The sequence below is a fragment of the Castanea sativa genome, chromosome 11, assembly GCF_040712315.1.
Source record: "Castanea sativa cultivar Marrone di Chiusa Pesio chromosome 11, ASM4071231v1".
Lineage (NCBI taxonomy): Eukaryota > Viridiplantae > Streptophyta > Magnoliopsida > Fagales > Fagaceae > Castanea > Castanea sativa.
Window position 1 is genome coordinate 978,675 of NC_134023.1, and position 111,424 is coordinate 1,090,098.

The 111,424-nt window shown below is 34.6% G+C and overlaps 3 protein-coding genes across 4 annotated transcripts; 2 read left to right on the plus strand and 1 right to left on the minus strand.

Moving 5' to 3' along the window:
- Positions 1-3,792: 3,792 nt before the first annotated feature.
- Positions 3,793-8,872, plus strand: LOC142615475 (L-tryptophan--pyruvate aminotransferase 1-like). The gene is made up of 5 exons (XM_075788215.1): positions 3,793-3,884; positions 5,806-6,109; positions 6,345-6,637; positions 7,712-8,013; positions 8,667-8,872. The coding sequence occupies exons 1-5, from the start codon at positions 3,793-3,795 to the stop codon at positions 8,870-8,872; spliced, it is 1,197 nt and encodes a 398-aa protein (XP_075644330.1).
- A 1,980-nt stretch (positions 8,873-10,852) lies between these two features.
- LOC142617482 (nuclear-pore anchor) lies at positions 10,853-67,046 on the minus strand. Of its 2 annotated transcripts, none has more exons than XM_075790366.1 (48): positions 66,541-67,046; positions 64,451-64,597; positions 64,247-64,345; positions 62,411-62,539; positions 62,202-62,294; positions 62,041-62,106; positions 60,909-60,998; positions 60,724-60,801; positions 60,136-60,245; positions 58,937-59,057; positions 58,759-58,851; positions 57,487-57,535; positions 53,338-53,441; positions 53,193-53,261; positions 52,278-52,418; positions 52,054-52,158; positions 51,835-51,948; positions 51,600-51,678; positions 37,017-37,060; positions 36,844-36,917; positions 30,828-30,930; positions 30,530-30,664; positions 30,359-30,457; positions 30,249-30,290; positions 30,086-30,139; positions 29,619-29,798; positions 29,408-29,455; positions 28,699-28,749; positions 25,483-25,566; positions 25,334-25,408; positions 25,052-25,236; positions 24,876-24,978; positions 24,003-24,119; positions 22,297-22,389; positions 21,037-21,195; positions 20,854-20,907; positions 18,234-18,347; positions 17,776-17,853; positions 17,518-17,667; positions 17,360-17,431; positions 14,760-14,915; positions 14,603-14,656; positions 14,332-14,419; positions 14,177-14,244; positions 14,012-14,086; positions 13,157-13,261; positions 12,634-12,811; positions 10,853-12,501 (listed from the first exon to the last, which is right to left on the minus strand). In XM_075790366.1, exons 1-48 carry the CDS (start codon positions 66,850-66,852, stop codon positions 11,120-11,122), a joined length of 6,219 nt encoding a protein of 2,072 aa, XP_075646481.1. In that variant the 5' UTR covers positions 66,853-67,046; the 3' UTR covers positions 10,853-11,119. The 2 variants fall into 2 exon arrangements, with proteins under 2 accessions (XP_075646481.1, XP_075646480.1); XM_075790365.1 differs by having other exon boundaries at positions 13,979-14,086.
- Positions 67,047-79,315: 12,269 nt separating this feature from the next.
- Positions 79,316-86,087, plus strand: LOC142617377 (cytochrome P450 CYP72A219-like). The gene is made up of 5 exons (XM_075790204.1): positions 79,316-79,644; positions 82,578-82,795; positions 83,244-83,488; positions 84,193-84,580; positions 85,448-86,087. The coding sequence occupies exons 1-5, from the start codon at positions 79,317-79,319 to the stop codon at positions 85,871-85,873; spliced, it is 1,605 nt and encodes a 534-aa protein (XP_075646319.1). The 5' UTR covers position 79,316; the 3' UTR covers positions 85,874-86,087.
- The last annotated feature ends 25,337 nt before the right edge of the window (positions 86,088-111,424 follow it).

Here is a 111,424-nt window from a genome sequence, read left to right on the forward strand (position 1 = left end):
TAGTTAGTCCAACCTACTAGCATCACATATGTGCGTGCATGCATGTGAATTCATGGATATGATCAAAGTAGACAAGCAAGACTTGCATAGATAATTAGTTACCAAAATAATTTGTTACATATTGATTTTACAAGAGTTGATATATCATCAATGATGCAAGTTTCTAGATTTCTTCTCTAAAGTTCTCTTCTTCTTTTCTTTTTTCTTTTTTCTTTTTTTGGGAGGGTAACTACCTCAAATTAAGTTAATTTTTCACTCACTATTATTCATTTTCCTGTTTATTCCATTCATCTCCATTGGAAAGAAATAATATTTCTTACGTTTCATTGATCAATGCATATATGTATTTGAATTTAATTAGGCAATCTGATGTATTGCACCTAAGGAACTATATATTACTTGACTTTCTCTTTATTCCTATATAGAAAAAGATTTTCTTTGTATGTTTGGTTGCCAAAAAAGTGAAAGAAAATTTGGCAATTTTTCTGAATTTTTCTTTTCTACCTTTAAAATTTGAGAAAGTAAATTTTTTTTGTAATTTTTTTTTCAATTTAAAAAGATGACGTGGGAGCGTCAATTGTGCCAACTATGCAGGATGTGTGCAATGTAGGCATTTTTCGTTATTGAGTAGATGGCTAGAACCAAATTATCTAAAAGTTAAAAATAAAATAGACTCCTACTAAAATGTATGGACTAAATTAACTATGATCCAAAAAATGTAGAGATCAAAATTATATTATTTTCATAAAAAATTTATAATATATAAAATACTAGCTAAATATTATTTTATGTAATATTTAAATATAAAAATTTCCATTTAAAGTTAACTATGCATGATGTGTGCAATGTAAGCATTTTTCGTTACTGAGTAGATGGTTAGAACCAAATTATCTACAAGTTAAAAATAAAATAGGTCAAATTGACTCCTACCAAAATATAGGGACTAAATTAACTATGATCCAAAAAATGTAGAGATCAAACTTATGTTATTTTCATAAAAAAAAATTAAAACATATAAAATACAAGCTAAATTTTATTTTAAGTAATATTTAAATATAAAAATGTACATTTAAATTTAATACATCTGCAGGGGCGACGTTACTCTTTGGTCAGGGGGTTCAAATTAACCCCTGACTTCAACCAAAATAAAAAAGAATTATATGTTTATATTTTTTTTATTAGTTTAATACATTATTTTTTTTTATTTTAAATATTTTTGCACACCCTGACCTAAATTTTATGCACTCTTATTACAAGTATTTCTGACTCTTAAGTGTTTGTGAATTGTCAGTGTCATTTTTTATTATAAATTTTTTATTAATTATATGTGTGTGAGTGTGTCTAATATTGATTATGTGCATTACTTTTTTTTATAATCTCATTTATGTGAATAATGACATGTACGTGGATGTTTTTTGTGTACAATATAAATATAATATAAATTTATATAATTTAATTGTTACGTTCTAAGACTTTGGGATCTAAACATATTAGAACTTCAATGTGTAATGTTGTCAAACCATGATCAAAACTTAGAGTCTAGAGATATAGGCTGCTCAAAGTGTGTTTATGTGTAAAGTTGGAATTGAGTAATTGCAGGAAATTACTATTCAATTTGTGCAAGGCTTGATCGATCGAAGCTCATGCAGATTGTTTTTCTGCAGAATTTTCCAACTCAACCCAAGCTCGTTTGACGTGTAGGATTTTATGCTTTATGTCTCATATAAAAAGAAAAATTCTGGCCACGTTTTAGAAGTTGTTGATATGTTGTATGTGTGAATTTCTTGTGAGATCTAGAGGTGTTTACCTTCATACATGTTTAGGGTTATCAAGAACAAGATTGATGTCGAGAACTTGGTGATCTCTTTAGTTCATGTTTTAAGAGCTTAAAGAAAAACACAAGTGGGTGTACTTGTGGCTACTGTGGATCTAAGAAAAAAGTAGTCCGTAGACCCGGAGCTGTCACATGGTCGTGGTAATAAGTTTTCTACTCGGGGTAACATTAGAATGTTAGTGGTTTAAGTCCTTTTGTAAAACTTCAATTCTTTCATAGTGGATTTGTTTTACCTTGAGGATAGTTAAGTTAAATCCTTCCCAGGTTTTTTACTGGTTTGGTTTTCCTGAGTCATCAGATCTTTGTGTTCTTTATTTTCAGCTGCTTTACATAATATAACTTTATCATGTTAACCTAGATCTGAATAATGAACCTGAGTATTCACTTGACTAAATAACTAGGTTAAACAACTTGTGTTTTAAGGGGTCTAAAAACATACATTAATAATTAGGAAATAGAGAAGATTTGTTACATGAGTGTGTATAGTTATCATATTATAATAACTTTTTGTCATAAAATTAGAAAAATTCAAGAAACAAATTGCAAAGTTAGTGATTATTCAAGCATTTGATTGGTTAAGTAAACACGCAGTGAATTATTATTATTATTATTTTTTTATGCAAGATGGAATTTCTACTCTAATCTAATCTAAGTGTATATGTGTGTGTTAATAATTAATGTAGAGCCAATGAGTTGGGTTTAGTCATTTAGTTTAAAAAAATTTATAAAAATAATGACAAATATATAATATTAACCGCATAAAAATAAAAATTTAGACAAACTTTTTTTATATATATACAAGATAGAATTTCTACTCTAGCATAATCTAAGTGTATATGTGTGTAAATCTCCCTCCTGGAGACTTGAACCCCGGCCCGTACCCCTCCCACACCCCATAAGCACTTATACTTGTAGAGTGACCATCGTATCAAGGGTGTGCGGTGATTCTAAACAAACTTAACAAAATAAAATAGTCATAGCTACCCATATTGGCAATAAATACTCATAATGAACTATCGTGTAACAATTCAAAATTTGAAAACTTGTAGAAGGAAATTATAAAAATTCATGTTTTTTTTTGTCTATAACTAGATATATTCAAGTTCTTTTTTTATTAAATTTTTAAAAATTTAAATTCTTAAAGACCCCCCAAAACAAAATTCCTGAAGCCGCCACTATGCATCTAGCCTCCAAATGTGTTTAGCTGGCCTGCTATAGTGATTGCAGCATTTCGAGTTATCATAAAAAAAAGAACTTTAAGTCCTTTAAACTTCTTTTTGGAAGGATGTCTGTTTACAACTTACAAAACAAAAATAAAAAAAAATAAAAAAAACAAACAAACAAACACATAATCTAGTGAGCTAATGAAAATGGACAATTCATAATTGTGAATACAAATCTTATCTCTTATTTTTTGTGTTTAAGCTTCCAATATGTGCTCCACCAATCACAACTTGTCGAATATAACAACTTTCTCCAAACCTTCAAGAAAAGCATGAAGTTTCCAAATTTAATGTTGTATGCTGAAGAGTTTCATATTTCTTGGCAAACTAGAGTACACAAGTTGTTTCTTTCCATATTCTATTACAAGTTCCTAATGTGGCGAATGATTATTAGTAAGTAGAAAAGTGATTTTAGTGATAGGTGCAAATAAAAACCTGTCAAAATTTTCCACATTAAGAGTTTGTAAAAAAAAATCCAACGGGATTATAAACTTCAATGCAAAACTAATTTTAAGGATAGTATGGTACCAAAAAAAGAAAAAATTAAGGATAATAAGCCAGATCAGTAATAAGCTATAGGGTTGGTGCACCTACCCCATCTTCATCTATAAATATATAGATTATAAGCTGATTAACACATCCTTGTATCCCATCATCCCAACACAAGCTCTGAACATTACTTAAAAGCTAGACTACGTATATCTTTTATTCAGATTCCTTTCCCACAAAGACAAAATGGTATCTACAAAGTCTCTAGTAGCAGCCACAACTAATGGCACAAGGACTTCCAGTCTTAGCTCTTCAGACTCAGTTCTCAATCTTAGTTTGTAAGCTTTAATTATCACCCTGAATTGTCTGCTCCATTCCAGTTCGTTCTATTACAATGAATCCTTCGATTTCATGAAAATTATTGCAGTGCAATGTCGTCAATGGGTGTACTTTCTAGTGGGTTTGGTGGGTGGAGGTGCAGGCTAGGGTTGAATCCCATAATTAGTAATATCCTCGGGGTAGAGATAAAACTAGGAATTTAGTGGACCTAGCATAAGCTTAAAATTTTTCATAATTCAAGAATGAAAAAAAAAATATTATGATTTAGAGTAAATATAATATGAAAAATAAAACTGGTATTCATTCAACATTAAAAAAATATAAATAAAACAAAAGATACAAAATAATTTCTACTTAATACATTTTAAATCAAGTGTTTATAAAAAAAAAATGGAATTCGACGTTTTATAAATCCTCAAATAATCATTGAATATGCACAAATTGATAGTAAATTCTTCTTTTTTGTACAAAGTCAACTGTCATTTTGAAAATCATATTCTTTTTTTATGCAAACATGTGGGTTTGAGAACAGATAATGAAAAGAAGTTTTTGTGTTTGATTTAGCAAAAATTGATTCAGTGGAATTTTTGTAAAAAACTCAACTCAAGTGGGGTCAAGTACCAACAATTCTTTACTTCTCACCGCACAAACTTACTTTTCTCTCTCTCAAGGGCGGCTTGATATATCTGGGGGCTTAAGGTGAAAATTGATTATCTTGTTTTAGATGCAAAATTACTACTGATTAACATGAACTACGTAGAAATTTTTCTTTTTTCTAGAAATTTTATAGACGGAAAAAATTTGACAAATTTTTTCATATTTATTGATGTGATAGATTGACAGTGATGAGTAAAAGCGTGATGTTAGCGATAGACTTAGATGAGAACTAGTAAAAGCTTTCTAACTGATCAACTCCTATTATTATTTTTATTTTTTTTAGAAGTGCATTATTCACAATATTTTTTTACAACAAATTATAGGTTTTAAGTTGTTTTTTGTTTTGTATTTGAAAATATCACTATAATTATTTTTTTACCATCAATAACAAGTTGTAACAACTTACTACTTAGCATTAGTTGTAAAAGTGTTGTGAAAAATATTGTGAACGTTGTATTTTTCTCTCTTTTTTATTTGTTTTTCTTCTAGTAAAAAAACATTATTTTATTTATTGATTATAAATAAGCCTATTGGTTAAATTTTAGGGGCCTTTTTTTTTTTTACTTGAGGCCTTAGACGACCGCATCTCTTGCTCACCCATTTAGCCGGCCCTGCTCTCTCTCTCTCTCTCTCTCTCTCTCTCTCTCTCTCTCTCTCTCTCTCTCTCTCTCTCTCTCTCTCTCTCTCTCTCTCAATGGTGTGGGTGCCTTTTTTTTTGGCTATGCCGATTAAGTTGTAAAAGAAAATGTCTCTAACATTAATTATTGTTAGATGTATTATGGCTAAAGTAGCCTATACCAATTGTATATCCATGTACTCACAAAACAAGCAACTTTAATTTGGGTTAGCATATGATTAGTCAAGTTCTCTCTAATACACAAACTCTACGTACATTGAGTTCATTGTGACACAAGTTCTTAATAGAATATGTAGTCATGCACAGTGTGAGCTTTCAATTCGTAGATGTAAGCTGTCAAGCTGAACCACATAAATCTCTGTTTCATGTTTTTGCTCATCATTCAATAATCACACAAAAACTTAATACTCATATTGTCTCAAACTATTCTTTGCCACTATAATTAGGGTTATTCTCCTTACAAATACTAGTTTTAGACTCTTCTTAGTTATTGACTTATTGCACCAAATGCCAATGGGTAAAACTATCATGTAACTAAAATATTTTGATTTTCTCTTAGAGGTGCACAGTATTGAGTTATTACTTACATTGATTTTTTTTTTCTCTCTCTCTCTCTAATACGAAAGGGGTGATCCAATGATGTTTGAACCATTCTGGAAAAAGATGAGTGACAAGTATAATGTGACAATTGGTGGGGGTGACCTAATGAGCTATTTCAGTGATGGTAACAATGTATGCTGGTTTTTGGAGCCTGAACTGGGCGCAGCAATAAAGAGATTGCATGGTGTGGTGGGAAATGCAGTGACGGATGATCGGTACATCGTGGTAGGGACAGGATCATCACAGCTCTTCCAAGCTTTGCTTTACGCTTTCACTACTCCTGGTGGCCCTGAGCCAGTTAGTGTTGTGTCTTCTGCCCCTTACTACTCGGTTAGACCGCCATTGCCTAACATCTTAATTTAATGCAATTATTTATGTGTTATTGTTGCTGCTTCAATATTTTGTGACAAAGTGTGTCTCTGACCTTATTGGGAAAATAGTGTTAATACCCTACCAGTTACCAATATGATTTTTTGGCATTGTTGATTGTAACTAAACTTAGTACGATACTTGCATGCATATATTCAGTCACATAATTGAAATGGTAACTAATTATTGGTTGTAGGCATATGCTGAAGTGGTAGGTTTCCTAAGGTCAAAGTTGTACAAATGGGAGGGTGATGCATATAAGTTTAACAAAAAAGGAGCATACATAGAGGTGGTGAATTCACCAAACAACCCAGATGGAACTCTTAGAGAAGCTGTGGTGATGAACCGTACTGGCAATGGAAATGGAAAACTCATCTATGACTTTGCTTACTACTGGCCACAATTCACAGTTATTACTGGTGCAGCTGATTATGATAACATGCTCTTTACAATTTCCAAATGCACAGGACATGCTGGTTCCCGCATTGGGTGAGCATCATAACCTTATGGATGTTCTATGCTATTGCTACCTAGCTAGTGTATAAGTCGGTTTAAAAATATTTTTAACAAAGAGAAAAGTATTCACTAAAAATTTATAGGTTTTTATTATTATTTTTTATTATTTTATTATTATTATTATTATTATTATTATTATTATTATTATTATTATGATAGATTTTTATATAGGTCTTTTATTGATGTTTACAATTGTTTTCCCACAAATCATCTTGAACTTCTCCCCTAGGACATTTCAAGTTTGGTTGGAATTTGAAAATAGTGTGTAGAATTAAAAAACAATCTATTTAAGATTTATACTTGAGTGCTTTTTTATTTAAAAAATGGTAAATTATAAGTTTTCTCTGATATTTGATGAGTTTGATTTTGGTACTTTAAATTTCAAATTTTAAATTTTCACAATGGAAGAATTTAGTCCCATCATTTATTTTCTTTCTATGTGACTATTGTGATAGTAAGACGCCTCATTCTGAGGAACCAAATCGAATGACCAAATATATAAAGCTAGGTAATGAAATTGAACCAACCCTATGCTTTGGGACCAAAATGTTTCTTTATAAATTTTGGCTAAAATATTGTTTTCGCTCCTAAAGTTTGAATGGATTTTGCTTTTTATCCCTATTTAAAATTTGAATGGATTTTGCTTTTTATCCCTTTTTAAAATGTTTTATTTTCTATTCTTCAAATTTGGTTTTAAAAATAAAAAAATAAAAAAAAAGCTTTTTTCATCAAGCTTTTGAGAAAATTTCTTTTTTAATTAGTCCCTGTATTTGCCTCTAAACTAATGAAATTAAAGTCTTTAATTAAAAAGTTTAAAGACAAAAAACAAACTGTTTAAAGTTTAAGGACAAAAAACTATAATTCATGCAAACTATAAGGATAGAAACAATACTTTAACATTTAATTTATATGATCAAAATCCAACTTATTCCCAATTTTAGAAACCAAACCTATAATTTAGACTAAATAGAGATAGTTGTATTATATTTCGGTGGTACTACCTCAATTGTTAACTAATTGATGCTTTGCCATTTTTTTGTATTAAAGTTGGGCCCTTGTTAAGGATAAAGATATTGCGAAGAAGATGATTGAATACATAACAATCAGCTCAATCGGTGTATCAAAAGAATCACAGTTCAGGGCTGCAAAAATCATAGAAGTAGTTTGTAATGGCATCCAAAACGTTGGGTCTGACAAATCAGAGAACTTCTTTGAATATGGAAGAAATATCCTATCTAAAAGATGGCGGAAATTAAGGGAAACTATTCAAAATAGTGAATATTTGATTTTGTCCGAGTATCCACAGGAGCACTGCCTCTTTAGTGGCAAGCCCACTGAAACCTTGTCTGGTACGTGTGTTATGTTCAACTTATACAAAAAAGCAGCATATATTCAATTCAAGCATCCTTTCCAATTTTTTTTTAAAAATGTCATAAAAAGTATTATTTTTATTTGAAAATTTACTTTCTTTTAAAAAAAATTCATTTTTTAATTGCATACTTCAGAGAAATTTTTTTAATGGAATTGGACAAAAGACCTAAATTGAATAAATTTGAAACTTATAGAACACAATTAAACGAAAGTGAAGTTATAGGATTGAAATGAATTTCAGTCAAACTTAGAGGGTGTAATTTGCATTTTAGCCTAATTTTTACAAAATAAACACTAAAAAAATATCAAAATAAAAATAAATTAGGAAAAGATTAAAGCTAAGCTACTATGAATTTTATTACAAAATTTTTAATTTTTAATTAATATTTTTTTTGTATTTTAAAAATTGATGAATCAGTTTATAAAGACATGTAAAATGTAGTTATGGCATCATTCATTCAAACTAATTTATTATATTGATGAAGTGACTAAAATCATATTCATTATCATTTATAGGTATTTTATAATAAAATAGATAGTAATTTTTAGCATTTTTCTTTTTTTCCTCCTTTTTATAAGAAAACATAGAGAAAAGGCATATGTTCTAACATAATTGTTGTTATTCCAACAGCCTATGCATGGTTGGAGAGTAAAGATGACACAAAGGATTGTAACGAATTTTTAAGAGGATTAAAAATCATTGGAAAAAGTGGGAAGATTTGCGGTGCCCATCACAAGTTTGCAAGAATTAACTTGATGTGCAGGGAAAAGGAGTTTAACCAATTCATAGAAAGACTTTCAGCCACTAGGGGCAAGGGAATTATCAGTGGACATTAGCTTGAAATGCTAATTTGAACCTTTATTGTCGTTTTGGAAATGAATTATAAAATCATCTGCTCTAAGGGCACATTTGGTACACTGTAATGATGATTGCATAAAAATAAAAATTAGTATCACAATATATACATGAAGTTATAATAATTTTTCCTTTATTCATTAGTTTTTTTACTACACATGAATGGAACTTGAATTGTATTCCAAAGTTTGGTATAACATAATAAGATGATGGAGTAGAGTTTCAATCAAAGTTCTTAGTATTTGGTATGCATAATTTTTGTTTTTAGAGAATTTTAATTTATAGTGTCTGCTCCCGATGAGTGCTCTTTATCATCTAACCAAGACAATTGATTTTTGGTATAAGCAAGAATCTTTATATATATCTCTTATTCAACCATAAGAAATTTTACAGTTAAGCTAACTAAGAGAGAGGGGGAGAGAGGTGAATAGTTGCATTAATCGGGATATAATTACCAACAATTCAGAAGTCACACATCCGAAAAACCTGTATTGGGTAAGATAGGATAGTTTTTAGATTTTGGCTCAAGATTGTACAACGAGGTATATTGCATACTGGTCAATAGTACAAGACATAGAAGATGTGGAAATATTATTGAAAAATATTTTATCCTAATTATTTATTAACCTGTTAAATAATTATAATATATCTATTAGCACTTATTCTGAATAATACATGTTAATATTTCAGGTCAATTTTGGTTTAGTTTATGAAACATGTCATTAATTTTTTCATGTCTGCTTTAATGTATTCTAATCCTATATAATTAGAGGGGACAAAATTTAACAATAAACTTCTTTGTAGGTTGAGGCTATAATTTCCTTTTAAAAAAAATTAACTTTGCTACATATTTAAAATAAGCAGTTTCCAAATAGACTTTTTTTGTAAACTCTAAAAAAAAAAAAAAAAAAAAAAAGTCCATTTGAAAACTGCTTATTTTGATGAAACTAAAATTTTTTTGTTGAAAATACTTTAGATAAAGTTAAAAGATAGTTGAAATAGTACACTAAGGCCTCGTTTGGGAGGAGGGAATGAAATGGAAAGAAATAAAAAGAATAATTTTTAAATATTCTTCCCTTCTCTTGTTTGGAAGTTTAAGTAGGAGGGAATGAAATAGGTAGGAGGGAACACTCATTCCTCTCTATTCTCTTAAAACCTTAAATTTTCATTCCCCCCAAAATTGGGAAGAATGAGAGGGAATGAAATTAAAATTAATGAGTTTTTTACTAAAACTCCCAAAATACCCCTATATATTTAACCATTTATTTTAAAATGAAGGTCTAATAGTAATATTGTCATAAAATGATTTCATTCTATTCCCTCCATGTTACTCCCAAACAAGATTACTTACATTCCATTCATTTTTATTCATTTCCATTCTTTTATTTTAAAACATCCAATCAAGGTTACTTAATTTCATTTTATTCCATTCTTTTCCATTCATTTCTCTTACTTAAATACATTTCATTCTATTCCTTTCTATTCCCTTATGATCATTCCATTCTATTCTCTTCCCTTCCCTTCCCTTATGAACTCCCAAACGGAGCCTAAGACCCATAAAAAACACTAAAAAATGTAATAAAACTCATAAACCGTAACAAAAAAGAGCTAAATAGTAACGAAAATAAACTAAATAGTAAAAAAAAACAACATTTTTCTGCTCTTCTCAAACACAACCTAAGTGAACTTGTAACCTTAAATTACAACCAATTTTAATCATCTTAATTAAATCTTCATATTTCCTCAACCAAAAAAAAAAAAGTATTTTATTGCTCTGTAAGTATAACTGCTAAAAGTTGCGCTCAAGGACACCTTCCTCATAAAGTGCTTTTGGGAAGCACATCACGTAATATCCTCGGCAGTTTCTGCTTATTTTGAACAATTTTTTGGAAAAAATATAGTTGCTGTCTCGAGTTGACAGAATGGCATGAAAAAAAAAAAAAAAAGGACTTCATCGTATCCATAGAGAAGAGGAAAATAACTACTATTAAGAAACCAAAATTGATGTTACATATTACTGTCATCCATCGATGAACTCTGCATGTATCTATTGGAAGTTCTATAAACAGAATGCAGAGTCAAAATCCTCGAGTAATGGGATTGGACCGTAAACAATAAACAATTAGATACCACGTTAATTCACATACAATGAAAAGGGAGGATACAAATAAAAAAATTTTTGATAAGTAGAGGATACAAATAAAATTGAACAGGCAAGATTACCAATCTTAACCTTGTTCGCCGGATGATTGTCCACGACCAAGACGACCGCGCCCACGTACACCTCGGCCACGTGGGGCAGCTCTTCCACGTCCTCTAACCACTGGAGAAGAAGCCACACCTAATCTTTTTGCAGCATTCTGCCTAGCTCGCTCTGAAAGGTTTATAGTAGTCGAAGTACTACTCACAGGTGAAGCCTGTCTTACCACTTCTGCATCGGTGGTGACAGTTGAACTGCCTTGTTTTGACACAGAACTACCTTGTTTTGAGACATCAATTTCTGAAGAAGCACTGACTGAAGTGCTCTCAACTGGAACAGAGAGAGCTTCCATGACCTGATCAGTCTCTGCTGGAATTTGATCATTTCCATCATTTGACTTATCAGAACCCTCAGCAGTCTCTTCATTTACATCGCCTTCATCATTCTTTTCATCATTTAGAACCTCCGGAGAATTTATCTCTCCAACCTCCACTGTGACAGCAGCTAGAGATTCATCATCAGCCCTAGCGGGTGAAGCCAGAGGGCTTGCAACAGGCTCAGGTTGACATTCCCCTGGTTCCGGGCTCCCAATAATGTTGGAAATATCACCACCACCCTCAAGCTCTGTAACATCAGGCTCAAGCTCTCCCTCCTCTCTCTCACTTCCGGATTCTGTCATTAACTGCTGGTTATCTGGCTCAGCTTGATCCTTTGGCCCTTCATCAGACACAATCTCTGATCCACCAGGCCTATCCAAATTCTCTTCTAGAACGTTGTTCTTCTCACTCAGCAATTCATCTTGACTAATGCCATCTAATTGTTCTCTTCCATCCTCAGCTCTCTCCCCGGTAGTCTCAATCTCTTCCTTATCAGCTTCCATTGCTTCCTCATTTGAAGCTTGTGCCAACTCACCAATATTAAGAGTTTCTTCAGGGGCTTGTAGAGTTCCAAGGTTTTCCACAGGAACAGCAAATTGTCCTGCAGAACTCTCATGTGGGGGTTCCAAACCCTTGGACTTCTTCAGCAAGGGTGCTGCTACATCAGAGCCAGTCTCTCCTTGGATGACTGACTCATCATGCAAATCGGAAGCAGATGCTGATGCTATACGTTTGCGGACTAATGGTTGAGATATTAAAGTAAGATTTCCCTGAGCTTCAATGTCACTAGAAGGTGCAGCTTTACCCACATTGCGAGCTCCGTCCACCTCAGACATCTCTGTATCGCCCTGTGGCTCTTCAGGTCTTACAAGGCGTGGCCGGTTCAACTTCCTACCTGGTTTTCGAGTTTCAACAATAGCTTTAGGCAAAGTGATTCTCTTCTCACTCTCTTCAGTTGCTTTAGCAGGTGAGCCACTTGTTGCAGGTCCCACTGAGAATGCAATACTAGGAGCTTGAACAGACACTGCAGGACCTGCAAAGGGGATAAAACTTTTTAATATTTAGCAAAAAAAAGGGGTTAAAGCTTTAATGAAATACAAAATCAAGACTTCTACCTAAATAGTTTCACAGAGAGAGAGAGAGAAGTGAAAAGAAAGCAGCAGACCTGCAGTAGCTGTTAATGCAGTGTCCGCAATTGAAGATGGTTCAACAAGAGAACCACGGCCTCCAAGTTCACTGAAAACTAAATGAGCTGTCTTTTGAAAATTTTCCACAGCTGACACATAAGCAGCAGCAAGATCATCAAGGACAGTGCCAGAAAGAAGTTGAACTACTGAGGTACCCTGAAAAAGAATTAATGTAAACAGAGATTGAAGTTCAGGTGAAAACACATTATTCAAGTCTTTTTACATATGTTTCACCTACTTGCATCATGAGTAGTTTGGGAAAAAAAATCTGTTATTTTTCAATTTTCATAGCAATTAAACATGGAAGGTATAAAACAGAGAGGACTAGTTACGGAGCCAGGTGGGGGAAAATTTAGATAGTCCAATTAACATAAATATTTGTGTATCATAGCATATTGATATATCCTATAGATTCTGCAAACCCTACCCATTCCACCTCTTCCCCAGCAGTGAATGAGAAAAAGGAAATTGCAAGTAATAGATAATAATTAACATACGTACCTCGGGCAAATTGTCTTTTGCATGCTTAAGCTTTTGAAGTTCATCTGAAATCCGCTTCAGCGCCTGCTTATGCATCTCTAGTTCATTTACAAACTTTGTTTTATCCTAATGTTGAAAAATAAAGGAGATATCAAAGATAGTACAACACAATATATCAGAAATTTAATTTGTAGAGAAACAATCAACCAATTTTTGCTGATCTTAAAAATAAAGCACATTGACAACCATATTGGATATAAGGGCCTCCAAGAACATACTTAGCAATATAATTTTAATACATATATTAACAATTTCAATTACTTTCTCTCACACAAGGGACTTCACTAGTAGAATCCCCCTACTGGAATTCATAGAGTCACGATACTTATGTATGAAATTGTTCTTTTGTAAATCTTTAGACTTCTTCATATCCCTTGAATATGAAGTGGTCTCTTTGCAATAAAAATAAATAAAAAATAATCTTATTAAAAAAATATATTAACAATTTCTTTCTCTGTTTATCAATTTCAGCTTGATTTAAATGTGCATCTGGTTTCAATTAGTAGATAAGAATATATATGAAACTCAACTATTTTCATCAGATGCACCTACTTTTCTATGTTGATCAAAGAGGTTGACAACAAGTATACACAACTTGTGATTAATTGTGATCAGCATGGAGAAATTCCAATTTTACAGTCTCAAAAAAGGAAAACCAATGATCGACATAATAATGATTTCGCAACACAAAACATATACATTAAATGCTCTATATCATATTTAATGCTTAAGTTAAACGTCAAGGCAGGAAACACATTCATGAATTTCAAACACAATGAAAACCTGGTCAACGTTATTATAAGAATCCCTTATTGCCTTCTCAATCTTTAAACGCCTTTCCTTCTCCTTCCTTAATTCCTCTCTCAGCCTTTCCAAGTGTTTCTCTAGAGTCTGGGCAAACATTGTAGATACAAAAAAAATTAACATATGACAAAAACAGGAATCAAACAGGAGGGGGGAAATTTTGATTGTTGGATGAACCTGAATCTTGGTGTCTTTCTCCTCCTTCATAGCCTGTTCACCTGTTGTATCAACAACTGACCTTTTCCCTATAATGCATTAGGGAACAAATTAGAAACCTGATGGTCAAATAGTGCTACAAATTCATATTTAAAAAGAGAGAACTAGTTGGTTACCATGTTTGGACTCCTCCAACTGCTTAGAAAGAGTTTGGTTCTCTTTGCTCAGTTCTTCCTTTTCCTTTAATGCAATCTCACACTTCCTCTGCAGGATGAAATAGATAAGAATGATAATGAACTAACAGAGCCACACAATTTACAAGCAACGTGTAATATAGGTATGCCACAGAGCCTCAATCAAATTTGTTAGACTAATAAAGAAATCTATAATTCCTAATATTAGGTGATAAATTTCACCATCTTAAGGACAATATGAAAATTTTAGAACCTTAAATTGAATCACAATCTTCCTTTGCCTCTCCACATCTTGCTTTGAATTAGCCTGCACATTTCAACAACAATAAGGAGCTAAATGGAGGACAAAGGAGGTCTCATGTCTGCAACTTTCAACTAACAACAAGACTAATGACTAATGAGAAGTGTACCTCAACTAGCAAGATATCATTTATCCTCTTCTCTCTCTCATTCAGATCCAATTTGCATTTAGAGAGATCTTGCTCCAATTTTGATATTATATCCTGCCTTTCAGAAAGAAGCTTTCTGATCTCAACTATCTGAGCATCCTTATCTTTTAGTTTCTCCTGGTGGAATCAAAGCAAAAGGCAAAAATAGATAGTAAGAATAACATGCAGTAGGGACAAGGATTGTGCGAGAATTGATAAAAGAAAATCCAAAAAGCAACTGATTCTTACAAATTGGAATAGTCAAACAAAAACCACAGTTGATAAAATAAGCATGGATCACAAAGTTAATAAATAAACTGGAAATCCAAAAACAAACTTAATATTCAAGTACTTTCCGCAATTTATTTTGATATGAAGTTTCCTTCAAGACCCTATACATTTATCATGCTCAAACCCAATAGCATTTTGGAATATCAAATACATACTGAATTGAAATTTTGGATTGAACAGAATAAAGTAGGCATTATGTTATTTATGGCCTATAATATTCAAGACAATCAATGGGAGAAACCAAGCAAATTATAAGACTATAACGAATAAAAAATGGAATAAAGAAGAACTCAACATTTTTTTTTATAGAAAATACTGCAATAAGTCAAATCAAGAAACATTTTTATCATATCAATAACTTTATAACTCTTTCTAACATAATACCCAATCTCATGGTCTACTAGATCTCTGGGGATGAAAGGAAAAAAAAAAAAAGCCTCCTGATTCACATTTATACATTAAATAATCTATGTAATTCCTTCAGAATGTTTTATACGATTAAAATTTTAGTTCTATGCTCCTTAATTAACTCACTTTCTAAATTAGAACGACATGCACTGTTGGTCACATCATATTCCATAGTTAGTCACGTCAGAACAACAATTTCTGCGAAAGAACAAAAAATGCCTAACATGCACATGCAATCATACTAAGTTCCCTTGAGATTAACAACATCAATGGAAACTCAACTCCTTCAAAAGTCTAACTATTCTCTTTCTCCAAATCATGCACATAAGACACAACAGAATGGACTTCCAAAATTCACTACTCTTAGAATGGCCATAATTGCGTCACCAGCAAAGCGAACAAATTAACCACTGCCTTTGGCATCACCCAACTAGTCCATAACAGAGAATAAACTTGTGACCAAAGTAGTCTTGCCACCAAATAGTGAAGTAAACTATGATCCTTCCAACTTTCCATGCACATACAACACCAATCCACTACAAGTATACTATTATTTTTCAAAATGTTTTCAATCTCATATTATACCCCATGCAGCTGTCAAACCAATAAATACATTCATTGGCACCATTCTTACCCTTGAACATATATTTCCAAGGGAATCCAGAACACTAATTTTCACTGAAAGCTTCATAGAATAAACTAAAACCAAGTTTATGAGATTGTAGTTCCCATAGGGAAAGCTTAAGTACACATTTGAATCCTATACAAGTAGGATTGTACCAGACTACAATGCTGTACCCGCTCTTCTGACCTACACAAACAAAGCAATAGAATCTCCATACCACAAATCAAGTCAAAATCAAATTCTCAACAAACTTAATAAAGCTTGAAAATTGATTCAAACCACATCTAATGCCTTTCAGCAAACTCAAATTGTTCTGGCAATGTAGAATCTCCATGCTGCATATCATGCCAAGATTGAATGCTCAGCAAACTTAATAAAGCCTGACAATTGACTCGAACCACATCTGATGCCTTTCTGTGATAGAATTCTAAACAACCCAAGACTTAAAAGATGACCACAGAGTCGACTCTAGATAAGTCAAAGGAACAAAAAAACCCCAGCCAAGTCTGATGCCCCTATCAATCGATAGGTTGTATAGTTTCTTTCCTTCAGCTGTGTGCACTGCTGACAATATAATTGTTTTATTTTATTCCCCGTATATTGTTACCTATACTCTATTTTCCTAACAGATTTCCCACACTAGTTCATAGGAATCCTAATGGTTTTAATCCTGTTCAATAAATTTCCAACTCCAGTAAACTTAAAATTAGCATGCCCAAGCCAATTATGATGCTATCCCTTCTATAAACCCTTACAACATTTCCCTGAAATACATAACACATACCATGAAATATCCTAAACTTTATCTGGCAAGTTTAACTGTTTTTGGACAGCTTCACTTTTCTAGTCTGTGCTATACTACAAATTAGGTCCATAATCAAAAGTAGCAATCATTAAACATAATTGCCAGATTGAAAGCTCAATCTAAAGCTAATTATGTCAAGATTATTTTCAGTGGCATGCCTGAAACCAGATTGTGGCTCTTGCTGATTTCAAGGGATGGCCGGTAATCAAAGCAAAACTATAGATGAAATCTAATGTCTTCTAAATATCGTATGCTAAGATAACACAAAACAGACAGGTTGGAGACAAATCAGTCCATTGACAATTAAAAAACAGAGAACCAAGGATAGGAAGCTAGATGTGATGTCCATAGCGAACAACTAAGCACATTGTACATAACCAGCTCTAATAATCCAGTAATATACCAAAACATTTTTCAATTGCTATTACAAAAAAAAAAAAAAAATTAACCTACCTGCATCTGTTGAACATCATCCTTCATACGGTTATAATCGTCCACATCTATATTTTTACACCTTTCAAGTAACTTCAGAAAAGAGCAAGTGTTAGAACACTGATATAACGTGTGCGTTAAAACATAAAATGCAGTTCCTATTAACATATATGCATTACCTCACATAACCTTGTTTCCAGGTTATCTCTCTCAACCTTTTGCATTTCAATTTCTTTCTTACAAGCTTCCACCTCAATTTGTCTCTCTCTCAGTAGACTCTCTAGATTCTCAGTCTCAGTCCTCGCTTTTTGAGTGATTTCACGCAATTTCTAAGATCAAACAAAATAATTGGCTTTTAGTTAGTTAAAACCATCAATGAGCATATAACAGAACCTCAAGAGAACACTCAAACACAGGAGTTAATTCAAGTGCCACACCTGGCATTCCTCAAAATTGTGCTTGTTTTCTTCTCTGAGCTGCATGTTGCTTTCACGAAGTAAATTCATTTCTCTGACCTGCAATTCAAAGTATACAGCATACTGTTAGGTAAACTTGCTGTTTCTGCTTATGCTAGTAGGTACAGCATTCAAGCTCGGCAGGCATTCAAGGCAACACCACCAAGACCTTGAATGCGCAAATTTTATGATGATGGCTTTCTAGTACCCACTAAAAATCTTACAGTTAGCAGCAAATCAAATTTTACAGGAGAATATCTTAAGCACTACAACAGCATGCCAAGCATAATTTGGGAAAAAATGGCATACCAATTTGAGTTCCCAACAAAAATAACATTGTCATGCTATAAAAAAGAAGAAATTATATGAACAATGGAAAGCAGACAGACAATTCCCATACTATTCTACAGATGGAAGTTCCAGAATGAATGTAATTTAACCTGAAGCTGCAAAGATTTGATTTCTTCCTCAGTGAACAACAATGCTCTTGAATTTGCACGATTAGCTTGAAGTGAGGCTTGGGAAGTCTCTGCTGCTTTAAGAGCACTCTCAAGCTACACAGCCAGCAAAAGAGATTTGAGTAAATCAGTTCATCCAATCAGAACCAAACTTGAAACAGACCGGAATTGTCTGTATATCATATATAAGTTCGAGTTTTTCCAGATAAGTAATAATGATGATGGTGGGGAAAAAAAACAAAAAAGCATTAAAACTTATTATAAAACCCGACTGCATGCTCAAGAACACTCCAACATATATATGTGAAAGCACAAACATTAATGCATACATAGCTACATACCAGGCACAAATATGCATGAAGGTATGTAATAAAAGTAATAAGAAGACAATGACTAACAAGATGCCTGATGAGTTGAGAAAGAATTTTGGTATCCATTTAAAATTATAAAAGGATATATCAAATCTTAACAATTATCAACCCAGCAAAAATAGAAACTGAGACTTAACAATTATCAGGGTATAAAACTCAGTCATACAATGACACTTTGGAAGAAAGAGATTGGGCATATGCTAAGAATTGTAACAATTATACTTTATCAAAAAAAAAAAAAATGTAACAATTATAAATTTAGGTGTATAACTTTCTTAAAAAATAAACAAACTGGGTCTATGCCAGGGCAATCTACTAAGAAAATATTTTCTTTGTAAGGCTGGTAGAAAAATAAAGAGAAGACATTCGCATGTTTTTCATTGACAGAAAGAAAAAAAAACCACATATGATAGGTTTCCAGGAAGATATTCAGGTTGGTCTTAGAAACAAGGGGGTTCTGGTTAAATATATTAAAATCATCAAAGAGAGGTATGAGAGATGCAAAAGGAACCATCACCAATGTAAAAACTGCAGGAAGAATACCGTGTACGCACATCTCTATCAAAAACACGAAGCAATGTGACAAATTTGGCTTCAGCTCCATATAAATTAGGAGAAACTATAACATGGGTGTTATTAGTTTGATTCAAGTTGGATGGGTAGTCACGGCAGTGGTGTGGATTTGGGTGTTCTCAGTTGTGATTGTTTTGGGGAGAAAAAAATATTAGGAATAAAAGACACCAAATAGATTCTTTGAGGCTTTCAATCTAACCGAGCATAACCCAAAACTAAAACAACTCCACCATACATTTTTTTATGTGTTGTTTGTCTACCAAGATGCTTTCTTAATACCAGCAAGAGCACCTTTGTAAAGCACTCGACCCACAAACCCCCAATCTCCACCATTAACCTCCATCCACACCACCAGCAAAGCATTACGACCCACAAACCCAAATAAACAAACACATCCCATCAATTACACACCAAAAATCCAAATCCAAATACAAAGAAATAACTACCAACACCCTTTCCAAAAACCGACCAATGTCTCAGAACCCAAGACTTCCAAATCATCACTGTGAAGAGATCAAGATGAAATAAAAGAACACAGCCACTTGGAGAGCGGCCATGGCAGATCGGTTGAGAGAGAACTTCAAAATTGTGGGTTTCTTGTGATGAAAAAGATTGAAAGATGAGATCAGTTCCAATGGCACCACCAACAAATATTACCGGCAGTGATAAACGGTGGAGCAACCAAGCCTGTGGTTGGTCATGGCAGTTCAAGATCTGGGAGTGAGGAGAGAAGAGAGAGGCAACTTTGGTTCAATTGAGAGCTTCGAGGTTGGGATCAGAATATTAATTTTTATAACACCCTAAATTTAGATCTTGATTTTCTCTTTTTTTTGTTATTATTATTTTTTTAACTGTGAAAATGGTGAGGTGGGTTACAGACATCTAACGGAAGGCACCTCAAGTGGATTAAGTAATACTTTTTAAACCACAGATAGGCTTAGTTAAAACCAGCCAAACCACAGGTAGGTTAAGTGCAATTACCCCTAAATATAATCAATCTTACCTGTTCAAAAAATAAATGTCAAGTAGATTCCCAATTACAATAGCATTACAAGAAAGATCAGTTTTAAGTCCCTATATATACTTTGGTCATTGATGAGCTTACTAAGCCATTCAAGATGAGCTCACTTGGTGCATGATGTATACAGTCAATATTGTATTAAACAATGAAACTAGAGCAGGGGCTAGAATCTAGGTAGTTATCAGATAACAGAGAGTTACCACTAACCATTTTCAATATCTTTGTTATATTATCCATAAAAACAGGGAGATTTGAGGGGATTTTTCTAATAGAATTAGGGCCAGTGCATGAAGTGGAGAGGTACACCAAGAGTATTATATGATCACAGTTAAGCGGTACACCTAGGTACACAATTGTATTAAATCTAGATGCAGATATAATTTATGGAAAAGAAAATCGCAACCTGCCTTATTCAAGAGAGGTAGTCCAAATCTGAAACAGAATCCACTAAATGAAACTTTATATTGACAAGGTTCGACAGATAAAGAATATTGCCTTCTCAGCAATACATATGATAAAGCACGACATCACAAAAAAGGGAAATAAATAAAAAATAATAAAAATAAAAATAAAACATACCCATGCATAAGAGTTGCAAGATAAACATAAGTTGTAAGATGACCCAAAACAAACTTACTTGTGATTGTAGTCGCAGCTTTTCCTGTTTTAACAAAGAAATCTCTGTTTCTGCCTGTTAAATTTAAATCCAAAAATTAAAATTTTTACACTAAGGTTCATGCATGTGTCAGTGTGTGTGTGTGTGAGAGTGAGAGAGAGAGAGAGAAAGACAGAGAGAAGTAGAAAGGAAAAAGAGACTTACAATTTCTTTTGATCGTCGGAGATAATTGACAACATTCTGTAAGCCAGAATCACCAAGTGTATCTGTGCCAGTGCTTCCTGAAGGCATTCCCACAGAATGACGATCCTTCTCGGCCAATTGAATATGCAAAGCCTCCAGTCGACTGTGTAGTATTTTGTTCTGAAGAACATAGGTGAAGCCCCAGATAAAGCTAACAACAAAATGCATGACAAGAAAAAAACAACAAAAATAACAAAAATAAAACCAAAACAAAACAAAACATACAAAAAAGTTCAGAGGACAAGACTTAGGTACTGTCCCTTACATATTACAGCCTATGTTCCCTAGATAAAATATGAAGCAGAAATGACTCGTTACACTGTTTATCAACACGCGCTCACAGAGATTACCTAATAGCATTGGAATAGCTCATGATTTGACACAGGCAAATCATTGATAGACGAAGTATTTAATTTCCCTTCACTGTCTTTAGTGGAGTTCCAGGATCTTTGTTCTATTAGACATCAGTTATTATTTCTTTCTGTTGATGTCTCCTATGCATCCCATGTAATAGAGTTACAGCCTTTTTTGACATATTTTTATTCAACAAGGGCAAATCACAAACAAAAACATTGAAAATTATATACCTAAATAGGGGTGCATGTGTGTGTGTACACGAGCATGGGCATGTGTCTATATTCACACACCCGACGAGATTGAACCCATGACCTTACCCTCCACCACTTATGGGAGCCAAAAATGAAATTAGGTCTATAGAACATCAGCTAATTTATATTATTTTGACTATGGGTTATCCGCAATAGAACCAAATTGATTTCACCCAAAAAAAAAAAAAAAACCAGGGTTGAACCCATGACTTACCCTCTGCCATGTATCTATGGGAGTCAAAGATGCCATTGCATCTAATGACTATCATCTAATATATATATATATATATATACACACACATTTATTTATTTATTTATTTGGCTACAGGTTATCCACAATGGAGTCAAATGGGTTTCATAAAAACACAATTTATAGTTACAGACTAATCTCAAGGTCTTAGATATCTTTAAAACACTATTTTAAAGGTACAAATAGAAATTTACTCTAAACATTAAAAGGAAAAAACAATAATAGTCGATTCAAACCCACTAATTCTGCTTTATAATGATACTGAAAGTACTTGAATATAACACCAAAAAGGTAAGAAATATATTTAAGTAATTAACTTGAAGAGAGTGACCATATCAGCATATTACATCATAAAGAACTGACCTGTTCATTTATTTCATTGTACTTTTTCTCAGCATCATTCTTTGATCCCTCAAGCATTGCCTTCTCCACTTCCCACTTAGCTTTCAATTCATTCTTTAAAGCACAAAAGGGATACTCATATCAACACTTGAGTTTAACAACAAAGCTAAATAATTTGAGCGAAACAAAACATTGGACACAAGTAACAATGGATACTGCCTAATAACAAAACATTTTGGTTAAATTACCAAGATAAAAAATTTAGCAGCAAAACATATTGGTAATCCTTTCTACAGAAGGAAATTGTTTATAGTAGCACCCACAATTCTATCCCAACAATTTCTTTTTTAAGTTCAGCAACAGCAACCTATCAAACTTATGTAGCACATTAATTCAGCATTAATTCTCCTAATTCCTGTCTCACCCAGCTTCATGAATTTAAGTTGCCAAATTATGTACCAAAGAGCTGACCACAAAATTTTGGTACTAAGAGTCCATTTGGTTTGGGGAATGGAAAAGTGGGAGGATAGAAAATAGGGAGGCATGGAAAAGTGAGAGGATAGAAGATATTTTAGTTTTCTCTCATGGTGTTTAGTTGGGGAATGGGAAAAGTGAGATGGAAAACTCTTTTGTTTGGTTGAGAAAAAAAAATGAGAGAATACAAAATAGAGTTTGTGTATATGGTACTTCATTTAGCAAAAATAAAAATAAAAAAAAAGAAGTTCAAGAACCCAAAATTTTTTCTCAAAAAAAAAAAAAAAAACCCAAAACTGTTGAGAAAAGAAAGAATAAGAACAGAAGAAAAGAAAAGAAAAAACCAAAGAAATGATCAGCGCATAAGGGGAAAAAAAAAAAAAAAAGGAATGATAACATAGAAAAAGACAAACAAAACAAAAGTAAAAATAAAATAAAATAAAAAAGCATTGAAGAAGAAGTTAGAAAAGTTCAAAAAATCTAAACATTGGGATGGGCAATTTTGTCAAAAACACAGCTCCTGGTTTTCTCTCCAGTTTTCTCCTCAATTTGGGAAAAACATTTTGGTAAGCCCAAGGAGAAAACACCTGGAGCCCACCAATTTTACCTCCTTTGTTCTCTCCAACCAAACACCCACAAAAAATATTCTCTCCATTTCCCCCTAAAACCTCCCCAACCAAATGGACCATAAGGCTTTTGTTTGTTGCTATTGTTATAAAATATATACCAAAGGCAAATTATTTCTGTACTGGTTGCGCAATGACTTTAGAACAAGGTATGAGCTCATGCTGTTGACATTAATTGTGAAGCCATGAATGTTTTTAGGGTCAGCATTACAATTCATTGTGCTTCATCACGTTATAAACCTCATAATTTCCTAAGAATAACAGCAGCATTGGTTTGTCAATGCTACAAATATGACTCAAAATAAAGATGAATTCATCAATGCATAATTGAGAATAATCAGTATTACAAGGAGCACAATGGTCAACAAAAGTTCTTTTCCTAGTCTTCCAAAACAGAAGAAACCAGGGGCAAAGAGTGTGGAAGGCGAACATTAGGATCCAAAGATACTTCCAGATCTATTGCCACAAGACTAACTAGTTTCAGCCTATAAACAATTTCACAAATTAAATAATAATAATAATAATAATAATAATAATAATAATAATAAAACCCAACAAAGATGCCCTTAAAACCAAAAAAAAAAAATGCAAAAAAAAAAAAAAATCAGTACAGAAAAGGAAATATACATTTTCACTTTTGTGTGCATCTGCCAATTTACGCAACTCAGATGCTTCCTGTTGGAGTGACGCCAAGGTTTGTGATGTTTTTGTCAACTCCTGAATAGTCTCAGACTGGAGGATAACCTGCACAAAATAGAAAACCTTAGCAACAACTAAGAACTGATGTCAATCCTATGAATAATAATGAGCACATGCAATATGACCATTCTAACAGCTAATATACTGTCCTTGATAGAATGGCCACTAAAATACATCTTCTGATAACATATAGCTAAATTAAAAATTAATCATGGGAACAGACTAGTATCTCAATTAGAAATATGCATGGGCCATGGGATAGGTGATGAAAACCTCCAAATGTTGATCTTGGGAAATAGCAGCCTTGTAACTCAATGATATTTTTCGTTTATTCCTATGAAAAGAACCTCATTTTGAGTCCCCCATTAGATTACATAGTCTCCTTATACCCCTCCATGCTTCCAAAATATCAAGATCTTCAGAGATCAATAATTATCTCACATATATAATATTTAAATCTCAATCTTTTTCTGCTCTAAATTATATATAAAACATAAATTTATGAATCGGATAGCAAATAACATCGAATTAACGAGAAATTTGGAGTTTGTATTAAGACAAAGAAAACTTGTCATCCGACAGTAAAATTCTCAAGCTATTGATCCAATAAAATTGAGTCAAGCAGTATAGCTAACAAAGAGTACCACCAAGTTTTACTTGCAGCAAACTCCTAATTAACGAGAAATTCAGACAAAGAAAACTTGTCATCCGACAGTAAAATTCTCAAGCTATTGATCCAACACCCAGTTTCACTTGCATTAGACCCCATATGTATGCCACAGTTGAACACAGAAAAGTAACCTGTCTTTCATAATTGGCTTGAGCAGCACGCCATCGCTGATGTTCTTTCTCCAAGTCCTCTTTCACAGCAGAAATCTGAATTTCCATTTCTAAAACTTGGGAACTACATGCAAAGACAAAGCATGAGACACCAAATGTGATAGTCAATCAAGATTATACAAAGCAAAAAGACTCACGTTTTAACTGATATTTCTTCCTTTAATATAGTAATTTCAGCCAAAGAAGAAGCAAGAGTCTCCTCATTCCCTGCAGCCACAGAAGCTACTTCTTCCGACTTCAAACCAGACTCATATTCAAGTTCAGAAACCCTCTCTCTAAGGGAAAGAAGTTCAGCTTCTAGTGATTTCTTTAGTTTGTCAGCCTGTACAAAATTTAGAAAGGGCAGAACAAATAGTAGACACGTTAATACAAAAACTGAACCCTTGGTATTTTTCAACTCTCAAATAACAGCACAATACCTCAATCTTGAAGGTTTCATGGGCACATTCCATCTGTCTTAAAGCATCTTCATTCACCTGAGCAATGCTCTTATACTGCAAAATATGCTTAACCTATTAGTTCACTAGGCATTCAAAAAATTAAGAACTTCAAGGAATAAAATAAGAACCTGTTGCATGTGATCCTTGTTAGCCTGTGCTTCCACTTTCAACTTTTCAATCTCTTCCTTTGCCATACGCAATTCTACAACCACCTACAGAAAATTCAACCAAAATGTCAGAAAAAAAAAAAAAAAAAAGGGTATATGCTCAACACAATAAAGATGTCTTGACATGGCAGGAATCTTGAGAATGACAAGAACATGGCCATAATCCAGTAACTACAAGTCAATTTAGAAAAATTACAGCAGGACATTCCAGATATAAGTTATAACACCTCAACAAATGTTAGAAAGAATTGATGAATAAATATTTATTACCAAAAGCTTCAACAAATCCAAAATATTTCAAAGTACATCTATGACCAAAGACTATAAGGAATGACCACAAGAATTCTTTTTCATCATTCTATTCTATTTGAAGTCATACACTCTGTTATGTCTTTAATTGACATGTCCTTTTTCTTTTGACTAATCTGCTAATGCATCTTTTGGTATTTCTCAACCTTTTTTTGTTCGTTTGACTTGAATCAACTCATTTTTTACTCATTGGTGCATTAATCACTCTACCCTACATGACCAAACCATCTCAAGTGAAACTTCCTAATTTTTTCCTCCAACTTAACCAGCTTAACATTCTCATTTCAGCTACACTCCAATGAACATGGCTCCTTAACAACCTAACATTTAGTACCATAGAGCACAGCTGGTCTTATCCTATGATCTTATCCTATGATTCATATGTTCTTCAATCTCTCCATCCTTATGAATTATTGACCTGAAATATTGAGAGCTCCCACTTTTCGGTATCCTTGACCATCAAGTCTTACTCTTACAACCCCTCCATGCTTCTTTCTACTTTTACTAAACTTACATTCCATGTACTCTGTTTTAGTCAAAAGCCTTTTAGACAAGTATCCCTCCAAATTTCAATTTTGACAGCCTCTTCATGTTTGTTTCTACTTTTACTAAACTTACATTCAATGTACTCTTTTTTTCCTACCTTGCCAAAAGCCTTAGAGCAACCACATCAATGGTTGCAAAAATGTGCAAAATGCAAAAAGTCCCCAATTTTGCACATTATAATCCAAAAAACTCACATCAGTTTTTGTAAAAATGTACAAATATTCACCATGACCTTGCAAATGAACAGTAACCGTGCATATATGCACAGTTACTGTTCACCGTGTAAATGATTTTTTATTCTTTTTTCTTTCTCCTCTCTCTACCTCTGGCTCACCTCACTCTCTTTTTCTCATTTCCTTTCTCGCCTCACTCTCACTGATCAACTCTCTCTCATTTCATCAGACTCTCTCATTTCATCAAATCAACTCTCTTGCCGACCCACGCCACCGACACAAGCCCCGTCGCAGATCTGTTAGTTGCTGGGTTTTTTCTGGTTTTTTCCCATCGCCGATCTGTTGGTTGTTGGGTTTTTTTTCTAGTTTTTTCCCCATTGCTGATCTGTTGGTTGCTGGTTATTTTTCTGTTGTGGTAGGCTAATTCTGTTGGGTTGTGTGGGTTCCGATTGCTGGTGTCAATCTTGTTGCACGGTGGGTTCCAATTGGTTGCTGGTGTCGATCTTGTGTGGGTTGCGATTGTTTAGATGGTGGCTGTGTGGTTGTTTGGGTTGTGTTGAGTCTGTGAGAGATGACCGTGTGTGGGTTGTGTTGGGTACGTGAGAGAGATGACAGTGTTAAAAGAAATGAATATTTTATTTGAATAAATGTGTAAAATAGACTAACCGATATGAGTGTTTTGTAAAAATAGGTGTATAAAATAGAAAAAATAGATTTTAGATGTGCAAAATAGAAAAAATTTTACACATACTGATGTGGATGCTCTTATAGACTTTAAAGCATCTCTCCAAATTTCAATCTTGACACAAACTCCATGTCTAGTTTCATCCACTAAAACTATATCAGCAACAAAAACATAATAAAGTGACTACAATTTACATTAGCCATCAAACTACCACAACTCTCCTCCCTCCTTTTTTCCCAAGTACATCTATCTATCAATCAAATTCATGTCTAGCTAGAGTTGGTACATGTTGCATACTGTCTAATATTGAATATGGCATTGCTATGTTGGCTTCTTAAAAAGAAACAAATATACTAAATAAGGATACATGCATTAGTATTATTTATTTAATAAGTTCATAAGCTTAATTGCAAAAAAAGATAAACTATTCAAGGAACCAAAGCACACAGGCAGTGTACTAAGGAAACGACAAAGAAAAAAGCTTCAAAGGGCATTAAAGTTACAACTATCCAGCAAAAGGTCCAGGCTCCAACACTATGTAGCACCTAAATAATGCACAGACTCTATCCTCAAGTCCTCCAAATTTAGAGAAAGTGGCCACAGGAATCCGGAGATTTACCCATAGCATGTAGCCCATTGTTCTCCACAACAGTCATAACAGAAATAGTAAATAACTGGCATCAGATGTCATCTATACATTGCCAAAAATGCCACCCGTTATTTTTCATAAAGGCGACTTTCAACACTTCCACGTGTTTGTGTCTTCATAAGCACATTCCCCCTTCAGAACCCCATGAAAGGCCTATAGGGCTCAAACATCTCCATTAACAATTTTCATGACTTTTATGCATCTTTACAAACATTGCCATTGCTAGGAAGACCAGAGAACTATCAAAACACATAGAGAACCAAAAACCAAACAGGAAGCAGTAGTAGCTAAGCAATGTAGAAAACATAAAAGAAAAAAAATGAGAAATAGGTGCCTCCAATGAGATATACAGGAGAACAGATGATAGGGCTCAATTCTCTAGATTATAAGACAAAATAATCCCCCAATAAGAAAGGCACAGAAGACAAATAAGTCAAAGTTAACAAGTCAGGCAAAATAATCCCCCAATAAAACAATTTTCATGACTTTTATGCATCTTTACAAACATTGCCATTGCTAGGAAGACCAGAGAACTATCAAAACACATAGAGAACCAAAAACAAAACAGGAAGCAGTAGTAGCTAAGCAATGTAGAAAACATAAAAGAAAAAAAATGAGAAACAGGTGCCTCCAATGAGATATACAGGAGAACAGATGATAGGGTTCAATTCTCTAAATTATAAGACAAAATAATCCCCCAATAAAAAAGGCACAGAAGACAAATAAGTCAAAGTTAACAAGTCAGACAAACACTAGCTGCACATCCTAAAAGTACTATTCAAAGATCAATTAGATAGATAACGAACAACACTGACCTCATTGCTCGAGAAAGACAAGGGCTCATTCCCACCATCCACCTGAACATCCTGCATCCACACAAAAGACAGAACAAAATTAAATAACAAAACATAGTTACTGAAATATATTTTTCCATGGCAACGCCTATCCCTTATAAGATACTTCAACTAAGTCAATTTTTAACCTGCCAGCCCTCACTTGAGTCTGCATGAATGAACTGACCCATGTTACAAATGTCCTGACACTATCTATCAAGGACCGGATTTAGATTACATCCATTGGTCATAAAAATTGCCAATAGTGTATTGGTTCAGACACCAATTACATCAATTACAATGTTACAACAGTAAACACCCCCCCCCCTTTTTTTCTCTACTTCAAGCCATTAAAACAATACCAAAAGCTGATTCTGCACATGAACAATTCATCTCAAAAGGAGACAAATGGTAATGAAAATCTATGGAATCAAACACCCCTAAATCTCTTTAAGAACCATAACATTGCCATTTCAAATGCATATAGATCTATTATCCACAGCTTATCAACACTTTTTCCTTTAGTAAGAATATCACATAATATCTTCACACAGATAGCAATGTCGAAGACCCCCCCCCCCCTTCCCCAAAAAAAAAAAACACTCTACAAGCAAAGGGAAAAGAATGCTTCAAGATGCAAAATTCCAATGATAAGGTAATTCTTCAACTTTAAGAAAATAAGATAATATACCATAGCATCTGAAGAATTGCTTTTTCTCTCTAGATCCAACAGTTTCGCCTGAGTGATCATACCAACGAGTGAGCACAAATAAAACAATGGGCTTGAAAGCATGATCCAGCTCAAATTTTTTAAATAACAATAGAGTTTATGGTGTAATAACGCACTACTATAATAAGTGAGGATTCAAAACAAAAACAAAAAACTAGTTGGAAATAAAGACCTCAGCAACAGCAGCTCTGGATTCAGCAGCCGCAACAGCACGCAAAGCATCAGCCAACTCTTTTCCCATTTGTTCAACTTGTCTCATTGCATTTTTTAGGGTCTGCTCACGATCTACTGTGAGGTTTCGAACATTATCCCGCTCTTCTTGCAGCTCTCTCTTAGCCTCAGCCCATTCCCTCTAAAAATGCCATTTGAGATAGTGATATATAGTTAAGTCTTATTCTTTATCATCACAAACTTTAAATCAAAATAAATTCACATGACATTAAGGCATGGGAATGCAACAGAATTAACATTTGCCATCATCATCAAAAGAATAATAATTGCAAGCAACAACCATGCAACATCACTAAAAGGAAATCCAGAGGACAGCGTTTAAATATAAAGAGCAACTAAATGAGAAACTCCAGCTAGTCAATGTAGAACAATTGACAATGTAATGCCCCATAAGTAATGGAAACAAACCTCAACATGCTTCACATACTCCTCTTGTTTTCTCCTCTCAGCAACTCTTGCCTCCTGTAGGACACAAGAAGAAATCAAACCATATAACCAAATGCCTAGTCCATGTTCCACCATTTATGGAAGGGGAAAAGAGAGTACACAAAAGATAAACAAGATGTGCTACCTCACGAACTTCCTCAGCACTTTGAATAGTGTCCAAACTAGCCTGCATACAGTTATATAAGAACAAGCACTACACTAAAGTATAAAAATTCAAATTGCCATAATCTTAACCTGTAGACGATGCACCCTCTCTGACAAACTACAAACTTCAGTGCAAGCTCTCTTCTCAGCATTTGATAACATTTCCTTTTCTTGCTTTAAAATGGATACCTATTGAATTTCAAGATATGATATGAGTATTATCAAAGGAGATATCAAAGGAGTAGTTGAGGAAATTTTTACCTCCATAGTCAGCTTCCGAGAACGTTCCTCAGCAGCATGCAAAGATTCAGAACTTTCACGCAGCTTTCGTTGGTAGTCAACAACTAATTGCGAAAACTCCACATTTCTAGCTAAAATGCCATTCGATTCAGTTCTCTGGTATGTTATACATTACATGTAACACCACAAATCAGGCATGATATGCAACGCCATGTATGAAATATAATAAATGGGACATAATTATGGGGGACGGGGTTTGGAGAAACCCACATACACATACACATAGAGAAAGGGAAAATTTTTCAAAAAATATGATCACCTGATGCTCAAATTCCTTCATAAAGCTTTCAAGTCTCTCTCTAGCAAAATTAGATTCCAGGGCCAACTTGTCACGGTCCGATCGTAATGATATAATCTCACTCCTAGAATCAAATACCAAACATCTTGAATGAGCAACAATAGACGGCAGGTAAAAAACAGACGGAAAGCTACAATCTAATATAATTAAGAGATGATTGTGCTCACAATTATGAAGAGGATGATCAACTAAATATACCCAATAAAAAATTAAACATCAATCATCAATCACACAAAAAAAAAAAAAAAAAAAAAAACAACGCCCTAAAGAACAGCGTCAACTGTATTCACTATTAATCTAGCAACCTGAGTTCCCACACAGGGGTGATCAAACACCTGAGAAACCCAATCCACATGACCAAACCCCTCGGCCAAAGGACAAACAGTTTTGATCAAGTGGACAGTCGGCAGCAGTTGAATGTCAAGTTCAATAATAATAACAATAATAAAGAGCACCCTACTTCACACGAGGCCTCTTAATTATTAGGAAAATGTAATCCTAACCTCAAACATGGCTGGTCTTGATTGATCACCTGTAAATGGAATTCTCACAATTGGCCAATAATCCTCTCTCACTTGTTCTCTCTTCTTTGATTTCACTGATCACCGCTCAACCACCATGGTTATTTACTTGATTATCAGAGATGACAGCATTTTGAATAGCCCCAATGAGTTTCAAAAACCCCTTGCTCTCAAAATCCCCTCAATCTGTCCACTGCCATGTCTCCAAAATATCCTCATTTCCTTTTTTTTCTATTATAATTGTTATTAGTTTATGCTTTTGCCAATTTGGGGAAAATGGATCTAAGGATTTGATGTATCTTAATTGGCTCTTCTATGAAATTACTTATTTCACTCAGCAAAGTCATATATCATAATCCCTGTCTACTCTCTTTTTCCTTTCTTTTTTTTTTTTTTTGATAAATAAGAAAAGTCTGTATTGATTAAGCTACTCTATGCAAAAGGAGCATAAAGCAGCCAAAAAGTAAATACATTTAAGAAACAACATGTGCTGACAATGGAGTCACACCGACTATAACCGGAGACCTTTAGTGTGTTAGACTGACATTCTAACCAACTACACCATGTCACCTCTTTGGGCTGTCTACTCTCTTTTCTTTTCTTTTCATTCTTTTATGTACTTCCTTATTTCGCTCAGCCATCTACGGATTTGCTGTTTTCATTCTTTTATGTTTTATTTTGCTCACCCTCTTTGCAATTTTTTAACAAAATTGGACAAAAGGCTTGAATTGAAATTAAAGGACTTAAATTAATTTCAGCCAAACTTAGAGACTCCAGTTTGCATTTTAGCCTTATATATAATAGTTTGAAGTCAATAGGATTGGCAAGTCTAATACAAAATTAGTCTGAAACTTCCTGTTTGACTGGTTTACTAATTACATAGAGGCAGTGTTGGGACTTGGGAGTTCTCTCTTCTCCATATGTTAGGCTGTGCCAACATGAGAGAAAGTTTCCAATGCTGCAAAACACAAAAGATCCATACCCAATGATTCATCCAGGGGCCAACTGTCCGTACAAAAGTGGGGTGCAGACTGTTTCACTTGATCCATCAATTGGCAACAGTTGGCAGAGTTCCCCACCCTAAGGGATCGGATAGAGTGCGGGTTTGAATCCCAACCAAGCCTGGACTACCCCTGAGCACCCCTATTCCTATTTTGCCCAGTATGAAACATGTTATACTGACAGTACACAGTGATTTTGGAGATCCAAAACTTTACATCCTTTCTTCCCTTAAGTCGTGAAACATAAGAGTATAGAGATTGGGGGCAAAGACAAACTAAAACTATAATGATCAACTCATATTATCTTATTACATTCTTTTTGGTTTCTTTTTTTCGTTTTTCTTTTCTTTTTCTTTTTTTTGTGAGAAATTGTATTTCAAAGGGAAAAGAAGACCATTTGATGATACTTATGACCAAACTCAAAATTTAAAAACACCACCATTAAGCTAGAACACAGCATTTCACTCATGATAACCAATAAGAATATTAATGTAATCAAGAGCAGAAAGAGAACGTACAACATCAAAAGCAAAATTCGTTTTTGGAAATAGACAATAAAACAAAAATAACAAAGCACAAAATGTTAAATTTTTCTATCAGCTTTAGAATTAGTTGTAAAGTACATATTAAATTACCTTTGAACCATGCCAAAGAGGAAAAAAGACCACCAAAAAAAAAAAAAAACTGAAATTCAAAACATTTTCAATTAGCGAAAATAAGCAGGAAAGGACCTTAGTGCTACAGAGGATTAATTGCACTTTCTAATCTGTGGTTTGGCCAGTTTTAAAGTCACCTACCCGTGGTTTAAAAAGTGTCACATTACCCACCTTATCACTATCACTGTTAAATAGACAGATAAATTCAAGATCAAAAGTTAAGGTTTTGAAAAAAAAAATCAAGAACCCCAACTTTTTTATGAAAACGTGTTTATTCTTAATTTGGGAGACTGATGAGGGAAGAATAAATATAGCAAAGAATTCGTAATTAAACTCAAAAAGGAAATCAGGAAAAAAAGAATATATATATATATATATACATATTTTTTTCCCCACAGCGAAAAAATGGTTAGCAGTAGCCGACCATTACTGTGTTTCTGAATTTCCTTTTATGCTTAGCAAGACAAGCAAATCTTTTACATGTGGATGGTTGGATCTACTTATAAAATAACTTTGGTCTTCAATGAAATCTCCGTAGAAATCTAGTATGGAATCTGTTTATCAATAAAAAATTCCTTGACGGAATCTATGTAATTATTTAGGTTACTAATCTCTCAGTGTCTTCCACCTCGATAATGGCTGACATCTAGTTTCTGTCTCCAATCTAGATCTAAATAGGCAGATCTAAAATTTCTCTTTTTATGCTTTTACAAATTTCTTCAAGTTCTATTGAAGAATTGATGATTGCAAAAAGAAAAATAACAGTAATGTAAAGCTTCTATAGGTTCATCAAAGCCAATCTATGTGAAGCTCATTAAAAAAAAAAAAAGAGGGTTCACCTCGCTTCCACACTTACCATTGTCTCCTTGTTTGAATGGTTTGGTATTAATTAAGGTGTTTTGAATAGGAAATAGACAACAAAAAAAACTAGATGGGTACATCTATACTATATATAAGAAGATTCACCTCTTTCAACTGTACTTTTATGTAGTTCAAAAACACCCTCATTAATGAAGGGTAACTTCATTTAGAAATAAGATCATAAATGTCAAGTAACAAATTTCATTTTAAATTCAAAAAGAGAATTCTTAAAATTTAGTCCCCATCACGTTCAAAAAAGAAATTATAGTTACTACTTATTTCTAAATTTTATCATTTTTATTTGTTTGAAAAATAAAAATATATATATTTCTAAATTATAATAGATGCAAATTATTAACCTTTACTCAAATGGGATTGGGAGATTGATGAAAACGTGTTTGTACTTTATTTCTTTACAAAACCCTAACTTTTTTACATCTCTTATTTGCAGATGATACTATCCTCTTTTGTGATGCAGATGTGGAGCAAATTCTTCACATTCGGTTGTTGCTCCTTAGTTTTCAGGCGGTAACGGGTTTGAAGGTCAATGTGCATAAGAGCGAAATGGTTCCTATAGGGGAGGTTGGGGATGTGCATGCTCTGGCTGATATCTTGGGCTGTAGAGTTGGTTCTTTACCTATGTTGTATCTTGGCATGCCGCTGGGGGCTCCTCACAATTCCCCTTTAATTTGGAATACAATTTTGGAAAATATTAAGCGGAAATTATCTGGGTGGAAGAAGTTGTATTTGTCTAAGGGGGGTCGTTTGATGCTTCTCAAGAGTACGCTTTCTAGTCTTCCGACTTACTTTCTTTCGTTATTCACTATTCCTACTCATGTGGCTAATAAAATTGAAAAGTTGCAAAGGGATTTCCTTTGGGGAGAGAGTAAAATTCATTTGGTTGGTTGGGACAAAGTTTGTGCGCCTATAGCCAATGGTGGCTTAGGGATTAGGAAACTCACTACCTTTAATAAGGCTTTGTTGGGAAAATGGTTGTGGCGGTTTGGAAAGGAAGAGGGTCGGCTATGGAGGCGGGTTGTAGCTTCAAAATATGGGGAAGATTGGGGGGGATGGACCTCAAAACTTGGTAGGGGAGCTCACGGGTGTGGTTTGTGGAGAAGTATCCGCATGGGTTGGGAGGACTTCAGCAAAAATTGTCAGTTTGTGGTAAGATTGGGGAACAGGGTGAGGTTTTGGCAGGATGGGTGGCATGGGGATCAACCTTTTCAACTGGCTTTTCCAAGGTTGTTTGGCATCGCCATTGTGAAGGAGGCTTCTGTTGAAGCTTCTTTGCAAAGGCAGGGGGCGGAGGATAGAAGAGTTTGGAATGTTCGGTTTAGTAGATTTTTTAATGATTGGGAGATGGAGGAAGGGCTGCGGTTTCTTCGTATGTTGGGTGCTATAACCCCTCCTATGGATGTTGGAGATCGGATGAGATGGAAATTGAAGTCTAATGGAGCTTTTGACATCCGATCGTACTACAACAAATTGAGAAATTCTCCTTCTACTATCTTTCCTTGGAAAGCTATTTGGAGAGTAAAGGCCCCAAGGCGAGTTTCTTTTTTTGTTTGGTGTGTAGCTTGGAATAAGATTCTAACGGGAGACAATCTGAGATTGAGGAGATTGGATTTTGTGGATTGGTGCATTATGTGCCGTCATAGTGGAGAGACGGTAGATCACCTTCTCCTTCATTGTGAATTGGCCTACCGGTTATGGAGCTTTGTTTTCCTAACTTTTGGCTTGGCCTGGGTTATGCCTAGATCGATTCCTGAAATGCTTTTTGGTTGGTGGAATTGGTTGGGGAAGCTTTCTTCTCAGATCTGGAATTTAGTCCCGCTTTGCATCCTTTGGTGTATTTGGAAGGAGCGTAACCGGAGGACTTTTGAGGATTTGGATAGCTCTAGTGAACAGTTGCTTGTTTTGTTTAGTGGGACTCTCTTTGATTGGTCGCGCGCGTGGGGACTCACGTCTAGTGACTCCCTTCCTTCTTTTCTTTGCTCCCTTTTCCTTTTCTAATTTTCTTGTTGTCTTTGTTTCTCTTTGTTTTTTTTCTTGTAGCTCCTCGGTTGCTCTGTGTTTTTTTCAGGCATAGAGTAACCTTTCGTATATATATCATTCTTACTTATCAAAAAAAAAAACCCTAACTTTTTTATCTTAATTTCTCTTATATTTTTTTATATTCTTTTTTATGTTTTTTTTTCACAATGGAAGTAATGAGGTGGGTAATGAATGTCTAACGTAGCTAACCTCAAGTGAGTAAAGTGAGACTTTTTAAACCACAAGTACTCAACTTTAAAATAGACCAAACCACAGATGAGTAAAGTGCAATTAATCCTAATGCAAAAGATACCAAAGCAATATTGTTTGTTGAATTTTTAAAAATAAATAAATAACTGAATCTCTACTACCAACAAGAGAAAGCTCGTGTAGTTCTTTTTTTTTTATAATTTGTCAAAAGAAACCCCAAAAGGTTCCGTAATCACAACTACTTTCCAAAATAAAACATTTCCAACATTTCAGATTGTCATAAGAATTCAGTGACGCAATAAAAGCAAATAACATTTTTTATAACCAATTGATCTCTTTCAACACTCCTGTCTTTCTTCCTAGAAATTGCCAATATCTATCTGACTTTTCTTGCAATTAATACAAACCATTAAGGCTTTTTTTTTCCATAAATTATTTATTCTATTTTTGCATGCACTGTGCACACTACAACTAGTATTTATAAAATATTATATTTAAGACTTTTAGTATGAAATACAAGCTGAAACTAATGATAAAAGAAAAGGCTGATGCTAAGAAAATGCCTTTTAGAAAGAATTAAGTTACACCTCCATTTTTCTCCACAAAGCAAAATAAATATGAAGTTTCATACAAACAAATCAAAGTTTGCGATACAAAAGTATATGCCCAAGTCAGAAGATAGCAAATGTACCTAGATTTTGACAACTCCTCTTCAAGACATTTCACCCGCTCCACAGCCTGGTCATGGGCCTTTTTAGAAGCTTCCTATATTATTTGTATATTTTGATGATAATGTTAGAAAGTATAGAGTAATGATCATATCTCATAGGTCCATTTCTCAGATAACATCCTTGGTAACCATACCTGAGATCTTTCGAGAAGAAGCTTTAAATCGGTCCTCCTATTGTCTGCAACAACCAATTTAATTATGTAAGCACACAAATTAATAAATATATATAATAGATTGAATAATATACCCAATACAGAAAAATAATAACAATACATAAAGGATGCACAGCACTACGAACTTAATCACAGCAGAAGTCAGGCTAACTAGTAATGTTACAATCATAGATGACCTTCCTATATGCTAGTTGCATTGCAGCTTCCAACTAGATGAAAGAATTTACAATCAGAGGCTCAGATTGCTACACTCTTATTAAAGGAATAACAAGATATCCAAAAACCAAAAACAAAGGACAAAAAACAGAGAGAGAAATCAAAGATAACATTTGATATTATCAACAAAAATCATTAACGATTCTTTCATGGTACTGTCTATTTACAAACAATTCCTTTCTTTTCGTAAGTTCTTCTATAGAAGTTGATAGATTCAGCATAACAGTCGTGATAGAGCTTTTACAAAGTTTGAATGCAACAATGATACTTTTGAGTGGAACTAAAGAATAATATGGCAGCAGTCCCATCCAATCTCAACTGGCATTGGAACTAGCATGTGAAAAATTACTGGAAATACTAACCATGGATTCATTTTATATATTCCCACTTGATCTGATGATTATACAATAGCCATACAAGACAATTTCTTGCCATCAATTTTTGCAACTCTTCCAGAAAGGTTCCTACTTTTACAGATCTCACACTTAACTGACAAATTTAAATGCTTACAAAATCTCCCTGCCCAAGCTGAAGGTTTTATTTTTGAGATAACTCAAGATGAACTTAAACTTATTTTTCATTTTCTTCCATGTGGTCTATGGTTTTAAGATTTATTGCTGTTTCTTTGGATAAACGTCTTACTCTATGATAGAGTTGTTATCATGTTGGAAGTGATATTTTGTTAAAAGAATCGATAGAAAAGATCAATTAAGGGTCAATTTGTTTCAGTATAATATTTTTACCAGTAAAGTTTCCGTATTTTCCCATAATTCTGTAGCACTAAACATTGCTACTAAATAACATAACAAAATGGGAGGAACGAGCCAATTATCCAGAGGGAAAAAATCCTCCTTCATGGGAGGTAGAAGACGCCACACAATGTATTAGTAAATCCCTTTAGCTAAAAAATCCACCTCCTCATTACCAAACACAAGAATCTATTTAGTACAATCCAAAATCCATTAATGAAACTACTAGCACAAAAAGCCTCTTAGATGAAAATTTTTTATCTCCAAGATCTGGCGTATCCCAACATGTAATTATAGAATAATCAAATTCAAATAAATGAGCCATGCCCGTTCCCCTAGACACCCGAAGAAGGAAAGAACCCCAGGCTGTTTGCACTCCAAGAAATCCCCCCGTTTGGTAGGGAATTTACACGGAGGCAAAAAACCTTTTAGGTTTGAGAACATATGGTTAAAGGACGAGGGCTTTTTGGGAAGGGTGAGTTCATGGTGGGAGTCCTATCATTTCCAAGGAACTCCTAGTTTTTCTTTGGCTAACAAGCTGAAGACGTTGAAATTGGATTTTAAGAGATGGAATGTGGAGGAGTTCGGTAATATAGGTCTTAGGGTGCAAAACTTGTGGAGGGATTTTAATGCATTGGAAGTTATCAAGGATGATTGTGTTCTTACTGTAGACGACTAAATTTCTTAGTTCGAAATAAATCAAACAAGTAAAATAGTTTCACAAATACGAATTTGTATTGATAAATGTGTGGTACAATTCTCTGTAATTACAAAAGAGTGATCCTCTGATTCGATCTCCTTGAAAGATTTATTGATTGGAATTGTGGTAATGTGATTTTGATTTGAACATAAGATATTCTTCAATTTGGCTGAGGAATAGATCGAAGATCTTTGAAACGGAATTACAATGAATCTCTGGCTATGAGCTTGTTAGAAATTCTTTGTTCTTCGTGTTCTTCGCGTTCTTCGTGTGTTCTTCGTGTTCTTCGTGTGTTCTTCGTGTTTGAAGGTTTGTGGTGGAAGTTCTTCGGTGCTTTAGAGGCTTGATTAGTAGAGCTTCGTTGATTTATGGTTTGTTGAGGTTTCTGGAGGCTTTTGAGCTTGATTCCAGTGAACTTTGAGATTTAGGAATATGATTTGGATGATTCCTCTTTGATTGTTCTTCGTATTTGAAGGTTTGTGGTGGAAGTTCTTCGGGGCTTTGGAGGCTTGAATCTGTAGAGCTTCACCAATTTGTGGTTTGTTGAGGTTTTAAGGAGGCTTTTGAGCTTGATTCCGGTGGACTTTGAGATACGGACGAGTAGTTTGGATGATTTTGCTTCGAATGTTGTTTGCATTCGAGGTTGAAGTTCTTGAAGTTCTTGGAGGCTTCGGGGTTTGATTCGGCGAGCTTACGGATTTACGAACTCAAGATATCTTCTTCCTTCGTCTCGTCACACTTGTTGTCTCTCGTCTGTCTCCTCCTAAATGTCTTAGGAAGGCTTCTATTTATAGGAGTTTAGGGGTAGGTGAGCGACACGTGGCGGAGTTTGATTGGTCCGCTTATGTCATCGCTTACACGTGCTGAGTGCTTGTGTCACTGCTTACACGTGCGAGTGCACTTTTTGTGTCATCGCTTACATGTGCGAGTGCTTGTGTCACTTTGCTTACACGTGCGAGGCACTTTGTGTCATCGCTTACATGTCTTGAGTGCTTGTGTCACTTTGCTTACACGTGCGGAGGTCTTGTGTCATTGCTTACACAACGATGCGGTTTCATGCCTTTATTTCAATGACACTTGGCAAATTTCTATTGGTTTCGAATAGCGATGGCAAAACCTAGCGACGCAATACGTGGCGCTTTGTAATTGGTTGTATTTTGTGGACTTGGTAGTATGATGTGTCGGCTTGTGATAGGTCGGGAATTTTCCCTCTCTACAAATGCCCCCTCGAGACTCGTTCATGCACACGAGTTTTTAGAGTGTGGTGAATGAATGAGTCTTGAAAGAAAAGTGGATTCCTTTTTATACTTGACTCTTCTAGTGAAATAGGCGAAGGTGGTGGAGCTTTTAGCGGGATGAAGTAATTGCGAGAAGAGTAGACCCACCCATATGAAAGGTTTTGATGAGGCTGAGAAGGGGTGCCCGTATTTGAATGTACTCGTGTGGCCAGAGGCTTTACGAGCAAAGGTTAAGTCAAAGTAATTTCGAAGAGTATTCAATGGTACTTGGAGTGGGTTGGTGGGGGTAGAAAGTTATTTGCAAGAAGTTGGATGTACTTGCAAGATTGAAACATTTCGGTAGATGTTAAGCGAGGTAATTTCGGAAGAGTATTTTGGATCGTTGGTGGCGATCACGGGGTGTTGAAGATAGAGAAGAGGTGAGTATGTTGGCATACGGCATGCGAGCTACGGAGCTAGCCTCTTATTTTTAAGGACTTGGTGAAGTTATATACGAAGGGTATACTTCGGATTACGAAAGAACGAGGTGGGAGTGTGGTTGAATGTGCTTGCGTTATCGCATCACTCGGGTTAAGTTGGGGTAATTTCGAAAAGTGTTTTGGGTTTGTTGATGTTGATGGTGAAGAAGATAGTGATGAAGCAAAGTGGATGGGTGAGACATACGACACCATGGCCACGACCACGCATGTTGGGGACTCTGGTGTAGATGCCTGCAGGAAGTACACCTTCGGATGTGGGACGGCCGCATCTTGAATGATGTCCGTCGGCAGTCGTTGAATGCGCTGTGTAATCTTGGACCATGCGACGGACATTAAGTTGAAGTAATTTCGAGTATATTTTTCGAAATTCTTGGTGATCTTAAGTTGGAGTAATTCCGGAAAGTGTGTTTTGTGGTACCGGCAATGATGACCTTTGGACCCCATGCTTGGTGGAAACATGGAATGAGGCTTTGGGGACCCTTCCATAGCACCAAAGGCTAATTTACGATGAGTGGTACCTTGGAGGTCATCACAAGTGTTGGATGGGAGACAATTTGTAGGATACCCCAACACTTCTTACCATCTTCACTTGATGCAACTTTATTGGGAAAGCATAACAAATGAAAGATGGAGCTAACTTGTGATCTGGTTTTAGAAACCAGCCAAGTTCTTCATTTGTTCGAACCACCGCTTCTATTGGGAGACCAAACGGTTGAAGAGAGACTATGGAAGCTCGGGTCTCGAGAACGGGTGTCTCTGTTTGGACTTGGATTTCCTAGTGAACCAAATCCAAGAAAGCATGGAACAACGATGCCGACCTTGTTATGAATAACTCTATGAACAAACGTGGTCATTATGTGAGGAAACAAAATTTGTTTGAATCCTAAAACGGTGATGATGTTGTGAGAAGGGTTACTCTTGAACCATGAAGGGGTTGATTTCAAAGCTGATCATGAAGTGATCTTGGTTGCTCGGTATTGAGAATGACGAGACCATAGTGAGAACTGTTGTGAGAAGGAGGATTTGAAAATTTGAAAGAAGCAAATCTTCATTTCATGACTCGGTGTATGTGTTTTTTTTTCTTGATGGATTTAACGGATCTGCCCTCCTATTTATAGTGAAGAGATGAAGAATGGTATTTGGGTGGTTTAAGAATGGCGGATGAGACTTCTCGGTGGGAATGGTGGACGAGAATGGTAGGCGCCGAATGGGAACGGCGGATGAGAATGGTAGGCGCTAGAATGGGAACGTTAGGTTGAAGACCGGTAGGCAATGACGAAAATAATAGTGGAAGTAGTGACCCGATGTAATTTCAATTTTGAGACATACTTGTGAGAGTTCGTACGCTTTTGAAAGGGGAGCCTTGATCAAGTACTGGAGGATAATTTTGAGGGAATCCGAGACCAAATGGATGGGTCTCAATTATGATCTTGAGAGCTTAAATTTTGGACACCGCTAGTACTTTGGAGAAGCGGATGTAGTTTTTGAGTCCAAAACAAATACCTAGATTTCAAAATCAAAATCTTTGCGAAAACACGATAGGACAAGTTTTGCTTGAACATCTTGATCTTTGGTCAAAGTTTACATCAAAGCCAATAGGTTTGTAGAATCACGGTATTTGAGCAATTTTGGATTCTCAAATGAATAAATAGACCCAAACATCGGAAAGTACACGAAAGATTGAACCAGAGAGCTCAATCTTAAAAATTTTGACTTTTGGTCAAAATTTGTGCAAAAGTCAATTTTTTTTAGAAACTAGGCGTTGTGCAATTTTCGAGTCTCGGTTGAATAAACGGACCCCAAAATTGGAAAGTACGCGAAAAATTGAGTAGGACGGGTTTGTTTTGAAAATTTTGACTTTTTGGTCAAAGTCCAAGTTAAATACTTAATTTGCCAAGTTTTTTTTTTTTTTTTTTTTTTTTTTTTTTTTTTTTTTCGGGGCGGTCGGATCCGGGTCGGGTCGAACCGGGTCTAAGCGGGTTGGACGGGCCGAGGAGGATGACGTCATCCGTGACGTCATCGGCCTGGAGCCGTGTCACGCGTGGCGCGTGCACGCGCGTGAGAAATCACCGGCGCGTGGGAGCGCGTGGAACCTTCTTGCGGCGCGTGGGAGCGCGTGCACTGGCCCCGGGATCGCCGGACATTACGGCGGCGCGTGGCGGAGCGTGGCCCATCGTTTGGGCTTGGGAATTTTCACATCTTGTAGCTTTTAGGCCGTAGAAGGCGCTATGTGGTACGTTTTGTGAAATTGTGCACGGATTTGCACGGTTTGATGGACTAAACCGGTGGTCATCGCGAGCGCGTGGTGGCGCGTGGTGGCGCGTGGCTCATCGTTTGGACCTAAAAATTTCGGGTTTTGTAGATCGAAGGCCGATAGCTCTAATGGTGGTATCGGTTTTGTGAAATAAAGTCTGGATTTTCACAAATTTGGTCGAGAAAGTCGTGGGTCTTTGTTGGACTTATGGCTTTTTCTTTGGTCTAATTTTGCGGTGGCCGCACGGACATGATGCGAATTACGGTGGCGCCACGACGGGATGAAGACATTATGGTGGGCGCACGACGGGATGAAGACATTATGGTGGGTTTGCTACGACGGGAGATTTGAAAATTACGGAAGGGAAGCTTTGATTGTTGAACTTTGTTACTTCTCCTCCTTTTTTCTTGTCTGTTTATCCCGAAATTTTCTATATAAAGCCCTACGGGCATGCATACATTTATTCAAAGTGTAATCTTGAATAAAAGTGTAGAGATTTTATTTTATTATTATTATTATTATTATTATTTTAAATTCATTTATTTATTTGTTATTATTATTAAAATTTTCACTTTTTTTTTTTTTTTTTTTTTTTTTTTTTCGAGGGAATCATGATGCTTTATTTCAAGGATTCGAAGATCGGGCAAGAACCAGCCTTCAGTCTTCTTCTCCAGCTTTTAAGATTTTTTTTTTCTTTTTCTTTTATCCTTTGTTTAGCCATGCAATGAGATTTTCTTCTGACTTCGCTTTTTTTGTTGTTGCTTGTTTTTGTTTTGCAGCTCAGTTTCCTTGATCTTTGGGTTTTGATATCAAACTTCACGCTGACGTTCTCATAGAAGTGTTTGCCTTCATTTGGTGACTTTGTATTTCATTGATAGCAACGTTGCAAGAGCGTATGCCTTCATGTTGTTACATTCTTTTCTTGCATCAACAATCTTTTAGTGATATTCGTCTTTGCAACGACGTTTCCATGAGGATATTCAGCTAGACAATAATGCTATCGCCCATAAAGCTACGTCAACACTTCATTTGCACAGAAGCCATGCCAACATTCATCTTTGCCATGAAGCTACGTCAACACTTCATTTGTATCGAAGCTGGGCCAATAGTTCATCTATATTGAAGTCGTGCCGACATCCATTTTTGTCATGAAACTACGTCAACACTTCATTTGCACAGAAGCTATGCCAACATTCATTTTTGCCATGAAGCTACGTTAACACTTCATTTGCACAGAAGCTATGCCAACATTCATCTTTGCCATGAAACTACGTCAACACTTCATTTGCACAGAAGCTATGCCAACATTCATTTTTGCCATGAAGCTACGTCAACACTTCATTTGCACAGAAGCTATGCCAACATTCATCTTTGCCATGAAGCTACGTCAACATTTCATTTGCACAGAAGTTATGCCAACATTCATTTTTGCCATGAAGTCGTGTCAACACTCCATTTGCACAGAAGCTATACTAATATTGGCCTTTATAATGAAACTTGAAGTTTCAAGAAGCTCCCATCAAGACTTTGAGGATGCAAAGAGATGCCAATAAAACCTTGAAGATGTGAGAAGAATGCCGCCATGATTTTGACATTGCACGAACATGCCCTTAGAGGAGAGATGATGCAACATCAACTTCAGATGTTGGAGGAAGGTGACGTTGTCCAGATTTTAGAGACATGATGTGAAGCAACACCACTCAGAAGGGAGATGATATGGTTCAAATTTCAGAGTTGTGAAGGGGCACATCCTAGAAGAGAGACAATATAGCCTAGACTTGAAAGGTACAAAAAAGATGCCCCTAGGAGATAAGTGATGCAAAGTATACTTCAGAGATGTGGGAATATGTCCACAAAAGATGAGCAATGCCATGCAGACTCCATTCCTTGCAACAGAGGTTGAAGATTTTATTTTACTCCACAACCGAGAATCAAGTTATCATTATTTCAAGGAAAGCTACGTAACACCAATTCTTTGCAGCTATCACTTTCTACCACAATGATCTTTGAACATCATATAGTGAGCAATTGATTGATCTTAAGCGACGCCTTGTCAATCAAAGGGTTCTTGAAAGCATGTTGACGACCTTTGGACAAACTCTTCAAGCTAAACTGGCAGTCCTTCTTCTTTTTATGTGACCGAACTTAGTGAAAAGTACTAAGCTGCCTACGTACCCTGGAGAGGGATCAAGTCATTTAGTTCAACCAAATTTTTTTTTTTATGATTTTTTTTTTGTTTTTCTTTTGCTTTGTTTTCGATGATTTTTTTTCTTTTGTTTTGTTTTTTTATCATTTTTTTTTTCTTTTGTTTTGTTTTTGTTTTTTTTTTGTTTCTTTTTTTTTTGTTTCTTTTTTTTTTTTTACAAAAAGGGAGGGCTCACGTGTGTAATCCTCGCCCTACACCCCACGGCATTTCATGGGTACCAATTGTGCAATAGTGGGTATCACCTCTAATCGAACCCGAGACCTTGGCCTCAAGGGTGACATGGGCATCCAACCACTACGCCACACTCACAAATGGTGACATAGAGTGGGATTAATTTCTCCTTATTTGTGCACTTTCAAAGGTAATGGGAAAACATCATGTACCCTTGTAGTGCTGCAGTGGGTAGTTTAAGCTCTTACTGAGGAGCGATTCTTGAGTTTCAAGCATAGAAGCGTTTGAGGAACTTCCCATTGATGGGGCCGATCCTTATGCCATCATTGTCAATCAATTTGTAAGCCTTATTGGTGTTTGCCCCCTGCTTGAGAGTTGGCAGTACATCACAAGCAACGGTCACATAGTTTGACCCAACAACTTCATCAAGGTCTAGATCAATCTTGTTTTCTTTGGCTAGCTTCATGATTTTTTCTTTGAAGACGAAGCATTTTTGAATTGGGTGGCCAATGATGCGATGATATTTGCAGTAGTTAGGGTCATCAACTTTCCCTATGTCTTCTGGTCGCTTGCATTCTGGCAATTCAACAAGCTCCAATTGCAATAGTTGTTCTAAGATGTTTGGCACATCTTCATCGGGGAACGGATATGCTTTTTGCTCACGTTCCTTAAAGGTCAGACGACGCACTTCGTTCTTTTGCCATCTTTCAAGTTGTTTTTCATTTGCCTTTGCTTCTCTCCTTGAAACCTTAATTATGGCAGTGTTAACAGTTATTGGGTCTTTGAGATTGCCTTTTGCATTCCTGTCATTCATCTTTACTTCCTTTCTGCTTTCCTCAGGTACGGGAGGTTTCATATTTTCGTGGCAAGAGATACTCAATTCCATGTCATGCGCACGAGTTGCCAATTCTTCGAATGTTCGGGGTTTTACCCCTTGTAGGATGTACAGAAGTCCCCCGATGCATGCCTTGGATGCACATTTCTACGACGGATATTTCGGATAGTCTATCCTTACAATCTAAACTCAAAGAACGCCACCGGCGATGTAGTCAACAACGGGTTCATCTTTCCATTTGCTTAGTATTGGTAAGCTCCATCATGCTTACCGTGCGGCGCGTCTTTGTAAAACCGGTTAAGGAACTCCCTTTCAAGCTGATCCCAACTATCAATCGACTCGGGTTCTAAGTACGTATACCAATCAAAGGCGTTTCCTTTCGGTGAACGAACAAGCGCTTTACAAAGAGGCCTTCTTGAGTCCACTGCGTTCTCACGGGTTTCTACAAAGTGAGCAATGTGTTGCTTAGGGTTTCCCTTGCCATCGAATTGCAAGAACTTGGGGGGTTGATACCCATTTGGCATTCTCATGTTGTCAATGCGCTTCGTATAAGGTTTTGAATACATGAGAGAATGTGTGGAAGAACCTCCATATTGTGCTCGTATGGTGTTCGTTATCATGTCCTGCAGTTGTTGGACAGATATCGAGGCCATTGAGGTGGATTGTTCTTGTCGGGGAGTGTTTTCAATTTCTTTCCCTTCATCATCCTTTGCAGATGCGAATTTATGACCATGGCTTGATTCACCAAGATTTTGTACTTCGAGTTTGTTCATTAAAGTTGCAATTTGGAGGTCCTTATCTTCAAGTGCTTTTGTGAGAAGGACGGCCCTTTGTTCCATTTCAGCAATCTTTTCTTCTATGGTAGAGGTGTTAGTCATCATGACTGACACAACTTCCACAGATGATGGAGAAGGAAGTGATTTGAAGTGAGCACGTGAAATCTCATCTTTTGGGTTCCCTTTGATGAGAGAGAAATCGTGCGACCAGCTTCTTGTGGAGGAAGAAGGGGATTTGCCCCCATACTTGAGGTGTTCCAAGATGGAGATGTCCTTGTTGATGACCTTGTTTCTTTTAAGAGGGTCTAAGGAGATGATTGTCTGGACCTTGGCTTCCTTGGTTGATTGAGATTGAAGCTTATTGTGAGCTTTAGGTTGGCTACAATTGATTGCTCCAATGTGTTTGTTAATTGGTAGCCGTACCAAGTTTAATTGTAGTAGCTATTGTTGAAGCTTGAATGTTCTTGCTAGAGGCCATTGAAGGTGGTAGCAAGATGATGAAGATTTTTTTTTCTTTGAAGGAGAATGAGATGAGAGGCGAGAGGTCCCATAGTCGTGCAGAATTTGTAGACGACTAAATTTCTTAGTTCGAAATAAATCAAACAAGTAAAATAGTTTCACAAATACGAATTTGTATTGATAAATGTGTGGTACAATTCTACGTAATTACAAAAGAGTGATCCTACGATTCGATCTCCTTGAAAGATTTATTGATTGGAATTGTGGTAATGTGATTTTGATTTGAACATAAGATATTCTTCAATTTGGCTGAGGAATAGATCGAAGATCTTTGAAACGGAATTACAATGAATCTCTGGCTATGAGCTTGTTAGAAATTCTTTGTTCTTCGTGTCCTTCGCGTTCTTCGTGTGTTCTTCGTGTTCTTCGTGTGTTCTTCGTGTTTGAAGGTTTGTGGTGGAAGTTCTTCGGGGCTTTGGAGGCTTGAATCTGTAGAGCTTCGTTGATTTATGGTTTGTTGAGGTTTCTGGAGGCTTTTGAGCTTGATTCCAGTGAACTTTGAGATTTAGGAATATGATTTGGATGATTCCTCTTTGATTGTTCTTCGTATTTGAAGGTTTGTGGTGGAAGTTCTTCGGGGCTTTGGAGGCTTGAATCTGTAGAGCTTCACTAATTTGTGGTTTGTTGAGGTTTCTGGAGGCTTTTGAGCTTGATTCCAGTGGACTTTGAGATCTGGACGAATAGTTTGGATGATTTTGCTTCGAATGTTGTTTGCATTCGAGGTTGAAGTTCTTGAAGTTCTTGAAGGCTTCGGGGTTTGATTCGTGAGCTTCCGGATTTCGAACTCGAATGTCTTCTTCCTTCGTCTCCGTCTGTCTGTATTTGTCTCTCGTCATCTCCTCCTAAATGTCTTAGGAAGGCTTCTATTTATAGGAGTTTAGGGGTAGGTGAGCGACACGTGGCGGAGTTTGATTGGTCCGCTTATGTCATCGCTTACACGTCTTGAGTGCTTGTGTCACTTTGCTTACACGTGCGAGGCTGCACATTGTCATCGCTTACATGTGCGAGTGCTTGTGTCACTGCTTACACGTGCGAGGGCACTTTGTGTCATCGCTTACATGTGCGAGTGCTTGTGTCACGCTTACACGTGCGGAGGCACTTGTGTCATTGCTTACACCTGCTGATGCAGTTTCATGCCTTTATTTCAATGACACTTGGCAAATTTCTATTGGTTTCTGAATAGCGATGGCAAAACCTAGCAGCAATACGTGGCGCTTTGTAATTGGTTGTATTTTGTGGACTTGGTAGTATGATGTGTCAGCTTGTGATAGGTCGGGAATTTTCCCTCTCTACACTTACAACGGAGGAAAGGAGGGAAAAGGATCGAATTCGAGGAGAGTTAGAAGAATCAACTTTGTTGGAAGAGAACTACTGGTGGCAGAAATCTAGGGCTTTATTTCTTAAAGAGGGAGAAAGGAACTCAAAATTCTTTCATCGTATTGCAAATTCTCATAGAAAATGCAATACTATCAATAGGCTTATGGTGGATGGAGAGTTATCTACGGATTAGGGGATCATTGAGGGGTGTATTACTCAGTTCTACAGGCAATTATACTCGAAGAATGAGGTTCACCGACCTCATTTGGATGAGGTTGTTTTTTCTAGAATTTTTGAGAAAGATGCCACTTTGTTGGACAAACCTTTTGACGAGGATGAAGTATTTGGAGTGGTCCATGACTTCAAAGGTGATAAAGCGCTAGGTCCGAATGGTTTTACAATGGCATTTTTTCAGTCATATTGGAGCACGGTGAAAACTGATATTATGAATGTGTTTCATGTTTTTCATGCCCACGCTGTGTTTGAAAAGAGCCTTAATGTTACTTTTGTTGTTCTCATTCCAAAGAAATTTGACGTTGTGGATGTCCAAGACTTTCGGCCTATTAGTTTGGTGGGTGGGTTGTACAAGATTATCGCTAAGGTGTTAGCCAATCATATGCGAAGGATGGTTCACGGTCTTATTTCAGAATCTCAAAATGCCTTTGTGAAAGGTCGTCAGATTTTAGATTCTGTCCTTATTGCTTCTGAGTGTCTAGACAGTCGATTGAAGGCTGGGGTTCCGAGGGTGTTATGCAAGCTGGACATCGAGAAAGCGTACGGCCATGTGAATTGGGAGTTTCTCATTTTTTTGTTACAACAGTATGGATTTTCCAAAAAATGGAGAAAGTGGATAAGGTGTTGTATCTCAACTGTTAAATTCTCCATTTTGATCAATGGTTGTCCATCTGACATGTTTGGGAGTTCTAGAGGACTTCGGCAAGGTGATCCTTTATCCCCATTTCTCTTTGATATTTTCATGGAGGCCTTGAGCCATATGTTGGATGCGGCTACTGCCGCTAGTCAATTTTCGGGTTTCACAGTTGGGAATGCAGCTGGTTCCTTGATGACAATGTCTCATTTATTGTTCGCGGATGATACTCTTGTTTTCTGTGATGCCAACAGCACTCATATTACAACTCTGCGTGGCATTCTCTCTAGATTTGAGGAGAGGTCAAGGCTAAGGATTAATTTAAGAAAGTCTAAATTGGTTCCAGTTGAGGAGGTGCCTAATCTTCATGAGTTAGTGGAAATTTTGGGCTGTAGGGAGTCTACCTTTCCGCTGAAATATTTAGGTCTTCCGTTGGGTGCTACTTTTAAAGATAAGACAATTTGGAATTCTATTTTGGAGAAGATGGAGCGAAGACTAGCTGGTTGGAAGATGTTATATTTATCCAAGGGGGGTAAAGTTACCCTAATTAAGAGCACTTTTTCTACATTACCTACGTATTTCCTTTCTCTTCTCCCTATTCTAGTTAAGGTGGCTAAGAGGATCGAAAAATTACAATGAGATTTTCTTTGGACTGGTATTGGGGATGATCGTAAAATTCATTTAGTAAATTGGTCTAAGGTTTGTAGGCCAGTGAAGAATAGAGGATTAGGCATTCGGTGCTTGAGAAGGTTTAATTCTGCCTTATTAGCCAAATGGTTGTGGCGTTATGGTTTGGAGAATGATGCCCTTTGCAAAAGGGTCATTGGGGCAGAGTATGGAAATGAGTGGAGTGGTTGGTGCACAAATTCTGTGTTGGGGGCATATGGTGTTTGTTTATGGAAGTTCATTAGAAGTGGCTGGTTGAATTTTTCCAAGTTCTTTCAGTATAATGTGGGTGATGGAACTTGTGTGAAGTTTTAGGATGATGTGTGGTGTAGGGATCGTCCTCTTAAGGAGGCATTTCCAGATTTATATAATATTAGTAGGACAAGGGAGGCTTCGGTCTCTGAGGTTATGTGCTGCTACACAAATGAGAGAGTTTCTTGGGACATTTAATTTCGTCGCTTAGTGAACGATCAAGAGTCGCTATCTTTGGATTCATTTATGGTCTTGATCTATTCCACAAAGGTGCGGGGTGTTGGTGCTAACAAACTTTTGTTAGAAGCCAGCCTACAGTCAAGGTTTCAAGGTGAGTGGGTATTATCATTCTCTATCCCCTTCTACTGTCATTCTCTTCCCTTGGAAAATGGTGTGACAATCGAAGGTTCCTCCTCGGATAGTTTTTTTCACTTGGACTGCGGCTTTAGGCAAGATTTTAACTATAGATAATCTTCGGAAGAGACACTTTGTTGTTCTTGAGTGGTGTTTTATGTACAAAGGGTGCAAGGAATTTGTAGATCATCTCCTCCTTCACTGCCTTTTGCTTATGAGATGTGGAGTATGATCTTCTGCTTGTTTGGTATTTGTTGGGTGATGCCGCTAAGGGTAGTGGATTTGTTGGATTGTTGGTCATGCAATTTTAAGCGACATCGTAATATAGCTATTTGGAGGATTGTGCCGCAATGTTTGATGTGGGGTATCTGGCGGGAACGGAATTCGAGAAGCTTTGAGGACCGCGAACTGTCCATTCTTGAGTTTAAGTATTTTTTCTTTTTTACTCTTCTCGAATGGTGTTTGGTTTTACCATCTTTTTCTTGTATTTCCCTTCCGGGGTTGCTTGATCTTTGTACTTTGGTTTCTTGATGTTTTTGCCTCTTTTGTACATTTCCTATGTACGGGGCTGTGTGCTTTCAATAAAATTTTTATGTTACTTATCAAAAAAAAAAAACATTCAACCATGAGTAACTATTCCTCTTCTTTTTTTCTTTTTTCTTTTAATAACCAGGATTAATGCACCATAGAAATGGCTTCCAAAACCCATAAATAAGACGCCAAATAAAAAGTTAAAGGGGAAAGAAAAAAAAAAACAGTTTATACCAATAACCTCCACCAGGTTTCACTTCAAAACAAACTTGGAACACCTTTGTGATTAATAATGCATAAATGTAGGCTTAGAAACTTTGTTTGATAGTAAAAGAGACAATGATTAACAGTCATGTGAGAGAGAGAGAGAGAGAGAGAGAGAGAGAGGAAGGAGGGAGAACAAAAGCAGAGACCTGGACCGAGCTCTGCAGAATGGGGCAGAGATGATTGAAGTTTATGCTCCTCCTCATATAACCTTTTGTACATTGCAACCTACGAAGAAAATGGGATGTAAGATATAAATTAAAAAAGTTATATCACTAGCAGCTTGTCACAACAGTAGGAGTAATAGCAGCAGCAGCAATAGAGTTGCATTAATAAATAGCAGGCAAGCAGCAAAATAAAAGTCGGGTAGTAATAAAAGCATACAGAGGTGTGAAGGGATTCAATCATGCGCCCTTGGTCTTCAGCTCTTTGTAACACAGCAGCAACCTTAGATGCGGCTTCATCAGTATGCTTTTTGAGCTCCATTTCAAATGTTTCCTGCAATTAGCACACAGCAAAGTATGAAATAGATTTTCAAGTGCAAAAGTACAATTTTGCCAAACAAGCAAGGCACTACATAGACAAGAAGTTTTTCGAACCAACCTTGAACTCCATCTCTCTACTTTGAGCCTGATCAGAAAGACTGCGAACGAGACTCCTTAGTTGGACATTCTGCTCAACTAATCCATTTATGTCCTTAAATGTCAACTGTTTACGTTTATATTCAAAAACACAGTTAAAATATATGTCAATTATTACTTCTACACCAAGGAAAAGCACACAGGTGTAAGAAGTAATGCTAAAGAAAGAACAAGCAAAAAACTCACAAGGCGTTCTGAAATGACTTTTTCAGTATCAGACTCCAAATTTGTCCCACCAACAGCAGTTGTAACATCATCAAGACCATCAAGCCCTGTAGATCCACAACGAAGTTGTATATCTCGGCATTCTTTAAGCAGAACAGTCACCTAAAAAATTATCATCCAACAACATTAGAATTGTACGCTTGCACAGAATACTACTATTAAATGCACTGTCAACAGAAAATGACAATGAAATATTGCTCAATTGGCACTTCATTCTCCTGTTATAATGGGATGGAAGTTGAGGTTATGTGTTCCAGACCCACTGAGTATGAGTGTAACTTACCCAAAAAAATTTACAGAAAATTATGTCATATTGTTAGTAAATATAGAACATATTATAAGAGCTACAGCTCATCCAACTGCAATACAATGTAACAGGCACTTCTAAAGACTCTGTTAGTGCAAGACAAGTCAAAAGCTCCAGTATGCCTGGATGCATGTTTGAAAAAAATTTCACTAGATCAGGCTGTTCAGTTGTAGTTAAAGAAGTTTCCGCGGGGGGGGGGGGGGGGTGGTTGTTTGAGGTTGGGTTTTAGTTATGATACTTATAGTATAATGAAGATAAACATATCAAAACCAGGTTCATTTTATTAAAGCATAGACGTAGGGTAATTAATAAGGCAATTGAAGGAAGGATATAGAAAGAAGACAACAAAGCAATAGAGAAGGATATAACTGTATACTTTTCATATAACTTAATGCAAAAAAAAAAAAAAAAAAAAGAAGGAAGAAGAAGAAAGAAGAAGAAAGAACTCATTAATATTAACTAAATGCTAACATTTATAGCAAGTATAATCAACAATGGAGATAAGACAGAACAATGAAACCATATTAAGTAAAATAATCAATCATCAGAACCGAGAATGCTACTTTTACCTGTTTCTGGAGGTCAAAAATCTCTTTCTGAGCAAGATTATAGTCACGTTCATGCCTCCTCAAGTCAGCCTAAAAATTTAAAAGGTCAGAAAAACCAATGAAAGATATAATTAGGGCCAATAATTTTGCTGAACATCTCACAAACCTTCAATTCTTGGATGGTTTTCTCTAAGTTGGCCTGTTCAGACAGTGAATTTTGTAGTCTTTGGTTGATCATAGAGTATGCCTCTGCCATTCTCTCGTGTTCCACTGCATAAATGTCAATTACTTAAGTCTTTTGATAAGTAATTTCATTGAAGGATACACAACACAGGATGCACACAAGAGATACATGAAAAGCTATCATCTAAAACTAAAAAAGATAAATAGAAGAACAAATTTTAAGAAGGAATAGCAGTAATAAGATACACACAAGCAGTATACAGGGGAAGCTACCCAAAAAAAAAAAATCAAAATGTATGCAAGTCAAGGAACTCCTCCAGTGTGGAAAAAAGAGTGACTACTGAAAGAATCCATCCAGTCGTAAAGATAACAAAGCAAGAATAATTTCATAACCAAAGATGACATTTCAACCCCTTCAAAAGTGTGTTTGTTCCACTCCCTCAAATGGTCCACATAACGGAGGGGGGAGCTGCCTTCCATCCATCAATATAGAGATGTCTCCCAAAACTCCATATCAGCATGCCAACAAATCCACCACTCTATCTGGAATTACTCACTAAATCCCAAACAAACAAAATACCATAGACCATATATCATAGGCACACACACAGTGAAGTAGTAGATGGTCTGAAAGACTCGCATTGATCTGACACAAACAACACCAGTAAACAACACAAAATTGCATTTTCGAAGATTGTCCATGGTGAGGATTTTCTCTTCAGCTACTGCCCATGTGAAAAAGGCAACCTTAGTTGGAACCTTAACCTTCCACGTACTCCATGGAAGAAAAGTGCTCAACTCATAGTGAGAACCTGATAGGACTAAACCTCAAAACTGCCACCCCAATTTGGGATCCATTGCATATGATCTTCACCATCCCTATTAATTTTGACAGAATAGATAAGAACAAAAAAATACTGTAAGAGCCTCATCATTTAGATCTCTAGTGAACAAAACTTCCCAATGATGGACACCATTATGCCAACTTAGATAGTCCACCACCAAAAGCCTCTTTGTTGCAGGCTATACAAAATAGAGGTGGAAAGGCTTCCAAAAGTACCACCTACCCACACCATAAATCCCTCCAAAAAAATGAACATGATTACCAGTGCCCACCTCAAACATAACAAAACTAATGAAGCTCCCCCACCCATTACAAATATGCTTCCAAAGAGACACACCTTACGGTTCTTTAAGCACCCCTGTAACCCAATTACCCACCTCATACCCATATTTCATTGCAATTTTTTTACTCCATAAAGTATAAGTCTCCATCACATAACACCAAAACCACTCCCCAACAATGCATGGCTTGAAAGGACTAAAGGCTCTGATACCCAAACCACCAACACAAATCAGCTCATTAACCGTCTTCCAATTGACTGAATGAATCTAACTTTCCTCACCAAGACCACCCCACAAAAAATCCTGTTGCAACTTCTCGAAACAATGAGCAATACTAACTAGTACAGGAAGCAGGGAAAGGAAATTTGTGTGAAGAGTAAAGAGCATACTCTTAACCAGAGTTACTCAGCCACTCTTTAAAAATATAACTTCTTCCAGCCTGCTAACCTCTATTCCATCTTCTCCAAGATCTGATCCAAAATGGCTTTGGACTTATATCTGGTCCATAAGGGTAAACCCAAATATTTTATTGGAGTTTTTCCCAACATATAACCTATACCAACATAAGAAAAAGGGGCAATGAACAAATCTTGAAACCAAGGATCTTAGCCAAAGCGGGCAAGGCTGGAGCCTCTTCAATTGGGACCATTTCTAACTTGTTTAAATTAATCTTCAATCCAAACACAGCTTTAAAACACAACAAGAAGCATTTCAGATAGTCAATTTGTTCTAGATCATCCCCACACAAAATCAAGGTGTCATCTACAAAAAATGCATGGGAAATCATCGGCTCACCTACCCTTCACCCACTGTTAACCGTTGAATATAATGTCCTTCAACTGCCTTTGAAAGCATTCTACTCAACGCCTCCATCATAATTACAAATAATAGCGACGACAGTAGTTCACCTTGACATAACCCCCATGAACTATGAAAGAAACCACTAGGACACTCGTTCACTAGAATGGAAATCAAACTATAGAGATACAAAAATAAATCCATCTCCTTCACCACTCTAGAGAACCACAACTCCGCAGCATATGTAACAGAAATTGTCACGTGGTCATATGCCTTCTCTAGATCCAGTTTACACATGATGCCTGGTACTCTATCCTTTAATCTACTATCTACACACATTCATTCACAATCAAAACTGAATCCAAGATCTATCTATAAGCATTTTGTGATTTAGACAAAAAATCCCCCATAATACTCCCCTCAACCTGTTGGCCAAAAACTTGGCTAAAATTTTATACATGCTACCAATTAAGCTAATAGGCCTAAAAAAATTTCTCATCACAGGCTCCTCAAAATAGTGCTTGCAACTCTTCACATGCATCTAGTTTTGTTACTAAAAACACTTTAAGTAACTTAGACTTCCTAACCCTTCTCCAAATCTTCTTCGTTCCAATGCTTTAAATCCTGCTTTATATCTCGTAACTTCTGGGATAAAATAAAACTCAGTTGAAAATGATAGGCTTCCCACCACTACTTTTCTGTATCCACAAAGCTACTCAACTTCAACCACATCTTTTAAAACTTAAGATGAGACTTACCGCAGTTAACTCTATAGGAGAATGGTCTGAGAACGTACGAGTCATCAAATGCTGGACTAAGCTGGGAAATGTACACATGAATATGTTGTAATCATGAACAGATCAAATCTGAACATGGAAGGAGTTTCCTGATTACTAGACAAAGTGAACCTTCCTCCCAATAATGGTAGATCCACCAACCCCTGTTTAGCAATGAATTACAAAACTCCCCATAGCCGGAGTAAACCTCTCTCCATCGCCCTCACTCAGGAATCTAGTGACATTAAAATCCCCACCAAACCACCAAGGTAAATCCCACCAATTGTTCACACCCACAACAGTTTTATGACAGCCCCCTGGTTGGGGTTATAAACCTCGGAAAAAACCCACTCAAAGTTTCCTTCCAGGCTTCCACACATCTAAACCTGCAAGAAAGAGAGTACTCACCTTTGGCAACAGCCATTTTCTCCACAACTCTCCTATCCCACAGTACCGCTATGCCACTCAAAGCCTCGTCTGCTTCCAAAAAATTCCAATCCATGAACAGGCACCCCCAAAGGCTCCTTACTACAGCTCTGTCAATGAGTTCCATTCTCATCTCTCAAAGATACACATCACATCTCCAAATTATGAGCCCTCAATCTCTTATCTTTTTCATTCAGCCCAATGCTTCTTCAGATTCTCTATCATCAGAATTTTTCCCAACAATTATGCCAACATAAAAAATAAAAACCACTCTTGTAGAAACTTTTTTTTGATAAGTAATAAATTTTATTGATAACAAAAAGAAACACCCTAGTAGGGAGTGTACAAAAGGTCAACAAATCAAATACAAAAATTGCAAGAATCTAGGAAATCAATAAAAGAAGGGAATGATTGTTTTTGCAAAACAAACAACCAATCTAATAAAGTTCTAAAAAAATAACTTGAGGTCTGGAATGGATCTCTCAATATCTTCAAAACATCTACTATTTCTCTCCCTCCAAAGACACCACATTAAGCAATGAGGAACAATTGACCATATATAACCATTTCGATGACAACCAAACCTGCCTTGCCAACACCCTAGCAGCCCCAAACAGTATGCGGCATAACCCAAGTTACTCCAAATAAACTCAAAACCATAGACCACAAATCCATAGCAAAGGACAATGAAGGAAGAGATTATCAACTGATTCACCATTACTCTTGCACATGTAGCACCAATCCAAAATCCACACCTTCCTTTTAGAAACCTTGGCCTTCCAAACACTCTTCCAAGTATTACAACCAAATATAAAATCCAAGAATTACCACGTTAATCATGGAGGAATTTTATAAAAGAAAAATGAAAAGAATTTCTACATTATGCAACTCGCAGGCAGTGAACATAATCAACAATAGACTAAATTCAACCTACATTGTTAAGGTGGGGTGAGGGTGGGTGGGGGGAAGGTAAGCTTCTCAATAATGAATTCAATGTTAGCAAATACCTCTTTCTTCCAAAATGACTTCCGCTTTCTCCTCTAATTCATATAAGACCTGCAAAAGAACATATGAGCCACACTAAGCCTTAAGTAGTACAAAGAGAAAATGGCATTATTCAACAACAAATTCAAATAAAAAAATGACAACAGCAGTTGACAATAAGGTAGTATATGACACTAGAAAATCCAGGTTAAACTAACAATAAGAGCAATATTACAAAATTCAACTAGGACCTAGAATAGGTACATTTGGTATACAAAATAGTTCCCTATAATGGAATAACCATTTGATGCGGGAGATGCAAGGAGATTTTTATTTAGTATTATCTATGTTTGCAAGTCAATTGTATTTTTATGTTTTAAGTCCTAGTAGTTTATTAGGCAATCAATATTTTAATATTTGGAAACAAGGTTATTTTTGTAATAAGGAAATTAAAGTTTCCTATGCTAATTAGAACTAGGGTTCAGTAATCCTTATAAGCAACATATTGTACTCCTTGAGGAGACAGTTGATATTTTGATGAATGAAAAAAAAAATTAGTTTGGTCACTTGTGGTCTAGTGCTGACTCTAGTCCTACCCTAGGTGCTGACTTTTAGTGGTTTTCCCATTTGGTGCTAACTCCAAGCGAGGCTTAGGTGCTAACTCATAGGTCATATCCCTTTATTTTCTTGTTGTTTCATCTATACTACTATTTAAAAGGTTTCCCCTGTTTGGACTAGATTTCTAAAATACCCATACATCCCTATGTTTAAGTAGAGATAAAACTAAAAGACAATCCGGTAAAAATACAACCCTAATTTCCACTAAAACATTGCCTAAAAAATAGGGTCACTCTCCTATTGATTTTCAAATTTATTTATCTACATATAAATTTGATTCTCAAAATAAAAATTATATATATAATGAAAAACATAGATTTTTTTTTGCTTCTACCACTAAAAAAAAAAAAAAAAAAAACCTCATCGCACGCACAAAGCGCATGTGATGAGGCTAGTTTTGTTCTAGTTGTCCTGCATCACCATTCCTCCAAAATAGGTATTCTATTGTTAGGTTGCACTTGAATATACCACAAACTATTAAAAACTAATAGCCCTCAAGAAGAAAAACTCTAATATATAACACTATAAGATAATAAAATAAAATAAAATAAAAAAGGAAAAAATAACTCTAATCATGAATTATAACTATCATCCAAATTAACATTCAAAATCTAGGCAAATAATTAAGAATAATCCTAGCTAGTAGATTATGCTTAAATATATGCACAAGAGAATACCCGCTGCAAAATGGCCTCAGATTGCTTCCTTCCCAACTGCTCATGTCTCATAGCATCAACAGCCTCTTGATATTTGGCATACATTTTGGCCAGCTAAAAAAATGCAATCAAAATAAAACAAATTTTACTTTACAATTGAAACAAGTGAAAAGTAAAGTAAGTAAAGTTAAAAACTCACACTCCAACCATCACGCAGAAGCGAAGCTGCCAAGGCTGTTCCTGAAACACCTGCAGGAATCTTGGGGACAATCATGTGATTATCCTCAACCATGTCATTTGTTTCAAATGAAGTCATCCATCTACAACAAAACAATACACTCAATTACAAGAAGTGCATCAGCATAAATTAAAAAAACATCAACTGCTAAAGATTTAATCAAAGTGACTTTGTAAAACAAACCATCTTATGTAGCATTTATGCCTAAGGAAGAAAAAGGCCCACTAGTCCATTGTCTTTTATTTCTCAATGTCATGTTTTATTTATTATTATGTCTTTAGTATTTTAAAAGTTCATGCGACTTTTAATGAAATTAGATGCTTAAGATTTAATTGTTATATATAAGATGAAGGGCTATGATTTTAGGATTACTATAGGCTATTATAAATAGCCTGTTTGAGTCGTTGTAGGCAACCATTTATATCTACTTTATGAAACTTCATATTAGAATATTTCACAAACTCATTGAGCCTTGAAAAATTGATATTTGATTGCTCCCACTTCAATCCTATTCTCTTTTTATTTTCTTTAATCTTGTTTGTTGCAGAATTTCTTCTTAAATCCTTCTTCAACACTAATCCTATGTTCTCACCACATCAAGAAAACAATATGAACTAAATTATTCAAATATACTGTTCACCAAACCTCCAAAATGTAAAGATGAGGACAAAATTATATAATTATTAACACTGTTCACCAAACTCAATTATGTTAAAGACAATGACCAGATCTAAATTCTATTATCCAGAAGATCCATACAAGCCATAGGCATTTGCCTTTTAAAAAACGGCTCCAAAGAGAGTTGTTTCTAAATAAGCTTTTTAATTAGGATGCTGCATTTAAACCCCCCCCCCCCCTACCTCTCCTCTTCTCCCATTTAATCAGGTCCAAACAAAAGTAGCATTTTTTTTGTACCAATATACTCAGAACAACATTGCAAATTCCCCATACACCAAATTAAGCTAGCAAAGATTATGACCAGAAGTGATGAGGATTTACAACTGCGTATGGCAGCACATGGAATAATGCGAAAATCACATTCACATTTCCCACAACATTGTATTATTAAACAGCATCAACATGTAAAGAGTTAAGACATCCCATCTTTCAAGAAAAATAACAAGACAACTAGCAAAAATACTACTAAATAAATAGCATACGTTTCTGAACTGAAATTGCTGAGTGGAACAAGATTCAGTTCATTTGATTTTCTACTGCTTTCAATATCAGCTTCACACTTCTGAAGTTTTTCTTTCAGCTCTGCTGCCTCCTATAAGAAACAAAACAGAATATAACTATGAGTGGCAAAAACCATTTAAAATGACATAGGTCCATAAGAAATTAGGACTCAAGTCCACATATAAATAACATTAATCAAAGAGACCAAATAATAGGAAAGCAAATAATAAGATATTTGATTAAATTTCAATGACTTCAAAGAGAGAACAAGAATTCTTAAAAATTAATCAAACTTTCAAATATAAAACCTTCTCACCCAATTGAAGCAATTGCTTCAAGATTAAAATAACGATATTATAAAAGAAGACATTATAACATCATCCAAAAGAGATGCTTCAGTAACATCTATCTTTTGTAAAATATTACACAAGTGAAAAAAAAGTCTGAAAATATTGATATACAATCACGATAATTATTTGAAAAATAAAGGGAGATGGTTGGAATCATGACAGTAATTTCCTGATCATTTAAAATATTTTTGTTCTACATAGCTAATTCAAGGAGCATACCTTTTCAAATTGGTTTCTTGCACCCACTTCCTTTTCAAGCCTCTCTTTATAATCATTTTCAACTTGACTTAATTGTGTCTGATTAGGATAGCAAAAAGAAAAAAAAGACTCAAAATCAATACAAAAGGAGAAACACACCACAAGCCAGTTCCTATAAAACAACAATCTGGCAAAGAACATTTCACCTCTAGAGCTTTGATAGCACCATCAAGCTCTCCCGCCTTTAGGGACCATTCCTCAGAACTTTCTTTGTATAGTTCAACAAGCTTATTAACCTAGAAAGTTGTAAAAAATTAAAAGAAAGAAAAGTTACTGGTAAAGAAAAGTCAAATGGCAGTCCTCATGCTTTGAGAGATGGTATCATAAATTATGCCACCTGAAGATCAGCCATACAACAAGGTACATGGCAAATAGCAAAATTAAAAACATGTCTTGAAGACCACCAAAATAGTAGATCAATCACAGAACCTGGAGACCTGAGGTATGTAATAAGCAAACTGTTTTTCATAAGAATAAGATTAAACAATTAAGATCAGAGAATACAGAAGTGCACTTTGTTCACAACTTTTGTGCACCTCACTTTACCTCGTCACTAATTCCAGAAGAGTTAAATTGCTGTAAATGATCATCTCGTGAACATACACAATATTATTAAAATAACAAAAACTATTAAATCTTGTTTTTTCCATGGAAAACAAGTTACTTCATGTATATACATTATGTGTGTGTGTGTGTGTATACATGCACAAACAAAATGAGCATATTAGGCATGATCAATTATTAAAGCAATCATAAATAATAAATAAAAATGTCACTGCTAGTGTCCACTATAGGCTCCCAGACCACAAAGTGCGAAACAGTTTAAATATGTGTCCAAGGAACATGAACAGTAACCAGTGTATATTATGATCACAAGGAACAAAAGCATTGTTCAACCAACTGCTAAACCTAACCGCATTCAGAATCTTCTTTTGTCATGCAGTTAACAATACTGTTCATCCATACCAAAACCCAAAAACCAGACAAATTTTCTTTAAAACCAGATACGTCGGTTGACTTTTAATTCTTATCAAAGAACGACAGGATTAAGTGAGGCTCTCCAAACAGACAGATCAAAATATTTATTTAAATGCTATAAACCTTTTTTTAGTAAGTATTTAATGCAATAAATCTTTAACGAATAAGAATGTTTATTCATTAATATTAGCAAATTCTTGCAAAGCCCAAAGAAATATAAATATGAAAATCTAAATTTTAAAAATAAATAAATAAATCCACTGATTGTTTTAATAAGCAAAGTCTTCTGATAGAACTCACTGTTGATAGTTCAGCAGATAATCGCTCTTCATTGGCTGCAGCAGCAGCTTTAGATGAACATAATTCCTACATAAGTGAACAAGAAATATCATTGAGGCATCTGCTACAAAATGAGTGACATCAAAAAACAATTTTGAAGGCCAAATAGAACATATCACAACCTCCTGCAAGGATGTTAGCTTCATTTCTAACTCCCTCACTCTTTCCTTGTGCCATTGTAACGAGCTAGAACATTCATTGAATTGCCTCTCAACCTAAGAGCATTAACAGCAGATTCAAAACAGGCAAAGCAATTATATTATAATTCAAAAAAAGAGAGAGATGCTTCACCCATAGTCAGAAAAAAAATAGATTGTAAAGGCATTCTTACATCTGCAAGCTTAGCAGACATATCATCCTCAAGATCATTACTTTTTCTACGCAGTTCAATAACACTGTCAACTTTGGCTGTCAACTCATCATTAAGCCATGCATTATGCCTCTCGACAAGTTCCTTCTCCTGCTCAAATCCAAACACAACTTCACTCAGAATGAAGCACAAAAGAAAGCAATAAAAGATAGAAGACTGAATAACCCTTTACCAAATTGCTAGATACACTATTCTTAGTAGGATTATGTCCAACTAATGGGCACCATTTGCTAATATGTCAAGTACAATGATGCGGGATCTCTAGAAATTCAGAACTAGATTAGGCATGCTTAGATTATAAACAAAGATGTTTGGTATTAAAACAATGGATTTGTCCAGAAGCTCAGATAAGAACCCTGATGGCACACACGCATGAGAGAGAGAGGCAGCAAAACAGGTAACAGAGCACCCTAATCACAGATTTTATGAGCCCTTGTATCACTGTGGCTATTTTAACATTTCAGAAAATTTATAGCTAAAGACCCACAAAAGCCCACGCATCAATCTCGTCAAACTAGTCTAAAAACTTTAACAATGAACAGTACCACGCCACAAGTAGCGTGGTACTATTCATTGCCAAATTTAAAAAATAACATTTTATTCCTCTCTCTCCCTCTCAACTGTCCTCTCCCCCTCATATCAACCCACAGATTGGAGCAAATCAGAGCAGATGCGCTGGGTTACAGCTGTCAGTGGTGGTCTAGAGATCGGAGAGTGGCGGTGTTGGGGCTTTCGACTTATATGTGTTATATGATGTGCGTTTTGTGGTTGTGATGGGGGTTTTTTATGTGGGTTTTGTTAGGTTTTTGATGGCAGTGCAGTGGTGGTGGTTGGGTTTGGGTTTGTTTGGTTATCTTATTGAGTTTCTGATGTGGGTTTTGTGGCTGTGATGGGGTTTCTAAAGTGGATTTTGTTGGCTTTGGGTTTGTTGGGTCCTCGATGGTGGTGCCGTGGTGGTGGTTTTGTGGTGGTGGTTGGATTTGGATTTGGATTTGCTCATTTTTCTTACAAAGTTTTTGATGTGGGTTTTGTGATTGTGATGGGGGTTTTTGACGTGGGTTTTTTTGGGTTTTTGATGTTGGTGTCATGGTGGTGTTGAATATTTGGTATATGGCGGTGTTGTTGTGGTGGTTGTGGTATAGTGGTATATGCTGAGAGGAGAGAGAGAATATTTATATGAAGTAAAAGATAGTGTATTGAGTCTAATCTGTGTATGAAAAAAATAGATAGCTAAACTGAAAAAAAAAAAAAAAAAAAAAAAAGTAGAGCTTTTTGGGTTAATTTATCTAAATATTTGAGAAGGCTAAAGTGAATGCTCTTAACAACTATGCCATAGGGTTCTAGCTCTTTACAATTCTAATTACAATTAGATTCACATCAATTGTGTCATAGGCTACCTGTAAAATCAAGGAATTAAATTTTGATCCTTATAGACCCCAAGCAACAGAATAGGAGAGCATCCCACGTCAAATTCTGCCCCCAATTCTGATCTTCAATTTTAAATTTCTATCATAGTTAAGTATTTGAATAAAACGTTCTAAATTTAGGGTGGTGCAAAACTTTCACAAGAGAAAGGGACATCCATTAAGAAAAAAAAAAGTAACTAGAACCGGGAAAAGAAATTTCAAAGCCAGCCCAAACACAATATAGACCCATACAGGACTATGGCATAACAAACTACAGTAAAGCCTATTTCAGCTACAAATCAAATGCCTTAAATGTAGACCAGATTTTCATACACAAAAAACAACAGAAAGAAATCAGTCTACCAATGAATAACTAAAGCATTGTAAATACCTCTTTGAGACGAGTACATGCAGCCTGAGTACGTGCCAACTCTGACTCAAGTTCACTGACACGGACCTCCCTTTGTGAGGCACTGTTGGACGAATTGACCTTCACAATCACCAACCCAAAGGAAAACAGTATAAATTAGTGACACCACATTAGCTTTTAAAAAATCCAACCAACATAAATAGCAAAGGTAACACATGCACTCACAATCTTATCAAGATAGCTCTTAATAGTGGCATTCTTCTCACTGATCTCCAAATCCCTCTGCTCCACCAACTCTATCAACTGCCTTCTTGACTTATGCAACTCCGATACCTCTGTTGCTAACCTCTCTATCTCTCCATCCTTTCCAATCTACAAAATTCCAAAAATACCCTAAGACAAATTTTATCTAAACACATATACACATTTGAATACAAACACATATCATATCACATCATACCAAATGTAACATAATAAAAATTAAGTCCTCCACTGTGCTTTTGCCATGTGACGCACTAATTATAATTAAATTATGTAGAAGTTAGGTCATATTCACTCTGTTTTTGCCATATGAATCACTAAATATAATTACTTTGATATGTAGGGAAAAAACTTAGCAACAATTCCTTAGGTACCCCAAAAATAATTCCAAATAGCTTAGTGGTAGAGTGGCATTCTTGTAAACTGAAGGTTCGTAGTTCAATCCTGAGTGGGGGCATTTCTGGAATTATATTTTTACTTATCCACACAAAAAAAAAAAATCCTTAGGCACCCCAAATATATTCAATTACATGATTGTACCCAGTTAACAAAGCTCCCACTATTTTTGAGATTTGGTAGAGATGATTGCTGGGCAGCCTTACCCCTTCTGTTGCATTTGTCAATGCAACCATGTTTTTAAAAGGAGAACCAATCATATAGCAACTAAAGAACTGTACTTAAGTCTTGCCCTAAAAATTATATAGATAATATGCATTGAGATAAACACTATTACCAACGTTATAAGAATTTTAAAATAGTAACCCGATTAAAACTCTACAAACCAAAAATTTCAAGAAATTAATAATGGCACTTTCTTTATACAAAGAAAAACCAAGACACACAGACAATGTGCCATAGCAACAGCAAAAATATAAACAAACTAGCAGTGAAAGTACAAAAACCAATTAAATCATGCAGAGAATTAAAGGTAGAAACACCCGAAGCATTTTCCCACTCAAACCGAGTCTGAAAGAAAGAAGGCTTCAAAATCAATCTTCCATTACCTTCAAAAGCACAAGCTTTCCTTTCCCTCCAAATACCCCACATTAGGCAATGAGGGATCATTCTCCAAATCACCTTAGTTTTGTGCCTAAACAACTAGCATGACCCAATGAACCCCACATAATGATGCAAATCCAAACACATGGTTTCATCAAATTTAATTGTCGCAAGCAACAGTACATAAGCTAAGAAGCACGGACACTTCATTTCATTCAGAGTGTCATACAATGTCACCGCCATGTCATGTTATAATTTTACAAATATTGCTCATATCTCACTATTACCTAAGTAATGCCATTATAACTACCTAAATACTTAGCATTGAGATAAATTCTATAACCAAAGTTCTAATAAGTTCAAAACAACACACCAATTAAAACTCTATAAACTAACTAATGATTGAAATTCAATCATATTAGTGGGAAAAAACACCTTAGTTCCGTAATTATTAAAAGCACAAGCTTTCCTTTCCCTCCAAATACCCCACATTAGGCAATGAGGAACCATACTCAAAATCACCTTATTTCTGTGCCTAACCAACTAGCTAGATGTTAAACAACAACATGCGGCATGACCCAATGAACCCCACATAATGAACACACCATATTTCAGGGAAATTTTTTAATACAATGCAAATTCAAACACATGGTTTCATTGAATTTAATTGTCACAAGCAACAACTCCTAAGCTAGTTCACACGGACACTTCATTCAGGGTGTCATACCCGTGTCACCCGCCGTGTCAAGTTATAATTTTCAAAAAATTGCCCGTCCCCGTGTTGTACCATACCACGCCCTTAAAATTAATTAGCATTAAGATAAACCCCGGGCCGTTCAGTTATTAGAACATAGTTTGTATTTTTTGAAAATATGCATCCGTGAAAATGCGTGTAATGTTGTTTAAAAACTGTATTCTACCAAATGGGCCGTCTATTACCAAAGTTCTAATAAGTTCAAAACAACACTCCAATCAAAACTCTACAAACTACACCAATGATTAAAATTCGATCAAATTGCACATATGAAGAGGAAAGAAGTAAAGTGCGTTCGTACGGAGTGGATATTCTGCTGGTGCTTGTTGGATTGGAGAAGGGCGAGGTCGGCGAGGTGGCGATCGAGTGAGGACTGGAGCTGCGCGTTTTGGGAGTCGAGCTTGGCGAATTCGGAGGAGAGGGACATGTACTTCTGCTCGAGGAGAGAGCAGGTCTGCTCGGCGGTGATGGAGCCGGCGTCGGCCTCGGCCCGAACAGTCTCCACCTGCTTGAACAGCTCTCGTATGTACGCGTCCGCCTTCTCCGCCACCGAACCGGCGTCGTTCGCCTGAACGCACCGCCGGAACTCCTCCTCCGTCATAAACAGAGGCATTTTTTTATTTTTTTTTTTTTGGTTTTCAATACCTAAAAATCGCTACAACAGCAGCGATCGCAGTATTATCTTTACTAGTGTGATCAGTGTGTGTGTGGAATTTGAGTACTATATATATAGAATGGTTGGGGAAATAATTGAAAGGAAAGAGGGAAAGAAGGTGAAGGGAATTTGAAGCCTCCAGAGAGAGAGAGAGAGAGAGAGAGATGAGCCCTATATTATGAGTCTTTTCGACTTTTTTTGAATCGGGGGTTCATTGGGCTGGGCTTTAATCACTCATTTGGGCTAGTCTAGTACTATTGACCCAAACATGCTTTACCATACTTCCATCAAGCTAATTTAGGGTAAAATATTACTTTTTTTTTTTTTTTTAATTCTTTTTAGGATAGTTTTAAGTTATAGCGTCCACATTGACCCAAACATGTTTTATCATACTTCCATCGAGTTAATTTAGACTAAAATTACTTTGGTTCTTTTCTATTTTTTGAAAGAGTTTCAACATGTGGCATTTGCTCTTTATCAGTTTTTTGGCGTATGAGGGAATTGAATCTCAAATCTTTTATTCAACCATTAGAAACTTTACCAATTGAGCTAACTGGAACTCACAATATTACTTTGGTTCTTAAACTTTATTAAAAGTCTATTTTTCATCTCTAAATTTTAAAAAAAAAATCATTTCTAAACTTTAAAAGTTCTTTTCAATAGTTTAGAGACAAAAAAAGAATTTTTTTTCAATAATTTAGGTAAGGTTGTCAATGAATTGGGTGGCCCAACCAAATTGACCGGATTCACAAACCTAAAGCCCAACAAGCAAGTTCGAATAACATGGTTGGTCAAATCCAAGTCTTATCTATATATATATATAACTGAAGCCTTTGAAGCTCTCACATCTTTACACATCAGCATTATTTAAAAAATAATAATAAAACTATTATTAAAAAAAAACTAAAACCCTAAACACCGTAACTATTTCTAACCCAATAACTATAAGAGATGCTACATCCACAATATTTTTACAGCTTTTTACAACAAATCATAAATGGCTAGTTGTTATTGGTTCAAATTTGAACCTAACACTAAGATTACTTTTTTGCCCCAATAATAACAATCGGTATCAACCTACTACTTATCATTTCTCTCCAAAACAAATCCAAAAAAAAAACCTATTTCTCAGTCTGTGTCTCGCCTTCAAACGCAAACATAAACTTAACCTAACAAACACTGCAAGACCCATACGCGAGAACCTAAAACCAGAAAACCTAGTCGCAGAGCTTTCTCTCCTCCCCTGCAACGATAATCGATTAAAACTAAATAGAGAAAATTGTTTTCTATCTTTTCTCCGTCAATTCAATTGAAGAAAGTGAAAGTAAACATTGGCAAAAGCGATTCAACTAAGCCATAAACGCTTCACCTCAAAACCAACCTAACATCAAATTGATAGAACGGCTACAAGAAAAATCTTTTATATTAATTTTGGGTGTTTAATAGGATTTAGGTTCAACTATTTTGTTTGGTTTTGATTTAAGAAATTGGTTCAGATTTTGTTTTGATTTAGAATTGGTTTTTCTCAATACTCGAAACCTTAATAAAGGTTCTCCCTCAATTTTGGTTCCTTTCAATATATCAAATTTTACCACAAGATTGAAATAGTAAAAGAGGGAAGGGCAAGTTGCTTATGTGGCTTGGGGATATGGGTTTTGGCATCAGAATCAACCCCACATTACAGCGTATTAAGTTTGAGTCTAAAAGCATGACCAGCACATTAAGCAAGCTAGGTTGGATTATAAACTGTCATGGGGTGGGATTGTGGAAACATCTATGCTAATCGGAAATTTCAGCTTTTATTAAATGAAGCAGGCTTGATTTGATCACAGCAAGATAGAGAGGTGTTCATTGTCCAAATGAACCTCTCTATCTCCCTCTTCTTTTTAAATAACTGTATTCCAAATGACCATAAAATTGTATCAGAAGTATTTAGGATAATCTAATAGAAAACTTTCCATCCTTACTAAAATAGTGAAATGGCAGTTTACCTAATTGTTCTAGAAAAAACATAGCGATTATTTACTTTTTTGTTGATGGGTTGGTTTGATTTTCTTTAAACTTTGTATTACATGTTGATATTGGTAACATAAATGTGCATACATATGTTTTGTTTGAAACATAATTTCCAATTAGCTTTTGTATAGCAGACAGTTTAGCCTCACTATAAAAATTGCTGGTGTGTCTTGAACTGAGTAGAATTTATTTAATTCAGCAACCTACTTATTTTAAGATGAGTGTTAATGTAATTTAAAAGTTCCACTTATTAAGCCAAGAGCAGCAAATTTTGTATTTAAATCTTTTTGAGGTTAGTGTGGAGCATTTTAGTTAAAAAGAAGCTTGGATTTGCCACAAGCCAAAAAAATATTAATACATAAATAAAAAAATTTGGCTAAAAGAAGCTTTTGTGTTTTGATTTTCCTAATTGTAAAAATTGGCTCTGTCATAACTAAACGAGCATATCTTATAACAAATTGATGACATTTAATTGAATCTTCTTTGTTCATGAAGGTAGTAAATAATGAACTTTTTCTGTGTTCATGAAGAACCAAGTAAGGGTTTCCACCAGGCATATAAAATTTGTTAACTCTGACAAATTTTAGCAATTTGGGAAAACCTTTTAACATTTTTGGCAGTTATAAATAAAAAATACAAAGATGTGAATATGAATTTGAAATTCAATTATTTTGTATTGATATTATTCTTGAATTACAAAGTTAGAATTCAATCTGCGTTGGTAAAATTACCATCAAAGTCTGAGAATTTGACTTTTTATAGTATTGTGGTTCATCTATTTGATTTTTATTTTAGGGAGTTCAATCTAGAACTCGACATTGGGTTGTACAGACCAATGGCTTTTGATGCATTTTTAAGCCTATAAAATAGATAAAGACCAAAGTCTTAAAATCACGATAATTGTTGAAATAAATAAATAATATATTTAATTGTATAACTTTGATTAAATGATTAGTTGAACATCATTATTATGTTTATTAAGTGATGTCCAATATTAGAAAGTAATTAATTGTCATATGTCCACTAATGGGATAAGTGCAATAGTCCATATCCAGCTGTGGTATAGTTCATGTTCAATATAATAAGGTATGTCTAGCAATGATTTATGTCCAAATAATGTATGTTTGGCAATGGTTTATGTCCAAATAATGTATGTCCAACAATAATTTATGTCCAAATAATACATATCTAGTTGTGGTTTATGTCCAAATATTACACATCCAGCAGTGGTTCATGTCCAAGTAATATATGTCCATCGGTAGTTTATGTTCGAATAATATGTCCAACAATCGTAGATCAATTTATTGATATATATATATATATATATATATATATATGTTCATTAATGAAATATTTTGCATTAAATAGTGAGACAATATTAAATTATTTTACATCCAGCAGTGCAATAGTGATGAGTTAACGTATACTTAATAATGTAATCTTGAAGATAGATAAATATTGACTTATCTTGTATGTTTCTGACTCCAGCCGTGTAGCATCAATTTATCCTTTATATAATTTGTGACTCCAACCATATAACATTGGTGAGCTGGTAACATTCCAGATGCATAATAATATGAGTACAACGGTACAATGATAATGAATTAAAATATACTTAATAATATAATTTTGGAGATAAAAATATAACGACTTATCTTCATAGTTTGTGACTCTAGTCGTATGACATTAGTGAACTTATAACATTTTAACGGCATGGTAAAATGAGTCCAGCAGTACAATATGATATTATGAGTCATTTCTTGATGACTTCCTGATTGAAGGGAAAAAAATTGATGCAACTAGAGGGAGAGAGAATATGTCCAACCGTGTGAATATGTTAGTTAAGTTTATTCCCTTTATCATACTCTTAAATGATTTTCACCATGTAATGCTCTTTTAGTTTTTAGTCAAATATGAGTGATATTTCCTTCCATGAGAAGGGTATTTAATATTATAAGTTTGTGCCTTTCATAAGGACTTTTAGCATTATAATTATATGCCTTCCATGGGAAGGGCTTTTGTAACATGTTCTTGGAAGAGTGTTTGATATTTTTTAATTAGATGTATGGAGATGGTAAAAAATATATGTGTTTTATGAGATATGGTGTTTGTAATATGTATAGGAATTATATATAGATACATTGTTGAATATGGATCTTGTATATAATAACTTTATGAGATATGGAGTTAAAGATATATGAGAATTATGTATGGATATTTTGTGAGGAATGCATTTGTAAAATACAGGGAAGTATGAGAGATATTGAGGGAGGTTAAATATAGTAAATACATGAGATTATAGTTGCTGCTGGAATGTCTTTTGTGTTATGATAATGAGTTATGTTTCTTTCTAAGAGAAGAGATTTTGTAAGAGAGATGGAGAAGGAGATGGAAATGTTTAGAGATATGGGTAGCAAAGTGAATGAAGTTTCAAAATTAGAGTGAGAGAGGGATGGATAGTGGGTGTGTTAGTGTATGGCTTGGTCCTCTTTATATAGAGCCAAGTATGTAATTAGATTATAATTAGTTAAAGAGAAATTTATCAAATAAGGAAAAGTTTTTGATAAAGTAAGTGATTTCATTAGTAGATTTTTTGTTTTTATCCAAAAGAAGAAATTTTGAGACTTTAATGCTGCTGGAGCTGCTATTATAGCTGTCAGTCACAGCTGTCAGCTGTACAGCAGTAGCTGTTGCAGCAGCTAACAGCTCTACAATAGTAGCTGTCCTGACACAACTGGATGATGTCAGCTATGTAAGGTCTTTTGCTGGAGAAAATATTTTGCATTAAATTCATGGGTTTGGCTAAAAATGGTAAGATAACCTTTATGGGATCTTCCTTTTTCTGGTACTGCAGTTGGAGGCTAAGGATCTTGGCTTGAAATGGTAGAATTTCTTTTATAGGATATTTTATTTTTTGGGTGTGGTAGCAAGCTGCTGGGAATGGGTGTCAATTGCCTAAGCTGTTACTGGAGCTATTGTAGCTACTGCAGCTTCTGCTGGAGGTATTGTTGTTTTTGCAAGCGCTATTGTAGCTTCTACTGGAGCTGTTGCAACTTCTACTGGAGTTAAGACAGTTTCTACTAGAACTGTTGCTAGTATTTTTGGCTAAATTTCATTTTTTGGAAAGTTATATGTTTAGTCTATGATTTTATTACAATATAATTTTTGTAAGTAATAAACTAGTTGGTTGATATTTGATGAAGTTTTAGAGATGTAATTATGGTCTCTTTGTGTTTCGACCAAATCTTGGAGAGCAAGGAAAGCATTTAATGTTAAATATAAGATATTAATATAGATTTAGCCATGTGCTTGATTTTTATTATTTAAAGTCTTATGTGATATGAGAGGCTTACCTGATGCTACCTATTGCACATTGACCCGTCAAAATTTAGGAAATTGGGGAAAACATGCCAAACATCTTTTTCCTTTATCAACTTTGAACCGCTGGAGCTTTACTGAACATACTTATTAGCTCTTTAAAACACGACTCCCAAAATTCCCCCGATAAGACTCATGAGCTTCGATCATGAGTCGAAAATGAGATGTTGTGCCATGAGCTTGAACTATGGGCTTTGATAAGAGAATATCATCATGAGTTTTGGACCATGGGTTTCAGTGTCATTTTGTGAATATGGGCTCTTTTGGGCTTTAAAAAAGGTTTTTCCAAAATCCATAATTTGCTGAGTGGTGTGAGTTGCCAATAAAATAAATTTCATGTGGTGTGAAAAATTTGTCCTCAACATAAGTCTCTACAGCATCTTATTTAGTTATGTTGTCTCTTTTTGAAACTCGATTTTATGAAAGTCAAGTTCCAACATGGAACTCAATTTCAGCAAAGTCTAGTTCTCTACAATTTAGTGGAATGTGGAACTTGAGTTTAGGAAATTGATTTCTGCATTTGCCATATATCACTGAATTGCATAGTACTTGAGTTGATGAAAAGTATCTCAATATAGAATTGGTATTATGGTACTATTCATCAATAATTTGTTCAGACATTATGTTGAGCTTAATGTAAGAGTTAAGATAGTTTTAGATGCCTTTAGAGCATTAACATCAGTGGGTGTAAAGTTGTGCAAAATTGAAAAAGATGCAAAATTTACAAAATATCTCTTAAATTTGCTCCGTATCAATCCTTCTATTATTGTGTAAATATACACAATAATAACAGTAACCATGCATATTGTAGCTGTATATATTCTTATTTTATTAATTTTTTCTCTCACCTCTGCTCTCATCAGTCTCTCTCCCTTTCCCCAATCTCTCACATCCTCTCTCACTGGACCCAAAGCTTTCACCCAAGCCTAGTGACTCAACTCTTTGCTTGGAATGGGCGAGCCAGCACGTTAGCCAAATTTGGGTCTGACTAGTTGAGTTGGGCCAATCACTAACCACCACCAGCACCATCGCAATCCAGCACTACCAACCTCGACCACCACAACCCACTTCAACAGTTGAAAACCCAAACACAACCATTGGAAATCAATCCCAAACTCAACTCAAAATCAATCCAAACTAAAATCAATTTAAACTCATCAGAAAACCCATCCTAAATCCAACTTAAAATCAACCTAAATCCACCGAAAAACCCATCCTAAACTCAACTTAAAATCAACCTAAATCTACTGAAAAACCCATCCTAAACTCAACTCAAAATCAATAGAAAACCAAAAACAAATCAAAACCAAACCTAACGAAAACCCATTACAAAAACCCATTAGAAAAACCCAACGAGATCGTTGGAGTTTTCACCGATATACCTAAGAGTTTCTGTCATTATTGTCAAATCCACTGTCGTAATCATTGCCGCTTTTTTCGTCGGATCTCCTCACCTCCATGTGTGAGTGTGTGGGTTTCGGATATGAGAGAGGCAGAGAGCTGAGGAAGGTGATGGAGAGAATGAAATAAAGAGAGATGGGGAAATGTTAATAAAATAATAATAAACAAAAGAATAAAAAATATTATTTAAATAAAATAGTGTGTATAATAGATGGTCTTGTTGGGAAATTTAGACCCTAGTTGATAGAATAACAAGTTTTAAATCCAAGTTGTTAATTAGATTTATTATGCATAAAACTTGTTAAAACAAACAAATATTAATATCATGTCAAAACTAAGTGCAGCAGAAAAATAAATAAGACAAGATATGATGACCTAGGAAAACCAATGAAACAAACCAATTTCACAGTAAAAAACCTGGGGGGAAACCTTCCCGAAAAGCAATTCACTATTAAAAAAGAGAAGTTTTAGATCTAGTACAAAACCTTTGTCCCTAGACTCTACAATCCTCGTAGATGAACTCATAGCAGAAACCTTCTACCGCTTCAGAACCTTTGAACTCTTCAATATATGAATGCCACCTTTTGATGCATGAATCCCAGTACGTGACTAACCAATTGCGCGAATCCCAGTACGCAACTTTAATCACCAACTAGAGAAGAAGATGTTGGTTGCAAAGTTCTTCACTTCATCAACAATGAAGATTAAGAAGCACTTGGTTACAAAACCCTAAGGCGCAAAAACGCAGTAGCTTCTTTTTTAGAGAATAAGGCTTCGGTCACCTTTTTCATAAGCTCTCCTTGTATTCTCTTATGTGACAGCCTCTAAAATATGCCTTATATATGTCTAGGGTTGTGAGAAAAGAAACCCTACACAAATACAAAAGCCTGACCCAAAAATCAGATCTGAAAATTCTGATTTCTGTAACCTCGACAGATGCTACCTCGATAGATAGCATCTGTCGAGCCTCATTAAACCTTGATAGATAGCTATATGTCGAGCAGCTGTCCACCAAGTGTCCAGCAGGTGTCCAACAACTATCTGCAGGTGTCCAGCTTTAGTAAACACCTTTTCTTCACTTGTTTCTTGGTCCAATCTTCATGGTTTTAATACTAGACTTGAACAACATGTTCTTTGAAGTATTAAACACATCCTAGATCAATTTAAATACAAGTAAAGTGCGTTTTGTTAAAAGATTAACCAACTGCATAAAATATGTCCTTAACAGGTCTGATGTGGGTGTTTTATAAAATGATAGTGCAAAATAGAAAAAGTAAGCTCTTATGTGTAAAATAGACATAAAATTTTAGATGAGCTGATGTTGATGCTTTTAGCCCCATATTTGTGTTGAAATTGCAATTTGTTGCATCGCATCGACTCCTAATGCTCTAACATGAACCAAACCAATTGTACATATTTTAGCAATATTTTTTTTAGCAATAGTTGTAGTCTTGTAGGACCAAATTAGTAATTTAATTTTTTTATTTATCTTTTGACACCACATATAAACGACTGGTTCCCTATAGTGTCTGTGTAAATGACATATTCTGTTTGTCCACCAATTTATTCCTTATATTTCCGACAACAATATCCATGATTTAAAATTAACTATTTATGAGCCCTTCCCTCTCCCTCTAGTAAGAGCACCCTCTCTCTCTCCCTATAGAAGAGATCCTCCTTCCCACCCTTTGTGGGGCTTCCCCGTAGAGACCATCCTCACTATCTCCTTTAAACTATAAACACCTTTTTTCTTAGGATGCTATGGAACAAGAAATGATTGATGGGTTGCAAAATCTATGCCTCACGAAGGAAGAGGAAAAAGAAATATCCATCATAACAAGAAGTAAATCAGACCTCTTAGAGGAATGCTCCTTCAGTCTGTTTGGTCGTCTGCTCTTAGACAAACAGCAGAACCAAAGGGCACTGAAGAGCACTCCGAGGTTCGTATGGAAGAGGGGCTCAAAATTGAAAATAGTTGATGTAGGAAATAGTATTCTTCAGTTCAAGTTCAAGTTCAGTTCAAGATACCAAATGGAGTGGGTGGAGAACAGGATGTCTTCTGAAAAATTAAGAACAAAATTCAAAACAAACTTAGAGTCCGTTTGAATAGAACTTATTTTGCTGAAACTGAAAACTGAAAACTGAAAATATTGTAGCAAAATAATTTTTAAATGTGTGAATAGTATTGTGGGACTCATTTTTAATGAAAAAATTGCTGAAAAGTGAAATTTGTGAGACCCATGAACAGTGCATGTTCATGGCTGAATAGTCAAATCTTGTGGCTGGGTTTAAAAAAAAAAAAAAAAGAAAGCAAAACGCGGACGTGGGACGCAGACGTGAGATCCAAACGCCCTCTTAGGGTCCGTTTGGATATAGCTTATTGCTGAAAACTGAAAACTGAAAACACTGTACTAAAATAATTTTTAAATGTGTGAATAGTGCCGTGGGTCCCATTTTTAATTTAAAAAAATCTGAAAAGTGAAGTTTGTGGGTCCCGTGAACAGTACAGGGGACCCACAGAGGTGCTGAAAAGTCAACAAAATCGGCTACTGTTCATGCACAGTGCATGAACAGTAACCGCTGTCCCCCTGAATCGTGCATCAACAGAAGAAAAAAAAAAAAAAAAAAAACTCACAGACGCGGACGCAATAATTTTCATCCGTATCCAAACTCAGCCTTGGTATGATTGCAAAAATGCTCTGTTTTATTCGTGAGTCCAACCATTTTACTTGGTAATAAAATAGTGTTTATGCAGCCAACCCCACATGCAAACACACTGTTGTTCTTATCAGGCCAAGATTTCTTGAAGTATGTGAAAGGAGGTAGCTAGTGCCTACTGACCAAGGGGTGACATCTTTTGTCAAATTAAAAAGCACTCAGAGTCGGTGACACACTTAAGTTATCTTGGGAAAAAGCTTGCATGTTCATACGTTGTCCATCTCTGATGGCATTCTTCTTCTTAAAGTATGAGAAAAGAGTGGTAGATAGCTAGTGGCTACTGACTAGGGCTTTGACAACTTTTGTCAAATTAAAAAGCAATGCTGTCTTGGATAACAAAAACCACAGTCGGTGACACAAAATCTAGTCATTCTTTGGAAAAAAGCTTTGCAGATTTGTCCATCTCTTTGTGGAATTCAAGTTACCAATTGATGCCAACTGGTTATATCTATGAGGGATGGCCAAAAGAAAAAGGTAAAAATTGAGAGGTGAGAGAGAATCTTCAGTGTCAAAAGGAAGTAATATCCTAATCAATAAGCAAAGACTAAAGCTGTTTCCACATCAAGTTTAGCACCTTTAATTGTTTCTTTTCTCATCTATTCTATACACACCTTTTGCACTATTTCTTACCCCAAAACCAAGAAAAGAATTCCAATATTGAACACTAAGAGTCCGTTTAGATAGAACTTATTTTGCTAAAACTGAAAACTGAAAACTGAAAACACTGTGACAAAATAATTTTTAAATGTGTGAATAGTACTGTGGGACCCATTTTTAATGAAAAAGTTGCTGAAAAGTGAAATTTGTGGGACCCATGAACAGTGTATTTGTATACTGTTTATGGCTGAATAGTCAAATCTTGCGGCTGGGTTAAAAAAAAAAAAAAAAAAAAGAAAGAAAGAAGAAAGAAGCAAAACGCGGACGTGGGACGCAGACGTGGGATCCAAACGCCCTCTAAGGGTCCGTTTAGATAGAACTTATTGCTGAAAACTGAAAACTGAAAACTAAAAATACTATAGCAAAATAATTTTTAAATGTGTGAATAGTACTGTGAGACCTATTTTTAATAAAAAAGTTACTGAAAAGTAAAATTTGTGGGATCCATGAACCGTGCATTTATGCACTATTCATAGCTGAAAAGTCCAACCTTGCAGCTGAGTTAAAAAAAAAAAAAAAAAAACTGAAAACGCAGACGCAGCTTCAGTGGAATCCAAACGCCACCTAAGAATGCGTTTGGATAGCACAGCATGTCTACGTCCAGCCCGTTTTTTTTTTTTTTTTCCACGCGCATATGTCACTGTTCATTGGCTATGAACAGTGATTTTAGGCCAATGAATAGTACTTTTTGGGATGAACAGTCATTTTTACATATTAAAAAATTATTTTTGTATAATATTTTTAGTTTTCAGTTTTTAATTTTCAGCAATAACTTCTATCCAAACGGACTCTAATTCACAGGACACACTCCCTTTTGTTTTTCTCTTTCATAGTCTCTCGAAACTCACATACCAGACCATGCCATGCGAGAGTAATGGTAGCACAATAACACAAAGAAGCACACAACAACAGGGCTTGCTTTGAAGCTCCCATATATTACTATACCTCTCAATCAAGATGGTTCAGAAGCTGATAGTTGAAGTGGTGGATGCCCGGAATCTGATGCCAAAAGACGGTCACGGCACGTCTAGTCCCTACGTCCAGGTCGACTACTACGGGCAGCGAAAGCGAACAAAAACAGCAATTTGCGAACTGAACCCAACATGGAACGAGGTTCTGGAGTTTAACGTGGCCAAGCCCTCCGACGCCCAAGTGTTGGGAGACATGTTGGAGGTTATCATTTACCATGACAAGAACCATGGACCAACAACGAGGAACAACTTTCTCGGTTGGATACGCTTGAATTCCACACAGCTTTTCGTTAAGAAAGGCGAGGAGGCCTTGATATATTTCCCTTTACAGAAGAAGAGCTTGTTTTCTTGGATTCAAGGTGACATTGGTCTCAAGATTTATTATGTCGATCATGATGAGAACGAGGTCGTCCCACCACCGCCACCTCCAGAGCCTGAAAAAAAGCAAGAAGAACCGCCTGCTGTGGCAGCAGCACCGCCACCAGAACCAGCTCCTGCGCCACCTGCTGCTGATGGAGAGAAGCCTAATGAAGAGCCACCTGCTGCTGCTGCTGCAGCTGAAGCTGAAGCTGAAGCTGCAGCCGAAGCTGAAGCTGCAGCCGCGCCACCACCAGAGAATGCGGAAGTTGAAGTTGAGAAGCCAACAGAATCATCTCAGCCTCCTCCTCAACCAACAGTGGAAGAGTCCACGCCTCCAGAGGTGGACTCTTCCACTGTTGGAGGCGTGGAAGAGCCCACGGCTCCACGAAATGGAACTCTCCCAAGTCATCTTTAAATCTGACGCTCTCTCAGTCATCCAAGCTATTAACCAATGCATTATTGGGAGTGAAGCTGGGCACCTGGTGGAGGAGGGTATTTTGCAAGCCAAGGCTTCCTTCTCTTACTTCTTTTTCAATCACTTGAAAATGGACTGCAACAGGGTTGCACATGAGCTTGCACAGTTCGCCACGATCAACCATTGTACCCAAGTTTGGAAAGGTGTTGCCCCACCTTTTGTATCTCATCTGATTCTTTCAGATTTAGAGCCCCCACTTTGTATCCTGCTGGTGGCTGTCTGTTATAATCTTTTTCTGGTTAATGAAATTGCTTTTCCTCTAAAAAAAAATTATTTATTCCACTTTGTTTATTCTGCAGTGAGAAGAGATGACCGGTGACCCGCGGGTGTATCTGGACTTCACTCCAAAGGACAAGTTTTGGCTAAGACAGTAAAGTAGAGCCCTCAATGTTAAACACGTAGCATCTCTAGCATCGAAACAAGAACTATTAAAAGGAACCCATCTAATGTATTTTATACTCTCAGTCACTCACTCGCTCACTCTTATCTCAAACATGGAAATATCATTGCTTAGAATTGCAGTTTCCATAGTTTCAATTGTGGTACTAATAACATGGGCATGGAGAGTGGTGAATTGGGTGTGGCTAAGGCCAAAAAAGCTAGAGAGGTGCTTAAGGCAGCAAGGTCTTAATGGCAACTCCTACAGGCTTTTGTTTGGAGACTTGAAGGAGAGCTCTAAGATGATAAGTCAAGCCAAGTCTAAACCCATCAACTTCACCCTTGACATTGCACCGCGTGTCTTCCCCTTCGTCCATCAAGTTGTCTCAAATTATGGTATGTCTACAATGACTCTCTTGTTTCTGATTTGACCTTACAAAATAAAATAAAAAATGGATTTTGTGCTTTGATTTTCAAACTCAAGACATCAATTTTAGTTTTTTTTTTTTTGAAAGTGGACTTGAATTTCAATTTTAGTTCTTGCAGCTTACATCTCTTTATCGATAAACTTAGATTTTACAGCACAGTTGAATTCATGAATGGATTCTTATTTTTCTGAAAGGAAAAACTTAGATATTGTTTTTTATCTGCAATATGTTATGTTTTTTTTTAATTAAATTTAAATACTTGTCATTACAAGTACAAGTAGTATTATTTTTGGGATTGAGAAATTAATGCAATCTATTTGAATTTAATGGTAAATTTTGTCACTATTTTAAAAGATCCCAAAATCAATATTAATGGTTTTTTGTCTGAGATAATATTTTCTGATCGACGAATCCTCCTATTGACTAGTGTCCATACCCACCATTAGATGAGGTCGGTCACAAATCATGCATCAAACGGATAACGTCAACCAACTTTAAGCTTTGGAAATTGCAAATTGCTACTGTATCAAATTTTTCGCACTTATTGCTTCTGTATTGTTAGGTGAATGGTTGTGAGAGTAGTTATTCTAAACCCTTAATCTTCACTTCCTTCCACGTGAACTCATTAATTTTTTTTTTCCTACTATCATGCCACATCATTATTTATAATCTGACAAGTTAAATTTGTGACACAAAATATTTAGGTTCTAATGGGCTTTTTCTTTTATGCATATAGCAATACTCTTGAGCTTTATTCCTTAATGGGTTTTACCAAATCAACCCAAGCACAACCCAAATACTCAATTACTAGGGGATTCTAGGGTTTTGCCTCTTTTTTTTTTTTTTTTTAATCTATCAATATGTCTTTATTTTAAAACTATTTAAGTTTGTGTCTCTGTTTTGAAACTAGATTGGTTTAAAATTGAGTTATGCGAAATAAAACTAAAAAAGTAAAAAATTTGTGGAACTTGAGTTCCTTTCAAGGAACTTGAGTTCCATAATATATATATATATTTTTTAGTTTGATCGCTTATACTCGATTTTTTACAAATTGAGTTTTAAATTGAAATTCGATTTTAAGAAAATTGAGTTTCAAAACAGAGATGTAGATCTAAATAGTTTCAAAACAAGGACATATTGCTAAATTTTCTAAAAAATAAGGGCAAAAGCCTAGAATTTCCCTCAATACTATAATTAAGTGTGTTCCACTATTTTTTTTCCATTATTTATCTAAATTAAATCAATTTTAATAATCTATCATTTTTTTAAGTAATCATTTATCAATAGTTTTGGCATATGAAAACTTAATTTTAGAATGCCCTTCCATCTGGTAACTTTTAATACCTGAAAAATAATCTTGTTTGAGCAGCTACTTTTTTCCCTGCTTTTTTTTTTTTTTAGGTGGTAAAAGGAAAACAGAAAAAAGAAAAAAAGAAAAGAAAAGAAGGATGCATAGACATTTTTTGTAAAGTTTTTCTTGAGAATCAAACCCCTAACGCCTAACCAGTGACTTAGATACCTATAAGGAGATGACCACTCCTAATTCCTAAATAAGGCACAAGATATCTTGTTGGGGGAGATAATATCTTAAATAGACTTGAATTGAGGGATTTATATAATATATATGACCTATGAGTTTAGACCTAATTGTATTATACTAAATACTCATTTTTGTCATTATTTTTCAATGTGAGACTTCACTCACATGTGTACACTCAACGTATCTAATTTCCATGTTAGCTCTATAATTTCCCACTCCATTATGCAGTTAGAAAATCTAGCTTACATCCTTTTGTGCGTTGCTTTAAATATTAGCTTTCTTTTGATAATTCAATAGTTACAATAGTGTGAAAAACAAGATATTTGAACCCTAGTTCTCTTAATAAAGAAGAGTAGGCTATGTTGCTAAGCAACAAGGCTCTTGACTAGTTTGAATATTAGTTTTGATAGTAGAAACATGTGTCTTGTAGTCTCTCCTAAAGAAACACCCGAAGAATTGAAACAATATTTGTTTGATACATCAAAATTCAAAGCACATACAATTTTATTGAACGTAATGATAGTCTCTTGCTTGTTCTACTGCCATAAATATCTTTTAATGATGCTATCCCAACAACAGAGTGAGACTATTTTCTTTTGTTCCGCCTCTATCTGGTTGAAATCAAAGTTGCTTTACCTCTCCTTTCATAATTTTCAAGTTTAATGAGGTAACATGCTTAAGTCACTAGAATTTTGTGATTTTTTAATTTTCTGGCGTGGTAATCAGAAAATATCAATTGCAACTTGACTTTCGAAGATAGAACCATTCCTTTCTACTGTTGAAGTCATGACTTTTCTGACAATCTTGTTATTAATTTTACTACTTTGTGTGTAATTAATCACTTTTCTGGTTATTATAATTTATGTAGCCATGGCAAAATACAATGGTACTTCCTAGATTTTAGGCTACAAGGACTTTATTTATTTGAAGTAATCGCTTATAGTCTCCTACAAATTTAAAGCGATTGATTTTAGTCTCTAAAAAATTTCAAGTGATTGATTTTAGTTTTTATTCTTAAATTAATCCCTTTTAGTCCTTAATATATGTAATGAAGTGATGATGTGTTACAGGACTAAATAAAAGATCATTTTAAACTTCACTGACTAAAAATCACTGCTAAACTTGGAAGGACAAACAGTATACTCAAATCTCAAATATTTTGAAATCTCCAAGACCTAATGTAATTATAACTCACATTATGAAATCCCAAAGAACTCATGTAATTCAGTGGTGTGTGTGTGTGTGTGTGTGTGTGTGTTAATTGATATATTCGTGCCTTATCTGTATCCTTATGTCAACAACCATAGTCTGAACTTTAGATGTACTAAACCTGTTCTATACTAACAAAAGCAAATATGCAGGTAAGAATTCTTTTATATGGATGGGCCCCACACCCAGGGTGAACATTTTGAACCCTGAACAATTGAAAGAAATCTTCTCCAAGATATATGACTTTCGAAAGTCAAATGCAAATCCACTTATCAAGTTGATAGCAACCGGACTTCTAAATTATGAGGGTGAGAAATGGGCAACGCACAGAAAGATTATTAATCCAGCATTCCATCTTGAGAAGTTGAAGGTTACTTTATTCTTGTCACTTGTTTCCTGCTCGTTTCTATCAGTTTATATTCAACAATGGTGTTTGAAGTGAAACTAATGATTAAAATGTTAATGAAAATATTCTAGGTCATGAATATTTATCTTTTCTCAAAAAATTTTAAAACTTTTTCTTTATTCTAAGACCATCTTTTGCAGGATGTGGACTCCATCAAAACAAAACTTCAAGTAGAAATATGTGCAAGTATAGCATTTATATGCTTCAATTAGTTACATCTAACACCCAAGAAATATTATTTAAGTTTGTGCATGTGTGCACATGTGCCGACTAAGTACAAACAACAGTTTGCACTGACATTTGGCTATAGATTTTGCGAGAATATACTTGAAATGTTTTTTCATGTAATTTTTGTAGTTACATGTGCCTACTAAGTACAATCCTTGTAATATTTTCAAGTTGTTTTCTGTAGAATATGTCAGCAGCATTTTATCAGTGTTGCAATGACATGATGTGCAAATGGGAAAGTTTGGTGTCTGAAGAGGGATCAATTGAGTTAGATGTATGGCCTTATCTCCAAACTTTGACGAGGGATGTGATTTCTCGAACAGCCTTTGGGAGTAGCTATGATGAAGGAAGAAGGATTTTTGAACTCCAAAAAGAACAAGCTGAGCTTGTAATGAAAACTGTACAGTTTGTTTACATTCCGGGTTGGAGGTAAACCAAAACATTTCAATATCTGCTAATAATTAATAATCAAGTTTTTCTTATAGACTTAGGTTCATTTATCAAAAGAATCAAATTTAAGTATACTAATTTACATAAACATATACTCAAATTAAGAGTGTTATTGAACATTAATTTGAACCAATGATTTTCAAGTTTTCACTTACTAGCTCTGTTTTGATTTCCTTGTGCCTTTTATTCTCCCCAAAGAAGAGCCGATTAAGACCACAAAAGTTCATTTTGTGCAAGAACATAGTGAGTGAATTCAAAAATAAAAAATCACTATGAGCCTATCCTACCTTGTTCTCCTTATGTTTTATGAAACTTTATATCAAAGAACTGATACTGTCTGAATATAACAAAGATTTTCCAAGAGCCTTGTAGCTCAATTGTTACCTCCTATTGTTTCCAATGAAGATATTTTGGGGTCAAATCCCCTTTTCCCATTGTATCTATCAAATTATATATATATATATATATATATATATATATATATATATATATATATATATATTGTGTGTGTATAAGGTTCTTGTACATGAAATAAATAAGTTAAATCGTAATATATTCATACTCTTCTCAACAGCCTAAGAATAGATTATTCAATTTGATGTAATTCACTTTTTCCCCCATTTAGGGAGGGAGGTAATTCACTTTATTCTTATCTCATGTTTGCATGAATGGTTGGCATGTAGGTTTCTGCCAACTAAAATAAACAAGAGGATGAAAGAAATTGACAAAGAATTACAAGATTCACTTAAAGGCATCATCAACAAAAGAGAGAAGGCAATAAAAGCAGGTGAAGCTAGAACTGATGACTTACTAGGCATACTTCTAGAGTCAAACTTTAAAGAAATTCAAGAACATGGGAACGACAAGAACGTTGGAATGAATCTCCAAGATGTAATTGAGGAATGTAAGATATTTTATTTTGCGGGGCAAGAGACAACCTCAGTTTTGCTTGTTTGGACAATGGTAATTCTGAGTAGATATCCAAGTTGGCAAGCGCGTGCAAGAGAAGAAGTCCTACATGTATTTGGTAAAAACAAACCAGAATTTGATGGGCTCAATCACCTCAAAGTTGTAAGTTCTTTTGATTAGTTTACGTTGAATTGCTTCGTAGAAATAATAGATCATACTTTCTTTTAAACTCATAATTATAAACGTGGAGATCTAGAACAAGTAGTCTATTATCCAGCTTTAGGACACCAGAAAAAAATACAAGGTACCTAGACATTCTTCAAAATAATCCAGCATCATGGATAACAACAAAAGCTATTGATTGAAATATATATATATATATAGAATATAAAGATATAGAATTGATTTTCATGTGATGGGGCTGAAGTTAGACTAAAGGGATTACACCATGCAGATCCCAATCTGAAATCATATATATGAAGATTAACATCAAATCTACTTTTTTGTTGTTCCTTTTCTTTCTTATAGGAATCTTGTTTATTGTATATGAACCTATATATTTAGCTGATTGAGGAAATTGTACCACCACAATTTTGTAGTGATGTGATAACAGATTAGAAAATTGGATTACAATTAAGCCCCCAAAGATTTTGAGGTTTTCAATCGAGTTAGACCTACTTGATTATGCTAGTTACTATGAGAATGATAGTAGTCCTATCTAAGTACCTCATTGTCATCCCTATATGTTTCTTTTGCATTTTCTGTGTTTTGCAATGTTTCTTGTGCATTTTCCGTGTTTTGTGAAGGTAAAGAAACGTAGATAAAATTATTGTAAGACGTACCCAAATGAGTAATTCAAATATTCAACCATTGACTTGGATGAATTAAAAAGAAAAAAAAAACCCTTCATTGAAGTCAGTTTTTTAGCATGGGCATTACTCCTATCAAATATTTTATTAAATGAGTCTGGTATGCACATCACTTGCTAATTCTTACAATATATATATATCACAATATTCCATGTCACAGGTGACCATGATTTTGTATGAGGTTTTAAGACTATACCCACCATTAATTGTCCTTAATCGCTTTGTTCACGAGGAAACGAAACTTGGAAATTTGATTTTACCAGCAGGAGTTCAAGTCTCCTTACCGGCAATCCTTGTTCATCATGACCGTGAACTTTGGGGTGATGATGCAAAGGACTTCAATCCAAATAGGTTTGCTGAAGGAGTTTCAAAAGCTACAAGGGGTCAAGTTTCATTTTTCCCATTCGGATGGGGCCCTCGGATATGCATTGGACAACATTTTTCTATGATAGAGGCGAAAATGGTTCTTTCAATGATTCTACAACGCTTCTCCTTTGAGCTATCCTCATCCTATGCTCATGCTCCGCTCCCAATTATAACCCTTCAACCACAATATGGTGCTCACATTATTCTACATAAACTCTAGAATAGAAAATATCAGTTGTCAAAAGAAGATTTGAATTCATAACAAAAGTAACATTTCATATGTTTATTGATGCTTTTGGTAAAGTGTTGATCTTCTTTCCAAGGCCACTAATTTGATTTAGTAATTGGCTTTTGAATGATGGTACTGAAGTTGTACAGGATAAAGTTATTCTTGTTATAGTTAAACTTATATTGTACATTTAATCCTTAACCTCTGTCCTATTTTTGGAATGGTTCTTGTTCTTTTGAACGTATTAAAACACTATTATAGTTACAGTTATAATGCGTATGAGCGCACTTGCAGGTGCATGTGCGTGTGCGTGTGCGTGCATGTGCGGTTATCTTGCATTAAAATACTACTATAGACAAGTTGATTGTGTGTAATGTAATGATATGGTATTTTTATTTTATGTAAGTTGTAATATTTATTATTTAAACAACTGTGTCTATTGTATAAAAGCCTGAAAAACTACGTATCAAACTGCATGTAATAAAATACCAGAGTCTACCTTATATATGGGTAGACAAAGACACAAAGTGCATTTGCTATACAAGTAACAAACTTACAACTATGGGCCTAAGCCAAATTGGACTTGTATTATAACAGCTGTAATAATATGGTTATTAATGAAAATTGCATTTATGTGCTTTTTGGTTTATCTGAATATGAAATCATCTCATTTTGAATTGACTGTGCTCAGTCGGAAGAGAAGATTTTGCTTTTGCAGGTATGGAGCAGTTTTTATTACTTCATTAATTAGTCAACAATAATTTTGTGGTGCTTAATGTACTGGGAAAGTTGTTCTTCGGGTGATAACAACTGCACTTATTGTTCATAATAGTAGTTTATACGTTAATGATGACTTTAGCTAATCGCAAATTGCGTTTTATAGGGTTTTATAGATGGTAGACACTGCTAGCTTTTTTTATTTTCCTTCTTGAATGGCTTGATGATTGTATACGTGACGGGGTGAATCTGTAATTTGAAAGCTAAAAATGAGATTGAAAGGCTTGACCGTGAGATTGCACAATTGAACAGGTGGGAGAGAACGCATAAGATCTTCTTAACTGGGTCATGGTCCTTGGAATGCTGTTTACTTTTAAACTATAAGAAAAAAAAAATATTGAAATTCAAACACTTCACCAAACCTGTTTGAAAAATTAGGGCAAACCCAAGAATTCTTGAGCAAAATATGAAGTTTAACCAACTTTTATAAGAAAATGACAAACTTAGGTACTGTACGTTTTTAGACCCCTTAAACATAAGTTGATTAACCTAGTTATTTAGCCAAGTGATTACTTAGATAAATTATTCAGTTTTAGGTTAGACATATAAGTCATACCACGTAAATAATGCGGAAATATAAAAAACATAACGATATGATAACTCAGAAAAACCTAACCGGTAAAAAACCTAGAGAGGATTTAACCTAGTTATCCTCAAGGTAAAAACAGATCTACTATGAACGAATTGAAAATTTTACAATAGAACTTAGACCACGTGACAGCTCCGAGTCCACGGACTACGTCTTCCTTTGATCTGATCTGCTGCAACCACAAGTTCTCCTACTTGTGACTTTGAGACTCCACATAAAAGTTTCAAATCTTCTTTAAGTTTTTTAAGCAGCAACTGAAGCGATCATCAAGCTCTTGACGCGAATCTTGATCTTGATAACCCTATGTGTGTATAAAGGTAAACACTTCTAGATCTCACAAAAGATTCAACACACAACACTCAAAAGGCTTCTAAAACGTAGCTAGGGTTTTTCCTTTTATACTTGGAGTAAAACATAAAACCCTACACATTAAACGGGCTTGGGCTGAATTGAAAATTCTGCAAAAAATTAAATCTATACGTGGTTCGATTGATAGAGTCTAATTTTCGATCGATCAAGCCTTGTAGATTTTTTCCAATAAATTCTATAATCACTCAATTCCAATTTTACAATTAAACACACTTTGAGCAAGCCTAAACCTAGACTCTATGTTTTGATCATGATTTGCCAACATAATACATATTGAAGTTCTAATACATTAGTCCTTAAGGTCTTAAAACCTAACAATCTTCCTCTTTGGCAATCTGTGACAAAACACATCACAAAAATAAAATGCTCAAAGTTAAAAATAACCCATTCAAATTTAAAAAGCCATAAATATAATTCAACCTAACTACTATCTATCAGTTGTTAGTGTAGACAGCAACCACGACTAATTAACTTGTAAATTCCTAAATCACTCAACAAATACATAAACACATGTGTGAAAAATACAAGTAAACCAAAATAAATTTCTTGATTTCACAAAACATAAAATAAAAGACATATAACACTTCATAAATATAAATCAATAATCAAATGTACCATATGTGAAACAAGAAACAATAAAACAACTAAACAAAGCATAATGTCTCCCCCTAACATATACAACCCATAAAAATAAATACATCAAAGGAAAAAGGAAAATACATCATAAGCCAAAACCAAAAATACATGATAAATTTCCTAGATACAATTTATAAACTCCAAATCTCCGAAACTCCCCCTATCTCCATGTGTATGTACTCCCCCTTTTTGTGACAAATTGCCAAAGGGCAATCAAGAATCATCATCAAAAGATGGAGCATGTGGAGTAGAACCTCTAGCATGTGCCAAATCTGCTCGTAAGGCCGTAACCTCGTTGAGCAAATCCAACAAAGGTTGACCATGCGCCTCCTGAACAGTCACAATTGTATCCAAAGTGGCACGTATAGAGGAGTTGCTCGATGTAGACGGTGGAGGATCCACGGCAGCTGTGAGGTCTATATATGTCTCAGCAGAAGGATCATCGGAAGGAGGAGGCCCAGATGCATATACATCACCTGTAGAAGACTCGACAGCTCTTTGCCTAAGGAAGGTGGCACCTATGGGAGCTATGATATGGATAGGCTTGGATGTGGGAAAGTCCTCTAATCCTAAATCCAAAAAAATCCTATGAATGAAAACTGGAAAGAATAAACCATGGAATTTAGCACTACTCATATGAACCTCAACAAGTGAGCTAATGAAAAGAGATGGGAAACTCATAGGAGCATCAATCACGAGAGCGTACAAGAACGAAAATTTCTCAATGGGAATAGTATGAAGGTGAGAGATAGGCCAAATACTATGACAAGAAATTCGAAAAAACAAATAATTAAGCTCGGTAAGCTCATGGGAAGTGATACGAGGATCAGTACCCCATCGAATGGAAGTACCATTTATGAGTGACATAATGTCATCAAGGGGAGGGTTCTCAAAGTAAGGGTATACGGGCTGCTATACCAAAGATACACCAAGAGTAGAGGCCACTACTTGAGAAGTAATGACATACTCTTCACCCCTTATCCAACTCTTCACAAACTAAATGTTGGAATCATCGGAGTGGACAGAGAGGTTCAAATAGAACTCTCTAATCAAAGCAGCCGAAGGAAGATGCTCGACCTCTACAAGTGGTAACCAACCCCTACGCTCAAAATTCCTACGTATCTCCCGATCAAGCTCATCTAGAATGACCTTATGCTTAGCCCAAATAAACCTAAAGATATTTAGCTTCTCATAGGTTTATTGGCACTTAATGGTTCTAAACCTATCACTTTGGAACTTAGGGGTAAAAGGAGTAGTGGTTTTCTTGTTGGCTCTAGTCTTCCTAACCATGATGCTAATGGTTTAAAAAGAAAGGAAACCATAAAATAAAGAAAATACCCAGGGCAGATTGCATTAGAGAGGATTAGAGCACAGAAATATCAATAAATAACAATTTATATGATGCATGTAATGAATGCACATATGATGCATGCTCTAATGCATTGAAATTTGTTCAATTTTACTTTATAAACCATCAATTGACTTGAATATAGAGTTTTAGTAAAAAAATCCCAAATTTGAAGAACCCAATTTCAAAAATTTAACCAAATTGATCAATTAACCATTATACTAGTTATAAAACATCATATAATGTTAATCTAGCAATAACACAAGTCAATTTCACCAATTGAAGCCCAATTGAACAAAATCCCCAATTTCACAAAGTTCCAAGCCCTAGAAATTTTAATTTTCCTCAAATCACAAAATTGATCAAATTAATGCATGAGGATCATGTATATGAACTAAGAACAAAAACCCATTGATTAAAAATGATTAAAAACAATTGAGATAATAAAAAACTCCCTAAAATCCTTTGTTCGAAATTTTGAATAAAAATGCATGAAAATGTGATTTTATTGAAAAAGGAAGGGTGTAAAAGACTTACCAATGCTTGAGGACAAATACCTTGGAGAAATTTGTGAAAGAAAACGACAAAAAATCTTAGATTGGATCGGTCGAAGAGAGAAAGTTAGAAAAGGTTTTGAAAATAATAAAGAACACGTGAGAAAGACCTTTTTAAAACACTCTACTTTCAAATTTCGATCGGTCAAAATTGAGCTTTGATCGTTCAAAAAATAGATTCAATCGATCGAGCACCGATCAAGCCAAGTAGATTCAAACCAAAACTTTATGCGCAATTTTGATCGGTCAAGCAATAGCTTCAATCGATCGAAAATCTAGAAAAATGACATTTTTGAAAAAAAAGGAAACTTTTATGCAGAATCACTCAAACCAACATATTTCATGAATGAAATACATGAGTATGAGTTTAAAAGTTTTTCAAAAACACATGAATTCAACTCAGATCTTCCAAAAACAAGATTTTCACACTTTTTGTTTCCAAAACTTTAACATTATACATATTTTGCATCAAAATCAAGGAACATATAATCTTGGATGGCCAAAACAAATACACACACAATATCATGTACTAAGTTTAGTAAAGAATAACTTGTGTAGTGTGTGCAACTAGTAGTAGCATGAGAAGCATGTGAGGTGATATATAGATAGTAATCAATCCCAAGCTTGCAATCATGTAAGTTTTTTGTTTTTGTTTTTGCGTCATAATGTACACACAATTTTTATTTCATTGTGAATTTGATATTTAAGCCAGATAATGTACACACCAATGTTGTTTATTCGTGTCATCTTTATTATAGCCCAATAATGTACCCACCAATTTTATTATTAATCCGAGATTACATCTTATATTCTTTTTGTGCATGTACTACACTATCTCGAACACAAAATCTTATAATATGCACTAGGTATTCATGATTGGCTAGTAAACAGTGGTGAGATAGTTATTTATGCCTTTCTCATTAAGTCCTAGTCCTAACAATCAAAAGCTTGTGACTTCAAAATTAAGATCATGTGATCAAAACTATAAACAACTCCCACACAACATGCACTACATAGCTAAAACTAGCAAAGTGCAGTAGGAAAAATAAACTCATCCAAGCTAAATAAGGTATACAAGCATGTTATGTAAAGATAATAGGTCAACCTTGATTACAAATCCAAGACATATGATACAAAACACATTTTTCCTTCCTCATTTTTTTTAAAGGAAGAGTAAAAACAACCTATCATGAAATGCATGAATGTAATGCAATGCAAATCCTAAAAGCAAAAGGAAATCAAAAACAACAAAAGAAGAATGGTTACAAAGAGTATTGAGATGAAGTACAAGGACCATGTCAGAAAGACTCAATTAGATTGAGCCTTTAGCATCCAAAACTTTTTAGATGCAACTTTGGTTTTAGAGTTATTATTCACATTAGAATGATGAGAAACTCTAAGATTGGTATAAAGGTTTAAAGCCTTTACCAATTCACCAATAAGAACCATAAGATCTTGTCCTTGAGGCATAGGTACTTTTGGCTTATTTGCTCGCTTTGCAGCTTGCAACTTGAAACAATTTGGATGAGTATGCCCGACCTTTCCATAAAAATGGCAAACCTACAAAGGTCTATCATGCTTCTTATCCTTGGGAGGTTAGGAGTCTTAGGCTTAGATTCTTTAAGATCAACCCTAATCTTCCTAGGAGATGATGTAACTTCTACTGGTTTGACAGTCTCACTCTTAGGGGGCTTAGAAGAAGGGACAAAGTTTGTGGAATGAGTTTCAGACACCGAGATGCTATCTACAAAACCTAGACCAGTTTTGTCTAAGGGAGACTTCTAAACACTCAATATGTGATCAAGTTTAGAACTAGCTAACCTATTTGTTTGTTCTCTAACAACAGATAATTCTAGTTCTAAGTTCTTAATCTTATCAAGCAATAACATGTTTTCAGTCTTCACCTTATCAATCAAAGTATTAGCATCAAGTAATTTCAGCAACAAATTTTTCTTATCAAGTTCAAGAGAGGCATTTTTCTTTAAACTTAAGTCAACATTTATTGAATCCTTTGCAGTAACCTTGCATAGCTTATTAAAAACTAGTCAGCATATTTAGAGAGTTTCCCATCAGAAGGGTTCTCTTCAACCAAAACACTTTCATCAACTACAGTAGTAGCTGTGAAAGCAATGAAGTTTCCATCTTCATCACTACCAGACTAGTGATCAAAAACTTCATCATCACTAAGGGTTATAGCCATAACTTTACCCTTTGATCTCAAGAATGTAGGACATTCTGATTTCACATGACCATACTCTTGACAACCAAAACATTGTTGACCTAGAGAGTTACTAAATGTTTGACTAGCTTTCTCTTTTGATTTTTCATTATTGTTATTAAGCTTAGATGGTTCATTCCTCTTAAAATTTATAGATTCAGCATTTTTTTATTACCTCTTGCCCTTCTGTTATTATTCCTAAGAAAATTTCTAAAGTTCTTGGCAAGATATGCAATCTCTGTAGAAGAGAGTTCATCATCAAATCCATTTCCATCAACATCATCAATTGACTTATGGGCCATTAATTTGGATTTTTTTTGTCTTGGGTAGGTCTAGCTCATAGGACTGGAGAGATCCTACAAGCTCATCAACAGGGATAGAGTCCACATCTTGTTTTTAGTAAAGGTATTTACTTTGGGTCTAAAGTTCTCAGTTAATGATCTAAGTATCTTCGTAACAATCTTAGGTTGATCATAAATTTCATCCAAATTATAAGCAAAGTTAACAATATCACTCAATTTAGCATAGAATTCATCAAAACATTCATCAAAACATTCATCATCAGACATTCTAATGCTTTCAAATCTAGTAGCTAATTGTTGCAATTTATTAATCTTAACTGCCTTTGTGCCTTTGTGCACAATTTGGAGAATATTTCATGTAGTATAAGCAACCTCAACATTTGATATTTTCTTGAATTCCTCATTAGAAACAAAATTAAAAATAACATTCATGACTTTGCTATTAAAAGCGGCTGCCTTTTTTTGAGAAGTTGACCACTTGTTTACATGAGTAGTCGGTTTCTTCCATCCGTATTCAATGGAGTACCATATTCTCTCATCAATAGATTTCAGGAATGCTTTCATCCTTACTTTCTAGTAGGCATAATTGTTCCCATCAAAATAAGGAGGAATCACAAGAGAGTGATCGTGTTCCACGACAACAGGGGTCAAGGATGAACTCTTAGATCAAAAAATCTGAAACACTAGAGCTAACCCGCTCTAATACCACTTGTACGTTTTCAGACCCCTTAAACACAAGTTGATTAACCTAGTTATTTAGCAAAGTGATTACTTAGATAAATTATTCAGTTCTAGGTTAACACATATAAATCATACCATGTAAAGAATGCGGAAATATAAAGAACACAACGATATGATAACTCAGGAAAACCTAAACGGTAAAAAACCTAGGGAGGATTTAACCTAGCTATCCTCAAGGTAAAAACAGATCCACTATGAAAGAATTAAAATTTGTATAATAGAACTTAGACCACTAACATCCTATTGCTACCTCGTATAGAAAACTTACTACCACAACCACGTGACAGCTCTGAGTCCACGGACTATTTCTTTCCTTGATTTGCTACAACCACAAGTTCTCCTACTTGTGACTTTGAGACTCCACTTAAAGGTTTCAGATTTTCTTTAAGTTCTTTAAGCAACAACTAAAGCGATCATCAAGCTCTTGACGCGAATCTTGATTTTGATAACCCTATGTGTGTGTATGAAGATAAACACCTCTAGATCTCACAAAAGATTTAACACACAATACTCAAGAGACTTCTAAAACGTAGTTATGGTTTTTCCTTTTATACTTGGAGTAAAACATAAAACCCTACACATCAAATGGGCTTGGGCTGAATTGGAAATTCTGTAGAAAATTAAATCTGCTCATGGTTCGATTGATCGAGTCTAATTTTCGATCGATCGAGCCTTACAGATTTTTTCCAATAAATTCTGCAATTACTCGATTCTAATTTTACAATTAAACACACTTTGAGCAAGCCTAAACTTAGACTCGATGTTTTGATCATGGTTTGCCAACATAATACATATTGAAGTTCTAATACTTTAGTCCCTAAGGTCTTAGAACCTAATAGGTACAGTATCTTAGGTGCTGTTCCTTAGATTCTCATTCTAAGATTCAGCCATGTAGTTACTTAATTAAAAGATACACTTCCTTCTCATGAGAAAAAATCCACATGGAAGAATTTTAAAATGGAAACCTAAGGAATTGCACCTAAATCTTGTTCATAAGAAAATCTAACCATTCAATCAAAACAATTCTTACGTCAAAGTGAAAATATTTCAATCCTCTACAAACAAATGGTGCATCTCCAAAATCAAATCATATGTGAAACAAACAAGATATAAAATAAATAAATAAATAAATAACATAAAAACTTTCCAAAATTAAACTCAAAACTTGGCTAATTATAAAAAACTAGACCTAATTATGTCTTAAACGAAACTTAGTGAAACGATCCCCGACTCGAGCGAGTCATCTTTCATTTGAAAGCTTGTGCAATAAGTTTAGTTTTGAGAGGTCCTAGAAGACCAAATTCCAGACAAGCTTACATAAATATTATGTGCAATGAAGCCTCAGAAAACGTGCAAACTTACTCCTTTGAGCTCCAGTAAACCGAAAATTATATCTTGCACCCGGCATATATGCCGGGTGTGAGACACAGCTGTGGGGCCCGCCCCTGTGTGAGACACCCGGCATATATGCCGGGTGCAGGATATACCGCCTCCCAGTAAACTGGCAAAGCAAAATAGTTTAACTGTGGGGCCCGCCCCTGTGTGAGACACCCGGCATATATGCCGGGTGCAGGATATACCGCCTCCCAGTAAACTGGCAAAGCAAAATAGTTTTAAACTTTATTTATATATATGCCAGCAAAATAGTTTTAAACTTTATATATATAAAAGAAATAGTAGTGTCATTAAAACTTCCGTTGACCCATTTGTTACAACTTACAATAAATTCTATTTCGAAGGTAAGCAACTACACCCGCTGCAGATAATAGACATCATGATGAATTTGCTACGCTACTTTTCAAAATCAACATGCAACTTGTGGATAGGGCTAAATATCAGCTAGTGAACATCCTTAATCCTAAATATGTGAATTTGATTTTACATTGACCTTCATGCGGTCAACGAGATGAACACAACTTAAAGTTAAAAGTATTTATTTTACTTAAGATCTATGACTTAACTTAAAAAAATGTATAACTTGAAAATGAATGAAAATAAATAATTTTTTGTTCAATATATAAATTTTTTTTTTCATATCATTGGTTCTACATAACACATCCTGACGTGAGCTATTCTACGGTGATGATTTCACACAATACTATCCACCACCAGTCTAATCTATGTTATTTTGATACATGATTTACAAATTGTATTCTCATATCCTCCATCATTTAGAAAGTAACTGGAGTAATGATTGCATATAATGTATAAATTTTATTCTTTTACAATATAAAATTAGTATGATAGATGATTAAAATAATTAAAATAAAATCTAATGTTTTGGAAATTTTTTGAAATAGAATTTTAAATTTCTCAAAACTTAGTTAATAGAGTTTCTATTTTACCTAAAAGTGAACTATCGTAATTAATGAGAGTTTAACCATTTTTTGCAAAGAGAAGATAACCATAGACCCAATTTTTATTTTATAGTATAAGATGTTAGAGTTAGATTCGTACAATGTGTAATGCGTTAGTCTATTATGATAGTTTCAAATAATATTATAATACCTATCTATATGAGTTTCCTTTTTAATGATGCCATAGAGGATGGAGTTTAAGAGAAGTCATTTAAGATCCAATGTATCCAATAATTTTTTAAAAAATTATTATTTCAAAAGTCTTTTAATAGTAAATTTTTTTAATCATAAAATAAATTTTATCTAGACTCTAAAGGAAAACTTTTTGAATGATCACATCATTGATACCATATCATGATGGTTGCAAATAACAATATTATCATTCATAATTAATAGATAAACAATAAAACTATGAATTAATAATTAAACAATTCAAATACCAAGTTTAACTACAACAACACATATACAAAAGACTCCAAATATTGGAACATACTTCTTCTACCATTTTTATTATTCAATCAAAACCAAAGTTTCAAAGATAATTCTAGTTTAATTAAACCCAATACATACATAACTTAAAAAATTTCAGATCAAATGGTGACATGAACGTAAAGAATTCCAAAAATATGGCACCTCACCCCAGTAGAAAATTTATACTCATTTATAACCCCACCTACCCCCACCTTCTACCTCTCTCTTCCTTCTTCTCTTTTCAACTTCATCAGAATCTCTTTTGCAAATCTGTAAAACATCAATGGCAAGCACGCAGGTAGTAAACTTCCTGAAAAGAATGTCACATGTCACCATTTGATCTCTCTCTTGCGAGCACACAGGTAGTATCATTATTGTGGGATAATTTTTGTTATATTCTTTGTAAAATCCGCCTCTTTCTTCTCATAATCTCCAAGAAAAGATCCAAACTGGGCATTGGTCCCAAGTGGTCATCTTTCAGCCCGAAGATATTGGCCAGAAACTAGGATCATAGTTCTTTTTTCTTTTATGTTTAATCAAACTTTTAATTTTCTAATTGACCAAAATATCTCTCATATATGTTAACATTAAACCTAATAAGAAAACTTTACATACTTTTTTGTTTTGAAAGTGCTCCAAGAACCAAAATCAATGTAAGAGACTGTATAGCAAAGTGATGTTGAGAGCGTAGAGGTAGTTTTCTTAAATAGGAGAGGGTATGGAACATGAGAAAGTGTTATTGTATTTGGCTAGAACTCTAACTTGTGTTAAGTTTTATTTATTTATTTTTATATATATATATATTTATTATTTATAAATAGAGAGAGTATAAGGAGTCTAGGAACGGTGGGAGAGTATTGTAGAAAGAAGTGTTTGTTTTATATTTTATAAATATAGATATAGATTTGTTTAAAAATAAAAATAATAATGTTGTGGCAAGCTTTGGAGAGGTCAACAAAGAGTTAAAGACTTCGGTATATAGGGAAATTATTGTGTAGTCTCGGAGTACAAGGTCAGCCTACTGACCTTGTACTCCCAGCCAATAAATATATGACAACTCATTGAAAAAATGCTCACGTCAACCTACCTGCCAGCACATCATAATAATTGATGCCTTTTAACGTCTGTTACCGTGAAGCCAAATTCAAAATTTGGCTGCATGCCTCATGAAGCTCAATTAAAAGGTTTGGGCCCACACATCAATAAAATAAGGGATAATAGTAAAATAGGGTTCTCAACATAAAGGCTTAATAGCCATAAAGAATATTGAATTCTCGGTAGAAGACAAGCCATGATTTTTTTTTCTTTTTAACAATGGTATATAAAGCATTTTCAAAAAGAATAATGGTATAGAAAGCAAATGTGAGAATTGCTTGTCTTCTACTGAGAATTCAATATTCTTTATGGCTTTTATAAACTTAAACATTTTTTACACCGTAAATTTCTAAGAGATCTAACGGTTAAAAAAAATCATTAAATGCTATTGTCTTCCACCTTACTACCTAATTAATACCAGCATTCTCTCTCTCTCCCTCTCTCTCTCTCTCTCTCTCTCCTTATTTATTGCTTTCCACTATTATCATTATCTAATGGGCAATCCTTAATTTATCTAATAAAAAAACTATGATTTAAAATATTTAAATAATATTACTTCAGTTTTCATCTTACTGTAGTGTGCATATATATACACACCTTTTGACATCACTAATTAATTCCGTAATGTTGATAATTTAGCTCTATCTTCTTATACGCACAAAAGGTTCTCTTTCTTATACGCACATATATTTTAGGCAATATTATATTATGCTACAATAACTTAATTAACTTCTATATATGCAGCTTGTACATGAGAAGTAACTCTCTCTAAGATATACGAATGGGAAAACCTTACCCAAATGGTGCTCCTCCCAAGTCACTTGAAAGTTGAAACAATACTGCAACATTAAAAAGAAAAATAAGCTTCAAGTTCAACAAAGCATCCCTATACAACACAGCTATACCCATTTTGAGCTAACAAGCTAGAGAGTAGAGAGGGAGAGCATACTTTGAGACTCCCCAAAAATTCTGAGAGACCAACCAACGAGCTCTGGCAGCAATATCTTTTGGGTTAGGTTTCTTTTCTGTGAATAACCGTCCCTGTATAAAACCATGGAAGCCCACAAAGATTAAGATCAAGTATAAAACATTGAAATAGTGAAAAAATCCATTGATGCTCATTTTTTTTTTCTCTGGTATATGTTAAGACTCTAGGCCTAGAGTGAATACCAAGGAGAAGATGAAGAGAGAGTGCAAAAAGCCTTAGTATTTATAGACAAAATAGGTTGGATCATGTACCATTTTGTGCATTCTATAATAGCATATATAAGAAATTAAGCCATTTTGTGGTTGCCCAAATACACTAGTGTAGTGTTTGTGTTAGGGGTTTTAGTACAAAGAGTACATAATGCTATATTTTGAAGGGTTTAATACTATTTCAAAATTTTGTAAGGTCAGCAAAAAAGTTGAGATAAAGTCTGCGTGAAAGCTTGGTAGTGATTAAGCAATAACATGCAAGTCCAAAGAAGTTAAGTTGATTTTTATAAGCCCGTAGATTGTTGAAAAAAAGGAGAAAAAAATAAGTATCCTTAGCCTGGACAAAGTATATTGAATAATTATTTACTAACTATAAATAAGTTCCTTTATTTATTTATTTTAAGGAGCAAATTGAAAGTCATTTGACTCTTGTTATGGGTAGTTTTGTGAAATCAATGATTATGAGATTATTTTTTAATTTTTTTGGTTAGATTGTGTTGAAGAAAATATTATACTGGAAAGCAATAAATAAGGAGAGAGAGAGAGAGAGAGAGAGAGAGAGAGAGAATGCTAGTATTAATTAGATAGTAAGGTGGAAAACAATAGCATTTAATGATGCTTTTTTAACTGTTAGATCTCTTAGAAATCTACGGTGTAAAAAAGGTGTAAATTTATAAAAGTTACACCAAGTGTAATTTGAACCTATCTCTATATATATATATTTGAATCACAATTTTGGTAGGAGGGATTGAGCTGTCCATTGCCTATTATTTTCACGTGGATGAATCACTTTCTTTCTATTTACTCGTTTCACAGGGAAAAAAATCTGTTATTATGCACATTCAAACACACATAAAAAAAAGTTATTAAAATCATAATTTAGAAATTGTTATTTGAAGTCGCAGTTTCAGTTACTTTTTTACATATGTATAAATGTGGGTAACAGAGTGTTTATAATAATAAACATTGTTCATATATTCTAGCTTCTCTATCTGATACTCTCCTTATTGTCAGTTGCTTGTCCCACTATAATACTTGTTATGTGAAAATTGCGTGGTTGGGTTTTTCATTTTCCTTTTAAAAAAAAAAAAAAATTATGTTAGGGCTTTTCTATAATAATATTGTTAGTTCTTTTAGACTCCTAAACACTCAGATTGTTTAACCTAATTAATTAATCAAATTATTATTAGGTTTATTATTCAGATCTAGATTAAACACAAATAATCATATCACATAATGCAGAAAAGTAAAGAAGACAAGAAATATGATGACCCAAGAAAACAAATAAAACCAACAATTTCAAGGTAAAAAGCCTAGGAGGATTTAACCTAAACTATCCTCAAGGCAACAAATTCAATATGATAGAATGTAAGTTTTACAATAGATTTTTCCCTAAGTCTAAAGCTACCTCTTATAGTACTTACTCACATGACCACAAGCAGGTTCGAATCTATGCACTCTTCTATCTAAATTTGCTAAACGCAAACACCCACGTTTATGACTCTGAGATCCCACTCAAAACTTTAAATCATCAGCTATGTATGATCTTGAAGCAACAACTTTAGATCTACTAGTTCCTAATAATGTGTAGATGGAATTCCGGTAGTAACTATGAAAGGAAAAGGCATAATACCTTTTAGATCTCAAAAGTGAAGCTCCAAATTCTCTTCAAGACATGCCTTAGGGTTTCCTTTCAATACTAGGAGAATTAGATCTAAAATCCTAATCACTTAATGGGCTTAACGAGTTGTTGGGCTTTAATTAAATTTTGCAGATCCATGTCTCGATCGGTTGAACCTATTCTCTCGATTGGTCGAACAATGCAACTTTTGAATTCTTCTTTCTGTAGCTTCCTTTTTCTTGTATTCTTACTTGCAGCACCTTGAGCATTGTCTAATATACCTCATAAACTTAGAAATCTATATCTAGACAAGTTTGTGCTCACGGTTTGCCAGTTGTTCTAAATTGTTAGAGCCTAACAATATCCCCCTTTGGTACTTCATGGCAAAACTTACATACATAATGAAATGCTCAAATACAAGAGCAACCTAGTTACAATAAAATGGCCAAATACATCATAAATCCCAATCCAAGACTTCAAACCTAGGAGGAGTTTCTCTGGCTGCTAGGGTTTCTCTCTTCCTAGTCGCCTGTAGAATATTTGTCCCTAGCTTAGTCTAGGTTTTGGTTTCCCTTCATTCCCACTATGAATTGATAGGACGAATTGTTCTGTTATTGGATTGGTTTCATTTCTCTAGGGCTTTTTAGTCGTGCAGTAAAAACCATGGCTGGTTTGGATGAGATGTGGGCTCGGTTTTCGCTATCTGAAGTGGAAGATGGTGGCGCTGAAGTCACAAGTCAAAGGGAGATTAGTATTCACCGATTGGCATGGAAGTTCCTTACTAAGAGGGTCTTGAATGTGGAGGCTGTTGCTCGTACTTTCAAACCCCTAAGGAAGCCGACTGGTGAACTGAAAATTAGAGATGTTGGGGAAAATATACTATTATTTGAGTTCGAAGATAATTTAGATCTGGAGAGAGTGCTGGAATTTGAACCTTGATCCTACGATAAGAGTCTGGTGATTTTTCAGAAAGCTTTCGACGCCAAATCAGTCCCAAGTCCTACCTTAGATTTTTCGAACGTTACTTTCTGGCTGCAAATCCACAACGTACCTGAATGCTTGTTAACTCAGGAAACAAGGGAAGTGTTGGAAAAATACATATTTGCATCTCAGACAAAGCATACACAGCGGAAAATAAATGGATATAGTTTTTATGTTTGTATTTGTGATTAAAATGAGTTTGGATGCTACAATGGGTCATGAGCCGTACTCACAACCTATCCAAGCATCAACAATAGCAACAATGACAATGACACCAAGGTACTCTAAAGTCTCTATCCCTGACTTGGCTATGTTTTTAAAATATTTTTTCAATCACTTTGGTCCTGCACATCTACTTCTCTATTTGGTAACCAAATTTGGTTCTATTTGTGGAGCTAAATTTCAGTTTCTTTGTTATTTGTATATATCAGTATATATTATATCTTGATGTTGTTTAGTCATTTTATCTTCAATCATAATCGCAAATTGTTCATGAAATCCTTGATTTGAAAGGAATTGTCTTAGAGTGGTTTGTAAGTAGATTTTAATACGGTAGAAACATAAGTCAAATTTCCATTTTAAATGTTGGGTATGATTAGGCGCACATCAATCAATCATTAAAACATAAAAGGAAGTTAGAGGATTTGTAATATAAATGCAAAGACCCAGAAGATGGTTGGAGAGGATATGATGGTGGTGGCAACAATGTTCCCTCATCAAGTAGTTTTTTCATCTTATTATTGCAATTTTTTACTGAAAGTACTGTTTTTTTTTTTTTTTTTTTGCTTTAGTTTCAAAATTTCAATTGTTGGTTTCAATGTTTTATATATTTCTATGGTTTTAAGAATACTTCTTTAGTGATTATAAAAAAAGAAAAAAGAAAAAAAGATTAGTGGTGCTAGCATTGTAGAATTCAACAAGTCATGGATTATAGAGTGCCTCTATGCACAAATTTACTAATCTCTTGTTTGATTTGTTATCCCCTCATTCAATAACACCCTTGATATCCCTGCTTCAGGAGGTACAAAACAATGCAAAAAAGCTTGACCAACTAAAACTTTGAAAGTTGCTTCATTCTGCTCTCTTCAAATATTATGATTATTTGCTGGTGATATTTCTGCTTTATGGTGTTTTTAAAACAATACTGCGTTTGAAGCAATTTGTATCTATGTTAATGGTGTATATATTGAGAAGTTTAATACTAATGGTATGGAAGATTTATATAAAATCATGACTCTAACTTTTGTTGAGGGCTGCAAAAGTAGAGAATGAAAATTATGGGATTCTTCTTTGTGGGCAACCATCTGTTCCTGAAGTGAGAAGCCAAAGTTTATTCTTTGGAAACCAGGCAGTACCATCCTCATATAAGTATTCAACAAACTTCTCAATTCAACCATAGAACCCTTAAGTATCCCATCTTCAAATGTTTTCCCTTCTTTGGAGATAAAATGTCCCAAAAATCTACACTGCACACTGTTTTGAATAACTTTCTACATTGTTTTTAAATAACGTTTTATAAACCAATTTTCTGTTTCGTATGTCAAGTTCTATAAAAGGAACAATGTGAGTTTGTTTGTGTTGGTTGAATTTTTTTTTTTTTTTATAGAAATAGTGAGTGATTTTGTTTCGTTCATCAACTGACTAGTACCAAACTATTTCTCAGAAACTTTGCCACAACAATATATTAGTAAAAAATTTGTAGTTTATTCCTCTCTTTATTTGTTTGCATTGATTAAAAATTTCTGGAATATTTATCATAAAATTTTTGGAATTTCAGCATAAAATTTTTGGAACACACTAGAATTTCAATCTCTATCTCTCTTCTTCTAATTTTTAGATTCTCCTTCTGGGCCTCAATATCAGACTGTTCTTTTTTGGTAATTGGGTGAGATTACTTGCAAATCTGAATTAGGTTTATAATTTTTTCTATTCTTTTTCCTTTTAAAAAACAATTCGATGAATTTCGAGATGTTGATCAAGTGTGTTATGATGGTTGTAATGTTTGGGTGCATGCCGAGTGTGAGAATATTTCCAGCAAGCTTTTCAAGGTGTGCTTAATACACTTGATTTATGAATTGTGATATCAATTTCTGTTCCTGTCATATACGTGTTACTGACTGACTTGTGTATGGTTTAAAGGCTCTAGAGAATGTAGATTACTATAGTGTAGATTGTAAAGCAAAGTCTAATTATGAGTTATCAGCTTCAGAAAAATGCTAGCCAAATGTGAAGTATGTCTGTCCTATTTTTGTGTGTGTGTGTGCAATTCTTTTCCCTCTAATTGATTTTTGGGGCAATTGTATATTTGACTTTATAGACTAAGGAGTTTATCATCAGGTTTTAAGCCTAATTTTGTGACAATTTTTGAAGTAGGTCTTTAGAAAATAGTGGACAAAATGTTCTACTTCAGAAGGTAGCTGTAGTGTGCAATGACATGGAAGGAACATATATTCCAAACCTTCATATGCATGCCTTGAACATATTTTTCTTTAATATTCTTGTAGGACCTTTATGCACTCCTTTCTCACCACCACATTCATTTTCTTCTTATGCAATCCTTCTAGCAACTTTCTGTTTGTTTTGTTGAAGGATTCATTAAGATGCTTCTTTATTATTTTATTTTCCCCTCATCTTAGAGTTATGTGCAAGTGCAATTCATGTGGGTCAAAGAAGTATACACCTAGAAGATCAAATTCTAACTAAATTGGTATTAGGAATTTTCATTTTCTACGTTTCGTTACTTTTTTATTTTTCAATTAGGTGGCACTCTCCATATCTATGTAAAGAGGTCAGTATTTTCTTTTAAGCCTTTGTGTTTTTGTCAATCTTTACACCAACCTGGACAATTCCATTATAACAAAGAAACAAATGATGTTTCATAGTTATCAGAAGGACAAGATCAAGGACTCATGTTGAAGGTCGAGCAAGTTTGGATTGTAGCAGTTGACTCAGGCAGAGAGGCAAAGTATCAAAATAAAGCAATGGAAGAATTGTAGCTATGACTGTATAAACGACAGTATTTATATTTAAAACAACTATACTACCTGTACTTTAGGATTAGTTTAATTCATAGCTATTATTTATATACACGTGTATTAATCTGATTGGTTGTAGAGGCTAGATCCATATATTGTGGAGTTAGTAAGAAGTTAGTTACTCTCAGGCTTTGTATAAATATTTGATGTACTTTCATTTTCTTTCAATGCAATATAGAATTCTCTCATCAAATTCTCATAATAGTTACTTTGTTGTCCCAAATGACATAGTGCCTCGATGAAAGAGCTAGCAAGATGCTCTAAAATATTGGCACTTGAAAAGCTCAAAATTCCATTTTTGACAATTTTAAGTCCAACCTTAGGAACAAACTCTGGCAGCCATGGTACAACTCCACCGTGCAAGTTAACCCTATCCTCTAAGAACTTTCCTGTGTATCGCTCGGGTTAGCGACTAGTGTTATTAAAAACCAAAACTTCAGTTTGGGTGGTGAGTTAAGGAATTTGAAGCCCGTATAACCTAACCCAACCAAAGTTTACAAATTTTTTGAGAAATTTTTTTATTATTATTCATCTCTTACCAGTTTTTAGGCAATGTGATAAGGTCATAGTTTCTCCACCACGCATCTTTCTCTCAATGGTAGAAAATTCCCCCCCCCCCCCTTATCTTCATAAATTAATTTTTGTTTCCATCTCTCATTAGTCTCTAGGCAAGTTGTAAATAGTTGTAGTGTACTAAGCACTTACTGAACTTACACGCAAACAAAATAAAAAATAACCCAAAATCAAATCAAAATCTTTAGATCTCTCATCTCACTCTCATCAAGGTGTAGTTTCAATAGCTTTGCACCTATGTTGATTGTGTGTTTAGAGCATGTGATTTGTTTCATTTCTTGTCACTAGGTTAGTGGTTTTTGGTTTTAATTAATACTGAGTGCCATTAGGGTGTGATTTGAGGACTAATCTATCGTTAGGGTAGTTATATTAGATGTTTGTATGATTTTGGATTTGCCATCTGATGTAAAACTTGTGGCTCTTGTAGCAATTCATTTTGTTGGTTTTCTGTTGTTTACTTATTGCTTGTAGATCTCTTTATTTCTTATAGTAATAGCTAGATTTGAGGGTTGCTTTAGTGATTACTTGAATGCCCTATTAAAATGTGAAGGATTCATAAGTGAATGTGTTATGCTAAATGACATAAAATTCACTTTATTTCATTTTCTTTATTTTTCCCTAAATTTATGATAGGAGATAAGACAAGTCACAAATGTATATGGAATGGTTTGTATTTCTGCTGCTTGTTATTTTCCTCATATTCTTTTAGCATATTTTTATGTGCGCTAAATCTTAATCTTTTTTTATTATGTTTTCTTTGAATGATGATGATGATGATGATTATTATTATTATTATTATTATTGTAAGGTCACAATTTGGTACCCGGCCTAAAAAAAAAGGATGACGTAGGCCCAAAGAGCCAAATACAATGAATTTGTAGAGTGTAGGCTAGAAATCTTGATTCTAATGAGTTTGAACGGTCATGGCAATGACCCAAGATCCCAAAACCATATAGATGAACAAGTTTATAAAATGAAATTTATCCTCGAACTCAAGCCGATAACCGAATGTTTATATTTCTTCTTACTTTAAAGATTCTTTACAAATATTCTCTCCCCCCTTTACTCTACAGGACCCCTCATCTTCTTATAGTCCCTTCTCTCTTCCTCTAGATTCAGATTGCTCCCCTTGATACTTGTCCCATCTGCCCCTTTTGGAAGTCCCTAGATAATAGCTGCAATGTTGAAAATCACTGTTCATGTATTACTTCCTCATAAATGCGGCCAAAGACTTTGGCATAGAGCATTTAATGCGGTGGTATCAGCTTTCACATATCTTCATCTCCAAGACTTTCTAAAATATCATTCTAGTTAACATGACGTACCACTTGATCCTTGCTGTACTCAGCCGAGGAGGTAATCTTCCTCGAATTATTTACATTCACCTCATCTGCCACATTTGCTTCCGGGGCTGTAAGTTTAATATCATTATTACCATTAATCCGTCCTCAGACAATCAAACGTCCTCGGCTAAGCCCATGGCCCAAAAACATATCTTGGGCCTTTTGTCCCCACAATTATTATTATTATTATTATTATTATTATTATTATTATTATTATTACTAGTCGCTAACTCGTGTGGTACACGAAAAAAATTATTTATATAATAAAATCTAACAAATTTAGAAATAGAAAATTGGGTCAATAATATGCATATTATAGACACTTTGCTAGTTAGCATTTAAAAAAAAATGAACTGTCATAATTAAATAAAAATCAATGTGTTCTAAAATAACTCCTAATTAATACCTAGTCATAACATGAACCAAATTTGACCAAAAAATTATTAAAAACACCTAAAAACAAGGAGATAAATGCCCTAAACCCAAAATAATGAAAATTACAAATTAAATACCAAAATTAATGAATTACAAAAATTAAATAGTAGTTTCTATCCTACATCACAGAAGTACGTATTCTTTAATATAGCAAAATTACAAATATGATATTTAACTTCTATATGTTGTAATACATTTCTCAACCTGTTCTATTGCCAGGCTTACATTAGTTATACTTCAAATGAATATAGCAACAACATATCAAGTGAACAAGGTGGTGATTCTATAAAATTTCAAAAACTCGATGTTCAAAGCAATGTGCAACTCACACCAACATTTGTACTCAAGGAAAACAAAAGGACATATATATTCAGTGACTACTATGAAGCAACAAAAGAAGAAGATACAAAAAACACTTTAAAGTTGTCTTTCAATTTATTTGAAATATTGATTAAGTAGTTCTTTAAATTTGTGTTTCATATTTTTTATGGATAATTGAGGATGTTAAAGATTTAATTCTTCATTTTATTTTAAACTTAAGTTTGTTTTCTATTTTTTATTATGTAAATTAATGTTTTATATCAATAATAGGAAACTATAAGACTGGAATCCTAATATAAAATCAAAGAGGAAGAGAAAAAGAATTGTTTACATTTTTATACACAATTGCTTTTGTGTGCATCGCATGGGTTAGCGATTAGTAACGATATAAATAGCAAACCTAACCTATTATCATAAGCCGAAAGTCATGAAGTGAATCAATAATGCGGGCTATGAGCCCATTATATGATGTTGAAGAACATGGGCCATGGGGCCATTATGTGAAGTGAAGAGCATTGTGTGTCACAAGCTTCCTGAAAAGCATGAGGAATTTTGGGCAAAAAGTCTATCAACTATGGTTGGATAGAATTATGTACTTTTGGAATTGAAATGAGCTTGGCCTAGGACCCACTCCTTTAACTTTAGAAAAATGTTAAAGGCAAAAAAAAAAATATATATATATATATACACACACGCAAATTGATGTGACAATAAATATGATTGGTGTCACTTTAATACATAATCCATAAAAACATTGAAAACTTTTTTTTTTAAATCATTGGTAACACATTGGTTTGTAATGCTTACGTAGAAGATTTATAGTAATCCTAACATTACTTGTAACTTTATAAATTAATGCTGATGTGACATGAATTTTCCAATAAAATTGTACAACATGATCCAAGTAAAAAAAGTGAACTTGATCAAAGCATAGCTTTCTGATTAAGCAATAAGTTGGGAATTGCAATGCTTAGCATGAAAGCAGTTCTTAGAATGTGAGATCATTCCTTTAAAGTTGCTTAGCAATTAACTTTGAGACGTACAATTGCAATGCTTAGCATGAAAGCAGTTCTTGGCTGTGCTTGGGCTTTAAGACTCTATACACGTTGAACACATTGTGCATGTAACATGCCTGCACATAAAGCAAAGCCAGACTCAGAAAATTGAACATTCACAAGCATCATGTTGGCAGATTATATACATTGCTTACTAAGTGCTCTTTGAACAAATGGTAGCTTTACTTTCTGATCAATTCTTGTATTTTATAAATTTTCACTATTCTAATACGACTTGTTACATGTGAACCCTATGCGGACCATTAAATACCACACAAAGTGCCTTCTATCACATATGTAATGTAATTGCCAGGGACGGAGCTAGGACTTGGAATTTGGGGAGTGACTTTCTTACGGGCTGCGTGTAGAGCTTTAGTTTTTGGCAATGCCATGAGTTTTGTAAAACCATATTTCTTTCCGTAGACTTTTGTATATATATAAGACATAGAAGCATCACAAGGGGAGAAAAAAGTAACGGTAAGGACGCAATATTTTTTGAAATTGTAAAATTGGCTAGTTGCATTTATGACAACATTATTTTTAACTAGATTTATTATTAACACCACTTTTATTTCATGGAAAAATATTGTAAAACATATTGTGTCCCAGTCCTAGCATGACTCAAACAGAGAAAATGAGGGAGAGGGAGGAATGTGTTGAAAATGAAGAAAGAAGATTGAAGAGACAGGGTCGTTTTGTATAAATGAGGAGTTGATGACACTTATTGACACGACACCGTTTTGTAGTTTCTTTAGTAATTCTTTTAATGAAACGCTATTGTATCACTTAGATAGTTTAGCTCCCATTTCGGTCGTTAACTAACTCCACATGTCAGCTTGTAATCCTTAGTTAGTCTAAAACAGATTTTCTTGCTTATTCCGAGAAGTTAGTAAGTTAGTTTTTCTCTTTGTTTCTTTAAGATCAATATAAAGGACTAGATATTTTCTATCTATTCTTAATTGCTTGAATTCATTTTTCATCAATAAAAGAACTGAGTTCTATTGAGAGAGAGAGAGAGAGAGAGAGAGAGAGATATAGTGAATTTTTAAAACTTTTATAAAACATATATTTGTATATGTTGTAACAGTTGATTCCGTTGTGTATATGAAAAGATAGTGATCATTTCCTTAGTTGATTCCGTTGTGTAACAGTTGATTCCAATCATTTCCTTAGTTATTTAATATCATACCAAAACGTTTTCCTTGCTATATGGAGTATAAAGCAAACATTACCATTCTGGTGTGGTGCCATTGCAAGTGATGCCTTCAACTGCGAGAGAGCACAATGTTTGGTGGCTTCAAAGGTGACAATGCCTACCTGGAGAAGGATTCCCAAAGTGTTGAAGAGATCTTGCAATAGGTAGGATGCCAACATTAAGGGAGATGAGATTTCTTTTTATATTAACATATTCATTCATTACGTAGATTTCATGCTTGATGAGAGCTATACATTGAGTAGGATCTCCATTTCCACTGGCAATGGTTTCCACCAAAAGGCAATATCTCTAATTTGTATAATACCTCTATTATATTTTGTTAGTAGGATTCAAATTGGGACTATGTTTGACACGAGCAATAATTTATGTCTTTTTTCCCCCTTTTTTCTGTGTTTTATTTGTTACCATAAGATGAACAGTTGTTTTTGTTTTGTTTTGTTTTTTTTTTTAATTCTATATTGCAATAAGAACTTTGAAATATAAGATAAAATATATATATATATATATATATATATATATAAAAAAAAAAATATATATTTTTCGGCATGTTTTTTCATATTTTAGGGCACTTTTTTCTATGACATGTCCAAATAATAAAACAAAGTGAAAATCAATTGTCTTCCTTCTTTCTTTACTGTTTCTTCTATCTTGGCCATCATGCTTTTTTTTTTTTCTTTTTTCTTTTTTCTGTTTAGTATATTATAACTTTTGTAATGCTTGATGATTCTAAAATTTTCATGTTGGATTTGATATGCCATATGTGATATGCATGACATGTTAATTGAGTTGAGATAATCCAACATACTCCACACATTCAATGGTTTGATGTTCAACAATCTACCCTCAGTGAGTATGTCACTCCCACAAGTAGTCTTACTTTGACTTATAAAAGAAAAAACAAAATAGTTTAGTTTTATATATATTTTTTTAGTATTTTACATATATCTTTCCAAATGCTAATGTGGACACTTGTCTCTAATGACATGGTAGGTGATGAGCTATGATTAGCATACCAATAACGTGATGGCAGTGGGGTTTTAATGTGATTGAAGTTGGATGTATGGACGTTCTAAGAATGGCATAGTAAAGATTTGAGATTTGAGGTGAATAGATTTTTTTCCCAACAGATATAAGGTGGATTTGTTATTATTTAATTATTATATTATTTAATATTTTTTAGAGTTACTCTTTACATATATATATATATATATATATATATTGTATAAAACCTGAAACATAACATTTATTATTACTACACTCTTATTGAGCCACCTCATCTGCCACATTATTATTTTTTTTTTTCTATTTTTTACCTTTAATTTTTTGACAATATTATATAAATAAATATATTGGTTTTACAAATTCATCTTAGGTGGTTTTAACTTTACATATTCATCTACTTTAATTATGACATTATAACTAAATAATAAATCAAAAAAAAAAAATTCAAAACAAAAAAATTTGTCTATACATATTCATCTTAATCGGTTTTAACTTTACATATAATTTTGCATTTACACGTTCATTTACTTTAACTTAGATGTTTATAATTGAAAATGAAATCAATGAAGAATAAAAAAAGTAAAATTTTTTTTTTCTATAAAATGGCATTCACAAGTCTTGCTTAATATTTGATAGTAGAAAAGATACAACTTGACAAATACCCCATAGGAGGAATCCAAATCGAGCGTGTTATAGATCTCTTGCTAGAGGTTTATACTTAATGGTGTTTGTTGTTGACCTAATTTGGAAAAAAAAAAAAATCATATTATAATATGTCCTATTTTGTGTTTTGCCAGGTTTTAGTTTATTTGGAAACGAATAGGATAATCTAGACAAATTAGTAGATGGGCTTTGTGTAATTTTCGTTCATTGTTTGTAAATATTTTGTTTAACAAATTAGTAGCAAATTGTTATGTCTTTGTTATATGATGTTCCTAGATATTTGAGTAACTGTTTTAAGCGTTTAGGAATATCTGATATTACTCTTCATCTTCCTTATCTCTTTAGTGTATTTTTAAAGATTTTTAAGAAATCAAATTCAATTTTGTGCTTAAAATGATTTAAGAATAATAATAAAAACTGATTTAAATCAATAATGTAAATACCAGGGCATCAAGGTGTTTCCTTATATCGATATGAGATTTTATGTGATCTAAGAAAATATATATTTCATAATTGATTATTCTTATACAATTAAAAACTTATGATTCGGTTGAACTGAGACAATTCAAAAATGCACGATAACCTCGATTAATAATGCGGTTAGAATAGTTTTCAGAAAAACCCATTCACTTTAAAATGTGAT

Excerpts from the sequence above, each read along its gene's own strand:
- LOC142615475 (XM_075788215.1), top strand. The coding sequence starts at position 3,793 with ATGGTATCTACAAAGTCTCTAGTAGCAGCCACAACTAATGGCACAAGG. Across the intron at positions 6,638-7,711 it reads CATGCTGGTTCCCGCATTGG|TTGGGCCCTTGTTAAGGATA; the intron begins GTGAGCATCATA and ends TTTGTATTAAAG. Across the intron at positions 8,014-8,666 it reads GCCCACTGAAACCTTGTCTG|CCTATGCATGGTTGGAGAGT; the intron begins GTACGTGTGTTA and ends TTATTCCAACAG.
- LOC142617482 (XM_075790365.1), bottom strand. The coding sequence starts at position 66,852 with ATGCCTCTGTTTATGACGGAGGAGGAGTTCCGGCGGTGCGTTCAGGCG. Across the intron at positions 60,999-62,040 it reads TATCTGCTGAACTATCAACA|GTTAATAAGCTTGTTGAACT; the intron begins GTGAGTTCTATC and ends ACAACTTTCTAG. Across the intron at positions 30,291-30,358 it reads AGAGGGTGCATCGTCTACAG|GCTAGTTTGGACACTATTCA; the intron begins GTTAAGATTATG and ends AACTGTATGCAG.
- LOC142617377 (XM_075790204.1), top strand. The coding sequence starts at position 79,317 with ATGTATTTTATACTCTCAGTCACTCACTCGCTCACTCTTATCTCAAAC. Across the intron at positions 79,645-82,577 it reads TCAAGTTGTCTCAAATTATG|GTAAGAATTCTTTTATATGG; the intron begins GTATGTCTACAA and ends GCAAATATGCAG. Across the intron at positions 83,489-84,192 it reads GTTTACATTCCGGGTTGGAG|GTTTCTGCCAACTAAAATAA; the intron begins GTAAACCAAAAC and ends GTTGGCATGTAG.